Source organism: Mobula hypostoma, chromosome 5, assembly GCF_963921235.1.
Source record: "Mobula hypostoma chromosome 5, sMobHyp1.1, whole genome shotgun sequence".
NCBI classification, from domain to species: Eukaryota; Metazoa; Chordata; class Chondrichthyes; order Myliobatiformes; family Myliobatidae; genus Mobula; species Mobula hypostoma.
In genome coordinates this window covers 3,138,797-3,282,253 of record NC_086101.1, presented here as the reverse complement: position 1 = coordinate 3,282,253, position 143,457 = coordinate 3,138,797, and the positions used below count along the sequence as shown (strand labels likewise).

The window sequence follows — 143,457 nt, the reverse complement described above, 5'->3', positions numbered from 1 at the left end:
AATGCGGGGAAAATTTACAAGGATGTTGCCGGGTCTAGTGGACCCGAGTTATAAGGAAAGATTCAATAGTTTAGGACTGTACTCTTCAGAATGTAGAAGACTGAGAGGAGATTTGACAGAAGTATACAAAATTACGAGGGGTATAGTTAGGGTGAAGGCAAACAGGCTTTTTCCACTGAGGTTGGGTGAGACTACGGCCAGAGGTCATGGGTAAAGGGTGAAAGGTGAGAAGTTTAAGGGGGACATGAGGGAAACGTCTTCACTCAGAGGGTCATGAGAGTGTGGAGTGAGCTGCCAGACGAGTGGTGCATGAGAATGTTTAAGAGAAGTTTGGATGGGTACATGGTCAGAGGGTTATGGTACCAGTAAATGTCGATGGGAGTAGGCAGTTTAGATGGTTTCAGCCTGGACAATATGGGCCAAAAGGCCTGTTTCTGTGCTGCACCCTTATGACTCTAGTCAGGCTGAACTGCATACAGTCTGATCACCCTCTGTAGGAAGGACCTGGAGGCTTTGGAGAGGGTGCAGGTTTACCAGGATGCCGCCTGGATTAGAGGGCATGTGCTCTAACGAGAGGCTGGACCAACCTGAGATGTTTTCTGTGGAGCGGCAGAGACTGAGGGGAGATCTGAGAGAGGTTTATATGATTGTCAGAGGGACGGATAGAGCAGGCAGACAGTATCCGTTTCCCAGGGTTGAAATGTCTCATACCAGGGGCATGCATTGATGGTGAGAGGGTGTAATTCCAAAGAAGATGCGAGAGGCAAGTTTTATTTTTAGAAACACAGAGCGTGGTGGCTGCTTGGGGTGGTGGTAGGGGCAGAAACGTGTAGGTAGGCACATGGCTGAGAGGAAAATGGAGGGATATGGACATTGTGTCGGCAGAAGAGATTTAACTGGTGTGGCACAAACATTGATTTAAGGCTGAGCAGAGGCCGACCGTCATGTTGGGCAGTTAGGGCTGCCCATGTTGTCTGCCATTCAGTGAGAAGTCCCGGGGCTCGGGAGTGGTGGGTGGGTAAGCTGGATCCAGGGCTGGGAAGATTGAGTCCATGGCTCACCTTCTCTGTGACGAGGATCTCTCCCGCTTTCCCCTCCTTTCGCTGCTCGGTGACCTGGCTCGGGATTCCTGGCTTGTGTTGGGGCTGAATTAACTTCTGCAGCAAGAGATGGGAGGGGAGGGGAGAATAAGACAGGATTAGAAACAGGGCAACGCTGGGCTGCTCCAAAGCAGCTCCCCCCCCCCACCAAATACCCCACTCCTCACAGGGTGTAGGGGGCACAGAGACATGGAGAGTGTGGGGACCAGAGGGGGGCATTACAGAGACAGAGAGGGGTACAGAGTTGGGGGGGGTCACAGAGACAGAAAGGGGTGCAGAGTTGAGGGGTCACTGAGACAGAGGGGTAAGGAGTTTGGAAGGGATCACAGAGGCGGGGAGGGGTGCGGAGACAGGAAGGCGTTACAGAGTCAGAGGTACGATGGGTTGTGGAGGCCAGAGGCGGTCACAGGGACGAGGAAGGGTGCAGAAGCCAGAGGACAATACAGAAACGGCAGAGTGTGGGGTCATGGAGATGGGGAGGGGACATAGAGACAGGGAAGTGTGTGGAGGCCGGGAGGAGGGGGGGGAGTCACAGAGATGGGGAGGGCTGTGGAGGCTGGGGGGGGTCACAGAGATGGGGAGGGGTGGGGCGGCTGGGGGGGTCACAGAGATGGGGAGGGGTGTGCAGGCTGGGGGGGTCACAGACAGGGAGGGGTGGGGTGGCTGGGGGGGTCACAGAGATGGGAAGGGGTGTGCAGGCTGGGGGGTCACAGACAGGGAGGGGTGCGGAGGCTGGGGGGTCACAGAGATGGGCTGGGGTGCGGAGGGTGGGGGGTTCACAGAGACAGGGAGGGGTGTGGAGGCTGGGGGGGTCACAGAGATGGGAAGGGGTGTGGAGGCTGGGGGGTCACAGACAGGGAGGGGTGCGGAGGCTGGGGGGGTCACAGAGATGGGGTGGGGTGCGGAGGGTGGGGGGTTCACAGAGACAGGGAGGGGTGTGGAGGCTGGGGGGTTCACAGAGACAGGGAGGGGTGTGGAGGCTGGGGGGGGTCACAGAGACGGGGAGGGGTGTGGAGGCTGGGGGGGGTCACAGAGACGGGGAGGGGTGTGGAGGCTGGGGGGCATTAGAGACAGGGAGGGATGTAGGTCCAGGGGGCTTTCCAGAGATGGGGAGGGCTGTGGGGGCTGAGGGGATCACAGAGATGGGGACGAGTGTAGAGTCTTCAGGAGGGGGGGGTCACAGAGATGGTGTGGGGTGTAGGGAAGTTGGGGTTCACAGACACAGGGAGAGTTTTTGGGTCTAACTGGAGTGACCATTGGAAACCGAACAGCTACTCCTCCGCCCTCACCTTCCCAGCCCCTGCTCCCCATTTAACCCATCCCTCCCTACCCGCTGCCCCACTTCTCAACCTCTGCCTCTCCAAGATCAGTTTGATCCATTACCTCGAGGTTGAATGGCCGGTACTCGTCCCACACATCCAGCTCACTCTCTTCATCTCCTGTGTAGCTGAGCCTTTGCCTCGGGGTGTCCAAACCACTCGCCGTCCGCCCGGCGCCACCCCTGACTAGGACTGGGATCCTGCTGTGCAGCGGGGCCCGGACAGGCCGGTAGGTGGCGCCCTCCAGCTGCCGGGCCAGGTCAGCCAGAGTCTGCTCAGGGCTGGGCCCGGCCCAGTCCTCAGACCAGGCCCCACCGTTGCTGCCCACGTCCGAGTCGGAACCGGAGCCCCAGGCCGAGCAGCTGGCTGCTCCCAGCGAGGAGGTGGACAGGGAGCGGGCCACTGGCAGTGGGCGGCTGAGCCAGGGGGAGCCCGCACGGCTGACTGGGGAGAGGTCGACACCCGCCAGCTCGCCGATGGACTTGCTGCGGGGAAAGTTGCCGGTGGCCAGGGCGCGGGCCAGCCGGCGCGGGACCGGGCACACGGCGTCGTACTCGTAATCGGATACGCGGAAGGCGCTGCACCCGAGGCAGCGGCGGTCCGGGCAGGAGCAGTGGCCCGGTTCGGCTTCACTGCCCTCCGCCCAGCACTCGTACCCGGCCAGGCTCATGTCGTCCTGCAACAACGACGCGTAGTCCCGCTCAGCCAGCTCCCGGTCTCCCGAATCGCCGGCCGGGCCCGCGCGCGGGGACCGGCCGTGCAGGCGGCGCAGGAGCCCGGCCAGGCGCCCCCTCTCGGTCAGCAGCCGGCGCACCCTCTCCACGGAGAGCGCCTGCACGCGGGCGATGACGCCGTCGAAGCGGTGTAGCCTCTCCAGCACCGCAGCGCACTTGCCGCACAGGAACTCGCTCTCGCCGTCTCCGCGGCAGAGCCGGCGGCCCAGCACGTGGGACAGCACCACCCGTAGGTCCACCGGGGCCCGGGCGCTGAAGATCCATCGCCTCTGGTTGCCCTTCAGCTCGGCGCCGCAAATGCGGCAGATGTCGTTCATCGCTCAGCGGCCCCTCACCTGCGAGAAGGGGTGTGGAGAGAGGCGTTAACATCTGAGCCAAGGTACCCCGCAGGCAGCAGGCGGAACAACGGTGCAACGTGTAGAGTTACTGTGTTAGAACATTACAGCATGGTACAGGCCCTTCAGCCCACAATGTTCTGCTGACCCTTTAACCTACTCAAAGATCGACGTAACCCTTCCCTCCCTGTGGTTAGGCTGGGTTACCGGGTCTGCACAGATCAGGGGGCCAGAAGGCCCTGTTCTGTGATGTATCTTGAAATAAAATTCAAAAATTTAAAATAATCTATTTTAAGATCAATATAAACAAGGAAACAAAAAGTTTGTTCAGATACATAAAGAGCGAAAGAAAGGTGAGAATGGATATTAGATCCCTGGAAACGATGCTGGAGAGGTAGTAATGGGGAGGAGGTGGGTAAGGAGATGGTGGTGGAATTAATTAAGTATTTTCCATCGGTCTTCACTGTGGAAGACACTAGTAGGATCTTGGATAGTGTTGGGGGAAGAAATGAGGACAGTTGCAACTAGAAATTACGGAGGCATTAGTAATGATCTTTCAAGAATCTCTAGATTCTGCCATGGTTCTGGAGGATTGGAAAATTGCAAATGTCGCCCCACTCTTCAAAAAGGGAGAGAGGCAGAAGAAAGGAAACTATAGGCCATTTATTCCAACCTCAGTGGCTGGGAAGATGTTGGAGTCTATTATTAAGGGTGAGATTTTGGGGTACATGGAGGTACATGATAAAACTGGTTTGCTCAAGGTCATGGTTTGCTCAAAGGAAAATCTTGCCTGACAAATATGTTGGAATTCTTTGAAGAAGTAACAATCAGAATAGATGAAGGATAGTCAGTTGATGTTATGTATTGGGTTGTCAGAAGGCCTTTGACAAGATGCTACCCACGAGGCTGCTTAGCAAGATAAGAGCCCATGGTACTACAGGAAAGATATCATGCATAGAGCACTGGCTGATTGGCAGGAGGCAAAGAGGCAAAAGGACCCTTTTCTGATTGGCTGCCAGTGACTAGTGGTGTTCCGCAGGGGTCTGCGTGGGGACCACTTCTTCTTGCGTTGTTTGTCAATAATCTGGCTCTTTGGCCAAGTATGCGGACGATAGGAAGAATGGTGGAGGGACAGGTAGTGTTGAGGAAGCAGGGAGGCTGCAGAGGAGGACTGAGACAGATGAGGAGAATGTGCAAAGAAGTGGCAAATGGAACAGCATCAGGAAGTGTATGGTCATGTGCTTCGATAGAAGGAATAAAATGGGGAGAAAATTCAAAACTCCGAGGTGCAAAGAGACTTGAGAGTCCTCGTGCAGGACTTGGGAGTGCCCTGAAGATTAATTTGCAGTTTGAGTTGGCGGTGAGGAAGGCGAATATAATGTTTAATATTAATTTTGAGAGGACTGGAATATGAAAACAAGCATGCAATGGTGAGCCTTTCTGAGGTATTGGTGAGGCTTCCCTCCCTTGGAGTATTGTGAGCAGTGCTGGACCCCTCATCTAGAAAATAATGTGCTGACATTTGTTCCTCCGGTTTAAGATGGTGCTGGTGAACTTCTGCGATTTCTGCTGGTGTCTAACGAAACAAAGGAAACAACTTTGCTCATCTCACTTTTTCTGCCAAACAATAAGCGCAAGTAAAGTCTGTAACTTTCCTTTGGACTTGAAGGCAATCCGATGTGGTAGAGCTGAGGCGAGTCGAGGAGGGCCTGAGGCTCCATTGATTTTGGTGCCGAGCCAAATTGGAAAGGTCGGGTACAGGCTGAACCAGGGCGGAGAGGTCCAGGCACCTGAGCAGGTCGGGCCGACTGAACCTGAAGTTCGGATGGTGATTTAAGTGCTGGGCTGAATGGAGGAGGTGGAGTCCTGGCCCCAGAGCACTTAGAGGCAATTGAACCCAGTGTTTGCATGCCTATTCAGGCGGTGAGCAGATTTAAAAGGTCAGGGTGCCTGGGCCTGAGGCGAGGGATGGGCTGATCCAGCTCAATGCTCCACAACACTTACTCAGCTGAGCGCTGAACTATGCTAAACCACGGTGCTCTAACTTCAGTTCAGGATGCTGTTTGATTGTGGTTAGTGTTTGCATGATTTGGCTTTCTTCTCTCTGCACATTGGGTGTTCGATAGTCTTTTTTTAATGGGTTCTTTGGGGTTTCTTTGTTTAGCAGCTGCCCGTAAGGAGAGGAATCTCATTATTGTATACGTACTTTGATAATAAATGTACTTTGAACTAAGAATGGAGAAGATTGAGGTGGTTTGATTGAGGTTTTTACAAAATTATGAGGGGTATAGGTGGGGTAAATGCCACTATTCCACTGAGGTTGGGTGAGACTACAAGTAGAGGTCATGGGTCAGGGGTTAAAGGTGAAAAGTTTAAGGCTTAAGGTACTTAAGGTTTAAGTATGAGGCTAAAGAGTTTCACTCAGAGGGAAGAAGAAGCTGCTGACACAAGTGGTGGATGCTATTTTGATTTCACGTTTAAGGGACGTTTCGACAGGGACATGGATGAGGTTTGGAGGGCACCAGTCCTGGAGCAGGGATGGTCGGCAAAGCACTGAGGCTGGATGAGAATAGAACCAGGGGTCATAGGTTGAGGGCAAAAGGAGAAATATTTCAGGGGAACTTCCTCATTCGCAGAGCAGCACGAGTGTGGAATGAGTTGCCAGTGCAAGTGCTGGATGTGGCTTTGATTTCAATATTTAGGAGTCGCTCGGATAGGTGTATGGGTAGGCGGGGTATAGGGGGCTTTGGTCTGGGTGCAGATCAATGGGAATAACAGTTTGCCAGGGACTAGACGGGGCAAACGGGCTGTTTCTGTGCTCTATGACTCTATTGGGTTTACACTTTGTAGTCTGCTCGTGCTGCCCCTACTCTGTAAGTTTGTTCTGCGTTCTGTTACTGCTTTTCTTTTGTGCAACCTCAATGTATTATTGTAATTAATTGAATTTCAGTGTACACCCCTCTGCACCTCTGATGTTTGAACCTTCTCCCCATTTAGATAATAGTCCACACTATTCTTCCTTTTACCAAAATGCATTATCATACATTCCCCAACACTATATTCCATCTGCCACTTTTTTGTCCATTCTTCCAAACTTGTCCTGCTGCAATTGTATTGCTTTCTCTGCACTACATACCCCTCCACCTATCTTCGTATCATCTGCAGACTTTGCCACAAAGCCATCAATTCCATTATTGAAATCAGTGACAAACAATGTGAAAAGTAGTTGTCCCAATATTGGACCCTGGGGAACACCACTAGTCACCAGAAGCCAACCAGAAAAGGCCTCTTTTATTCCTATTTGCTGCCTCCTGCCTGTCAGCCATTCCACTATCCATGCCAGCATCTTTCCTGTAACTCCATGGGATTTTATCTTGTTACACAGCCTCATGTGTGGCACCATATCAAATGCCTTCTGAAAATCTAAGTAAATGACATCCACTGCCTCTCCTTTGTCCACCCTGCTTGTTACTTCCTCGAAGAACTCTAACTCTGATTTGTCAGGCAAGATTTCCCTTGACAGACACCATGCTGACTTTGAGTTATTTTATCATTAGTCTCCAAGTACTCCAAAACCTCATCTTTAATAATGGAGTCCAACACTTTCCCAACCACTGAGGCTAGGCCAACTGGCCTTTCACTTCCTCTCTTGTGCCTTCCTTCTTAAAGGGTTTGCAATTTTTTGCAATTTGCAATTTTTCCACTCCACTGGGACCATGCCAGAATCAAGTGATTCTTGAAAGATCATGACCAATTATTTCTTCAGCAACCTCTCTCAGGACTCTGGGATGTAGTCCATCTGGTCCAGGTGACCTAAGACCTTTGAGTTTGCCTAGCACTCTTTCCTTTGTAATAGCAATGGCACTCACTCCTGCTCCCTGACACTCACAGACTTCTGGCACACTGCTGGTGTCTTCCACAGTGAGGACTGATACAAAGTACCCATTAAGTTCATCTGCCATTTCTTTGTCCCCCATTACTACCTCACCAGCATCATGTTCCAGTGGTCCAATTCTCAGCTCCCTTTTACACATTATATTACTGAAAACACTTAGTATCCTGCTGTACATTACTGGCTAGTTTGCTCTCGGATTACATCTTTTCCCTTCTTCGAGCCTTTTTAGTTGCCTTTTGCTGGATTTTAAAAGCTACTGACTCATCCAAATTCCCGCTTACTTTTGAAACCTTATATGCCTTTTCCTTTGACTTTTATGCAGTCCTGAACTTTCCTTGTCAGCCACGATTGTCTACCCCTGCCATTTGAAGACAACTTCTTCTGTGGGACATATCTTTCCTGCACCTTGTAAACTATTCCCAGAAATTTCAGCCATCTCGGTTTTGCTGTCATCCCCACTAGTATCCTCCTCCAATCCACCTGGGCAAACTCCTCTCTCATGTCTCTGTAAGTCCCTTTATTCCATTGCGATACTGATACATCTGACGTGTGCTTCTCCCTCTCAAATTGCAGTACAAATTCAATCATATTATGATCACTACCTAAGGTTCCTTTACAGTCAGCTCCCTAATAAGATCTGGGTTATTACACAACACCCAGTCTAAAACGGCCTTTCCCCGAGTAGGCTCAAGCACAAGCTGCTCTGAAAAGCCATCGTAGGCATTCAACAAATCCCCTCTCTTGTGATCCGATGCCAGCCTGATTTTCCCAATCCTCTTGCATATTGAAGTCCTCCATTACAATTGTGTCATTACCCTTATTACACGCCTTTTCCAGCTCCCTTTGCAAACTCAACCCCACACCTTGGCTATTATTTGGAGGCCTACATATGATTGCCATAATAATTTAATTCTAACCCTTGCAGTTTCTAACTCCACCCCACAAAGAATCAACATCTGACCATATGTCACCTCTTTCTAAAGATGTAATTCCTTCCTTTACCAGCAGAGCCACACTCCCGCCTACACCTTCCTGCCTGTCCTTTCAATACAAAGTATACCCTTTGATGTTAAACTCCCAATTATTATCCATGGATAAAGGGAGGATAAGAAGCTGGGCCTATTGTCCTTGGGGTAGGGGGAGGGTGGGTGTCTGGGTCTATTGGCCCTGGGGTAGGGGGGAGGATGAGAGTCTGGGTCTATTGTCCCTGGGTAGGGGAGGGTGAGAGTCTGGGCCTATTGCCCCCGGGGTAGGGGAGGGTGAGAGTCTGGGTCTATTCTCCCCAGGGTAGGGGGAGGATGAGAGTCTGGGTCTATTGTCCCTGGGGTAGGGGGGAGGATGAGAGTCTGGGTCTATTGTCCCTGGGGTAGGGGAGGGTGAGAGTCTGGGCCTATTGCCCCCGGGGTAGGGGAGGGTGAGAGTCTGGGTCTATTCTCCCCGGGGTAGGGGAGTATCATTGAGGTATATAAATTTGTGAGGTAGATGGGCTGACTGAAGGAAACTTTTGTCCTGTATCAAAGGAAAATATAAACTAGAGGACATTCGACTGGCCCTCCATTAGTTAGATCTGACCATCCTCACTGTCTACGTGAAACACAAACCAGGGCAGTATGATATGGAGAGCAGGCTGCTCCCCCCTCCACACAGCAGATAAATCCAGAGGAACATCAGTGACCAATACTGTCCAGCTCCAGCAGAATCTCAGGAGTTGCCAGTCAGCATTGAACTCAACGCAGGACCGCCTTCGGGACTCCAGTTCAGGATTGTTCCTCAAGGCTTACTCCCAAAGCCTTCCCTGGGAGTGGGCATGGCCGCAAGGCAGCGGAGGCTTGAGATCAGAGTTTCCCTTCTCCTAGATTAGCTGCCTACCACGCCTGCCTGAAGTGACTGGTTTGAAGATGCCAGAAACCTACCTTTGCCCGTTCCGTCAGTAAAAATTATTCCACTTGGCTTGGTAGCTGAACCAAACATGAAGATCAGGAGCTAGACTTGGTCGCCAGAGGCTATTTGAGAGAGACAGACCTTTGGGAGCATTTAATAGGTAGTGGGAGCCCACCCCCACTCTGCGGCTATGGCAGTGTTAAGGAACCAAGGGTTTGGAGGAAAAGAAAAAGTGTCAGAGAGGATCTGAGGGGCACCTTCTTCACCCAGAGAGTGGGGAGGTGGAGACTGTCAGCATCCGGGGTAGAAAAGTCAAAGAGGGCATGCAACGAAACCCAATTTCCTTCGGGATCAATAAAGTATTATCTATCTATCTATCACTTTACGTGGGAGTGGGGGTCTTCTCTGTGATTCCATCGAGACTGACGCATTATCCCTCTCAATCCCATTCTCTTGCCTTCTCTCCGTAACCTTTGACAGCCTGAATAACTAAGGACCTGTCAACTTCTACTCTAAGCAATCCCAACGACTTGGCCTCCACAGACTTCCGTGGCAATGAACTCCACAATATCCAATGTTGTGGAGAGATGTGGAGTGGAAATTGAAACAAAATCATTCTACATTGGGACAGTTCAGATTATAATTTTGATAGTATTAAAGTTGACACAACTCTCTAATTGACCTGACTGGGCAGGCAGAAGAGATTAGCTTCAGTCTGGCATCATGTTCAGCACAGTCATTGTGGGCCAAAGGGCCTTTTCCGATACTAGAACAGCACAGGCCACTCAACCCATGAGTTTGTGCTGTTCCTGATTTACACTGAATGGCCTCCTCTCTATCCCTTCATACGTGTCCGTCTAAATGCTTCTCAGCTCCACCAAACTGACTGCTTCCACCACTACCCTGGTAACCCAATCCAGGCACCCACTGTACCACTCTGCAGAAAAAAAAAACTTCCCTCTAACTTTAAAAACATGGCCTCTGGTGTCTGACGTTCCCACCCTGGAGAAAATATTCTGACTGTCTAACCTAGCGATGCCTCTCATTGTTTAAAAAATATATAAACTGTGCACACAAAATGCCGGCAGAACTCAGCGGGTCAGGCAGCATCTACGAAAATGAGTAAACAGCCAACGTTTTGGGCCGAGACCCTTCATCAGGACTGGAAAGGAAGTGGGGAAGATGCCAGTATAAGAAAACTGGGGGAGGGGAAAGAGGACAAGTTAGAAGGTGATAGAACAGGTGATTCTAGTGGAGGGTAGCCTGCAACCTGATGGCATGAACATTGATTTTTCCCAACGCCCGTTATTTACCCCCTCTCCCTTTCCTCGCCTTCAATTCCCCAGTCTGGCCTCGTACCTCTTCTCCTTACCTGCCTATCACTTCTCCCCGATGCCCTATCTCCTTACCTTTCACCCAGCTGTCTACGTGATAAACAAACCAGGGCAGTCTGATATGGAGAGCAAGCCCACGCCCATGTAGCTGAATCCCCCTCCAGACGGCTGATAAATCCTCAGAGACCAATACTGTTCAGCACAGGAGTTGCCAGTCAGCATTGAAATCAAGACTCAATCACCTAGGCTATGTGCATGAGGGCATTTCAGTTACTGTGCGGCCGTACACACACACACACACACACACACAACTTGGAGGGAACAGTGTCAGGCAGCATCTATGCGGAGGATAGACAGTTGACATTCCGGATTGAGAACCTTTATTGGGACCGTAAAGGGGAAAAAGCAAGAAAAAGAAAGTGAGCAGAGGGTAAGGAGGACAAGGTCGAAGGTGAGAGGTGAAGACGGGTGGCTGGGGGAGGGAGACAGCTGGGAGGTGATTGGTGGAAAAGGCAAAGGTCTGGACAAGAAGCAACCTGGTAGGAGAAAAAGACGGAGAGGAGAGTGGACGATGGGGGAAGGGAGGGAGAGGAGAGTGGACGATGGGGGAAAGGGAAGGAGAGGAGAGTGGACCATGGGGGAAGGGGAAGGAGAGGAGAGTGGACGATGGGAGAAAGGGAAGGAGAGGAGAGTGGACCATGGGAGAAGGGGAAGGAGAGGAGAGTGGACGATGGGAGAAGGGGAAGGAGAGGAGAGTGGACGATGGGAGAAGGGGAAGGAGAGGAGAGTGGACGATGGGAGAAGGGGAAGGAGAGGAGAGTGGACGATGGGGGAAAGGGAAGGAGAGGAGAGTGGACGATGGGAGAAAGGGACGGAGAGGAGATTGGACGATGGGGGAAGGGGAAGGAGAGGAGAGTGGACGATGGGAGAAAGGGAAGGAGAGGAGAGTGGACGATGGGAGAAGGGGAAGGAGAGGAGAGTGGACGATGGGAGAAGGGGAAGGAGAGGAGAGTGGACGATGGGAGAAGGGGAAGGAGAGGAGAGTGGACGATGGGAGAAGGGGAAGGAGAGGAGAGTGGACGATGGGAGAAAGGGACGGAGAGGAGAGTGGACGATGGGGGAAGGGGAAGGAGAGGAGAGTGGACGATGGGAGAAAGGGAAGGAGAGGAGAGTGGACGATGGGAGAAGGGGAAGGAGAGGAGAGTGGACGATGGGAGAAAGGGAAGGAGAGGAGAGTGGACGATGGGAGAAAGGGAAGGAGAGGAGAGTGGACGATGGGAGAAAGGGAAGGAGAGGAGAGTGGACGATGGGAGAAAGGGAAGGAGAGGAGAGTGGACGATGGGAGAAAGGGACGGAGAGGAGAGTGGACGATGGGAGAAAGGGAAGGAGAGGAGAGTGGACGATGGGAGAAGGGGAAGGAGAGGAGAGTGGACCATGGGAGAAGGGGAAGGAGAGGAGAGTGGACGATGGGAGAAAGGGAAGGAGAGGAGAGTGGATGATGGGAGAAAGGGAAGGAGAGGAGAGTGGACGATGGGAGAAGGGGAAGGAGAGGAGAGTGGACGATGGGAGAAGGGGAAGGAGAGGAGAGTGGACGATGGGGGAAAGGGAAGGAGAGGAGAGTGGACGATGGGAGAAAGGGACGGAGAGGAGATTGGACGATGGGGGAAGGGGAAGGAGAGGAGAGTGGACGATGGGAGAAAGGGAAGGAGAGGAGAGTGGACGATGGGAGAAGGGGAAGGAGAGGAGAGTGGACGATGGGAGAAGGGGAAGGAGAGGAGAGTGGACGATGGGAGAAGGGGAAGGAGAGGAGAGTGGACGATGGGAGAAGGGGAAGGAGAGGAGAGTGGACGATGGGAGAAAGGGACGGAGAGGAGAGTGGACGATGGGGGAAGGGGAAGGAGAGGAGAGTGGACGATGGGAGAAAGGGAAGGAGAGGAGAGTGGACGATGGGAGAAGGGGAAGGAGAGGAGAGTGGACGATGGGAGAAAGGGAAGGAGAGGAGAGTGGACGATGGGAGAAAGGGAAGGAAAGGAGAGTGGACGATGGGAGAAAGGGAAGGAGAGGAGAGTGGACGATGGGAGAAAGGGAAGGAGAGGAGAGTGGACGATGGGAGAAAGGGACGGAGAGGAGAGTGGACGATGGGAGAAAGGGAAGGAGAGGAGAGTGGACGATGGGAGAAGGGGAAGGAGAGGAGAGTGGACAATGGGAGAAGGGGAAGGAGAGGAGAGTGGACGATGGGAGAAAGGGAAGGAGAGGAGAGTGGATGATGGGAGAAAGGGAAGGAGAGGAGAGTGGACGATGGGAGAAGGGGAAGGAGAGGAGAGTGGACCATGGGAGAAGGGGAAGGAGAGGAGAGTGGACCATGGGAGAAGGGGAAGGAGAGGAGAGTGGACCATGGGAGAAGGGGAAGGAGAGGAGAGTGGACGATGGGAGAAAGGGAAGGAGAGGAGAGTGGACGATGGGAGAAGGGGAAGGAGAGGAGAGTGGACGATGGGAGAAAGGGAAGGAGAGGAGAGTGGACGATGGGAGAAGGGGAAGGAGAGGAGAGTGGACCATGGGAGAAGGGGAAGGAGAGGAGAGTGGACCATGGGAGAAGGGGAAGGAGAGGAGAGTGGACCATGGGAGAAGGGGAAGGAGAGGAGAGTGGACCATGGGAGAAGGGGAAGGAGAGGAGAGTGGACGATGGGAGAAAGGGAAGGAGAGGAGAGTGGACGATGGGAGAAAGGGAAGGAGAGGAGAGTGGACGATGGGAGAAAGGGAAGGAGAGGAGAGTGGACGATGGGAGAAGGGGAAGGAGAGGAGAGTGGACAATGGGAGAAGGGGAAGGAGAGGAGAGTGGACGATGGGAGAAAGGGAAGGAGAGGAGAGTGGACGATGGGAGAAGGGGAAGGAGAGGAGAGTGGACAATGGGAGAAGGGGAAGGAGAGGAGAGTGGACGATGGGAGAAAGGGAAGGAGAGGAGAGTGGACGATGGGAGAAGGGGAAGGAGAGGAGAGTGGACGATGGGAGAAAGGGAAGGAGAGGAGAGTGGACGATGGGAGAAGGGGAAGGAGAGGAGAGTGGACCATGGGAGAAGGGGAAGGAGAGGAGAGTGGACCATGGGAGAAGGGGAAGGAGAGGAGAGTGGACCATGGGAGAAGGGGAAGGAGAGGAGAGTGGACGATGGGAGAAAGGGAAGGAGAGGAGAGTGGACGATGGGAGAAAGGGAAGGAGAGGAGAGTGGACGATGGGAGAAGGGGAAGGAGAGGATAGTGGACGATGGGAGAAGGGGAAGGAGAGGAGAGTGGACGATGGGAGAAAGGGAAGGAGAGGAGAGTGGACGATGGGAGAAAGGGAAGGAGAGGAGAGTGGACGATGGGAGAAGGGGAAGGAGAGGAGAGTGGACAATGGGAGAAGGGGAAGGAGAGGAGAGTGGACGATGGGAGAAAGGGAAGGAGAGGAGAGTGGATGATGGGAGAAAGGGAAGGAGAGGAGAGTGGACGATGGGAGAAGGGGAAGGAGAGGAGAGTGGACCATGGGAGAAGGGGAAGGAGAGGAGAGTGGACCATGGGAGAAGGGGAAGGAGAGGAGAGTGGACCATGGGAGAAGGGGAAGGAGAGGAGAGTGGATGGGAGAAAGGGAAGGAGAGGAGAGTGGACGATGGGAGAAGGGGAAGGAGAGGAGAGTGGACGATGGGAGAAAGGGAAGGAGAGGAGAGTGGACGATGGGAGAAGGGGAAGGAGAGGAGAGTGGACGATGGGAGAAGGGGAAGGAGAGGAGAGTGGACCATGGGAGAAGGGGAAGGAGAGGAGAGTGGACCATGGGAGAAGGGGAAGGAGAGGAGAGTGGACGATGGGAGAAAGGGACGGAGAGGAGAGTGGACGATGGGGGAAGGGGAAGGAGAGGAGAGTGGACGATGGGAGAAAGGGAAGGAGAGGAGAGTGGACGATGGGAGAAGGGGAAGGAGAGGAGAGTGGACGATGGGAGAAAGGGAAGGAGAGGAGAGTGGACGATGGGAGAAAGGGAAGGAGAGGAGAGTGGACGATGGGAGAAAGGGAAGGAGAGGAGAGTGGACGATGGGAGAAAGGGAAGGAGAGGAGAGTGGACGATGGGAGAAAGGGAAGGAGAGGAGAGTGGACGATGGGAGAAAGGGACGGAGAGGAGAGTGGACGATGGGAGAAAGGGAAGGAGAGGAGAGTGGACGATGGGAGAAGGGGAAGGAGAGGAGAGTGGACAATGGGAGAAGGGGAAGGAGAGGAGAGTGGACGATGGGAGAAAGGGAAGGAGAGGAGAGTGGATGATGGGAGAAAGGGAAGGAGAGGAGAGTGGACGATGGGAGAAGGGGAAGGAGAGGAGAGTGGACCATGGGAGAAGGGGAAGGAGAGGAGAGTGGACCATGGGAGAAGGGGAAGGAGAGGAGAGTGGACCATGGGAGAAGGGGAAGGAGAGGAGAGTGGACGATGGGAGAAAGGGAAGGAGAGGAGAGTGGACGATGGGAGAAGGGGAAGGAGAGGAGAGTGGACGATGGGAGAAAGGGAAGGAGAGGAGAGTGGACGATGGGAGAAGGGGAAGGAGAGGAGAGTGGACCATGGGAGAAGGGGAAGGAGAGGAGAGTGGACCATGGGAGAAGGGGAAGGAGAGGAGAGTGGACCATGGGAGAAGGGGAAGGAGAGGAGAGTGGACCATGGGAGAAGGGGAAGGAGAGGAGAGTGGACGATGGGAGAAAGGGAAGGAGAGGAGAGTGGACGATGGGAGAAAGGGAAGGAGAGGAGAGTGGACGATGGGAGAAAGGGAAGGAGAGGAGAGTGGACGATGGGAGAAGGGGAAGGAGAGGAGAGTGGACAATGGGAGAAGGGGAAGGAGAGGAGAGTGGACGATGGGAGAAAGGGAAGGAGAGGAGAGTGGACGATGGGAGAAGGGGAAGGAGAGGAGAGTGGACAATGGGAGAAGGGGAAGGAGAGGAGAGTGGACGATGGGAGAAAGGGAAGGAGAGGAGAGTGGACGATGGGAGAAGGGGAAGGAGAGGAGAGTGGACGATGGGAGAAAGGGAAGGAGAGGAGAGTGGACGATGGGAGAAGGGGAAGGAGAGGAGAGTGGACCATGGGAGAAGGGGAAGGAGAGGAGAGTGGACCATGGGAGAAGGGGAAGGAGAGGAGAGTGGACCATGGGAGAAGGGGAAGGAGAGGAGAGTGGACGATGGGAGAAAGGGAAGGAGAGGAGAGTGGACGATGGGAGAAAGGGAAGGAGAGGAGAGTGGACGATGGGAGAAGGGGAAGGAGAGGATAGTGGACGATGGGAGAAGGGGAAGGAGAGGAGAGTGGACGATGGGAGAAAGGGAAGGAGAGGAGAGTGGACGATGGGAGAAAGGGAAGGAGAGGAGAGTGGACGATGGGAGAAGGGGAAGGAGAGGAGAGTGGACAATGGGAGAAGGGGAAGGAGAGGAGAGTGGACGATGGGAGAAAGGGAAGGAGAGGAGAGTGGATGATGGGAGAAAGGGAAGGAGAGGAGAGTGGACGATGGGAGAAGGGGAAGGAGAGGAGAGTGGACCATGGGAGAAGGGGAAGGAGAGGAGAGTGGACCATGGGAGAAGGGGAAGGAGAGGAGAGTGGACCATGGGAGAAGGGGAAGGAGAGGAGAGTGGATGGGAGAAAGGGAAGGAGAGGAGAGTGGACGATGGGAGAAGGGGAAGGAGAGGAGAGTGGACGATGGGAGAAAGGGAAGGAGAGGAGAGTGGACGATGGGAGAAGGGGAAGGAGAGGAGAGTGGACCATGGGAGAAGGGGAAGGAGAGGAGAGTGGACCATGGGAGAAGGGGAAGGAGAGGAGAGTGGACCATGGGAGAAGGGGAAGGAGAGGAGAGTGGACCATGGGAGAAGGGGAAGGAGAGGAGAGTGGACGATGGGAGAAAGGGAAGGAGAGGAGAGTGGACGATGGGAGAAAGGGAAGGAGAGGAGAGTGGACGATGGGAGAAAGGGAAGGAGAGGAGAGTGGACGATGGGAGAAGGGGAAGGAGAGGAGAGTGGACAATGGGAGAAGGGGAAGGAGAGGAGAGTGGACGATGGGAGAAAGGGAAGGAGAGGAGAGTGGACGATGGGAGAAGGGGAAGGAGAGGAGAGTGGACAATGGGAGAAGGGGAAGGAGAGGAGAGTGGACGATGGGAGAAAGGGAAGGAGAGGAGAGTGGACGATGGGAGAAGGGGAAGGAGAGGAGAGTGGACGATGGGAGAAAGGGAAGGAGAGGAGAGTGGACGATGGGAGAAGGGGAAGGAGAGGAGAGTGGACCATGGGAGAAGGGGAAGGAGAGGAGAGTGGACCATGGGAGAAGGGGAAGGAGAGGAGAGTGGACGATGGGAGAAAGGGAAGGAGAGGAGAGTGGACGATGGGAGAAAGGGAAGGAGAGGAGAGTGGACGATGGGAGAAGGGGAAGGAGAGGAGAGTGGACAATGGGAGAAGGGGAAGGAGAGGAGAGTGGACGATGGGAGAAAGGGAAGGAGAGGAGAGTGGATGATGGGAGAAAGGGAAGGAGAGGAGAGTGGACGATGGGAGAAGGGGAAGGAGAGGAGAGTGGACCATGGGAGAAGGGGAAGGAGAGGAGAGTGGACCATGGGAGAAGGGGAAGGAGAGGAGAGTGGACCATGGGAGAAGGGGAAGGAGAGGAGAGTGGATGGGAGAAAGGGAAGGAGAGGAGAGTGGACGATGGGAGAAGGGGAAGGAGAGGAGAGTGGACGATGGGAGAAAGGGAAGGAGAGGAGAGTGGACGATGGGAGAAGGGGAAGGAGAGGAGAGTGGACGATGGGAGAAGGGGAAGGAGAGGAGAGTGGACCATGGGAGAAGGGGAAGGAGAGGAGAGTGGACCATGGGAGAAGGGGAAGGAGAGGAGAGTGGACGATGGGAGAAAGGGACGGAGAGGAGAGTGGACGATGGGGGAAGGGGAAGGAGAGGAGAGTGGACGATGGGAGAAAGGGAAGGAGAGGAGAGTGGACGATGGGAGAAGGGGAAGGAGAGGAGAGTGGACGATGGGAGAAAGGGAAGGAGAGGAGAGTGGACGATGGGAGAAAGGGAAGGAGAGGAGAGTGGACGATGGGAGAAAGGGAAGGAGAGGAGAGTGGACGATGGGAGAAAGGGAAGGAGAGGAGAGTGGACGATGGGAGAAAGGGAAGGAGAGGAGAGTGGACGATGGGAGAAAGGGACGGAGAGGAGAGTGGACGATGGGAGAAAGGGAAGGAGAGGAGAGTGGACGATGGGAGAAGGGGAAGGAGAGGAGAGTGGACAATGGGAGAAGGGGAAGGAGAGGAGAGTGGACGATGGGAGAAAGGGAAGGAGAGGAGAGTGGATGATGGGAGAAAGGGAAGGAGAGGAGAGTGGACGATGGGAGAAGGGGAAGGAGAGGAGAGTGGACCATGGGAGAAGGGGAAGGAGAGGAGAGTGGACCATGGGAGAAGGGGAAGGAGAGGAGAGTGGACCATGGGAGAAGGGGAAGGAGAGGAGAGTGGACGATGGGAGAAAGGGAAGGAGAGGAGAGTGGACGATGGGAGAAGGGGAAGGAGAGGAGAGTGGACGATGGGAGAAAGGGAAGGAGAGGAGAGTGGACGATGGGAGAAGGGGAAGGAGAGGAGAGTGGACCATGGGAGAAGGGGAAGGAGAGGAGAGTGGACCATGGGAGAAGGGGAAGGAGAGGAGAGTGGACCATGGGAGAAGGGGAAGGAGAGGAGAGTGGACCATGGGAGAAGGGGAAGGAGAGGAGAGTGGACGATGGGAGAAAGGGAAGGAGAGGAGAGTGGACGATGGGAGAAAGGGAAGGAGAGGAGAGTGGACGATGGGAGAAAGGGAAGGAGAGGAGAGTGGACGATGGGAGAAGGGGAAGGAGAGGAGAGTGGACAATGGGAGAAGGGGAAGGAGAGGAGAGTGGACGATGGGAGAAAGGGAAGGAGAGGAGAGTGGACGATGGGAGAAGGGGAAGGAGAGGAGAGTGGACAATGGGAGAAGGGGAAGGAGAGGAGAGTGGACGATGGGAGAAAGGGAAGGAGAGGAGAGTGGACGATGGGAGAAGGGGAAGGAGAGGAGAGTGGACGATGGGAGAAAGGGAAGGAGAGGAGAGTGGACGATGGGAGAAGGGGAAGGAGAGGAGAGTGGACCATGGGAGAAGGGGAAGGAGAGGAGAGTGGACCATGGGAGAAGGGGAAGGAGAGGAGAGTGGACCATGGGAGAAGGGGAAGGAGAGGAGAGTGGACGATGGGAGAAAGGGAAGGAGAGGAGAGTGGACGATGGGAGAAAGGGAAGGAGAGGAGAGTGGACGATGGGAGAAGGGGAAGGAGAGGATAGTGGACGATGGGAGAAGGGGAAGGAGAGGAGAGTGGACGATGGGAGAAAGGGAAGGAGAGGAGAGTGGACGATGGGAGAAAGGGAAGGAGAGGAGAGTGGACGATGGGAGAAGGGGAAGGAGAGGAGAGTGGACAATGGGAGAAGGGGAAGGAGAGGAGAGTGGACGATGGGAGAAAGGGAAGGAGAGGAGAGTGGATGATGGGAGAAAGGGAAGGAGAGGAGAGTGGACGATGGGAGAAGGGGAAGGAGAGGAGAGTGGACCATGGGAGAAGGGGAAGGAGAGGAGAGTGGACCATGGGAGAAGGGGAAGGAGAGGAGAGTGGACCATGGGAGAAGGGGAAGGAGAGGAGAGTGGATGGGAGAAAGGGAAGGAGAGGAGAGTGGACGATGGGAGAAGGGGAAGGAGAGGAGAGTGGACGATGGGAGAAAGGGAAGGAGAGGAGAGTGGACGATGGGAGAAGGGGAAGGAGAGGAGAGTGGACCATGGGAGAAGGGGAAGGAGAGGAGAGTGGACCATGGGAGAAGGGGAAGGAGAGGAGAGTGGACCATGGGAGAAGGGGAAGGAGAGGAGAGTGGACCATGGGAGAAGGGGAAGGAGAGGAGAGTGGACGATGGGAGAAAGGGAAGGAGAGGAGAGTGGACGATGGGAGAAAGGGAAGGAGAGGAGAGTGGACGATGGGAGAAAGGGAAGGAGAGGAGAGTGGACGATGGGAGAAGGGGAAGGAGAGGAGAGTGGACAATGGGAGAAGGGGAAGGAGAGGAGAGTGGACGATGGGAGAAAGGGAAGGAGAGGAGAGTGGACGATGGGAGAAGGGGAAGGAGAGGAGAGTGGACAATGGGAGAAGGGGAAGGAGAGGAGAGTGGACGATGGGAGAAAGGGAAGGAGAGGAGAGTGGACGATGGGAGAAGGGGAAGGAGAGGAGAGTGGACGATGGGAGAAAGGGAAGGAGAGGAGAGTGGACGATGGGAGAAGGGGAAGGAGAGGAGAGTGGACCATGGGAGAAGGGGAAGGAGAGGAGAGTGGACCATGGGAGAAGGGGAAGGAGAGGAGAGTGGACCATGGGAGAAGGGGAAGGAGAGGAGAGTGGACGATGGGAGAAAGGGAAGGAGAGGAGAGTGGACGATGGGAGAAAGGGAAGGAGAGGAGAGTGGACGATGGGAGAAGGGGAAGGAGAGGATAGTGGACGATGGGAGAAGGGGAAGGAGAGGAGAGTGGACGATGGGAGAAAGGGAAGGAGAGGAGAGTGGACCATGGGAGAAGGGGAAGGAGAGGAGAGTGGACCATGGGAGAAGGGGAAGGAGAGGAGAGTGGACGATGGGAGAAAGGGAAGGAGAGGAGAGTGGACGATGGGGGAAGGGGAAGGAGAGGAGAGTGGACGATGGGAGAAAGGGAAGGAGAGGAGAGTGGACGATGGGAGAAAGGGAAGGAGAGGAGAGTGGACGATGGGAGAAGGGGAAGGAGAGGAGAGTGGACGATGGGAGAAAGGGAAGGAGAAGAGAGTGGACGATGGGAGAAAGGGAAGGAGAGGAGAGTGGAAGATGGGAGAAAGGGAAGGAGAGGAGAGTGGACGATGGGAGAAGGGGAAGGAGAGGAGAGTGGACGATGGGAGAAAGGGAAGGAGAGGAGAGTGGACGATGGGAGAAAGGGAAGGAGAGGAGAGTGGACGATGGGAGAAAGGGAAGGAGAGGAGAGTGGACGATGGGGGAAGGGGAAGGAGAGGAGAGTGGACGATGGGGGAAGGGGAAGGAGAGGAGATTGGACGATGGGAGAAAGGGAAGGAGAGTTGAGTGGACGATGGGAGAAAGGGACGGAGAGGAGAGTGGACGATGGGGGAAAGGGAAGGAGAGGAGAGTGGATGATGGGAGAATGGGAAGGAGGAAGGACACTGGGGGAGATGGTAGAAAGGTGAGGAGAAGGGAAGAGGCCAGAGGGGAAATGAAGAACAGGAAAGTGGGAGGAGGAAAAATTACTGGAAGTCGGAGAAATCAATGTTCATGCCATCAGGTTGGAGGAAACCCAGACAGATTTCCAGCAGCTGCAAAATCTCTTGTGTTTGGTGGTTGGTGCGTGGAACGCACTGCCTGAGTCAGTGGTGGAGGCAGATACACTAGTGAAGTTTAAGAGACTACTAGACAGGTATATGGAGGAATCTAAGGTGGGGGCTTATATGGGAGGCAGGGTTTGAGGGTCGTCACAACATTGTGGGCTGAAGGGCCTGTACTGTGCTGTACTGTTCTATGTTCTATGTTTATAAACTGTGTTGTACTGGAAAGTATTCCTGAGAAAGTGCAGCAAGGTGACTAACAGAATTTTAGAGGTGTCTGGCCAGCAGTTGGGATCACCCAGATATGGTGGGCAACCATCGTGCAGGCAGATGGGAATAATACGGTGATAGCATGGACGAGTTGGGCCGAATTGCCTGTTACTCTGATTAAAATCCAGTTGGGATAAATTCCAGCTGTCAGACACGTTGCCAGTCTGTTCAAACCACCTCATTCCCTCCGTGACCTCACTGGCTGTGAGACGGAGGGGTGGCGGCAGGTGAGCTCCGCACTACCGGGGCGCAGTGACTTCGAGTTCCGGGGCCCGGAGAACTCGCGGAAAGTATCCTCGCACCGGGGATATGCCCCGATTCGTCACCTAAACGCTCGGGAAGGGGGTTGCGGAAGCGGCGCCGCTGCCGGATTCACCCGCCCGTCATCCCCACGGTGGCGGTGGACGGGCGCCGGTCCGAGACCGTCCGCAGCTGCCGGGTCCAGTGAACCCGGTACCCAACACCAGGCGACCGGCCACTGCCCGGCAATCCCGCGGTCAGGAATCATTGCACCTACCCTCCCGTCCCCGGTCACCGAGTTTCCGCACTCTCACCTGAGCAGGTGATCTACCGTTGGCGGGCGGCCGAATCGGCCCGGGCGTGTGGTGTCGTCGGCGGGAGGAACTGATGTGGGATCCCTGTCCCTCCCTCGGCAGCCAGGTGCACCCTACACTGTTCAAACATCGACTGGGGTGGAGGGCGAGTACGAACCCGTGACTAATAGCTGTGGAGCGGCGGAGGCGGAGCGCACACCTGCACATCACATGCCAGGGCCGCGCTTCCTCGCCACCCCTCCCCCAGCCGCGGGCAGGGCGCTCCCTCTGCACCCCTCCTCCGGCCGCTGGGTGTCCCAGCCCCCCCGGCGGTGGATCGTCTTAACAAAGCGATCCCTCCTGTCGGTGGGCGATGGCGGAGTAGATCTGGAGGAGAGGCAAGGGGGAAGCGGGGCGATTCTTTACCATTCAAGAAACGGAATTTTAAAACTGCCACGCGGATTTTTTTTGAGTCGGCGTGTAAAACAAGCCAAAGAAAGGAAACCGGCCCTTCGGCCCAGCTACTCCATGCTCTGCTAATTCCCTTTGCCGGCATTTGGCCCGTATGGTATACAGAATAGTACAGCACAGTACAGGCCCTTCGGCTCACAATGTTGTGCCGACCCTCAAACCCTGCCTCCCATATAAGCCCCCACCTTAAATTCCTCCATATACCTGTCTAGTAGTCTCTTAAACTTCACTAGTGTATCTGCCTCCACCACTGACTCAGGCAGTGCATTCCACGCACCAACCAGTCTCTGAGTAAAAAACCTTCCTCTAATATCCCCCTTGAACTTCCCACCCCTTATCTTAAAGCCATGTCCTCTTGTATTGAGCAGTGGTGCCCTAGGGAAGAGGCGCTGGCTATCCACTCTATCTATTCCTCTTATTATCTTGTACACCTCTATCATGTCTCCTCTCACCCTCCTCCTCTCCAAAGAGTAAAGCCCTAGCACCCTTAATCTCTGATCATATATTCAGAGAGGTGCGGGAAGAGAGCCAATCACATCATGAAGGATCTCACCCCGATATCAAGACAACACACACACACACACACACAATGCTGGGGGAACTCAGCAGGCCAGGCAGCATCTATGGGGAAAAAAAGTAGAAAATTAGAGTCAATGCTTCGGGCCGAGACCCTTCATCGAGACCCTAACTTTACGTATGGAACACTTTTCATACAGATGACGCATTTCAAAATGCTTTACGATCGGATAAAAACACAAGTGTGAAAATAAAATGATAATTAAAAGCAAGGTAAATAAGTAGGTTTTGAGCTGGTGTCTGAAAGTGTCAGCTGATTCTGCATTACTTATAGTTTTAGTTACTAAATTCCACGGTTTAGGAGCGTACTTCAGAAAAGCGGACCTGCCAATTATCTTTTGAGGAAAGTTGTTTTAATTTAAGAGAGCAGCGAAAGAAGATCTCTAAAAAAAAATTAAAATCTCTGTATTTATTCCAAATTGCTCTCTCCCCCCTCCCGTTTATCTGGAACACTGCAGACGCCATTGACCACCGAACAGGGTTTGACTCCTTCGAACGGCGTACAAAGCATTTTGGAGGGGGAGGGAGAGCCGGCAGGTGTCTTGGTACAGATTGGTATTGGTACCAACGACACAGGGAGGAAAAACAAAGAGGTCCTGAAGAGAGAATTTAGAGAGCGAGGTAGAAAGCTGAGAAGCAGGACTTCGCAGGTAGTAATTCCTGGGTTGCTGCCTGTGCCACGTACCAGTGAGGGCAGAAACAGGATGATTTGGCAGATAACTGCGTGGCTGAGAAGCTGGCGCAGGGGGCAGGGCTTCAGGTTCTTGGATCATTGGGATCTCTTCTGGGGAAATATGACCTGTTCAGAAGTGACGGGTTGCACCTGAACCCGAGGGGGACCAATATTCCCCCGGGCAGGTTTGTTAGAGCTGTTGAGGAGGGTTTAAATTAATTTGGCCGGGGGCTGGGAACTAGAATAAAGGGACTCAGAATGGGACACATGATAAAAATAGTGAAGATAGCGTGCAGTCTAACTGTCAGGAAGGGCAGGTGGGTGATAGGACAAAATTGCACCCAACAGGGCGAGTATCAGTGCATTAGGGATGCAGAATCAAAAAGGGTAGCAAATACAGTACTGAGAGTGTGATATCTCACTGCACGGAGGGTAAGAAATAAAGTGGATGATCTTGTTGCACTGTTACAGATTGTCAGGTATGATGTTGTGGCCATCACTGAATCGTGGCTGAAGGATGGTTGTAGTTGGGAGCTGAATGTCCAAGGTTACTAGGAAAGCAGGCAAAGGGGGTGATTTGGCTTTACTGGTAAAGAATGGCATTAAATCAGTAGAAAGCAACACTCACAACACGCTGGAGGAACTCAGCAGGTCAGGCAGCATCCGTGGAAATGATCGATCGACGTTTCGGGTCCTGACGAAGGGTTCCAGCCCGAAACGTCGACTGATCTTTTCCACAGATGCTGCCTGACCTGCTGAGTTCCTCCAGCGTGTTGTGAGTGTTGCTTTGACCCCAGCATCTGCAGATTATTTTGTGTTTACAAATCAGTAGAAAGATGTGACATAGGATCAGAAGATGTAGGTTGTTAAGAAACTGCAAGAGTAAAAGGACCTTGATGGCAGTTATATACCGGCCTCCCGACGGTAGCTGGGATGTGAAACACAGATTACAACATGAAATGAAAAAGGCAAGTCAAAAGGGCAATGTTATGATAGTCATGGGAGATTTCAACATGCAGGTCGATTGGGAGAAGCAGGTTGGAAATGGATCGCAAGTGAGTGAGTTTGTTGAATGCCTGTGGGTTGGCTTTTTAGAGCAGTTTGTCATTGAGCCTGTTAGGGGATCAGCTGTACTGGATTGGGTGTTATGTAATGAACCGGAGGCGATAGGGAATTTAAGGTAAAGGAACCCCAAGGACTGAGTGATCACAATATGATTCAGTTCTGCTTGAAATTTGATTGAGAGAAAGTAAAATCTGACGTTGCAGTATTTCAATGGAGTAAGGGAAATTACAGTGGTATGAGAGAGGAGTTTGTCAAAGTGAATTGGAAGGAGATGCTGGCAGGGATAACAGCAGACAAGCAATGGCTTGAGTTTCTGGGAAAAATGAGGAAGGTGCAGGATAGATGTATTCCAAAGATAAAGAAATACTCAAATGGCAAAATAGTACAACCATGGCCAACAAGAAAAGCCAAAGTTAATGTAAAAGCAAAAGAGTGGGCATACAACAAAGCAAAAATTAGTGGGAAGATAGAGGATTGGGAAGCTTTTTTAAAAAACCTACAGAGAGGAACTAAAATAATCATTAAGAGGCAAAAGTTGAAATTTGAAAGCAAGCTAGCAAACAATATCAAAAGCTTTCTCAAGTGAAAAAGAGAGATGAGGGTATATTAGAACCACTAGAAAATGAGACTGGAGAAATAATAACGGGGGACAAGGAGATGGCAGATGAAGTAAGTGAGTATTTTGCATCAGTCTTCACTGTGGAAGACACTAACAGTGTACCAGATGTTGAAGGGTGTGAGGGATGTGAAGTGGGTGCAGTTACTATGACAAGGGCGTAGGTGCTCAAAAAGATGAGTGTATGCAACTCACCTGGTCCAGATGAACTGCACTCTAGGGTTCTGGAAGAGGTAGTGGTGAAGATTGTGGAGGAATTGGTAATGATCTTTCAAATATCATTGGACTCGGGCATGGTACCAGAGGGCAGGAAAATTGCAAATAGCACTTCACTCTTTAAGAAAGGAGGAAGGCAGCAGAAAGGAAATTATAGACCAGTTAGCCTGACCTCAGTGGTTGGGAAGATGTTGGGGTCAATTGTTAAGGATGAAGTTATAGAGTACTTGATGATACAGGACAGTATCAGACAAAGTCAGCATGGTTTCCTTAAGGGAAAATCTTGGCTGAAGAACTGGTTGGAATTCCTTGAAGAGATTACACATAGGATAAAGGGGTTGCAGTGGATGTTGTATACTTGGACTATCAGAAGACCTTTGGCAAGGTGTCACACATTGAGACTGCTTACCAAGTTAAGAGCCCATGGCATTACAGGAAAGTTACTGGCTGATTGGTAGGAGGCAGTGAGTGAGAATAAAAGGATCCTTTTCTGGTTGGCTGCCAGTGACTAGTGGTGTTCCACAGGAGTCAGTGTTGGGTTCACTTCTTTTTATGCTGTATATCAATGATTTAGATGATGAAATTGATGGCTTTGTTGCCCAGTTTGCAGATGATACAAAGGTTGGTGGAGGGACAGGTAGTGATGAGGAATCAGGTAGGAAGAAGAAGGATTTAGACAGATTAGGAGGATAGGTAAGAAAGTGGCAAATGAAATACTATGTTGGGAAATGCATGGTCATGCACTTTGGTGGTAGAAATAAATGTGCAGACTATTTTCCAAATGGGGAGAAAATCTGGGATGCAGAGAGACTTGGGAGTCCTTGTGCAGAACACCCTGAAGGTTAACTTGCAGGTAGAGTCGATGGTGAGGAAGGCAAATGCCATGTTAGCATTCATTTCAAGAGGTCTAGAATACAAGAGCAGAGATGTGATGCTGAGGCTTTAGAAGGCACTGGTGAGACCTCACCTTGAGTATTGTGAACAGTTATGGGCCCCTCATCTTAGAAAAGATGTGCTGGCATTGGAGAGGGTCCAGAGGAGGATCACAAGGATGATTCCAGGAATGAAAGGGTTATCATATGAGGAACATTTGATGGCTCTGGTTCTGTACTCACTGAAATTTAGTAGAATGAGGGGTGATCTCATTGAATTGTCATGGTTTGGAGGCTTGTGTGCTTCAGGGAATCTGAATTTGCAAGTAATGAAATTAGATCAGGGTGAAGTTGTGGTCTGCAGACAATAGGCAGGGAGCTGGGGGGAGATATCAGCCACAGGCACACCTGAATGTTCATAAGCACAAGAGGTTCTGCAGATGTTGGAAATCTTGAGTAACATGTACAAAATTCTGGAGGAACTCAGCAGGTCAGCCAACATCTATGGAGGAGAATAAACAGTCTATGTTTCCCTGCTTAGATGCCCCCTAACTTGCTAAATCTTTTTTTAATGATGCGCTTAACTTTCAGGCCGAGACCCTTCATCAGGACTGGAAAGGAATGGGGCAGAAGCCAGAAAGAGAAGTTGGGGGGGGGGGGAGAGAGAAGTACAAGCTGACAGGTGATATGTGAGGGGGAAAGTGGGGGGGGTGAATTAAGAAGCTGGGAGGGGGTAAGTGGAAGAGGTAACCAGCTGGAGAAGGAAGGAAGGAATCTGACAGGAGAGGAGAGTGAACCATGTGAGAAAGGGAAGGAGGAGGGGACCAGAGGGAGGTGATGGTCAGGTGGGGAGAAGGGGTGAGAGGGTAACCAGAATGGGGAATGGAAGAGAGAAACAGGGAGTGAAAAGAAAACACCTCTCAAGGTGTAGGTAAGACTATACAATCAGCTAACTAGACTTGGAAAGAGTCACAACAGACAGCTGGAAACCACCTTGAAATCAACTCAACACTTTAGTAAGCTTGTAGTTAATTCAGCCCAATTAACTGTCCATGTATCACTATTACAGTATAGAATAAGGGTTCAACTCGTTGTCTGTAATCCATCCTGTCATTCTACCTATCTGTCCAAGCGCGGTACTGAATTCTAAGTGTTGCATCTGAATTTTGTTTATTCAGGCAGATGGAGTTTGGCTGTTCCCGCCCAATGATCGTCACCAAGCGAGGAATAATAACAGAGCCGGCTCTGATCACACAAAGTTCCGAGTTACAACGGCGATATTATCCTGGGCGATAACTTCGTTTGTGGACACTGCCACACGAGGGCGCTCCTGCACTAAAATCCAAACGCTCTCAAACGTAAATACAGGACTGTCCACTCTCCTGCCCTCTGCACGTTTAGGTAATTGACTTTTCTTTGCAGTCTCCTGCTTCAGATCCCATTCGGTACAGTAAAGTGACGGTGTGGCTCTCATAATGATTTTGTGTATTTAGCGACTACATTGCGAAGAGTTTCAGGGGGGCGTACAGCGGTGAGATGGACCAGCTGGTTGAGTGGTGTGGCAACAACAACCTCGCACGCGATGTCAGTAAAGACCAAGGGGCGGATTGTGGATTTCAGGAAGAGGAAAATCGAGGGAACACACACCAGTCCTCATTGAGGGGGTCAGAGTGAGCAGTTTTAGGTTCCTGTGGCGTCTCTAAAGATCCATTGTGGGCCCAACCTACAAAGAAGGCACAACAAGCAACTATAGTCCAGTGGTACACCTTCAAAATCCCCTACCTCAAAAAGGCAGCACCTGGCACCCAGGGCATGCTCTTGCCTCACTACCATCCAGGAGGAGGTACAGGAGCCTGAAGACACACACTCAATGTTCCAGTAGCAGCTTCTTCCCCTCCACCGTCAGATCTCTGAACGGACAATGAGCCCATGAACACTACCTCACTATTTAATTTATCTTTATAACATTTAATACTGCATAATTTTTAATTTTTAACATGTACAAAATTAAATTTGTATATATTTCTTACTGTAATTTATAGATTATTTAAATTGGTGCCATAAAATGACGTTTCACATGAGAAGCCATCTAATTCATGTTGTTTCAATGGGGTATTTTGTCACTATGTAGTGATGTGTATTTTGGTGATAAAATTGACTTGCTTATAAAAACTGAACCAGTTAAAACAGAGTACATTATAAAACAGGGGTCCCCACCTTTTCTGCACCTCGGACCGGTTTAATATTGACAATATTCTCTGACCGGAGGGGGGGAGTGTTAATCATGACCAGAATATAGGTGATAAGTCAACTGTAAGTCACTTATAAGTGGCTAATACACTCAATTTCATTTATAAAAGGGTTTATTCTCACAAACGTCATATAAGCACACAGTGCACATTTTCCTCACGTGAGTATAGTGATAAATTATTTATATAAAGTCAATAACATCATAACATTTTAAGTCACATTTGGCTATTAAACAGTGCATATTTTCCTCATATGAACATATAAAATCATTAGAATGCACCAATATCGGTGAATCAGTGGGAGCCCTGGGCTTGTTTCTCTGCAACAAGATGGTCCCATCGAGGAGTGGCAGGAGACAGCAATACTCGAAGGGGGTTCCTTATGGAATGACTTCATGTGCATTCAAGTTCCAACAATGGGCCAGACAGGGATGAGGAAAGGTGCAGCTGACTCATAACGTTTCCTCGCACATGCTTTGTGGCCTGGTATCGCAAATATAAAAAATGTACAAATGGTTTCAGTTTGTTGTACATCCCCTGACGAGCTGCCAGGAGGGCACGGGTCAGCAGGCCAACTTCCTAGAAAACATGCAATGAGACTGGCTGAGAATCTGCCAGTGCAAGTGGGGCCGGAGGTCGGAGACGGTCCGTGCCAGGGGCCGGGGGCCGGGGGCGGCCCGCGCTGGGGCTGGAGGAGCAGGTCTTGTTTTGTTCCTTGTTCTGCTGTTTTGTCGTCCTCTGTGTTGTTGTGCGAAGCATCGTGGTCCTGTGGTGTTGGCGCTGAAATGCGTGGCAACGTTTGCGGGCCGTCTCCGGCACAGCCTATGGTTGTGCCGGTTGTTAACACAAAAGGTGCATTTCCATAAAACCAGGAGATACAGGAGCAGAGTTCGGCCACTCGGCCCATCGAGACTGGACTGCTCCACCATTTCATCCCTCTTAACCCCACAACCTTTCAACCCAACCCAACCCTCCAAACTCAGCTTTAAGTGCACCCAGCCGTCTGTGGCGATGAATTCCACACATTCCCCACCGTCTGGATTGAGAAATCCCTCCTCGCTCTAAACAGATGTCCCCCGATTCTGATGCTGTGCCGTCTGGTCCCAGACTCCCTCACAGGAAGAAACATCCATTTCATATCCACTCGTACAAATTCAACGTCCATTTGATAAGCAAATGAAGTTGATCTGACCTGAGATGGGGGGGCTGGTGGTAAAGAGAAACCTGGATTGCAGACAGACACCCTTCAGAGGCAATTGTGGACATCAAACCTCATTAGGCATTCTGGCATAATTACTAACCAGAAAGCTATTTACATTCAAGAAAAGGCCAGTCAGCCCATCAAATGCTTTCAGCACCGCTGGCTACTTCTCCTAAACAGCACAGGGTTAAACCCGCCTAAAACAAGGGCAGGGGTGGTGAACAATTCACAACAGGCGGTCACCCCTGTCACACTGAAACATCCCCTCACCCCAGACACACAGGAGTCCCCTCAGGTCCCAGTTATCCACAGAGAAACAAAAAGCCTCCCGGATTATCCATGGGGTCGGGAGAACTCATTCCTCCAATTGGACAGGGGTGATTCGCAATGGCTCCGGGCATCTCCAGGGGCAGAAGAAGGGGTAGATGGGTTCGACAAACGTGGCGGCGAAGGAGTGTAGCTTCTGTTTCCGGACAGCGTCGTGGAAGGAGACGATACCCTCGTCGTAGTTCAGGAAGATGCCGATGATGGCGACCTTGTCCTCCAGGTTCAAGTCTTTGTTTTCCAAGCCCTTCACTTCATACCTGTCCCAGCAATGGCTGATGCACCAGTAGCCTTCCTCCGGGCGCAGGGTGACCCTGCCCTTGCGATCTACCGAGTTCCTGGCCACCCCCAGGTCCCAGTTGGGGCACTCGACCACCGACACCTCCCAGTAGTGTTTACCCGCCTCGAAGGCCTGCGTGCCCAGCAGGAATGGGTACCGATCGAACCTCCTGTCATTCTCAGTGACATTGCGCCAGCCGCCCGCGTCTCGGACAGCTGTCCCATCCTCAAACACCTCCAGGTTTCCATTGGCAGTCTCGGGGTCCAGGCGGACTGTGACTGTAAGTGGAGAGCTGTCAGAGTGGGTGGCAGGAATCTGGGGCCTCTCACATCCTCCTCCCACCTTAAGCACATGCCCTCTTGTGTCAGACATTACTACCCCAGGAAAAAGAATACCGTCTGTGCTTCTCATAATCTAATTAACCTCAATCAGATCTCCCCTCAGCATCCGCCACTCCGGTGAAAATAGCCCACGAGCCTATCGTGACAGCACATGCTCTCTAAACCAGGCAGCATCCTGGTGAATCTCTTTCGCACCCACTGCAAAACCTCAACATTCTTCCTATAATAAAGCAACCAAAACTGTGTGCAACACTCCAGATGTGGCCAAAGCTGGGGCTTTCTTGTGTTTTTTTTTGCAATTTAAGCTTCTTTTACACTTGCTCACATTTGAAAAATTGCCTGTCAGTGTGTAAACTTTCTGTCACAGGGCATACTGGAGTTTGTACAATCACCTGTCAGTCAGTACGCTTTCAGTCACAGGGTAAACTTGAGTTTGCACAATTGCCTGTCTGTCTGTAAACTTTCTGTCATGGTGTATACTCGTGTTTGTACAACGCCTATCAGACTGTAAACATTGTCACAGTTCATACTGGTGTTTGTATAATTGTCTGTAAACAAGCCTTAGGTCATGCAGAATACGTGTCTTTACAATCGCCTGTCTGGTTGTACAGGAGTGTACATTTTTGTACAATCACTTGTCAGTTTGTAAACTTTGTCACATGGACTACTGCTGTGTGTACAATTGCATGTCAGTCTGTAAACTTCTAGTTACACGCTATCCTTGTGTTTGTACAATCACATAAGTCTATAAGCTTTCAGTCATGGAATATGCTTGTGTTTGTATAATTGCCCGTCAGTCTGTAAACTTTCTGTAACGGGGTATACTCGTGTTTGTACAATCGTCTGTCAGTGTGTAAGTGTTCTGTAACGGGGTATACTTGTGCTTGTATCATACTGTAGCCAAGAAGGCTCAGCAACATTTCAGCTTCACATGACTAGAGGACGTAGGAGCAGGAACAGGATATTTGGCGCATCGAGTTTTGCTCTCCCATTCCATCAAGGCTGATTTACCATTCCTCCCAAACCCATTCTCTTGCCTTCTCCCCACAACCGTTCATGTCCTTACTAATCAGCTACCTATCAACCTCTGCTCTAAGTACACCCAGTGACTTGGTTTCCACAAATTCTCCTCATCTGGCTAAAGGAATTTCTCTTCACCCTAGTTCTAAATGTATGTCCCTCTGTTATGAGGTTGTGCACCCTGGTCCAAGACTCAACTACCATGGGAAATATCCTCACCACATCTACTCTATCTAGGCCTTCGATACCCGCCCCCCCCCCAATTCTTCTAAACTAGAGCGAGTACAGGATCAGAGCCATCAAACGCCCCTGATCCATTAACCCTTTCATTCCAAGGATTATTCCCATGCAGCTCCTCCGGTCGCTCTCCGATGTCAGCACATCCTTTCCCCGATCAGGGGCCCATATCTGCTCACCATACTCTAAGTGTGACGTGAAAAATGCCTTGTAAAGGCTCAGCATTGTATCCTTGCTTTTATATCCTGGTCCTCCCAAATGAATGCTAACATTCCATGCGTGTTCCTCACCACAGACTCAAACTGCAAATTAACCCTTCGGAAATCCTGCACAAGGACTCCCAGCTCCCTTTTGCCTGTTTTTTCTACCTTCTCTCCATTTAGGAAATAGTCAACACTTTCATTTCTTCCACCAAAGTGTATGACCACACATTTCCCAACACTGCATTCCACCTACCATTTCTTTGCCCATTCTCCTAACCTAATTCCTTCTGTAGCCTCTCTACTTCCTCAAAACTACCTGCCCCTCCACCCATCTTCAGATCATCTGCAAAGCCATCAACCCCACCATCCAAATCATTGCCATGCAACGTCAAAAGAATCCATCCCAACACAGATCCCTGTGGAACACCACTAATCACCGGCAGCCAGTCAGAAAAAGCTCCCGTTATTCCCACTCTTTGCCTCCTGCTAATCAGCCACCGCTTTATCCGTGCTACAATCTCTCCTGTAATACCACGGGCTCTGATCTTGTTCAGAAGACCCAGGTGCAGCAGAACCCTGACTCACTTTCCTAAAACCCAGATTCACTTAATGGGAATCACTTTGGATGTTAGTGAGAAACAAGGTTTAATTACCACAAATCCCAACCCCCACCCCCCCCCAAACTCTCCCAGTGAAACATTAGCGCCTAATCCCACCCCTCCCAGCGGGAAGTTAGATCCTGACCATCGCTTCTGAACGGCGGCTCTCCCAACCTCGAGAACGACAGCTTCATCAGAAGGGACGTCACGTTCCCGATATGTATCCACCCCCCCACCCGAGACGCCAGACTAGGATCTGCTCTCCCGATTGATGCCTCGCTCCAAGTCACTCCCCACCACTCAGAATCACCCCCCCATCCCCCAAATTAACTGCATTCTACACCGTTCCTGGGAATCTCCACTGTCACACAATCCCCCCATCCTGCTTTTCGCCAATGATGCCTTCCCCCACTGCCTTGCCTTAAAGAGAGCTTCTCACCCTTGGGTTTCCACAGCACGTCACCCCTCCCACCTCCCTCTCCCTGCTTATCGTGCTTCAGTTCCTGTGGGGGGGGGTTATCAGGCCCTTCAATTGACCACCCCACCCCCACAACACACCCCGACAGCACCAGGCCTACCTGCACATCGCAACATCTTTTCCCACTCTGGAAGAGACGGTGGGGGTGGGGGATAGAGGAGAGAGAGGGAAAAAACAATATTAATGTCAACAGAATACAGAACAGCCACTCGGCCCATCCAGTTCTGCTGGACCCCCAGTCAGTTCCAAAGACGTACAGGTTATGGTAGTAAATGAGGGCAGGCAATGGTGATGTGGCAACACTTACCCAGCACAGTCCTTTATTTAAGGTCACATGACATAGCAGCAGATTTGGCCAACTGGCCCATCGAGGCTGACTTATCCCTCTCAAACGCGTTCTCCTCCCTTCTTCCTCTAATCTTTGACGCCCTAAGTACCTACCAATATCCACTTTAAATATACTCAATGACGTGGCCTCAATTATATTAATAGATGAAAGATATTTATTTAGAGATACAGCACAGCAACAGAGCAGACGGCCCAATAAGCCCACACTGTCCAATCACACCCAGTGAACAATTCACCATGGTAACGGGTCTGGCCCAATGAGACCACACTGCCCAATTACACCCAGTGAACAACTCACCATGGTAACGGGTCCGCACTGCCCAATTACACCCAGTGAACAACTCACCATGGTAACGGGCCCACACTGCCCAATTACACCCAGTGAACAACTCACCATGGTAACGGGTCCGCACTGCCCAATTACACCCAGTGAACAACTCACCATGGTAACGGGTCCGCACTGCCCAATTACACCCAGTGAACAATTCACCATGGTAACAGGTCTGGCCCAATGAGACCACACTGCCCAATTACACCCAGTGAACAACTCACCATGGTAACGGGCCCACACTGCCCAATTACACCCAGTGAACAATTCACCATGGTAACGGGTCTGGCCCAATGAGACCACACTGCCCAATTACACCCAGGGAACAACTCACCATGGTAACGGGCCCACACTGCCCAATTACACCCAGTGAACAATTCACCATGGTAACGGGTCCGCACTGCCCAATTACACCCAGTGAACAATTCACCATGGTAACGGGCCCACACTGCCCAATTACACCCAGTGAACAATTCACCATGGTAACGGGTCCGCACTGCCCAATTACACCCAGTGAACAACTCACCATGGTAACGGGTCCGCACTGCCCAATTACACCCAGTGAACAATTCACCTACCAACCGGTACGACTTTGGACCGTGGGAGGAAACCAAAGTGGTCACGAGAATGCCGAGAGCGGTACAAATTGGACCTGGGTCGCTGGTACAACTTGGACCCTGTTGATCATCTTCATAAAACGATGCATTTCACTGTGTCTTGAAGTACGAAGGACAAATATATCTAATCTTTCAATCTTTGGCGTTGTTGATCAATTTTAATTCTAGTTTCCGGTATTTGCAGCCCCATCCCACTCCCTGCTGGTTTCGACAACCGCAACCCTATTGGGCAGGGCCTACCCACAGCAGATACTGGGACCAGGCGTCTCAAAGGCCGAGTGGAGTGAAGAATGAACCAAAGACCTCCACAAGGCAGTGCTGGTGGTCTTACAAGCACATTTACAGTGGAGAAAGAGCAACACAGACGAAATGCTGGAGCAACTCAGCAGGTCAGGCAGCAACCACGGAGAGGAATACACCGTCGATGTTTCGGGTCAAGACCTTTCATCAGGACTGCACAGAAAGGGGGCAAAAGCCAGGATAAGGTGGCAGGGGAAGAGGAGGAGGACGACGAGCCGGCAGGAGATAGGTGAGGCCAGGTGAGGTGGAAGGTGGGTGGGGGAGGGGAGAGGATGAAGTAAGAATTTGGGAGGTGATAGGTGGAAGAGGTGAAGGGTGACAGGTGGAAGGAGGAACCTGACAAAAGAGAGTGGACGATGGGAGAAAGGGAAGGAGGAGGGGAACCAGAGGGAGGGTTGGGCTGGTGAGAAGAGAAGGGGGCAAGAGGGAAGTCAAAATGGGGAATCGAAAAAGAGAGAAAGAAAGAAGGGGAGAAATAACTGGAAGTTTGGAATAAGGTTGGTAGCATACAGAATAAGGTGGACGAACTCAAGACACAATTAGAGATTGGTCGGTGTGACATTGTGAGCATCACTGAGCTGTGGCTGAAAGGACACAGTTGGGGTTTAACATCGAAGGATTTACTTTATATCGACAGGGTAGGCAGGAAGGCGTAGGTGGCGGTGTGGCTCTGTCGGCAAGAGGAAATAACATCATTAGAAAGAGGTGACAGAGGGTCAGAGAATGTCGAATCTCTGTGGGTGGAGTGAAGAAATTGCAAGGGTAAAAAAGAAACCATTATGGGTGTCATATATAGACCACCAAATAGAAGCTAAGAATTGGGGTTGAGTTTGCAAAGGGAGCTGGAAAAGGCATGTGGTAAGGGTAATGTCACAGTTGTAATGGGGGACTTCAACATGCAAGAGGATTGGGAAAATCAAGCTGATGTCGGATCGCGAGGGGGGGGAGTTTGTTGAATGGCTAGTGGATGGCTTTTTAGAGCAGCTTGTGCTTGAGCCTACGAGGGGAAAGACTCTCCTACACTGGGTGTTCTGTAACAACCCAGATCTAATTAGGGAGCTCAATGTAAAGGAACCCTTAGGAGGTAGTGATCATGATATGATTGAATTGATGTGGCAATTTGAGAGGGAGAAGCATAACTCACATATATCAATATCACAATGGAATAAAGGGAATTCCAGAGGCACGAGAGAGGAGCTTGCCCAGGTGGATTGGAGGAGGATACTGGCAGGGATAATGGCAGAGCAGAGATGGCTGAAGTTTCTGGGAATAGTTCACAAGGCGCAGGATGGTTATAACCCACAGAAGAAGTTGTTCTCAAATGGCAGAGGTAAGCAACCATGGCTGACAAGGGAAGTTAAGGACTGTATAAAAGCCAAGGAAAGGGCATACAAGGTAGTAGAAATGAATGGGAAGTTGGATGATTGGGAAGTTTTTAAAATCCAACAAAAGGCAACTAAAAAAGCTATAATGAGGGAAAAGATGTAATATGAGGGCAGACTAGCCAGTAATATAAAGCAGGATGCTGAAAGTTTTTCAGTTATATGAAGAGTAAAAGGGAGGTGAGAGTTGATATTGGACCACTGGAAAATGATGCTGGTGAGGTAGTTATGGGCGACAAAGAAATGGCAGATGAACTTAGTGAGTATTTTGCATCTGTCTTCACTGTGGAAGACACTAGCAGTGTGACAGAGATCAGTGAGTGTCAGGAAGCAGGAGTGAGTGTCATTGCCATTACAAAAGAAAATGTGCCAGGCAAACTGAAATGTCTGAAGTTGGATAAGTCACCTGGACCAGATGGACTACATCCCAGACTGAGAGAGGTTGCTGAAGAGATAACGGATGAACTGGTCATGATCTTTCAAGAATCATTTGATTCTAGTACGGTCCCAGAGGACTGGAAGATTGCAAATGTCACTCAACTCTTTAAGGAGGAAGGAAGACAAAAGAAAGAAAATTATAGGCCAGTTAGTCTTACCTCAGTGGTCGGGAAAGTGTTGGAGTCTATTATTAAGACATGATACAAAGAGGGGTAGGTAGTGCTGAGAAGGTAATGCAATTTCAGAAGGACAGACAAATTGGAAGAATGGGCAAAAAAGTGGCAGATGGAATATAGTGTTGGGAAATGTATGATAATGCATTTTGGTTAAAGGAACAATAATGTGGACTATTATCGAAGTGGGGAGACGGTTCAAACATCAGAGGTGCAGAGGGACTTGGGAGTCCTTGTGCAAGACTCCCAGAGGGTTAATTCACAGGTTGAGTCTGTGGTTAAGACGGCAAATGCATTGTTGGCATTAATTTCAAGAGGAATAAAATATAAAAGCAAGGAGATTAAGCTGAGGCTTTATATGACACTAGTCAGGTTACACTTGGTGTATTGTCAACAGTTTTGGGCCCCTTATCTCAGAATAGGTGTGTTGTCATTGGAGAGAGGCCAGAGGAGGTTCACAAGGACGATTCCAGGAATAAGGGGAGGAGCATTTGGCAGCCTTGGGCCTGTACTCACTGGAATTCAGAAGCATGCGTGGAGATCTCATTGAAAGCAACTGAACGTTGAAAGGACTAGATAGGGTGGATGTGGAGAGGATGTCTCCTCTGGTGGGGGTATCCGAAACCAGAGAGCACAGCCTCAAACTTCAGAGGTGACCTTTTAGAACAGAGCTAAGGAGTAATGTTTTTAGCCAAAGAGTGGTGAATCTATGGCATGCTCTACCAGACTGTGTGGAGGCCAAGTCTGTGGGTATATTTAACGTGAAAGTCGATAGATTCCTGATTGGCCGGGGCATCAAGGGATGCGGTGAGGGGGCAGGTGTGTGAGGTTGAATGGGATCCAGGATCAGCCATGATGAAATGAGGGAGCATACTCGATGGGCTGAATGGCCTGATTCTGCTCCTATGCCTTAAGGAAGTTACAGAAATCAATGTTCACGCTGTCAGGTTGGAGGCTACTGAGACAGAATATGCTCCTCGACTTGAGAGAGAAAAAAAATCCCTGCAAACAGACAAAAACTTGCAGATGGAACTTAAATGCAGACAAGTGTGAGGTGTTGCACTTTGCGAGGATCAAGCAGGACAGGACTTGCGTGGTGAGTGGCAGGGCCGCAGAACAGACACTCAGACCATCATTCCACGAAAGTGGTCCTTAAGAAGATAACCTTTATAAACAAGCACACAGGTCAAGCGGACGGACAGAAACTTTTCCCCAGGGCAGAAGTGGGCAATACAGCGGGGCATGATTTTCAAGTGAAAGTATAAAGGGGACCTCTGGGACATTTAAGAGACTTAGAAAGGCACGTGGATGAGAGAGAAATGGAGGGCTATGTGGGAGGGAAGGGTTAGATTGTCTTGGACTAGGTTAGAGTTGAGCTAGGCACAACATTCTGGGCCGAAGGGCCTGTGCCGTTCTATGGTTTCCAAAAGCAGCTTACCTATGGTGTGGAGGAGCGCATCGTACTCTGAAAGAGAAGGAGAGATCGTGATATTGCATTAGAGTCTGATCGGTGTTCCTCTGCCAGTGTTGACTATGAACTCACTTCAGGTAATCTCCCAGCCACCGTGCCACCACCCCCCGTCCCCTTGCCCCACCACACACGCTCCCTCAACCTCATCGCATACTGCTGTCTCAGTAGGCCACACTACTCCCCCTGTAGCGGGGTACACACCACCGCCAAATACACAAAGGTTTGGGGCCAGGGTGACTCGTACCTGATTTTGCAACCAGCTTTTGTTTTTCTGAAAGAAGAAAGGACACACAGCATATTAAACTCCACATCAAAAATACAGGAGACTCGGCAGATGCTGGAAATCTGGACAAAACGCTGGAGGAACTCAGCAGGTCAGGCAGCGTCCATGGAGAGGATATGCCACCTAACTTGCCAAGTTCTTCCGAGAGGGTCTGCCTCTGCATCTCGGGGTCTGTGTGTGTGATTAAAACCCAAAACCAAGTTTCTGCTCCCATGGCCATTACAGACCACCCCCCCCCACCCTCCTGCAAGATTCTCAGGGAATTCTAACCCGAACCTTGTCCCAGTACCAACACCTATCACCCCCCCAAGGTTGGACGGGCTGGTGAGCATGCTTCTCTCCGGGTGTGGGGTGCCATCTCTATTATGTTGTATCACTGCCACCGGAGAACAGGATGAGTGGGCCATTCGGCCCCTTGAACCTGTCCTAGCATTCAACACCGTCACGGCTGCCCTTTTCCCACTGAGGGTGGGTGAGACTGGAACTAGAGGTCATGGGTTAAGGGTGAAAGGTGAAAAGTTCAAAGGGAAGATGAGGGTGAACAGCTTCAGTCAGAGGGTGGTGAGATTGTGAAGCCAGCTGCCAGCACCAGGGTTGGACACAGGTTAGAGTTAGACCATACGACCATATGATACAGGGGCAGAATTAGGCCATTGGCCTATCAGGTCTGCTTCACCGTTTCATCATGGCTGATCCATTCCCTCTGCCTTCTCCCCATATCCCTTCATGCCCTGACTAACCAAGAATCTATCAACCTCTGCCCCAAATATACCAGTGACTTGACCTCCACAGCCACCTGGGGCAACCAATCCCACAGATTCACCATTCTCAGGCTCAAGAAATTCCTACTCAGCTTTGTTCTAATTGGACGTCCCTCTATTCTGAGGCTGTGCCCTCTGGTCCTGGACTCCCCCCCCCACTACAGGAAACATCCTCTCCACAGCCACTCTATTGAAGCTTTTCAACATTGGACAGGTTTCTTCTGAATTCAGGCCCAGAGCCATCAATTAGTGCTCATATGGTAACCCTGAATCATTCTCGTGAACTTCCCCTGAACCCTCTCCAATGTCAGCACATCCTTCCTTAGATAAGGAGCCCATAACTGCTCAAAATACTCCAAATGGGGCCTTATCAGTGACTTATAAAAGCCTCAACATTAAACCGTTTCACCACCTGAGAGTAATTGGGATAGGTACATGGACATAAAGGGTATGAGGGCTAGGGGCCAGGTGCATGTTGACGGGACTATGCAGAGTAATATTCTGTCACTGATTTGACGGACTGCAGGGTCTGTTACTGAGATGCAGTTTTCTATCATTCCATCCCATCCTGCGCTGGTCCCACCCCGATCCTGCAAACGTTCAAGAAGGCAATTGGAAGATTGGCTTTAATTGGAAGAGGGACTGAATTTAAGAGCAGGGAGGTTATGCTGCAGTTGGACAGGGCAGTGGTCAGGCCACAGCCGGAGTACTGCGGGTAGTTAACTGGACAGGGCAGTGGTCAGGCCACAGCCGGAGTACTGCGGGTAGTTAACTGGACAGGGATGTAGTGACTTTGGAGAGGAGCTTCACAAGGACGATTCCGTGAATAGAAGCGTTAGTGCCTGAGAAGTGTTGGATAGCTCTGTGCCTGTACTCACCAGAGTTTACAAGAATGGCGGGGTGGGGGTGGGGGGACCTCACTGAAACCTGCTGAGTGTTGAAAGGCCTGGATAGAGTGGATGTGGAGAAGCTGTTTTCCATAGTGGGGGGGGGGGTCCAAGACCAGAGGGCACAGTCCGTTTAGCTCAGAGATGAGGAGGAATTCCTTTGTCCAGCGGGTGGAGAATCTGTGGAATTCATTGCCACAGACGGCTGTAGAGGCCAAGTCGTTGAATGCATTTAATGCCAAGGTTGATAGGTTCTTGATCAGACAGGGCACCAAAGGTTACAGGGAGAAGGCAGAGAATGGGTGGAGAGGGATAGTAAATCAGCTATGCCGGAATGGCAGAGCAGACGTGATAAGCTGTGTCTTACGAGGGGTTTAGCCTATGAGGAGAGACTGAATTCACCAGAATTCAGAAGAATGAGAGGGGACCTTATAGAAACATAACATTATGAAAGAGGCAGGACAGTTGCTTCAGCTGGTAAGTGAGACTTGAACCAGGGAACACATCCTAAAGATCCTCTGTGTGCATCCTGAACAGAGTTTCATGCAACGTAGGACGCAGATGCCCTCCCTGGGGTAGCTGTCGTTGACTCTCCCTCAGACTTCGCCGGCTGTGCTCGGAGCCGTTGTGAAACGACAGCCCAGCGGCTTGAGCAGAGAGCATCCAGCCCAGCCCTCCCTTCCTGTCCTCTCCCCACCCCCTGCACTGCCGTCGCCGGGTCTGTCCCAGGACCGCCACTCACCCATCTGTTCCAGCAAGTTGTTCTTCTCTGAAAGAGACAGAGACACCAATTATTCACGGAGCGGAGCGGCACATGGCTGCCCGCGCAGGAACAGGCCCCAGGGTTCACCGTGCCTTCTCTGAGTTCAGCGCTAACGTCCAGTGGTCGTCCCTCCCAGCACGCGGACGACCGCGCAGGAACAGGCCCCAGGGTTCACCGTGCCTTCTCTGAGTTCAGCGCTAACGTCCAGTGGTCGTCCCTCCCAGCACGCGGCCGACCGCGCAGGAACAGGCCCCAGGGTTCACCGTGCCTTCTCTGAGTTCAGCGCTAATGTCCAGTGGTCGTCCCTCCCAGCACGCGGACGACCGCGCAGGAACAGGCCCCAGGGTTCACCGTGCCTTCTCTGAGTTCAGCGCTAACGTCCAGTGGTCGTCCCTCCCAGCACGCGGCCGACCACGCAGGAACAGGCCCCAGGGTTCACCGTGCCTTCTCTGAGTTCAGCGCTAACGTCCAGTGGTCGTCCCTCCCAGCACGCGGACGACCACGCTCTGGCACTTGCACGTTCCCATGACCCGTGCACTTCACGAACGATTCCCTTACACCACCAGCTCCAGCAAACCGTGCGGATCCCCTCACGATCCTGGCTGACCTTAAACCTGTCCCTGACATCGAACGCAGACCAGTACAGGAACAGGAAGATCACCCACAATGTTGTAGTCAACCAATTAAATTAAAGGGCCAACTAAACTAATCCCTTCCACCTACACGGTGTCTACATAGAACTACAGAACGCTACAGCACAGAAAACAGGCCATTCGGCCCTTCTAGTCTGTGCCGAAACATTATTCCGCTAGTCCCATTGACCTGCATCCAGTCCATAACCCTCCAGACCTCTCCCATCCATGTACCTATCCCTCCATTTTCAGACAGTCATGTGCCTATCTAAACGTCTCTTACAAGTCTCTAATGTATCTGCATCTCACCACCACAGACAGCGCATTCCAGGCACCCTCCACTCTCTGTGCAAGAAAAAGAGCACTTGCTCCTGATATCTCCTTTGAAATTCCCCCTCTCAGCTTCACTACATGGCCTCTGGTGTTAGACATTTCACCCCTGGGAGAAAGATACTCTCCGTGCCTCTCATAATCTTGTAAACCTCTGTCAGATCTCCCTCTGACGCTCCAGAGAAAACGAGCCAAGTGTGTCCAGCCTCTAGCAATCGCACATGCCCTCTAATCCAGACAGCACCCCGGTGAACTTCCTCTGCACTCGCTCCAAAGCCTCAATATCCCAGAACTGTGTGCAATACTCCAGACGTCGCCCAACTAGAGCTTTATAAAGCTGCAACATGACGTGACGATTTAAACTCAACGCCTCGACTAACAAGCACAAGCATGCCCCACGTCTTCCTAACCACCACCTTCAGGAAGATATGAAGCGCGCAGAAAGTGGTAACCAGTGCCAACACTCCAACACACTTACCCTGCTGCACTCCAATCTTTTCTTGTTCTACACAGGGGAGAAAAGAGAGAGAAGATAAATTACCGTACACCAGGACTCGCTGGTCAGTGGGTTAACTATCTATCATTCACCAGGACTCGCTGATCAGTAGATTAACTGACAAACACCTATATCTTAGATTGGCTGTTGTGTAATTATCCAGATTACGTTGACAACGGAAGTTAAGGACCACATAAAAGCCAAGGAAAGGGCACATAAGGCAGCAAAATTGAGTGGGAAGTTGGATGACTGAAAAGATTTTAATATCCAACAAGAGGCAACAAAAGAAGCTACAATAAAAGAAAAGATGTAATCTGAGGACTAGCCAATAACATAAAGCAGGGTACCAGAAGTTTTTTAGTTATATAAAGGGAGTTGATATTCGACCACTGGAAAGTGATGCTGGTGAGGTAGTAATGGGGGACAACAGAATGGCAGATGAACTTAATGGGTACTTTGCATCTGTCTTCACGGTGGAACACACTAGCATTCTGCCATCGCTATTATAAAGGAGAAGGAGTTAGGCCAACTGAAAGGTCTCAAGGTGGGTAAGTCATCTGGACCAGATGAACTACATCCCACAGTCCTGAGGGAAGCTCCTGAAGAGACAGCAGATGAATTGGCCATGACCTTTCAAGAATCACTTGATCCTGGCATGGTTCCAGAGGACCGGAAAATTGCAAATGTCACTCCGCTCTTCAAGAAGGGAGGAAGGCAAAAGAAAAGGAACTATAGGCCAGTAAGCCTAACCTCAGTGGTTGGGAAAGTGTTGGAGTCTATTATTAAGGATGAGGTTTCGGGGTACTTGCATCGAACTCCCCATGCAGAACCTCTTCACTCGTCCTACCTGGGTCACTGGAATCTACATGGACCACAACCTCTGGCAGTTCACCCTCGCACTTCTGAATGCCGACGACTAGTTCTGAGGTGTCCCGGACCCTGGCACCTGGGACAATAGAAAATGGACAACAGGTGCAGGAGTAGGCCATTCGGCCCTTCGAGCCAGCACCGCCATTCACTGTGATCATGGCTGATCATCCACAATCAGTATCCAGTTCCTGCCTTATCCCCATAACCTTTGATTCCACTATCTTTAAGAGCTTTATCCATCTCTTTCTTGAAAGCATCCAGAGACTTGGCCTCCACAGCCTTCTGGGGCAGAGCATTCCATATATCCACCACTCTCTGGGTGAAAAAGTTTTTCCTCAGCTCCATTCTAAATGGCCTACCCCTTATTCTTAAACTGTGGCCTCTGGTTCTGGACTCACCCATCAGCGGGAACATGCTTCCTGCCTCCAGCGTGTCCAATCCCTTAATAATCTTATATGTTTCAATAAGATCCCCTCTCAGTCTTCTAAATTCCAGAGTATACAAGCCCATACTATCCAGGAATCTCGTTTCCAGAGAACCTCCCGTCCATTCCCTGAAATAACAAATCCCCTATCACCGAAGCATACCTCTTCTTCCCTCTTCCTGACTGAGTCACAGAGGCAGAGACCCGACCACTTTCCCCTCCTATGTCAACCCCTTTCCCCAAATAGTATCCAAAGTGACAGACCTGTTGTGAGGGGGATGGCCACAGGGGGTACTCTGCACTGGCTCCTTAACCCCTTTCCCCTTCCTGTCACCCAGTCTCCTCGGATGTAACTACCCCTCTATATGTTCTCTCTATTACCCCTTCAGCCTCCCAAAGGACCTGGAGTTCATCCAGTTCCAGCTCCAACTCCTTAACGCAGTTTGTTGGAAGCTGCAGCTGGATGCACTTCTCGCAGTTGGAGTCATCAGGGACACTGAAGGTCTCTCTGCCTTCCCACATCCAGGAAGAGCAGCATTCCACTGTCCTGTCTGGCATCTTTACCCAGCAGATCAGATATAAAGAGAAGCCTTAAAATCAACACTCTGACTATCCACTCAGATGACGATGGCCACTCTGCTAGCCCCTGCCTTCCTTTAGTTTGCTCTTACTAATCAATCCCAAATGTCGATTTGTCACTGGTCAGAGCTCTGTGATGCTGCTACGACCCGCTCCCGCCTTTTATCCACGGGCAGTGGACCTTGATTGAAGTCCCCTCCTCTTCAATGTTCCCATGTCTGCCTTGGTCACTGGTCAAAGCTCTATGATGTTGCTGCGATTCACTCACGCCTTTCATCCTCAGGCAGTGGACCCGATTGAAGACCGCTCCTCTCCAAACTTCCAATGTCCAGGTTGGCCACTGGTCAGAGACTTAAAGCTTTTGCTGTCACAACTTGAACCAGATATTTCAGCTCTTGCTAAAAACCATCAAGCTCAAGGATCACATTGACATCGAAGCTGCCGTACAGAGCACAGGTACCGTGTAAGTTAGGTTTACAGACAAATAAAAATTAAAGCAGACTCATTTTTCTCATGTTGGCGTATGGTAGACATGCCTTTACACTATGGGGGCGCCGGAAAGCATACTGTGCCCCAAGGGGAGCATTGGTGATTATGAAGGTGCTTTAAAAGAGCTGAAAAAGATTGTGAAACACTGGTCTGTGGTCCTCTGGATAGGAAGGTGCATCACGTGACCCAGAGGGCTCTGGGCCGTGGGCGAGACATTGCAGAACAGAAAAGCCCCACTGGTTTGCCATTACTTACCGAGCTTATTCTGCAGATCTGTGTACTCTGGAAGGGAGAGACAGAAAACATACAAGGTTTATATCACCCACTCCAGCTGCTAACATCTTCCACCAGCAACCGCCAGCGCAAAGCCGCCAAAGTTTTCCAAAGATTCAGAACACCCGCGTTTCAGGGGAAATGGCGTCAGAGCATGTTGAAATGTCAGGTCCCAACGTCTGGGTGATGATTCATGCAGCAGGCCGAATTGAGGTAGCGGGTCCGGGCCCTGGAACCTATCAGGGTGGTTGAACCCGATTTAGGCGTCAGGCCAAGTTGAAACGGTCAGGGTGTTGGGGCCCGAGGCTAGGATCAGGCCAGTTCAGCTCTGCACTCAACTATGTGTCTCGATCTCTCTTTGGGGGGTTCAGTTCTGAACACGATTTGCATGGTTATTGTTCACATGATTGTTTCTTATCCTCTCCGCACACTGGGTGTTCAACAGTCTTTTTTTTAATGTTTTGTTTTGGGTTTCTATGTTTCGTGGCTGTCTGTTAGGAGACGAAGTTGTGTAATGTACACATACTTTGACAGTAAATGTACTATGAACTTTAATAGAAAAGGGTGTAGCTCGAGTATGAAGTGAAGCACTTTGGACAGTTAAACCTGAAGGCAAAGAACAGATTTAACGGCAGGGTTCTTGGCAGTATGGGGGACAGACTGATTGCCCCGAGATCCTTCAAAGTTGCCGTGCAAGTTGACAGAAGGTGTACAGTGGGCTGGCCTTCACTGGTCAGAGGACTGAGTTCGAGGGCTGTGAGGTAGTTACAGCTCTGTGCAACCCTGCTTAGACCAGACGGAGTGCCCTGCTCAGTGCCAGGCGCCTCATTCTGGGAAGGGAGCGGAAGCTTTGGAAAGGGTGCCGAGGAGATTTCCCAGGATGCCGGCTGGATTAGAGAGCATGTCTTACGAGGGTAGGCTGAGTCAGCTCAGGGCTTTTCTCTCTGGAGCGAAGGAGGATGAGAGGTGATTTGATAAGAGGTGTGCCAGATGATGAGGCCTCGGTAATGTGGACAGCCAGGGATGTTTTCTCCAACGTGACAGTGGCCAACATGAGAGGGTGGACGTCAGAAGGTTTTCTGTCCTTCCCCCACAGAGAGTGATGAGTGTGTGGAACACCCTGCTGAGGGGGGGGGGGTGGGAGAGACAGGAACATTACTGAGGGGGGGGGTAGGAGAGACAGGAACATTACTGAGGGGGTGGAGACAGGAACATTACTGAGGGGGGCGGTAGGAGAGACAGGAACATTACTGAGGGGGAGTGGGAGAGACAGGAACATTACTGGGGGGGAGTGGGAGAGACAGGAACATTACTGAGGGGGTGGAGACAGGAACATTACTGAGGGGGAGTGGGAGAGACAGGAACATTACTGAGGGGGTGGAGACAGGAACATTACTGAGGGGGGCGGTAGGAGAGACAGGAACATTACTGAGGGGGAGTGGGAGAGACAGGAACATTACTGGGGGGGAGTGGGAGAGACAGGAACATTACTGAGGGGGTGGAGGCAGGAACATTACTGAGGGGGAGTGGGAGAGACAGGAACATTACTGAGGGGGTGGAGACAGGAACATTACTGTGGGGGAGTGGGAGAGACAGGAACATTACTGAGGGGGTGGAGACAGGAACATTACTGGGGGGGTAGGAGAAACAGGAACATTACTGAGGGGGTGGAGACAGGAACATTCCTGGGGGGGTGGGAGAGACAGGAACATTACTGAGGGGGGGTAGGAGAGACAGGAACATTACTGAGGGGGTGGAGACAGGAACATTACTGAGGGGGGCGGTAGGAGAGACAGGAACATTACTGAGGGGGAGTGGGAGAGACAGGAACATTACTGAGGGGGTGGAGACAGGAACATTACTGAGGGGGAGTGGGAGAGACAGGAACATTACTGAGGGGGTGGAGACAGGAACATTACTGGGGGGGGTAGGAGAGACAGGAACATTACTGAGGGGGTGGAGACAGGAACATTACTGGGGGGGTGGGAGAGACAGGAACATTACTGAGGGGGTGGAGACAGGAACATTACTGAGGGGGAGTGGGAGAGACAGGAGCATTATTGGGGGGGTGGGAGAGACAGGAACATTACTGAGGGGGGCTGGGAGAGACAGAAACATTACTGGGGGGGTGGGAGAGACAGGAACATTACTGAGGGGGGGTGGGAGAGACAGGAACATTACTGGGGGGGTGGGAGAGACAGGAACATTACTGAGGGGGTGGAGACAGGAACATTACTGAGGGGGAGTGGGAGAGACAGGAACATTACTGGGGGGGTGGGAGAGACAGGAACATTACTGAGGGGGTGGAGACAGGAACATTACTGAGGGGGAGTGGGAGAGACAGGAACATTACTGAGGGGGTGGAGACAGGAACATTACTGGGGGGGTAGGAGAGACAGGAACATTACTGAGGGGGTGGAGACAGGAACATTACTGGGGGGGGTAGGAGAGACAGGAACATTACTGAGGGGGGGTGGGAGAGACAGGAACATTACTGAGGGGGGGTAGGAGAGACAGGAACATTACTGAGGGGGTGGAGACAGGAACATTACTGAGGGGGGAGTGGGAGAGACGGGAACATTACTGAGGGGGTGGAGACAGGAACATTACTGAGGGGGGGAAGGAGAGACAGGAACATTACTGAGGGGGTGGAGACAGGAACATTACTGAGGGGGGAGTGGGAGAGACAGGAACATTACTGAGGGGGGGTGGGAGAGAGAAACATTACTGAGGGGGTGGAGACAGGAACATTACTGAGGGGGGGTGGGAGAGACAGAAACATTACTGAGGGGGTGGAGACAGGAACATTACTGAGGGGGGGGAGAGACAGAAACATTACTGAGGGGGTGGAGACAGGAACATTACTGAGGGGGAGTGGGAGAGACAGGAACATTACTGAGGGGGTGGAGACAGGAACATTACTGAGGGGGGGTGGTAGAGACAGGAACATTACTGAGGGGGTGGAGACAGGAACATTACTGGGGGGGTAGGAGAGAGGAACATTACTGAGGGGGTGGAGACAGGAACATTACTGAGGGGGGGTGGGAGAGACAGAAACATTACTGAGGGGGTGGAGACAGGAACATTACTGAGGGGGGGTAGGAGAGACAGGAACATTACTGAGGGGGGGTGGGAGAGACAGAAACATTACTGAGGGGGTGGAGACAGGAACATTACTGAGGGGGGGTAGGAGAGACAGGAACATTACTGAGGGGGGGTGGGAGAGAGGAACATTACTGAGGGGGTGGAGACAGGAACATTACTGAGGGGGGGGTGGGAGAGACAGGAACATTACTGAGGGGGTGGAGACAGGAACATTACTGAGGGGGGGTGGTAGAGACAGGAACATTACTGAGGGGGGGTGGGAGAGACAGGAACATTACTGAGGGGGTGGAGACAGGAACATTACTGAGGGGGGGGTGGTAGAGACAGGAACATTACTGAGGGGGTGGAGACAGGAACATTACTGGGGGGGTGGGAGAGACAGGAACATTACTGAGGGGGTGGAGACAGGAACATTACTGGGGGGTGGTGGGAGAGACAGGAACATTACTCAGGGGGTGGAGACAGGAACATTACTGAGGGGGGAGTGGGAGAGACAGGAACATTACTGAGGGGGTGGAGACAGGAACATTACTGGGGGGGTGGGAGAGACAGAAACATTACTGGGGGGGTAGGAGAGACAGGAACATTACTGGGGGCGTGGAGACAGGAACATTACTGGGGGGGTAGGAGAGACAGGAACATTACTGGGGGGGTAGGAGAGACAGGAACATTACTGGGGGGGTGGAGACAGGAATATTACTGAGGGGGGGTGGGAGAGACAGGAACATTACTGAGGGGGTGGAGACAGGAACATTACTGGGGGGTGGTGGGAGAGACAGGAACATTACTGAGGGGGTGGAGACAGGAACATTACTGAGGGGGGAGTGGGAGAGACAGGAACATTACTGACGGGGTGGAGACAGGAACATTACTGAGGGGGGAGTGGGAGAGACAGGAACATTACTGAGGGGGTGGAGACAGGAACATTATTGGGGGGGTAGGAGAGACAGGAGCATTATTGGGGGGGTGGGAGAGACAGGAACATTACTGAGGGGGGCTGGGAGAGACAGAAACATTACTGAGGGGGTGGAGACAGGAACATTACTGAGGGGGTGGAGACAGGAACATTACTGAGGGGGTGGAGACAGGAACATTACTGAGGGGGGAGTGGGAGAGACAGGAACATTACTGAGGGGGTGCTAGAGGCAGGAACATCACTGAGATTTAGGGACGGAAGGACAACGGAGGACTACGTGGAAGGAAAGAGTTAGATTGATCTTGGAGTAGTTGAAAAGGTCAGCACAATATTGTGGGCCGAAGGGCCTGTACTGTTCAATGTTTAACAAAAACTCCTGTTTGACATCACACTCACGAACATTTACTGTGACTTACCTTCGTAAGTGGGCCGCAACCACAATTCTGGAAGAGAGGGAGGTACATTCCTGGTTAGTCATAACTCACTTCGATCCCACTCCACCTGCTGCCCCTTCGCAAACAACTGTTCCCGAGCCCTGAGCAGATTTAGCTCGGATGTAAGCTGCCCACCAGGTGATGAGCCATTCGGGAACATCCACAGTGTGTCCAGGCAGAACCACCGGCTGACCAAAGCTCCTATCACACTGACACTCCGATCATCGAGTGTTGCTTCTCCCCTACTTACAATAAGACAGACTCCCACTTTGAGCACAGCTCTGCTCACCTACTGCCAGGTGCTCAGGAAAAATGTATATACATGTCACTGGGATTTGAGGACCGGAGTTATAGGGAAGGGTTGAATAGGTTAGGAGTTTATCGCTTGGAGCAGAGGAGAATCGGGGGAGATTCGACAGAGGTATACAAAATTCTGAGCGGTATAGTTAGTAAATGCAAGCAGGCTTTTTCCACTGAGGTTGGGTGAGACGAGAACCAGAAAGTCATGGGTTAAGGGTGAAAGGTGAGATGTTTAAGGGAACCTGAGGGGGATCTTCTTCACTGAGAGGGTGGGTCGATTACAACACTTAAGAGAAGTTTGGATGGGCAGACGGACAGGAGGGCTGTGGTCCAGGTTGGCAAGGACGAGATGGGCGAAAGGCCCTCGTGCCGTCGTGTTCTATGACTCTGCCAAGCTTTGGGATGACGCAGAATACGGAAGTGTCGTCCATGGTGGAAAAGGTCATCGTAGGTCAGAGGGCAGATCGTGATCAGTTAGGGAAGTGGGCCGGGAAGTTTCAAACGTTTCATTAGAGGTGGTGCATTTTGAAAAGTGCAACAGTACACGGACAGACTATGGATGATCGGATACACGGGAACAGAGGGAACTCGGAATACCAGTGCAGTACACACTATGGTACACTGATCCTCGTTATTCAGGACTTTGAGTACAGGACCCACCAACTGGTGCTGGAAATCCAAAGCCCCAGTGAAGGATCTCGGCCCGAAACATGGACTGTTTACTTTTTTCTATAGATGTTGCCTGGCCCGTGTGTTACTTTGCGTGCAGGAGTTGTGATATTGTGTTTCGGACCTTGGCAAGACCACACTCCAAGCACTACGCTGAGTTTGGTTACGTGAATGATGTGGAAAAACTGCGAAGAGCGCAGGAAAGATTTACGTGGATGTTGCCAGGAGTCGGGGGTCTGAAATACAGTGGGAGATCATCTCCCTATGTTCTTCACACTGTATAGAACAGCTCTTTATTCCTTGCAATGCAGAAAAGTGACAGGCTCCCCAGGGTAGGGGAGTTCAAAGCAGGTTTCATAGGCTTAGGGTGAGAAGGGCAAGATTCAGAAGGGACTAGAGGAGTAACATTTTCTTCAGATGCATCAGCAAGGGAGATGAGGCTGAGTACAGGGCTACGGTAGGAAACTTAGTCACATGGTGTGAGCAGAATTATCTGCCGCTTAATGTGAAAAAGACTAAGGAGCTGGTGGTAGACCTGAGGAGAGCTAAGGTACCGGTGACCCCTGTTTCCATTCAGGGGGTCAGTGTGGACATGGTGGAGGATTACAAATACCTAGGGATATGAATTGACAATAAACTGGACTGGTCTAAGAACACTGAGGCTGTCTACAAGAAGGGTCAGAGCCGTCTCTATTTCCTGAGGAGACTGAGGTCCTTTAACATCTGCTGGACGATGCTGAGGATGTTCTACGAGTCTGTGGTGGCCAGTGCTATCATGTTTGCTGTTGTGTGCTGGGGCAGCAGGCTGAGGGTAGCAGACACCAACAGAATCAACAAACTCATTCGTAAGGTCAGTGATGTTGTGGGGATGGAACTGGACTCTCTGACGGTGGTGTCTGAAAAGAGGATGCTGTCCAAGTTGCATGCCATCTTGGACAATGTCTCCCATCCACTACATAATGTACTGGGTGGGCACAGGAGTACATTCAGCCAGAGACTCATTCCACCGAGATGCAGCACAGAGTGTCATCGGAAGTCATTCCTGCCTGTGGCCATCAAACTTTACAACTCCTCCCTTGGAGGGTCAGACACCCTGAGCCAATAGGCTGGTCCTGGACTTATTTCATAATTTACATATTACTATTTAACTATTTATGGTTCTATTAATATTTATTATTTATGGTGCAACTGTACCGAAAACCAATATCCCCCGGGATCAGTAAAGTATGACTATGACCGGAAGATGCTGAGATGGTCAGGGCTGTGGAACGAGCTGCCAGAGGAAGTGGCTGAGGTAGGTACACGGAGGGATACGAGCCCAACGCAGGAAACTGGGGCAGCTGGGTGGGCGCCATAGTTTGCATGGACCGGAGAGAGGCCGAATGTCCTGTAATCAGGACCGAGTGCTTTCCCCGCACATATAACGAATAAACTCATCTCGGGCTTCCAGCCAGGTAAAGGAATGGATTATGAACAATGTTTCGACAACAAACTCTGCCATCTTCATCAGGGATGATGCCTGGGCAAGTCCCGTCTGCTGGCGTTTATACCCCTGTATTCTGTCCCTCCTGATTGGTTCATCCTCATCCAATCAGGATTCGGCTCTCCCAACTTGTTTCAATCAAATTCCAGTTCTTTCTTACAGCGAGACTCCGATCGCCTGCCGTCTACAGGATTTCCCGTGGATGCAGAGCAGTGCTCCGGCCAGGCAGGATGCCTGCGTCAAGGAGCACATGAACCAGAGAAATTGGTGGGAGCAGAACATTGCATTCGCAATGGCCACAGGATTGACTACAGTGACACAAAGCTACTGTGCCATGCCAGTGGCTTTTGGGACGGCCTGGTGAAGGAGGCCATTGAAATGATCCATACTTGTACCTGACTGGAAGCCCGAGGGACTTCAGTCAGCCTGCGACCGTGGCATTTTTCACCATGACTCTGAAGGTCCAGAAGGAAATGTGGCCCACCCCGGCCAGAGAGAGAGAACTGGAAAACTAACTCTGAAATTTTAGAGGGACGGGAGCCAAAGACATCTTGCCTAGATGAGCTTGGTCAGCACGGATGAGTCGGGCCGAAAGGCCTGTGGTATGTGGTGAGCTTCCCTACAGACACACACCTTTCATCTTCTGGTCTCGCTGACGTTTTCTCCTCCAGAAGACGAAAAATACACCAACAACAGCCAAGAGGAGGAAGAGGGTGAACAGGAAACCCCCCAGCCAGCCCGAGGTCCTGGGGAAGAAGGCATCTGCAGGGAAGAGAGCAGAGGAGAGGGCAGTTAGTGATGCACCGACAACCCTGTCCCACCACGACCCACTGAACCCTCCTGCCTCACTGGTTACCACAGAGAAAGGAAAGGTGGGAGAACGTCTGAGAGAGGAGGTGGGGGTAGAGTTACTGGAACAGTTCCAGGGGATGGGGGTGGGGATTGGGGAATGTCAGGAGAACATCAGATGGGGCTGTGACATCAGGATGTAGATACGTTTTTTTTTAATATATAGTTGAACAATCCTGTGTTTTATGCCTATCATATACAGTGGCATGCAAAAGTTTGGGCACCCCCGGTCAGGATTTCTGTTACTGTGAATAGCTAAGCGAGTAAAAGATGAACTGATTTCCAAAAGGCATAAAGTTAAAGATGACACATTTCTTTCATATTTTAAGCAAGAAAACTTCTTTATTTCCATCTTTAACAGTTTCAAAATAACGAAAAAGGAAAAACGGCCCGAAGCAAACATTTGGGCACCCTGCATGGTCAGTATTTAGTAACACCCACTTTGGCAAGTATCACAGCTTTTAGTAGCCAGCTAAGAGTCTTTCAATTCTTGTTTGGGGGATTTTCGCCCATTCTTCCTTGCAAAAGGCTTCTAGTTCTGTGAGATTCTTGGGCCGTCTTGCATGCACTGCTCTTTTGAGGTCCATCCACAGATTCTCGATGATGTTTAGGTCGGGGGACTGTGAGGACCATGGCAAAACCTTCAGCTTGCACCTCTTGAGGTAGTCCATTGTGGATTTTGAGTTGTGCTTAGGCTTATTATCCTGTTGTAGAAGCCATCCTCTTTTCATCTTCGGTATTTTTACAGACGGTGTGATGTTTGCTTCCAGAACTTGCTGGTATTTAATTGAATTCATTCTCCAAAAAGTTCTATTTTAACTTCATCAGTCCACAGGACTTGTTTCCAAAATGCATCAGGCTTATTTAGATGTTCCTTTGAACCTTTTGAATAGAACTTTTTGGCCACAATGAGCAAAGGTATGTTTGGAGAAAAAAGGGTGCAGAACTTCATGAAAAGAACACCTCTCCAACTGTTAAGCAAGGGGGTGGATCGATCGTGCTTTGGGCTTGTGTTGTAGCCAGTGGCATGGGGAACATTTACTGGCCGAGGGAAGAATGAATTCTATTAAATACCGGAAAATTCTGGAAGCAAACATCACACCATCTGTAAAAAAGCCGAAGATGAAAAGAGGATGGCTTCTACAACAGGATAATGAACCTAAACACACCTCAAAATCCACAATGGACTACCTCAAAAGGCACAGGCCATGGCCCTCACAGTCCCCCGATCTAAACATCATGGAGAATCTGTGGATAGACCTCAAAAGAGCAGTGCGTGCATGACAGCCCAAGAACCTCACAGAACTAGAAGCCTTTTGCACGGAAGAATGGGCGAAAATCCCCCAAACAAGAAAAGAAAGACTCTTAGCTGGCTACAAAAAGCGCTTACAAGCTGTGATACTTATCAAAGGGGGTGTTACTAAGTACTGCCATGCAGGGTGCCCAAACTTCTGCTTCTGGCCCTTTTCCTTTTTTGTTATTTTGAAACTGTGAAAAACAGAAATAAAGAAGTTTTCTTGCCTAAAGAAATGTGTCATCTTTAACTTTATGCCTTTTGGAAATCAGTTCATCTTTTACTCGCTTAGCTATTCACAGTAACAAAAATTCTGACCGGGGGTGCCCAAACTTTTGCATACCACTGTATATGTATACATTTTATATTTTAATAACTTATGCATTATATATTATATAAACTTACACATTAAAATTTGTACATATTTTAAACCTTAATAATAATATAACTTTTAGCATTTTAAATCACTTAGAAACGTAATACTTTATAAGTAAATACACATGCAATTGCCCGATGAGTTTTTGTCGTATCGCTAATGCTGTATTTTTCTACAGGTTTTCTCAACCTGAACCTGATGACTGCATCAGTGATAAATAACCAAGCCTAAGGCCACCGGAGATGTGGAGTCGGGACTGAACCAAATCAGGACCTTCTGGTGGGAATTTGGATCGCCGCAGGGTGAGGGAATAATGCTCAGAGCTGAGGGAGGCCAGCCTGGCACTGAGGTTTCTCCACTCAGACTAGCACAGACATGATGGGCCGAACAGCCTCATCCTGTGCTGACATGGTTCCATGAACCCGGTCTAGTGACTTGGGGCATGGAGAGAGGAGAGGATCGGGTGGGAGAGAGGCAAAACTGAGCCCAGCTCCTCTTTCAGATTAAACCAGAGGAACTCAGGCCTGATTACTTCAAACCTCCCCCTTAAACAAAGCTCACATTCAATGTTGTAACTCCCAGGGTTGGACTCCCGTCAAAGGGTCCAGTCGCAGGAGTACATCAGCCAGGAGCTACAGAGGAGATTCCACACTGTGATAAAATTCCAAATAACAGATCATCCTGGCAACAACAGTAGGCAAAGGTAGACAATTTCTCGATCAGTAAGGGACTCAAAGGTTACAGTGAGGAAACAGGAGAATGGGATTGTGATGGAAAATAGAGCTGGAGATTAGGGGTAGTGAGCTGTGGGCACGTTACATTGGCACTGGAAGCGTTACAACACTTGCAGGCTGCCCCCAGCACACCCTTGGATTGTGTTGATTATTAATGCCAACAGTGCATTTCCATAAGACCATAAGACACAGGAGCATAATTAGGCCATCTGGCTCATCGAGTCTGCTCCACCATTCAATCATGGCTGATCCTTTTTTCCTATCCCCTCCTCAATCCCAGTTCCCAGCCTTCTCCCCGTAACCTTTGATGCCATGTTCAATCAAGAACCTATCAATCTCTGCCTTAAATACGTCTAACAACCTGGCCTCCACAGCTGCCTGTGGCAAGAAATTCCACAAATTCACCACCCTTTGGCTAAAGAAATTTCTCCGCATCTCTGTTTTGAAAGAGCACCCCTCTACCCTGAGGTTGTGCCCTCTTGTCCTAGACTCTCCCACCATGGGAAACATCCTATTCACATCTGTTCTGTCTGGACCTTTCAACATTCAAAAGGTTTCAATGAGATCCCCCTCATCCTTCTGAATTCCAGCAACTACAGACCCAGAACCATCAAATGTTCCTCGTATGATAATCCTTTCATTCCTGGAATCATCCTTGTGAACCTCCTCGAAACCCTCTCCAATGTCAGCACATCTTTTCTAAGATGAGAGGCCCATAACTGTTCACAACACTCAAGGTGAGGCCTCACCAGTGCCTTATAAAGCCTCAGCATCACATCCCTGCCCTTGTATTCTAGACATCTTGAAATGAATGCTGACATTGTATTTTCCTTCCTCACCACCGAGTCAACCTGCAAGTTAACCTTCAGGGTGTTCTGCAGAAAACGGGAGGCCAAGTCCCTCTGCATCGCAGATTCCTGGATTTTCTCCCTGTTTAAAAAATAGTCCACACATTTATTTCTACTACCAAAGTGCATGACCATGGATTTTCCAACATCGTATTTCATTTGCACTTCTTGCCCATTCTCCTAATCTTTCTAAGTCTTCCTGCATCCTACCTGTTTCCTCAACACTACCTGTCCCTGCACCAATCTTTGTATCATCTGCAAACTTGGCAACAAAGCCATCTAATCCATCATCGAAATCATTTATATACAGCATAAAAAGAAGTGGTCCCAACACTGACCCCTGCAGAACACCACTAGTCACTGGCAACCAACCAGAAAAGTATCCTTTTATTCCCACTCGCTGCCTCCTACCAATCAGTCAATGCTCTAACCATGTTAAAAATTTTCCTGTAATACTATGGGTTCTTCACTTGGTAAACAGCCTCATGTGTGGCACCTTGTCAAAGGCCTTCTGAAAGTCCAAATATACAACATCCACTACATCCCCTTTATCTATCCGACTTGTAATCTCCTCAAAGAATTTCAACAGGTTCATCAGCAGGATCTTCCCTTAAGAAAACCATGCTGACTTTGTACTATCTTGTCCTGTGTCTCCAAGTAGTCCATCACCTCGTCGTTAACAACTGACTCTGACATCTTCCCAATCACTGAGGTCAGGCTAACTGGTCTACAATTCTTTTCTGTTGCCTTCCTCCTTTCTTAAAGAGTGGAGTAACATTTGCAACCTTCCAGTCATCTGGCATCATGCCAGAGTCCATTGATTTTTGAAAAATCATTTCTAATGCTGCCAGAATCTATAATACAGCCTCCTTCAGAACCCTAGGGTGCATTCATCTGGTCCGGGTGACTTATGAACCTTTAGGTCTTTCAGCTTTTTGAGCACCTTCTCTCTTGTAATAGTAACTGTACCCACTTCTCTTCCTTCACACACTACATCAGGCATACTGCTCGTGTCTTCCACTATGAAGACTGATGCAAAATACTCACTTAGTTTATCTGCCACCTCCTTGTCCCCCGTTATTATTTCTCTGGCCTCATTTTCTAGCTGTCCTATATCCGCTCTCATTTCTCTTTTATTTTTAACATACTCGAAAAAACTTTTACTGTCCACTTTGATATTATTTGCTGGCTTGCTTTCATATTTCATCTTTTCCCTTCTAATGATTCTTTTAGTTGTTCTGTGTAGGTTTTTAAAAAACTTCCCAATCCTCTATTTTCCCACTAATTTTTGCTTTGTTGTATGCCCTTTCTTTGCTTTTACAATAGCATAGCCATGGTTTGAGTATTTTACCATTTGAGCATTTCTTCATTTTTGGCATACACATATCCTGCACCTTCCTCATTTTTCCCTGGATCACTGGTTCCTAAGGGTTCTTAACCATAAAACACTACAGCACAGAAAACAGGCCATTTGGTCCTTCTGCTCTGAACTGAAACCTTATTCTGCTAGTCCCATTGACTTGCACCCAGTCCATAACCCTCCAGACCTCTCCCATGTACCTATCCAATTTATTCTTAAAACTTAAGAATGAGCCCACATTTACCACGTCAGATGGCAGCTCGTTCCACACTCCCACCACTCTCTGAGTGAAGAAGTTCCCCCTAAACCTTTCCCCTTTCACCCTAAAGCCATGTCCTCTCGTATTTATCTCTCCTAATCTAAATGGAAAGAGCCTATTCACATTTACTCTGTCTATACCCCTCATAATTTTGTAAACCTCTCTCAAATCTCCCCTCATTCTTCTACGCTCCAAGGAATAAAGTACCAACCCGTTCAATCTTTCCCTGTAACTCAAATGTTTACCTTAAGGTAATCTTCACCTTAAGATCCCCAATCACCTCTGATCCTAACATCCAATCCAGTACAGCTGATCCCCTAGTTGGCTCAACGACAAACTATTCTGAAAAGCTATCTTTAGAGATAACTTTTGAGATCCATTACCAACCTGATTTTCCCAATGGCCCTATATGTTAAAATCTCCCATGACTACCACAACATTGCCCTTTTGACTCACCTTTTCTATATCCTGTTCCAATCTGTGGTCCACCTCCCAGTCACTGTTGGGAGGCCTGTATGTAACTGCCATCAGCGTCCTTTTACCCTTGCAGTTTCTTAACTCAACCCACGAGGATTCAACATCTTCCATTCCTGTGTCACATCTTTCTACTGATTTGATGCCATTCTTTACCAGTAGAGCCACACCACCCCCTCTGTCTACCTTCCTGTCACTCCGATATAATGTGTAACCTTGGACATTTAGCTCCCAATTACAATCATTATTCAGTGATGGCCACAATATCATACCTGGCAATCTGTAATAGTGCAACAAGATCATCCACCTTATATCTTAGAAACATAGAAAACCTACAGCACAATACAGGCCCTTCAGCCCACAATGTTGTGCCGAACATGTCCCTACCTTAGAAATTACTAGGCTTACCCATAGCCATCTATTTTTCTAAGCTCTGTGCACCTATTCAAAAGTCTCTTAAAAGACCCTATCGTATCCACCTCCACCACCGTTGCCGGCAGCCCATTCCACGCACTCACCACCCTCTGCATAAAAAAACTTACCCCTGACATCTCCTCTGTACCTACTCCCAAGCACCTTAAACCTGTGCCCTCTTGTGGCAACCATTTCAGCCCTGGGAAAAGGCCTCTGACTATCCACACGATCAATACCTCTCATCATCTTGTACACCTCTATCAGGTCACCTCTCATCCTCCGTCGCTCCAAGGAGAAAAGGCCGAGTTCACTCAACCTGTTTTCATAAGGCATGCTCCCCAATCCAGGCAACATCCTTGTAAATCTCCTCTTCACTTTTTCTATGGTTTCCACATCTTTCCTGTAGTGAGGTGACCAGAACTGAGCACAGTACTCCAAGTGGGGTCTGACCAGGGTCCTATATAGCTGAAACATTACCTCTTGGCTCCCAAATTCAATTCCACGATTGATGAAGGCCAATACACCGTATGCCTTCTTAACCACAGATTCAACCTGTGCAGCTGCTTTGAGTCTCCTATGGACTCGGACCCCAAGGTCCCTCTGATCCTCCACACTGCTAAGAGTCTTACCATTAATACTATATTCTGCCATCATATTTGACCTACCAAAATGAACCACCTCACACTTACCTGGGTTGAACTCCATCTGCCACTTCTCAGCCCAGTTTTGCATCCTATCAATGTCCTGCTGTAACCTCTGACAGCCCTCCACACTATCCACAACACCTCCAACCTTTGTGTCATCAGCAAACTTACTAACACATCCCTCCACTTTCTCATCCAGGTCATTTATAAAAGTCACAAAGAACAGGGGTCCCAGAACAGATCCCTGAGGCACACCACTGGTCACCGACCTCCATGCAGAATATGACCCGTCTACAACCACTCTTTGCCTTCTGTGAGCAAGCCAGTTCTGGATCCACAAAGCAATGTCCCCTTGGATCCCATGCCTCCTTACTTTCTTAATAAGCCTTGCATGGGGTACCTTATCAAATGCCTTGCTAAAATCCATATACACTACATCTACTGCTCTACCTTCATCAATGTGTTTAGTCACATCCTCAAAAAATTAAATCAGGCTCGTAAGGCACGACCTGACTTTGACAGAGCCATGCTGACTATTCCTATCATATTATACCTCTCCAAATATTCATAAATCCTGCCTCTCAGGATCTTCTCCATCAACTTACCAACCACTGAAGTAAGACTCACTGGTCTATAATTTCCTGGGCTATCTCTAATCTCTTTCTTGAATAAGGGAACAATATCCACAACCCTCCAATCCTCTGAAACCTCTCCCGTCCCCATTGATGATGCAAAGATCATCGGCAGAGGCTCAGCAATATCCTCCCTCACCTCCCACAGTAGCCTGGGGTACATCTCATCCAGTCCCAGCGATTTATCCAACTTGATGCTTTCCAAAAGCTCCAGCACATCCTCTTTCTTAATTTTCCTCAAGGTTTTCAGTCCGCTGCAAGTCATCACTACAATCGCCAAGATCCTTTTCCATACTGAATACTGAAGTAAAGTATTCATTAAGTATCTCTGCTATTTCCTCCAGTTCCATACACACTTTCCCACTGTCACACTTGATAGGTCCTATTCTTTCACATCATATCCTCTTGCTCTACACATACTTGTAGAATGCCTTGGGGTTTTCCTTAATCCTACCTGCCAAGGCCTTCTCATGGCCCCTTCTGGCTCTCCCAATTTCCTTAAGCTCCTTCCTGTTAGCTTTCTGAACGTTTCGTAAGCTCTTCTATTCTTCTTGACCAGATTTGCTACAACCTTTGTACACCACAGTTCCTGTACCCTACCATCCTTTCCCTGTCTCATTGGAACATACCTATGCAGAACTCCACACAAATATCCCCTGAACATTTGCCACATTTCTTCCGTACATTTCCCTGAGAACATCTGTTCCCAATTTAAGCTTCCAAGTTCCTGCCTGATAGCCTCATAATTCCCCTTAGTCCAATTAAATGCTTTCCTAACTTGTCTGTTCCTATCTCTCTCCAATGCTATTGTAAAGGAGGTAGAATTGTGATCACTATCTCCAAAATGCTCTCCCACTGAGAGATCTGACACCTGACCAGGTTCATTTCCCAATACCAAATCAAGTACAGTGTCTCCTCTTGTAGGCGTATCTATAAAATTGTGTCAAGAAAGCTTCCTGAACACACCTAACAAACTCCACCCCATCTAAACCCCTCACCCTAGGGAGATGAAAATTGATATTTGGGAAATTAAAATCTCCCACCACGACAACCCTGTTATTATTACACCTTTCCAGGATCCGTTTCCCTATCTGCTCCTCGATATCCCTTTTACTATTGGGCGGTCTATAAAAAACACCCAGTAAAGTTATTGACCCCTTCCTGTTCCTAACCTCCACCCACAGAGACTCCGTAGACAATCCCTCCACGTCGTCCACCTTTTCTGTAGCCGTGACACTTCTTATACCCCAGACATTGAGATACAACATCTTGAGCACCGTATCTGCTGTCCTTTCTGATTCTGCATCCCAAATGTTTTGATACTCACCCTGTTGCCTGCGACTATGTCCCATCACCCACCTGCCTGCCCTTGCTGACAACCTGACTGCATGCTATCTTTACTTTTTTTACCATCCGTGCTACCCTGAGTCTCTTCACTCCGGTCCCCACCCCCGAGAAGCTTTTCCTTTCTCAGCCACGCAATTATCTGCCCAATCATCCTGTTTCTACCCTCACTGGCATGTGGCACAGGCAGCAACCCAGAAATTACTTCTGGGGGTGGCGGGGGGTCCTGCTTCCCAGCTTTCTACCTAGCTCACTAAAATCTCTTTACAGGATCCCATTGCTTTTCCTTCCTATGTCATTGGTACCAATATGTACCAAGACATCTGGCTGGTCTCCCTCCCTCTCCAAAATGTTGACACGGTCTGAGATTTCCCTGCCCCTGGCACTTGGGATACAACAGACCATCCAGGCGTCCCGCTGTCATCCACAGTATCTCCTGTCTGTTCCCCTCACTATTGAGTCCCATATTTCGACGTACCTATGATAAATGAAGATAATCCCTAATCTAATCCCTTGAAGATCCCCTCTCATTCTTCTAAGCAGGAGGAACTGGAGTCCTCGCTCCCACACCACCAGGTTCAGGAACAGTATTACCCTACAACCATCCGATTCTGAAGCAGCGTGGACAACTCCACTCTCCACAACTCTGATCTGCTTCTACAACTGCAAACTCCTGTCGAAGGGCCTCGGCCCAAAACAGCGACTGTACTCTTCTCCATGGATGCTGCCTGGCCTGCTGAGTTCCTGTGTGTGTGGTACTCACTTTCAGGAACTATTTTCCACTCAAGTTCACAATATCATTTTTTCTACTTGCAAAATTTGTCTTTTTTAATTGTTTTTCAGTTTATCAGAAATTCTATTGCATTTCTTTATATTTCTCGTAAATGCCATCAAGTAAACGGATCTCAAGGTAGCATATGGTAACATACATGCACTCTGATTATAAATTCATTTTACAAATTTGAATTTCAGCAAGTATAGTCCCAGTCAACTCAGTCCCTCCTCAAAGGCTAACCCCCTCGACCAAGTGAACCTCCTCTGCACCACCTTCAAAGCCCGTATCACTCCCCTCCAGATGTGTAACCCCAAATGTAAAATTGACCGGAGCTGAGCTCGTGGTGAACGTGCCTGATATCTTCAGCTGTCCCTGATACTCCCGGCCCAGGGGTTGGTTTTGGATGACACAGGAGTAGTCAGTAGAGGCGCCGTGACTCACAGCGATGACACTGTCCACCGTCAGCAGCCCAGCCTCGTCCGGTTTTGCCGACTCCCGGTGTGCAGTGACGAGCTGGCCCGCGGCGTCCCGCCACAACACTTGCGGCCGCGGGAACCACTTCTCCGAGACGCAGCCCAGCAGGACTTTGCTGCCCTCGTAGCCCACCATCTTCATCGTGGGCGGGTCTCCCATACCTAGAGGGTGCAGGGGTGTCAGTGGGCAATAGTGCCAGTTTGGTTTAAACAGGAGCTCACAAAGGAGAATATCCATGTTGCCCCCTGTACTCCCCCTGACCCACCATAATGACCTCTCTCACCCCCAACATCTCCCTCAGTACATCCGTCTGTCAGCCACCAGCCCCACCGTTCCACAGCACGCTGTCCCACCCACTCCCGTCCTCCTCTGCACTCGCTCGTCATTTCCAAGCATCCCACCCTCCCTCAACTCCACTCCCCTCCCCTTATGACACCCTCCCTCCCAACTCCCATCATCCCAACCTCCCTCAACTCCACTCCCCTCTCCTTATCTCGCCCTCCCTCCCAACTCCCATCATCCCAACCTCCCTCAGCTCCACTCCCCTCCCCTTATCTCGCCCTCCCTCCCAACTCCCATCCCCTCATCCCAACCTCCCTCAACTCCACTCCCCTCCCCTTATCTCGCCCTCCCTCCCACTCCCATCATCCCAACCTCCCTCAACTCCACTCCTCTCTCCTTATCTCACCCTCCCTCCCAACTCCCATCATCCCAACCTCCCTCAGCTCCATTCCCCTTATCCCACCCTCCCTTCCCCTATCCTGCCCTCTCCCCTCCCCACATCCCGTCCTCCTTCCCCCTCCCTCCCAACTCCCATCTGCTCATCCCACCCACCCTCCACTCCACTGCCTTCTCCTTATGTCGCCCTCCCTCCCAACTCCCATCCCCTCATCCCAACCTCCCTCAACTCCACTCCCCTCCCCTTATCTCGCCCTCCCTCCCACTCCCATCCCCTCTTCCCACCCACCCTCTCCACTCCCCTCCCCTTATCTCGACCCAACTCCCCTCATCCCAACCTCCCTCAACTCCACTCCCCTCCCCTATCTCGCCCTCCCTCCCAATTCCCATCCCCTCATCCCACCCACCCTCTCCACTCCACTCCCCTCCCCTTATGTCGCCCCCCCCAACATCCCAATCTCCCTCAGCTCCACTCCCCTCCCCTTATCCCACCCTCCCTTCCCCTATCCTGCCCGCTCCCCTCCCCACATCCCGTCCTCCTTCCCCCTCCCTCCATCCTGCCCTCCCTCCCAACTCCCATCCACTTATTCCGCCCTACCTCAACTCTGCTCCCCTCCCCTCAACCTGCCCTCCCTCTCCCACTCCCCCTCTCCAAATCCCTCCCCTTATCATGCCCTCCCTTTCCCCTCCCTGAATCCTTCCCTCTCCTCTCCCAGTATCCCGCCTCTCCTAGTATCCCACCCCTCCCAGTATCACACCCTCTCCTCTCCCAGTATCCCACTCCTCCCAGTATCACACCCTCTCTTCTCCCAGTATCCCACCCTCTCCTCCCGCAGTATCCCACCCCTCCCAGTATCCCACCCTCTCCTCCCGCAGTACCCCACCCTCTCCTCTCCCAGTATCCCACCCCTCCCAGTATCACACCCTCTCCTCTCCCAGTATCCCACCCTCTCCTCCCACAGTATCCCACCCTCTCTTCTCCCAGTATCCCGCCCCCCCCCAGTATCCTACCATCCCTCTACCCCCTCAAACCCTCCTCTTCACCTCTCACCTTTCTCAGTTCTTCTATGTTCCTCCTGTCCACTCTGAAGCCACTCCACCCAGGTCCTCTGCAATTGCTCACCCCCCCGCACCCCCCAGCTAACCTCCCGCTGCCTGCACTGCCCTGCGGCCGTTGGGACAAAGTACACCCTCTCGGTCCTCTGCAAACCCGCGCCCTCCGATCATCCCCACAGCCCATTTCCTGCTGTCCAGCGACACCTCACTCACTGGCAACTTGCAGCTGCAGAGAGCCCTCCTGGTCCTCAGCCTTGGAGACTACGAAGCACTTGTAGTGTCCCGTGTCGCCCACCGTCACCTTCTTCAGCAGCAGGGAGACATTCCCCTGGGGAAAGGCATCCTTGAACAGCTCTGTCCTCCCGGAGTACTGTGCCATCTGGATATCAGGAACGTCCTGCCCCTTCCGGTACAGGTGCACCACCTGGGACCAGTCCGTCCGAAACCAGCGCACCTCCATCTCCTCGAGGACCTCGGCCGGAATCAGCTGGCAAAGCAGCACGGCGTCCTGGCCCACCTCGACCACGATAGGCGCGCTCGGCGTGATCACGATAAACTCCCCTGGGGACGTGCAGGTAAAACGCAGTCAGAGTGTGGGCAGTAAACCTCCCGCACGCTTTACAGAAACAGAATTATCGTCACTGACTTAAACTGCATGTAATTTATTGTACAGTATTCTGGTAGCAGAGACGTTAAATTAACTAATGCAACACACACAAAATGCTGGTGAACGCAGCAGGCCAGGCAGCATCTATAGGAAGAGGTACAGTCGACGTTTCGGGCCGAGACCCTTCGTCAGGACTAATTCTTTCAGTTGGCCTGGCCTGCTGCGTTCACCAGCATTTTGTGCCTGCTGCTTGCCTGACTAACCTACTGCAATTCTTTGAGGAAATTACAAGCAGGGTAGACGAAGGAGATGCAGTAGGTGTAGTGTACTTGGATTTTCAGAAGGCCTTTGACAAGGTGCTGTACATGAGGCTGCTTAGCAAGATAAGATCCCATGGAATTACAGGGAAGTTACTAGCCTGGGTGGAGCATTGGCTGGTCGGCAGAAAACAGAGAGTGGGAATAAAGGGAACCTTTTCTGGCTGGCGGCTGGTTACCAGTGGAGTTCCACAGGGGATGGTGTTGGGACCGCTGCTTTTTATGATGTGTATCAATGATTTGGACTATGGGATTAATAGACTTGTGGCTAAATTTGCTGATGATATAGAGTTAAGTGGAGGAGCTAGTAGTGTTGAGGAAACAGAGAGCCAGCAGAGAGACTTAGACAGTTTAGGGGAATGGGCAGAGAAGTGGCAAATGAAATACAATGTTGGAAAGTGTATGGTCGTGCACTTTGGTGGAAGAAATAAATGGGCAGACTATTATTTCGATGGAGGGAGAATTCAAAATGCAGAGATGCAAAGGGACTTGGGAGTCCTTGTACAGGATACCCTGAAGGTTAACCTCCAGGTTGAGTCGCTGGTGAAGAAGGCAAATGCAATGTTGGCATTCATTTCTAGAGGTACAGAATATAAGAGCAGGGATGTGATGTTGAGGCTCTATAAGGCACTCGTAAGACCACACTTGGAGTATTGTGTGTGGTTTTGGGCTCCTTATTTTAGAAAGCATATACTGACATTGGAGAGGGTTCAGAGAATATTCACGAGAATGATTCCAGGAATGAAAGGGATGAGGAACGCCTGGCAGTTGTTGGGCTGTATTCCCTGGAGTTCAGGAGAATGGGGGGGGGGGGGGATCTCATAGAAACATTCCAAATGTTAAAAGGCCTCAACAGATTAGATATGGCAAAGTTATTTCCCATGGTAAGGGAGTCTAGGACAAGAAGCAATGACTTCAGGATTGAAGGACATCCAACTTAGAACAGAGGTGTGGGGAAATTACTTTAGTCAGAGGATGGTAAATCTGTGGAATTTGTTGCCACCAGTGGCTGTGGAGGCCAAGTCATTGGGTGCATTTAAGGCAGAGATAGATAGGTTCTTGACTAGCCAGGGCATCCAAGGGTATGGAGAGAAGGCAGGGGATGGGGATGACTGGAAGAATTGGATCAGCCCATGATTGAATAGCGGAGCAGACTCGATGGGCTGAATGGGCTACTTCTGCTCCTATATCTTATGGTATGGAATTTCCGGCATCTGCAGATTTCCTCATGCAATCGGTGCTGCCTTCTCGTGTTTGGCTGGTGGAAGACAACCTACATCGTGTTTGCGGATCGACAGCATCAAGCTGCAGGGCATGACGTTCAGGGACTTGGGCTAGATTGTATTTCTGCGAAACTGCATGTTCACTGCTGTCTCATACGTGATGAATGTACCTTGTGCTGTGTCTGACTGTTGGGTCTGTGGTTTCAGCCTTGACCCCAAGAGGAAAACTGTTTCGTTCGGCTGTGTTCAATAACAATTAAACTTGAAAAAGGAAATATCCGATAGACGTAGGCACACGGGCCTCTTACCCTGCTACATTTCTCAATAATTATTACAATATTAATCATAACATTTAAAAACTATTAAGCCACTTATCATCCGTCTGTAAGAATGGATGTCCTGCCGTTGCAGAGTGTCCAGAGGGGGTTCATGAAAATTATCACAGGAATGGAAGGGTTAACAACCAAGTTTGTCTCTGGGCTTGTACGTGTTGGAGTTAAGAACAAGAAGAGGGGATCTCATTCAAACCTATCAAATATTGGAAGGCCGAGATACATAGAATAGTACAGCATAGTACAGGCCCTTCAGTTGTGCCGACCCTCAAACCCTGCCTCCCATATACCCCCCCCACCTTAAATTCCTCCATATACCTGTCTAGCAGTCTCTTAAACTTCACTAGTGTATCTGCCTCCACCACTGACTCAGGCAGTGCATTCCACACACGAACCACTCTCTGAGTAAAAAAACCTTCCTCTAATATCCCCCTTGAACTTCCCACCCCTTACCTTAAAGCCATGTCCTCTTGTATTGAGCAGTGGTGCCCTGGGGAAGAGGCGCTGGCTATCCACTCTATCTATTCCTCTTATTATCTTGTACACCTCTATCATGTCTCCTCTCATCCTCCTTCTCTCCAAAGAGTAAAGCCCCATGTCCCTTAATCTCTGATCATAATGCATACTTTCTAAACCAGGCACCATCCTGGTAAATCTCCTCTGTACCATTTCCAATGCTTCCACATCCTTCCTATAGTGAGGTGACCAGAACTGGACACAGTACTCCAAGTGTGGCCTAACCAGAGTTTTATAGAGCTGCATCATTACATAGCGATTCTTAAACTCTATTCCTCAACTTATGAAAGCTAACACCCCATAAGCTTTCTTAACTACCCTATCTACCTGTGAGGCAACTTTCAGGGATCTGTGGACATGTATCCCCAGATCCCTCTGCTCCTCCGCACTACCAAGTATCCTGCCATTTACTTTGTACTCTGCCTTGGAGTTTGTCCTTCCAAAGTGTACCACCTCACACTTCTCCGGGTTGAACTCCATCTGCCACTTCTCAGCCCACTTCTGCATCCTATCAATGTCTCTCTGCAATCTTTGACAGTCCTCTACACTATCTACAACACCACCAACCTTTGTGTCGTCTGCAAACTTGCCAACCCATCCTTCTAGCCCACATCCAGGTAGTTAATAAAAATCAAGAAAAGTAGAGGTCCCAGAACCGATCCTTGTGGGACACCACTAGTCACAATCCTCCAATCTGAATGTACTCCCTCCACCACCACCCTCTGCTTTCTGCAGGCAAGCCAATTCTGAATCCACCTGGCCAAACTTCCCTGGATCCCATGCCCTCTGACTTTCTGAATAAGCCTACCATGTGGAACTTTGTCAAATGCCTTACTAAAATCCATATAGATCACATCCACTGCACTACCCTCATCTATATGCCTGGTCACCTCCTCAAAGAACTCTATCAGGCTTGTTAGACATGATCTGCCCTTCACAAAGCCGGGCTGACTGTCCCTGATCAGACCATGATTCTCTAAATGCCCATAGATCCTGTCTCTAAGAATCTTTACCGACAGCTTTCCCACCACTGACGTAAGGCTCACTGGTCTATAATTACCCGGACTATCCCTACTACCTTTTTTGAACAAGGGGACAACATTCTCCTCCCTCCAATCCTCCGGTACCATTCCCGTGGACGACGAGGACATAAAGATCCTAGCCAGAGGCTCAGCAATCTCTTCCCTCGCCTCATGGAGCACCCTGGGGAATATTTCGTCAGGCCCCGGGAACTTATCCGTCCTAATGTATTTTAACAACTCCAACACTTCCTCTGCCTTAATATCAGCATGCTCCAGAACATCAACCTCACTCATATTGTCCTCACCATCATCAAGTTCCCTCTCATGGTGAATACCGAAGAAAAGTATTCATTGAGGACCTCGCTCACTTCCACAGCCTCCAGGCACATCTTCCCACCTTTATCTCTAATCGGTCCTACCTTCACTCCTGTCACCCTTTTGTTCTTCACATAATTGAAGAATGCCTTGGGGTTTTCCTTTACCCTACTCGCCAAGGCCTTCTCATGCCCCCTTCTTGCTCTTCTCAGCCCCTTCTTAAGCTCCTTTCTTGCTTCCCTATATTCCTCAATAGACCCATCTGATCCTTGCTTCCTAAACCTCATGTATGCTGCTTTCTTCCACCTGACTAGATTTTCCACCTCACTTGTCACCCATGGTTCCTTCACCCTACCATTCTTTATCTTCCTCACTGGGACAAATTTATCCCCAACATCCTGCAAGAGATCCCTAAACATCGACCACATGTTCATAGTACATTTCCCTGCAAAAACATCATCCCAATTCACACCCGCAAGTTCTAGCCTTATAGCCTCATAATTTGCCCTTCCCCAATTAAAAATTTTCCTGTCCTCTTTGATTCTATTCTTTTCCATGATAATGCTAAAGGCCAGGGAGCGGTGGTCACTGTCCCCCAGATGCTCACCCACAGAGAGATCTGTGACCTGACCCGGTTCATTACCTAGTACTAGATCTAATATGGCGTTCTCCCAGTGGGCCTGTCCACATACTGTGACAGGAATCCATCCTGGACACACTTAACAAACTCTGCCCCGTCTAAACCCTTGGAACTAATCAGGAGCCAATCAATATTAGGGAAGTTAAAGTCACCCATGATAACAACCCTGTTATTTTTGCACCTTTCCAAAATCTGCCTCCCAATCTGCTCCTCTGTATCTCTGCTGCTACCAGGGGGCCTATAGAATACCCCCAATAGAGTAACTGCTCCCTTCCTGTTCCTGTACAGTGGATGTGGAGAGAGGGGGAGTTGAGGACCAGAGAGCACAACTCAGAATAGAAGGACACCACTTTAGAACAGAAATGAGGAGCAATTTCTTCAGCCAGAGGCTGGCGTATCTGTGGAATTTATTTCCCTGGACAGCTGTGAAGGCCGAGTCACTGGGTATATTTAAAGCGGAGGTTGATAGGTTCTTGATTAATCGGGGTTCAAAGGTTACGGGGAGAAGGCAGGAGAATGGCGTTGAGAGGATGAATAAATCAGCCAGCGGGCTAGAGGATCATCACGGTTTCTCTTCCACCCTTCAGACACATTTACCAGCAGCGCTGCAGCCACAAGGGCCCTGAGCATTGTCAATGATCCCTCCCACCAGTCAACAATCTCTTTGACCCCTCACCGTCAGGCAGGAGGAAACCGGAGCATTAGGCTGGCAAACAGCTTCTTGCCCCAGGCTGTGAGACCACGGAACTCCCTGCCAATGCCCAGGTCTCATCAGGTATGAAATGCCCGCAGCGTTACACCGTTTACTTTTCATCTTGCATCGGGAATCCCCTGCGATATTTCTTCATTGAACAGGGGTAATATTAATTTATGTGTTATGTATGTGAGTTGTGTGTACTGTATTGTGTACCTTGGTCCGGAGGGACATTGTTTCATTTGGCCGTATACGTGTGTACAGTTGTATGCGAGTTGTGTGTACTGTATTGTGTACCCTGGTCCGGAGGAACATTATCTCGTTTGGCTGTATACGTGTGTACAGTTGTGAGTTGTGTGTACTGGATTGTGTACCTTGGTCCGGAGGGACATTGTTTCATTTGGCCGTATACGTGTGTACGGTCGTATGTGAGTTGTGTGTACTGTATTGTGCACCCTGGTCCGGAGGAACATTGTTTCGTTTGGCTGTATACATGTATCTTGTTACGGTTGTATGACAATAAGCTAAACTTGAACATGAATGGTGGAGTTGACTTGATGGACTGAATAGTCTTATTCTGCTCCAACATCTTGTGATCTGATTGTGACGCTGCTCACCTCGATCACTGATTTCCAAAACCCACCCGTCTCCGCCAACGCTGGGAGAGTCATCGCCCAATGTTTAGTAAGTGTAAACCACCTCAGCCAAGGCTGCAGGGTCCACACTGTCCATCCAGGACATCCCAATTGGAAGCAAGTTGTCCCGAGGAGTTGGGGCGGGGGTAACCCAGGAACACAGCACTGTCTTACCAAGAGATGTAGTGACCAGCAGGAAGAGAATCGCTGGAAGATATTGCCACTTCATCGCCAAACGACTAAACCCTGTCCTCGAGAATCCCACAGCAACGTTCATGGGAACCTGAAATAACATTCCACCCATGGTCAGACAGAAGTCCAGAGCACCATCCAAATTGAGAGCATTGTCCCATCCTTCTACAGAGGGGAAGGTGGCAGATCCCACCCCCAAACAGCCGCCCAGTAGATAGATATTCATAGTGCTGAGAGTGGATTTAATCCGCATTAAGGATTTGGAACTGGAACTGGATAAAATCCAGATCATTCGGGAGGCTGAGGGGTAACAGACAGGATATATAGAGAGATAGTTACACCCAAAGTATTAAATATACTAAATTTTTAATATTTACTATCGATTTCTACTCCAGGGAGCACGAAGAGCAGAATCAAATATCTCTGTGATGATTGTACGCTCTAGTATCAATTGTTTGGTGACAATAAAGTATAAAGGTGCAGGACACTGGGTGACAGTCAGGACGGGGAACAGGGTTAAACGGCCAGTGTAGAGTATCTCTGTGGTCATCCCCCTCAACAACAGGCATATCACTTTGGATACTGCTGGGGGAGGAGAGAATGACCGAGCAGAGGGGGGAATGACCGAGCAGACGGAAGTCACAGCAGTCAGGTCTCTGGCACTGAGTGGCTCTGCCAACCAGAAGAAAATGGGGAGAGAGGAGACGAATTGTGGTGATCGGGGATTCGTTTGTTAGGGGAACAGAACGGTGGCTCTGTGGATGAGAACAAGATTACAGATGGTATGTTGCTTCCCAGCTGCCACAGTTCAGGACTTCTCAGATCGAGTCCTCAGCATTCTTAAGTGGGAGGGTGAGCAACCAGAGGTCGTGATCCACATAGGTACCAATGACACAGGTCGGAAGAGTGACAAGGTTCTGCAAACAGCGTTCAGGGAGTTAAAGGACGGGACCTCCAGGGCGGTGATTTCAGGATCGCTACATGCTAGTGAGGCCAAAAATAGGAAGGTTATACAGTTTAATACGTGGCTAAGGAACTGGTGTAAGATGGAGGGCATAAGATATTTTTGATCATTGGGTTCTCTTCCAGGGAATGTTGGGACCCGTACAGAAGAGACGATTTACAGCTGAACTGGAAGTGGACTAATATTCCAGCAGGACGGTTTGCTAGTGCTGTACTTGGGGGGGGGTGAGGGGGGTAACTAGATTTGTAGCAGGATGGGAACCAGAGTACCAGAACAGATAGTTGAGAGGTTGTGAAGGCAGATGTTAGTACAACATCAGACAAAGCCAGGAATCAAAAGTTTGACAATGATTTGACTAATGTCCTGAGATGAATATATTTCAATTCAAGAAGTATCACACGTTCTTAATTTTGTCTAAAGGAACATTCGACTCCAGTAACATACCATAAATATTAGATATTGAACCATTATAAAAATGTGTCAAATTTAAAATTACATCTAGTAAGTTCTTATCTGAGCTTATAGGAAATAAGCATAATTGAGATCTTAGAAAGTCTCTAATTTGTAGATATCTAAAAAAGTGAATTTTGGGTAGGCTATATTCAGCTGACAATTATTCAAATGGAAAAAAGATTTCCTCCAACAAACAGATCCCAAAAACATTTAATGTTTTTAACCTGTCCCATTCTTTAAAATCTAAATCAGTCGTGGAGGGTTTTTAAAAAATTAGACTGAATGGGACTAGAAAAGGAAAATCTCAATAAACCAAAATGTTTTCTAAATTGTATCCAGATCCTCAGAGTATGTTTAACTATTAAATTATCAGTTAGTTTACTTACAAATAAAGGAAGTGAGGATCCAAGAAGAGAAATAATAGAAAATTAATTAACAGAATTAGCTTTATTAACATAGAAAATAGGTGCAGGAGTGGGCCATTCGGCCCTTCGAGCCTGCACCACCATTCAGTATGATCATGGCTGATCATCCAACTCAGAACCCTGTACCTGCCTTCTCTCCGTACCCCCTGATCCCTTTAGCCACAAGGGCCATATCTAACTCCCTCTTAAATATAGCCAATGAACTGGCCTCAACTGTTTCCTGTGGCAGAGAATTCCACAGATTCACCACTCTCTGTGTGAAGAAGTTTCTCCTCATCTCGGTCCTAAAAGGCTTCCCCTTTATCCTCAAACTGTGACCCCTTGTTCTGGACTTCCCCAACATCGGGAACAATCTTCCTGCATCTAGCCTGTCCAATCCCTTTAGGATTTTATATGTTTCAATAAGATCCCCCCTCCATCTTCTAAGTTCCAATGAGTATAAGCCTAGCCGATCCAGTCTTTCATCATATGAAAGTCCTGCCATCCCAGGAATCAATCTGGTGAACCTTCTTTGTACTCCCTCTATAGCAAGAATGTCTTTCCTCAGATTAGGGGACCAAAACTGCACACAATACTCCAGGTGTGATCTCACCAAGGCCTTGTACAACTGCAGTAGTACCTCCCTGCTCCTGTACTCGAATCCTCTCGCTATAAATGCCAGCATACCATTCACCTTTTTCACCGCCTGCTGTACCTGCATGCCCACTTTCAATGACTGGTGTATAATGACACCCAGGTCTCGTTGCACCTCCCCTTTTCCTAATCGGCCACCATTCAGATAATAATCTGTTTTCCTGTTTTTACCACCAAAGTGGATAACCTTACACTAATCCACATTAAATTGCATCTGCCATGAATTTGCCCACTCACCTAACCTATCCAAGTCACCCTGCATCCTCTTGGCATCCTCCTCACAGCTAACACTGCCGCCCAGCTTCGTGTCATCCGCAAACTTGGAGATGCTGCATTTAATTCCCTCATCCAAATCATTAATATATATTGTAAACAACTGGGGTCCCAGCACTGAGCCTTGCGGTACCCCACTAGTCACTGCCTGCCATTCTGAAAGGGTCCCGTTTATTCCCACTCTTTGCTTCCTGTCTGCTAACCAATTCTCTATCCACATCAATACCTTACCCCCATACCGTGTGCTTTACGTTTGCACACTAATCTCCTGTGTGGGACCTTGTCAAAAGCCCTTTGAAAATCCAAATATACCACATCCACTGGTTCTCCCCTATCCACTCTACTAGTTACATCCTCAAAAAATTCTATGAGATTCGTCAGACATGATTTTCCTTTCACAAATCCATGCTGACTTTCTCCAATGATTTCACCAAATGTGCTGTTATCACATCTTTGATAACTGATTGACTGACTTAACAGAAAGGCAGATGAGCGCAGGGCATGGATCAACAGCTGGGATTACATGTCACAGCCATTTGTGAGACTGTGTTGGAGGAGGGACAGGACTGACAGCTCACTATACTGAGGTTCCCTTGTTTCTCATGCTGCCGAGCAGCAGGGATTAAAAGAGGAAGGGTGACGTTACTAGACAGTGAAAATATCACAGCAGTGCTCATTCTGGACGACTGGAGAACTCGTCTAGTGAGCCGTGGAACTGAGGAATAAGAAAGGTATGACCATGTTAATGGGGCCATATTACAGACCACCCAGCAGTCCGAGGGATTTAATTTGCTCACAGATCACAGACTGTTGCAAGAAGCATAAGGTTGTGATAGTACACGATTTTAACTTTCCACATATTGTCTGAGGGACTCCCATACTGTAAAAAGACTAGACGGGATAAAGTTTGTCAAATGCGATCAGGGGAGTTTCCTTAATCAGTACACAGAAGTCCCAACGAGGGAGGGTGTGATATTAGGGAAGGAGACAGGCAGGTGACAGAAGCTTGTGTTGGGAACACTTTGGTACCTGGCGTTAGACAATCGATGGAAGGAGTGTGTAGAAAGGAGTGTGTAAAAAGGTGTTACCCTTCAATCAGGACCACAATTCAGATTTAAAAGGTCCTCTTGACTCGGGCAGCGACGAGTCCACGAGAGAGACTGATTAGAAAGGGCAATAAAACATGCAAATGCACGCTGAGCGGCACACAGTGCTGGTTTTAGAGTAGATTTGGTTCATCGACCTTAGGCGAGGCAACATATCGTACGTTTCCCTCTTTCTGTTGTTATTTGTCCATCCCTGGTCTGTTAGGGCACAGGGAGACTGGCTCCAGGGGCCATGTTTTGTACTGTGTGGGGGAGGTGGGAAGTCTGGGAGATCTCCACTGTCATGGGTAAACACATCTGCACCAGGGGCGCCAAGAGGCAGCTCCCATAGGGGAGAATGAGGAGGTGACGGGAGCTACAGGCAGCCAGTCACCCCCAGATTGCAGGAGCCAGTGCAGAGTACGCCTGTGGCCGCTCCCCTCAATAATACGTACAGTACACTGCTTTAGACAACACTGAGGGAGCCGACCGAGCGAGGGGAGCCACAGGGAGTCCCTGGCGCTCAGAAGGGCGGAGAGGTGAAGAGGCCCTGCTGTGTTGTTTGGAGACCGCATAGTCAGAGGAGCAGGGCCATTGATTACTTACACTCGCCGTATTCACCTAACGAAGGGTCTCGGCCCGAAACGTCGACTGCACCTCTTCCTAGAGATGCTGCCTGGCCTGCTGCGATCACCAGCAACTTTTGGCTGTGTTGCTTGTACAAAGTAACAAAATGGTGCCGGGTGGGTGGGAAGTAAACTCCGAATGCGGATCCCGGAAGAACTGACATTCCGGGCAGGCATGGACCCATGACACTTCCAGCCACCTCTCCCCACCCACCCCGGGACATTGACCCACACTCCGGCGGGGAGACGGGTCGCTAGCCCCAGGGGGCGTCCGGACTAGCCCCCGGCCGCGCTCCTTCCGCGGCCGACCTGCGTTTCCCAAACCCCGCTGAAACGTTTCCCAGCCGACCCCCGAAGGTTCGGAACACTTACTCCAGATGGTAAAGGGTCGGCACCAGCCACTGCCCCCACCCACGGCTCCGGGAGAGCGTCGGGGCGTCTACCCCTTGATACTTTCACTTTGGAAACCGCGAACTAGCACGACGGTGCGGCCGAACCCTCTCTGTCACTCACGCCCCACGTCACAGCACCAAACCCTGCCCCTCGCAAAGTTCAACTTCTCCCTTCAAGTTTCAAAGTTCAGGGTCTCCCTTTTGTCCTCGATGTCACTGGCGTTTCGGGTGAAAATAAAGCTCCCTCCCTCCATCTCTGGCGATGTTCAGGGCTTCCTTCATCGTGTCAGTAATTTCCTCTCGGTTTTCACGACTACCAGTCATGTGATACCCTGGTGGCGCTCAGGGAGGGGGGGGGAGGAGGAGGAGGAAAAGAGAGAGAGAGAGATCTTCACTCCAGTTTCTGTAAGTGTTGTTTCACCAGTCAGGGTTGTTACCCATGAACTGAACTCCTGAAACTGGATAACCGGTAATCTGTCCTCTACCCTTGGCGTGGGCGACAGGCACGCAAGCCTCCGAACCACGACAAGGAACAGGAGTGTCTCTGCGTAAAGTGAATGAGAAAGTCCAGGCGGTGCTGGGTTGATGGGCGGAGGTTGCTCAGCCCTACCGCTTGAGCAAAGCAATCGTCCTTGAGTCTGTGAAGTCATCCGGCAGTCAGGGAAATCAGTGGCACTGTGTCCAGCCTCTCATCAGAACTCAACCCCTCTTGTCCAGGCAACATCTTTGGATTAATTCACGTTTGACCTGCTGTGGGGTAAACAGCCTGAGAGAGATGGTCACAGACGGAGGAACTAAACAGTTACAGGGACATAAGCAAATAGCCCATCTGCCCACCATGGTATCAGAACAAGTCGCTGACTCCTCGCAGGAGAGGATCTAGCACAGGGAGAAGTTGTTTAAAAGTGACAGGATGTCCATTTCACAGAGCCGAGTTTCACATTCCGTCCTGAGCAGGGGGGCTATATGAGTGTGGAGGCCAATTCATTTAATATATTTAAAGTGAAAATTGATAAGTTCAGCAATAAGTTAAACCCTCCCTTCCTTCCTTCCTTCTTTTATTGAAATTCTGTCCACTGCACTGCCTTCATCACTGGACAATACTGAATTCGCCCCTTTCTGAGAAACCTGCCAGCCACCTTCCTCCACACAGCTCCCCTCATTCAATACCATCTCCCGTTCGCTACTTTTGTCTTCGTTACGACCTGACATCTCCACCCAACAAGCCTTGACTAAATCCCTCAATCATTTCCCGCCCTGCTCAGACCTCACACATACCTCGAATTCAATAACCCGTCAGCAGGCGACATCTAAACCTGTTTGGGGACAGACACGGGGCTGTAAACGGGGGGGGGGGGTTATGTTTTGGACAGACGAGTTTGAATAATCCTGTGTTCAGAATTGATATGCATGAAACAGGCATTCGTCGGGATATTTTAACCAGACTATGGATTGATACAGGACAGTGGGATTAGTGTGGGACTGACACAGGGCTGTGGGGAGAGAGCGGAACAGTGAGATTAGTGTGGGCCTGATACAGGGCTGTGGGGAGAGTGGGACAGTGAGATTAGTGTGGGCCTGATACAGGGCTGTGGGGAGAGTGGGACAGTGGGATTAGTGTGGGACTGACACAGGGCTGTGGGGAGAGTGGGACAGTGAGATTAGTGTGGGCCTGATACAGGGCTGTGGGGAGAGTGGGACAGTGGGATTAGTGTGGGACTGACACAGGGCTGTGGGGAGAGTGGGACAGTGGGATTAGTGTGGGCCTGATACAGGGCTGTGGGGAGAGTGGGACAGTGAGATTAGTGTGGGCCTGATACAGGGCTGTGGGGAGAGTGGGACAGTGGGATTAGTGTGGGACTGACACAGGGCTGTGGGGAGAGAGCGGAACAGTGAGATTAGTGTGGGCCTGATACAGGGCTGTGGGGAGAGTGGGACAGTGGGATTAGTGTGGGGACTGACACAGGGCTGTGGGGAGAGAGCGGAACAGTGAGATTAGTGTGGGCCTGATACAGGGCTGTGGGGAGAGTGGGACAGTGAGATTAGTGTGGGCCTGATACAGGGCTGTGGGGAGAGTGGGACAGTGGGATTAGTGTGGGACTGACACAGGGCTGTGGGGAGAGAGCGGAACAGTGAGATTAGTGTGGGCCTGATACAGGGCTGTGGGGAGAGTGGGACAGTGGGATTAGTGTGGGGACTGACACAGGGCTGCGGGGAGAGAGTGGGACAGTGAGATTAGTGTGGGCCTGATACAGGGCTGTGGGGAGAGAGTGGGATTAGTGTAGGGACTGATATAGGGCTGTGGGGAGATTGGGACAGTGGGATTAGTGTGGGCCTGATACAGGACTGTGGGAAGAGAGTAGGACAATGGGATTAGTGTGGGGACTGTTACAGGGCTGTGGGGAGAGTGGGACAGTGAGATTAGTGTGGGCCTGATACAGGGCTGTGGGGAGAGTGGGACAGTGGGATTAGAGTGGGGACTGACACAGGGCTGCGGGGAGAGAGTGGGACAGTGAGATTAGTGTGGGCCTGATACAGGGCTGTGGGGAGAGAGTGGGATTAGTGTAGGGACTGATATAGGGCTGTGGGGAGATTGGGACAGTGGGATTAGTGTGGGCCTGATACAGGACTGTGGGAAGAGAGTAGGACAATGGGATTAGTGTGGGGACTGTTACAGGGCTGTGGGGAGAGTGGGACAGTGGGATTAGTGTGGGCCTGATACAGGACTGTGGGGAGAGGGTGGGACAGTGGGATTAGTGTGGGGACTGACCCTGGACTGTGGGGAGAGAGTGGGACAGTGGGATTAGTGTGGGGACTGACACAGGGCTGTGGGGAGAGAGTGGAACAGTGGGGTTAGTGTGGGGACTGACACAGGGCTGTGGGGAGAGTGGGACAGTGGGATTAGGGTGGGGACTGACACAGGGCTGTGGGGAGAGAGTGGGACAGTGGGATTAGTGTGGGGACTGACACAGGGCTGTGGGGAGAGTGGGACAGTGGGATTAGTGTGGGACTGACACAGGGCTGTGAGGGGACAGTGGGATTAGTGTGAGGATTGACACAGGGCTGTGGGGAGATTGGGACAGTGGGATTTGTGTGAACCTGATACAGGGCTGTGGGGAGAGAGTGGGACAGTGGGATTAGTGTGGGGACTGACACAGGGCTGTGGGGAGAGAGTGGGACAGTGGGATTAGTGTGGGCCTGATACAGGGCTGTGGGGAGATTGGGACAGTGGGATTTGTGTGAACCTGATACAGGGCTGTGGGGAGAGAGTGGGACAGTGGGATTAGTGTGGGGACTGACACAGGGCTGTGGGGAGAGTGGGACAGTGGGATTAGTGTGGGGACTGACACAGGACTGTGGGGAGAGTGGGACAGTGGGATTTGTGTGAACCTGACACAGGGCTGTGGGGAGAGAGTGGGACAGTGGGATTAGTGTGGGGACTGACACAGGGCTGTGGGGAGAGTGGGACAGTGGGATTAGTGTGGGGACTGACACAGGACTGTGGGGAGAGTGGGACAGTGGGATTTGTGTGAACCTGACACAGGGCTGTGGGGAGAGAGTGGGACAGTGGGATTAGTGTGGGGACTGACACAGGGCTGTGGGGAGAGTGGGACAGTGGGATTTGTGTGAACCTGACACAGGGCTGTGGGGAGAGTGGGACAGTGGGATTAGTGTGGGGACTGACACAGGGCTGTGGGGAGATTGGGACAGTGGGATTTGTGTGAACCTGACACAGGGCTGTGGGGAGAGGGTGGGACAGTGGGATTAGTGTGGGGACTGACACAGGGCTGTGGGGAGAGAGTGGGACAGTGGGATTAGTGTGGGGACTGACACAGGGCTGTGGGGAGAGAGTGGGACAGTGGGATTAGTGTGGGGACTGACACAGGGCTGTGGGGAGAGTGGGACAGTGGGATTAGTGTGGGGACTGACACAGGGCTGTGGGGAGAGGGTGGGACAGTGGGATTAGTGTGGGGACTGACACAGGGCTGTGGGGAGAGTGGGACAGTGGGATTAGTGTGGGGACTGACACAGGGCTGTGGGGAGAGGGTGGGACAGTGGGATTTGTGTGAACCTGACACAGGGCTGTGGAGAGAGTGGGACAGTGGGATTAGTGTGGGGACTGACACAGGGCTGTGGGGAGAGTGGGACAGTGGGATTTGTGTGAACCTGACACAGGGCTGTGGGGAGAGAGTGGGACAGTGGGATTAGTTTGGGGTTTGGTACAGGGCTGTGGGGAGAGAGTGGGACAGTGGGATTAGTGTGGGGACTGACACAGGGCTGTGGGGAGAGAGTGGGACAGTGGGATTTGTGTGAACCTGACACAGGGCTGTGGGGAGAGTGGGACAGTGGGATTTGTGTGGGGACTGACACAGGACTGTGGGGAGAGTGGGACAGTGGGATTTGTGTGAACCTGACACAGGGCTGTGGGGAGAGGGTGGGACAGTGGGATTTGTGTGAACCTGACACAGGGCTGTGGAGAGAGTGGGACAGTGGGATTAGTGTGGGGACTGACACAGGGCTGTGGGGAGAGTGGGACAGTGGGATTTGTGTGAACCTGACACAGGGCTGTGGGGAGAGAGTGGGACAGTGGGATTAGTTTGGGGTTTGGTACAGGGCTGTGGGGAGAGAGTGGGACAGTGGGATTAGTGTGGGGACTGACACAGGGCTGTGGGGAGAGGGTGGGACAGTGGGATTTGTGTGAACCTGACACAGGGCTGTGGAGAGAGTGGGACAGTGGGATTAGTGTGGGGACTGACACAGGGCTGTGGGGAGAGAGTGGGACAGTGGGATTAGTTTGGGGTTTGGTACAGGGCTGTGGGGAGAGTGGGACAGTGGGATTAGTGTGGGGACTGACACAGGGCTGTGGGGAGAGGGTGGGACAGTGGGATTTGTGTGAACCTGACACAGGGCTGTGGGGAGAGTGGGACAGTGGGATTAGTGTGGGGACTGACACAGGGCTGTGGGGAGATTGGGACAGTGGGATTTGTGTGAACCTGACACAGGGCTGTGGGGAGAGGGTGGGACAGTGGGATTAGTGTGGGGACTGACACAGGGCTGTGGGGAGAGAGTGGGACAGTGGGATTAGTGTGGGGACTGACACAGGGCTGTGGGGAGAGAGTGGGACAGTGGGATTAGTGTGGGGACTGACACAGGGCTGTGGGGAGAGTGGGACAGTGGGATTAGTGTGGGGACTGACACAGGGCTGTGGGGAGAGGGTGGGACAGTGGGATTAGTGTGGGGACTGACACAGGGCTGTGGGGAGAGTGGGACAGTGGGATTAGTGTGGGGACTGACACAGGGCTGTGGGGAGAGGGTGGGACAGTGGGATTTGTGTGAACCTGACACAGGGCTGTGGAGAGAGTGGGACAGTGGGATTAGTGTGGGACTGACACAGGGCTGTGGGGAGAGGGTGGGACAGTGGGATTTGTGTGAACCTGACACAGGACTGTGGAGAGAGTGGGACAGTGGGATTAGTGTGGGGACTGACACAGGACTGTGGGGAGAGTGGGACAGTGGGATTTGTGTGGGGACTGACACAGGACTGTGGGGAGAGTGGGACAGTGGGATTTGTGTGAACCTGACACAGGGCTGTGGAGAGAGTGGGACAGTGGGATTAGTGTGGGGACTGACACAGGGCTGTGGAGAGAGTGGGACAGTGGGATTAGTGTGGGGACTGACACAGGGCTGTGGGGAGAGTGGGACAGTGGGATTTGTGTGAACCTGACACAGGACTGTGGAGAGAGTGGGACAGTGGGATTAGTGTGGGGACTGACACAGGACTGTGGGGAGAGTGGGACAGTGGGATTTGTGTGGGGACTGACACAGGACTGTGGGGAGAGTGGGACAGTGGGATTTGTGTGAACCTGACACAGGGCTGTGGAGAGAGTGGGACAGTGGGATTAGTGTGGGGACTGACACAGGGCTGTGGGGAGAGAGTGGGACAGTGGGATTAGTTTGGGGTTTGGTACAGGGCTGTGGGGAGAGAGTGGAACAGTGGGGTTAGTGTGGGGACTGACACAGGACTGTGGGGAGAGTGGGACAGTGGGATTTGTGTGGGGACTGACACAGGACTGTGGGGAGAGTGGGACAGTGGGATTTGTGTGAACCTGACACAGGGCTGTGGAGAGAGTGGGACAGTGGGATTAGTGTGGGGACTGACACAGGGCTGTGGAGAGAGTGGGACAGTGGGATTAGTGTGGGGACTGACACAGGGCTGTGGAGAGAGTGGGACAGTGGGATTTGTGTGAACCTGACACAGGACTGTGGGGAGAGTGGGACAGTGGGATTAGTGTGGGGACTGACACAGGGCTGTGGGGAGAGGGTGGGACAGTGGGATTAGTGTGGGGACTGACACAGGACTGTGGGGAGAGTGGGACAGTGGGATTTGTGTGAACCTGACACAGGACTGTGGGGAGAGTGGGACAGTGGGATTAGTGTGGGGACTGACACAGGACTGTGGGGAGAGTGGGACAGTGGGATTAGTTTGGGGTTTGGTACAGGGCTGTGGGGAGAGAGTGGAACAGTGGGGTTAGTGTGGGGACTGACACAGGACTGTGGGGAGAGTGGGACAGTGGGATTTGTGTGGGGACTGACACAGGACTGTGGGGAGAGTGGGACAGTGGGATTTGTGTGAACCTGACACAGGGCTGTGGAGAGAGTGGGACAGTGGGATTAGTGTGGGGACTGACACAGGGCTGTGGAGAGAGTGGGACAGTGGGATTAGTGTGGGGACTGACACAGGACTGTGGGGAGAGTGGGACAGTGGGATTTGTGTGAACCTGACACAGGACTGTGGGGAGAGTGGGACAGTGGGATTAGTGTGGGGACTGACACAGGACTGTGGGGAGAGTGGGACAGTGGGATTAGTGTGGGGACTGACACAGGGCTGTGGGGAGAGAGTGGGACAGTGGGATTAGTGTGGGCCTGATACAGGGCTGTGGGGAGATTGGGACAGTGGGATTTGTGTGAACCTGATACAGGGCTGTGGGGAGAGAGTGGGACAGTGGGATTAGTGTGGGGACTGACACAGGGCTGTGGGGAGAGAGTGGGACAGTGGGATTAGTGTGGGGACTGACACAGGGCTGTGGGGAGAGGGTGGGACAGTGGGATTTGTGTGAACCTGACACAGGGCTGTGGGGAGAGAGTGGGACAGTGGGATTTGTGTGGGGACTGACACAGGACTGTGGGGAGAGTGGGACAGTGGGATTTGTGTGAACCTGACACAGGGCTGTGGAGAGAGTGGGACAGTGGGATTAGTGTGGGGACTGACACAGGGCTGTGGGGAGAGTGGGACAGTGGGATTAGTGTGGGGACTGACACAGGGCTGTGGAGAGAGTGGGACAGTGGGATTTGTGTGAACCTGACACAGGACTGTGGGGAGAGTGGGACAGTGGGATTAGTGTGGGGACTGACACAGGGCTGTGGGGAGAGGGTGGGACAGTGGGATTAGTGTGGGGACTGACACAGGACTGTGGGGAGAGTGGGACAGTGGGATTTGTGTGAACCTGACACAGGGCTGTGGGGAGAGAGTGGGACAGTGGGATTAGTGTGGGGACTGACACAGGACTGTGGGGAGAGGGTGGGACAGTGGGATTAGTGTGGGGACTGACACAGGACTGTGGAGAGAGTGGGACAGTGGGATTAGTGTGGGGACTGACACAGGACTGTGGGGAGAGTGGGACAGTGGGATTAGTGTGGGGACTGACACAGGACTGTGGGGAGAGTGGGACAGTGGGATTTGTGTGAACCTGACACAGGACTGTGGGGAGAGTGGGACAGTGGGATTAGTGTGGGGACTGACACAGGACTGTGGGGAGAGTGGGACAGTGGGATTAGTGTGGGGACTGACACAGGACTGTGGGGAGAGTGGGACAGTGGGATTTGTGTGAACCTGACACAGGACTGTGGGGAGAGTGGGACAGTGGGATTAGTGTGGGGACTGACACAGGGCTGTGGGGAGAGTGGGACAGTGGGATTAGTGTGGGGACTGACACAGGGCTGTGGGGAGAGTGGGACAGTGGGATTAGTGTGGGGACTGACACAGGACTGTGGGGAGAGAGTGGGACAGTGGGATTAGTGTGGGGACTGACACAGGACTGTGGGGAGAGGGTGGGACAGTGGGATTAGTGTGGGGACTGACACAGGGCTGTGGGGAGAGTGGGACAGTGGGATTAGTGTGGGGACTGACACAGGACTGTGGGGAGAGTGGGACAGTGGGATTAGTGTGGGGACTGACACAGGGCTGTGGGGAGAGTGGGACAGTGGGATTTGTGTGAACCTGACACAGGACTGTGGGGAGAGTGGGACAGTGGGATTAGTGTGGGGACTGACACAGGACTGTGGGGAGAGTGGGACAGTGGGATTAGTGTGGGGACTGACACAGGGCTGTGGGGAGAGAGTGGGACAGTGGGATTAGTGTGGGGACTGACACAGGGCTGTGGGGAGAGTGGGACAGTGGGATTAGTGTGGGGACTGACACAGGGCTGTGGGGAGAGTGGGACAGTGGGATTAGTGTGGGGACTGACACAGGGCTGTGGGGAGAGAGTGGGACAGTGGGATTAGTTTGGGGTTTGGTACAGGGCTGTGGGGAGAGAGTGGGACAGTGGGATTAGTGTGGGGACTGACACAGGACTGTGGGGAGAGTGGGACAGTGGGATTTGTGTGGGGACTGACACAGGACTGTGGGGAGAGTGGGACAGTGGGATTAGTGTGAACCTGACACAGGACTGTGGGGAGAGTGGGACAGTGGGATTAGTGTGGGGACTGACACAGGGCTGTGGGGAGAGTGGGACAGTGGGATTTGTGTGAACCTGACACAGGGCTGTGGAGAGAGTGGGACAGTGGGATTAGTGTGGGGACTGACACAGGGCTGTGGGGAGAGAGTGGGACAGTGGGATTAGTTTGGGGTTTGGTACAGGGCTGTGGGTGTGTGGGACAGTGGGGTTAGTGTGGGGACTGACACAGGGCTGTGGGGAGAGTGGGACAGTGGGATTTGTGTGAACCTGACACAGGGCTGTGGAGAGAGTGGGACAGTGGGATTAGTGTGGGGACTGACACAGGGCTGTGGGGAGAGTGGGACAGTGGGATTAGTGTGGGGACTGACACAGGACTGTGGGGAGAGTGGGACAGTGGGATTAGTGTGGGGACTGACACAGGGCTGTGGGGAGAGAGTGGGACAGTGGGATTAGTGTGGGGACTGACACAGGGCTGTGGGGAGAGGGTGGGACAGTGGGATTAGTGTGGGGACTGACACAGGACTGTGGGGAGAGTGGGACAGTGGGATTTGTGTGAACCTGACACAGGACTGTGGGGAGAGTGGGACAGTGGGATTAGTGTGGGGACTGACACAGGGCTGTGGGGAGAGTGGGACAGTGGGATTTGTGTGAACCTGACACAGGACTGTGGGGAGAGTGGGACAGTGGGATTAGTGTGGGGACTGACACAGGGCTGTGGGGAGAGAGTGGGACAGTGGGATTAGTTTGGGGTTTGGTACAGGGCTGTGGGGAGAGAGTGGGACAGTGGGATTAGTGTGGGGACTGACACAGGACTGTGGGGAGAGTGGGACAGTGGGATTTGTGTGGGGACTGACACAGGACTGTGGGGAGAGTGGGACAGTGGGATTTGTGTGAACCTGACACAGGACTGTGGGGAGAGTGGGACAGTGGGATTAGTGTGGGGACTGACACAGGGCTGTGGGGAGAGAGTGGGACAGTGGGATTAGTTTGGGGTTTGGTACAGGGCTGTGGGGAGAGAGTGGGACAGTGGGATTAGTGTGGGGACTGACACAGGACTGTGGGGAGAGTGGGACAGTGGGATTTGTGTGGGGACTGACACAGGGCTGTGGGGAGAGAGTGGGACAGTGGGATTAGTGTGGGGACTGACACAGGACTGTGGGGAGAGTGGGACAGTGGGATTTGTGTGGGGACTGACACAGGACTGTGGGGAGAGTGGGACAGTGGGATTAGTGTGGGGACTGACACAGGACTGTGGGGAGAGTGGGACAGTGGGATTAGTGTGGGGACTGACACAGGACTGTGGGGAGAGTGGGACAGTGGGATTTGTGTGAACCTGACACAGGGCTGTGGGGAGAGTGGGACAGTGGGATTAGTGTGGGGACTGACACAGGGCTGTGGGGAGAGGGTGGGACAGTGGGATTTGTGTGGGGACTGACACAGGACTGTGGGGAGAGTGGGACAGTGGGATTAGTGTGGGGACTGACACAGGACTGTGGGGAGAGTGGGACAGTGGGATTAGTGTGGGGACTGACACAGGACTGTGGGGAGAGTGGGACAGTGGGATTAGTGTGGGGACTGACACAGGACTGTGGGGAGAGTGGGACAGTGGGATTTGTGTGAACCTGACACAGGGCTGTGGGGAGAGTGGGACAGTGGGATTAGTGTGGGGACTGACACAGGGCTGTGGGGAGAGTGGGACAGTGGGATTAGTGTGGGGACTGACACAGGGCTGTGGGGAGAGTGGGACAGTGGGATTTGTGTGGGGACTGACACAGGACTGTGGGGAGAGGGTGGGACAGTGGGATTTGTGTGAACCTGACACAGGGCTGTGGAGAGAGTGGGACAGTGGGATTAGTGTGGGGACTGACACAGGGCTGTGGGGAGAGAGTGGGACAGTGGGATTAGTTTGGGGTTTGGTACAGGGCTGTGGGGAGAGAGTGGGACAGTGGGATTAGTTTGGGGTCTGACACAGGGCTGTGGGGAGAGTGGGACAGTGGGATTAGTGTGAACCTGATACAGGGCTGTGGGGAGAGAGTGGGACAGTGGGATTAGTGTGGGGACTGACACAGGCTGTGGGGACACACAGGACTGTGGGGAGAGTGGGACAGTGGGATTAGTGTGGGGACTGACACAGGACTGTGGGGAGAGTGGGACAGTGGGATTAGTGTGGGGACTGACACAGGACTGTGGGGAGAGTGGGACAGTGGGATTTGTGTGAACCTGACACAGGGCTGTGGGGAGAGTGGGACAGTGGGATTAGTGTGGGGACTGACACAGGGCTGTGGGGAGAGGGTGGGACAGTGGGATTTGTGTGGGGACTGACACAGGACTGTGGGGAGAGTGGGACAGTGGGATTAGTGTGGGGACTGACACAGGACTGTGGGGAGAGTGGGACAGTGGGATTAGTGTGGGGACTGACACAGGACTGTGGGGAGAGTGGGACAGTGGGATTAGTGTGGGGACTGACACAGGACTGTGGGGAGAGTGGGACAGTGGGATTTGTGTGAACCTGACACAGGGCTGTGGGGAGAGTGGGACAGTGGGATTAGTGTGGGGACTGACACAGGGCTGTGGGGAGAGTGGGACAGTGGGATTAGTGTGGGGACTGACACAGGGCTGTGGGGAGAGTGGGACAGTGGGATTTGTGTGGGGACTGACACAGGACTGTGGGGAGAGGGTGGGACAGTGGGATTTGTGTGAACCTGACACAGGGCTGTGGAGAGAGTGGGACAGTGGGATTAGTGTGGGGACTGACACAGGGCTGTGGGGAGAGAGTGGGACAGTGGGATTAGTTTGGGGTTTGGTACAGGGCTGTGGGGAGAGAGTGGGACAGTGGGATTAGTTTGGGGTCTGACACAGGGCTGTGGGGAGAGTGGGACAGTGGGATTAGTGTGAACCTGATACAGGGCTGTGGGGAGAGAGTGGGACAGTGGGATTAGTGTGGGGACTGACACAGGGCTGTGGGGAGAGAGTGGGACAGTGGGATTAGTGTGGGGTCTGACACAGGGCTGTGGGGAGAGAGTGGGACAGTGGGATTAGTGTGGGGTCTGACACAGGGCTGTGGGGAGAGAGTGGGACAGTGGGATTAGTGTGGGGTCTGACACAGGGCTGTGGGGAGAGGGTGGGACAGTGGGATTTGTGTGAACCTGACACAGGGCTGTGGAGAGAGTGGGACAGTGGGATTAGTGTGGGGACTGACACAGGGCTGTGGGGAGAGAGTGGGACAGTGGGATTAGTTTGGGGTTTGGTACAGGGCTGTGGGTGTGTGGGAGTTAGAGGGGGAGATCTGATGAATGTTTATCAAATTTTGTGAGGTATTTCTTGGGAAGGGATGTCAGATTTCAGAGGATGTGCATTTAAGGTGAGAGGGGGATACTATATCTTTAAGGAGGCAATGTCCCCTCTAAGGTGCGTGTAAACAAAGGAATTTAAACTGAACGCTGAAGATTGTCACCCTCTACCTCGATGCCATGTTAGGTATATTTCACGATCGTACACAATCACATTTCCTTTTCCGGATTCTGATGCGGACGGTGTTGACAACATGGAGTTCACGATGATTTGTCTGCAGATTTAGGACTGGCTTTTTGCACTGTTTTTATCGAATAAATTATTCAGCGCGCACATGTTGTTGTCACTGGGCAAAAAATTGCAGAGCACAAGATTTCTTCGCACACTGGTAGAGGGGAAGTTGGTGGGAGGTCAGTTTTTACACAGAACAGGGTGTGTTCCTGGACTACCCCACCAGGAATGGTGGTGTTTAATTGGGTTTTTATACAGACATGTGTCTATACAAAGAATGAAGGGAAATGGTTTTCGTACAGGTTGGAGGGATTAGGTTAACACGCAGGAACACCGGACAGCAGACGCTTGAATCTGAAGTGGGGTTTCAGGACAGAGATGATGGGCTGGGGAGAGCCTGTCCCGTGCTCCACTGGTCCATGTTTTGTATTCCCAGCCATGGCATCCACACGACACTTGGACTCAATAAGACAGGCACAATCTCCCAGTGGACAACCATTTCAGTTTGACTTCCCATCCCCATCCATGGGCTTGTCTACTGCCACGATGAGGCCAATCTCAGGCTGGGGGAGCAACGCCTCACATTCTGTCTGGGTAGCCTCCGAATGACAGCATGAACATTGATTTTCCTTCGGGTAATTTCTTTCTCCTATTTTTTCACTCTTGCCTTTTCCAGCTATCACCTTTCTTGAATAAGGAAACAACATCTACAACCCTCCAATCCTCCGGAACCTCTCCTGTCCCCATTGATGATGCAAAGATCATCGCCAGAGGCTCAGCAATCTCCTCCCTCGCCTCCCACAGTAGCCTGGGGTACATCTCATCCGGTCCCGGTGACTTATCCAACTTGATGCTTTCCGAAAGCTCCAGCACATCCTCTTTCTTAATTTCTACATGCTCAAGCTTTTCAGGCCTCTGTAAGTCATCCCTAAAATCGCCAAGATCCTTTTCCATAGTGAATACTGAAGTGAAGTATTCATTAAGTACCTCTGCTATTTCCTCCGGTTCCATACACACTTTTCCACTGTCACACTTGATTGGTCCTATTCTCTCACATCTTATCCTCTTGCTCTTCACATACTTGTAGAATGCCTTGGGGTTTTCCTTAATCCTGTCTGCCAAGGCCTTCTCATGGCCCCTTCTGGCTCTCCTAATTTCCTTCTTAAGCTCCTTCCTGCTAGCCTTATAATCTTTTAGATCTTTATACTTTATACTTTATTGTCCCCGAACAATTGATACTAGAACGTACAATCATCATAGCGATATTTGATTCTGTGCTTCCTGCTCCCTGGAGTACAAATCGATAGTAAATATTAAAAATTTAAATTATAAATCATAAATAGAAAAGGGAAAGTAAGGTAGTGCAAAAAAACTGAGAGGCAGGTCCGGATAATTAGAGGGTATGGCCCAGATCCGGGTCAGGATCCGTTCAGCAGTCTTATCACCGTTGGAAGGAAGCTGTTCCCAAATCTGGCCGTACGAGTCTTCAAGCTCCTGAACCTTCTCCCGGAGGGAAGAGGGATGAAAAGTGTGTTGGCTGGGTGGGTCGTGTCCTTGATTATCCTGGCAGCACTGCTCCGACAGCGTGCGGTGTAAAGTGAGTCCAAGGACGGAAGATTGGTTTGTGTGATGTGCTGGGCTGTGTTCACGATCTTCTGTAGCTTCTTCCGGTCTTGGACAGGACAACTTCCATACCAGGTTGTGGTGCACCCTAGGAGAATGCTTTCTACGGTGCATCTATAAAAATTAGTGACGGTTTTAGGGGACAGGCCAAATTTCTTTAGTTTTCTCAGGAAGTAAAGGCGCTGGTGGGCCTTCTTGGCAGTGGACTCTGCTTGGTTGGACCAAGTCAGTTCATTTGTGATATTGACCCCGAGGAACTTAAAGCTTTTGACCTGTTCCACTTGCACACCACCAATGTAAATGGGGTCGTGCGGTCCGCTACTCCTTCTGAAGTCAACAACCAATTCCTTCGTCTTGCTGATGTTGAGGGATAGGTTATTGTCTTCGCACCATGCCACCAGGTTCTTAATTTCCTCTCTGTACTCAAACTCATCATTACCCAAGATACGGCCTACAATTCTGGTGTCATTTTCGTATGAATTCTCTGGCTTCTTCCATCGAGCCAATGTCTAATCCAATTTACCACCTCTCCATGTATACCTAGCGACTGAATTTTCTTAACTAACCTCCCATGCGGGACCTTGTCAAAGGCCTTACTGAAGTCCATGTAGACAATATCCACCGCCTTCCCTTCATCCACTTTCCTGGTAACCTCCTCGAAAAACTCCAATAAACCTTTGTCAAAAGCCATGCTGACTATTCCTAATCATATTATACCTCTCCAAATGTTCATAAATCCTGCCTCTCAGGATCTTCTCCATCAACTTACCTTGTGGCCATCTGGGAGGCTGGGAGTCTCCAGGACCTCCCACATCTGACACCGAGCACAGAAAACCAGTCCCACACACATACCTTCTGTCTGTGTTCTACACAGATAACCTACCTGGCCTCGACTCTTTATCGCTGAAGCCCTGTTGAGCCAAAGCCTTCCTACTCTGTCTCCCTTTACTCTGGCGTTCACATCTACTGTGATGAAGAACTTTGAGAGTTTGGTCATGGCCAGAATCAAGCTGCCTGAGCAAGGACTGGGACCCGCTGCAATTTGCCGATTACCACAAGAGGTCCACAGTGGATCTTCACTCAGCCTTAGATCAGCTGGACAATGGCAATACCTATGTCAGACTGCTGTTTATTGATTACAGCTCAGTGTTCAACACAGTCATAACCTCAGTTCTAATCAACAAGCTCCAAAACCTGTACCTCCTTCTGCAATAGGATCCTTGGTCTCCTCACTAGGAGACCCCATTCAGTGCTGATCAGAAATAACATTGCATCTCATTGACAAGCAACACTACTACACCTTAGGGCTGTGTGCTTAGCCCACTGCTCTACTCTCTCTACACCCACGACTCTGTGGCTAAGCACAGCTCAAATGCCATCTATAAATTTACAGATGACACAAATATTATTGGGAGAATTTCAGATGGTGACAAGGAGGTGTACAGAAGCAAGACAGATCAGCTGGTTGGATAGTATTCCAAGAGCAATCTTGCACTCAACGTCAGGAAGACCAAGGAATTGATTGTGGATTTCAAGAAGGCAAATTGAGGGAACACGCACCAGTTCTCATCGAGAGATCAGAAGTGGAAAGGGGGAAAGGAAGTAGCCCAAGAAATAGTGGATGCATTAGTGATAATTTTTCAAAACTCGTTAGATTCTGGACTAGTTCCTGAGGATTGGAGGGTGGCTAATGTAACCCCACTTTTTAAAAAAGGAGGGAGAGAGAAACCGGGGAATTATAGACCGGTTAGCCTAACGTCGGTGGTGGGGAAACTGCTGGAGTCAGTTATCAAGGATGTGATAACAGCACATTTGGAAAGCGGTGAAATGATCGGACAAAGTCAGCATGGATTTGTGAAAGGAAAATCATGTCTGACGAATCTCATAGAATTTTTTGAGGATGTAACTAGTAGAGTGGATAGGGGAGAACCAGTGGATGTGGTATATTTGGATTTTCAAAAGGCTTTTGACAAGGTCCCACACAGGAGATTAGTGTGCAAACTTAAAGCACACGGTATTAGGGGTAAGGTATTGATGTGGATAGAGAATTGGTTAGCAGACAGGAAGCAAAGAGTGGGAATAAACGGGACCTTTTCAGAATGGCAGGCGGTGACTAGTGGGGTACCGCAAGGCTCAGTGCTGGGACCCCAGTTGTTTACAATATATATTAATGACTTGGATGAGGGAATTAAATGCAGCATCTCCAAGTTTGCGGATGACACGAAGCTGGGTGGCAGTGTTAGCTGTGAGGAGGATGCTAAGAGGATGCAGGGTGACTTGGATAGGTTGGGTGAGTGGGCAAACTCATGGCAGATGCAATTTAATGTGGATAAGTGTGAGGTTATCCACTTTGGTGGCAAAAATAGGAAAACAGATTATTATCTGAATGGTGGCCGATTAGGAAAAGGGGAGGTGCAACGAGACCTGGGTGTCATTATACACCAGTCATTGAAAGTGGGCATGCAGGTACAGCAGGCAGTGAAAAAGGTGAATGGTATGCTGGCATTTATAGCGAGAGCATTCGAGTACAGGAGCAGGGAGGTACTACTGCAGTTGTACAAGGCCTTGGTGAGACCACACCTGGAGTATTGTGTGCAGTTTTGGTCCCCTAATCTGAGGAAAGACATCCTTGCCATAGAGGGAGTACAAAGAAGGTTCACCAGATTGATTCCTGGGATGGCAGGACTTTCGTATGAAGAAAGACTGGATGAACTGGGCTTGTACTCGTTGGAATTTAGAAGATTGAGGGGGGATCTGATTGAAACGTATAAGATCCTAAAGGGATTGGACAGGCTAGATGCAGGAAGATTGTTCCCGATGTTGGGGAAGTCCAGAACAAGGGGTCACAGTTTGAGGATAAAGGGGAAGCCTTTTAGGACCGAGATGAGGAGAAACTTCTTCACACAGAGAGTGGTGAATCTGTGGAATTCTCTGCCACAGGAAACAGTTGAGGCCAGTTCATTGGCTATATTTAAGAGGGAGTTAGATATGGCCCTTGTGGCTACGTGGGTCAGGGGGTGTGGAGGGAAGGCTGGGGTGGGGTTCTAAGTTGGATGATCAGCCATGATCATAATAAATGGCGGTGCAGGCTCGAAGGGCCGAATGGCCTACTCCTGCACCTATTTTCTATGTTTCTATGTTTCAACTTCCTGGGTGTCAACATCTCCGAGGAACTATCCTGGGCCCAACACATTGATGCATTTACAAAAAAGGCACAGCAGTGGGTATATTTCATTAGGAATTTGAGATTTGAGGAGACATTTTAATGAGGTGCATGACTGTCTGGCATGGAGCATGGAGGGACCACTGGACAAATTTGGAAAAAGTAGCAGAAAGTTGCAAACTCAGCCAGCTCCATCATGGGGACTGGCCTCACCGGCATCGAAGGCATCTTCAAGAGATGCCTCAGAAAGCAGCATCCATTATTAAGGGGCCGCAATACCCCGGACACGCTCTCTCCTCATTGCTACCATAGAGGAGTCTGAAGACACACACTCAATGATTCAGGAACAGCTTCTTCTCCTCTGCCATCAGATTTCTGAATTAACATTGAACCCATAAACACTACCCCACTATTTTTGCTCTCTCTTTGCAATTGGGCCATTGGTTAATCAGGACAGCCTGATTTGGAGTAACTCTTAAAGAACAAAAACAAATCGAGAAAATAGCTTCCTTTATTTGGGATACTTTGCCACTTAACTAGGGCAGGAGACCTGCAGAACAAGTTCTAAAAAGAGCATAAGATGCATGCACTTGTGTGGCCATTAGTCACTACACCGTGCTTAGAGCAAAGTTTTTAAACAACGTCAGTTGTGCGTTTGTGATCAAAAAGCAGAGATTTTTCACTGAGAGTCGATGAGAAATAAGCAGCAAGACAATTTAGAACCATTTTGTTCACTGTGGTTTCAAGCATTCAGGCTTGGAGATGCCAGAAATGGTTGGGAGTGAAAATGAAACCACTTCAGCTAATTTGGCCAAAATGTACCGGTCCCGATATGAACTATAAATTACAGGTATTTACTTATTGTCATTTATGGTTTATTTTACTACATTTTGCAATGTACCACTGCCACAAAGCATCAAATTTCACAATGTACATCAGTGATATTAAACCTGGTTCTGGTTCTGATCCAGAGTCAGAGTTCGTTGCTCTGTATTTCCAGTGTCTGCACAATCTCCCGTGTTTATGATACACCAACAAATTCCAAGTCCAGACAGGCGTGGAGGTAGAGCATTTTATTCCGTAACAATTTAGAAAACTATGCTTAGTGCACCGTACAGTAAATTATATACATCTTGCAAACAGTCCGCGCTTACCGCAATGACAGGTAACACATACACCATGAAACACACACGTTTACTAACAGTCTGCAGTTAACATGGTTCTTGGCCGAATCCGTAAAAACACACACATTTATTAACAGTCCGCAGTTAACAGGGGCCTTAGCCGAATCCATGAAGACACGCATTATAAAACAGAATAAGGTCCTCTCTCTTCCTCCTGTACATGCCATGCAGTCCGGGGGTGACCTGGAACAGACAACTCCTGTTACTGGACACCAACAGAGGACAGGGAATGCGGTGAAAGACTACAGTGAGTGAAAGAGGCAGGGAACGGATAACCGCGGCAAAGCTACAAAGCAAGTGACTTCAGTCAGCACCCTCATTCCGTCTGCCAGTACAGGCGTGATTTCCTGACGGCCCGCCATTTCAATTGGACTTCCCATTCGGACCATGTCTATCCACGGCCTCCTCTACTGCCACAACGAGGCCACACCTCGTATTGTGTCTGGGCAGCCTCCAACCTAATGGCATAAACATGGATTTCTCAAACTTCTGGTGATTTATCCTCATCAATCTCTTTCTCCATTCCTCATTCTGACTCCCCCCTTGCCTATCGGGTGTCCCTCTGGGTGAGATGGGGGGGGTGGTGGGCAAAGTATTGGGGCCACCCCTGGTGGGGTCTGGTCTGGAGCAGAGACCACCCTCATGGCCTCGACACCCACATTTTCAGATCGTTTGCTGAGTCTGTGCTAGGATGCTGGCTGTTTACACAGCCAATCCAGTCCTCCTCCAGGGTTTTAATCTAATGCTCCCCATTTAGGAGGCTTAGGGGAATGAGAGATGATCAGGTGAACACACTCAATCTTTTCCCAAGGATTGGGGAGTCAAGAACCAGAGGGCACAGGTTTAAGCTGAAAGGGGAGAGATTTAATAGTAATCTGAGGGGCTCGTGGAGGTGTTTGAGCTAAGTACATTAATAACATTTAAAATACAATGAGACAGGTCCCTACCGAATATTGAAAGGCCCAGTTAGATTGGACATGGAGGAGATGTTTCCAATCGTGGGGGGAGTGTAGGACCAGAGGACATGGCCTCAGCTTTGAGAGATGTCCATTTAGGACAGAGATGAGGAGAATTTTTCTTTTTAGCCAGAAGGTGGCGAACCTGTTGAATTCATTGCCACAGACAACTGTGGAGGCCAAGTCACTTGGGTTCATTTGCAGCGGAGGTTGACAGTCAGGGCATCCAGGGTTACAGGGAGAAGGCATAGGAATGGGGCTGAGAGAGGGAATACAAGTCGGCCATGATGGAATGGTGCAGCAAACCCAATGGGCAGAATGTCTTATGGTATGTGGACGTACCTCCCTTCCCCCAACGATCACACTCAACACCTCATCCCCAACAGACCAAAACCTGGTCCTTCCCAACCAGGAATATGTAGTGAGTTACTGGGCAGAGAGACTTTCACATACTGCCCTTCCTCTGAGGGCAGCTCCTCACTCCCCCCATTGAACCAAGTGTGGGGTCAAGCCCTGACTGGGGGAATATCTCTCAGCAACTATATCCACGCCTGTGCCTCCTTGGCCTCTGATAAGTTCAACTACCGACTGGACTGGGCTCTGCCGGGGCCAGGGGTAAGGTACATCTACGGGAGGTGATGCCAATGGTAGGCTACAGCTGATGGGCTGATTTACTGATGATCAATTGTTGGGCAGAGGTGATAGGCCAGTTTTGAGGTTGGCCAATGGTAGGATGGAGCTGATAGGCTGATTTATTGATGGCCAGTTGTAGGGCAGAACCGATAGGCTGCCTAAAACATAGAACATAGAATAGTACAGCACAGTACAGGCCCTTCGGCCCACAATGTTGTGCCGACCCTTAAACCCTGGCTCCCATATAACCCCGCACCTTAAATTCCTCCATATACATAAACAAGGAAGACTACAATGGGATGGGGGAAGAGTTGGTTAGGGTAAACTGGGAACACAGGCTATATGGTGGGACGGTTGAGGAACAGTGGAAGACTTTCAAAGAGATTTTTCATGGTGCTTAGCAAAAGTATATCCCAGTTAAAAGCAAGGACAGTAAGGGTGGGGAGAGCCAGTCATGGATAATGAAGGAAATAAAAGGAGGTATCAAACTAAAAGCTCGTGCATACAAAGTCGCCAAGAGTAGTGGGAAACTGGAAGATTGGGGAAACTAAAAAGTACCAAAGAACCAATAGGAAAGGGAAGACAGATTATGAAAATAAACTAACACAAAACATAAAAATGAACAGTGAAAGCTTTTATAATTATATAAAGCAGAAAAGGGTAGCCAAAGTAGGCCCCTTGGAGGACGAGAAGGGGGAGTTGATATTGGGTAATGAGGAAATGGCCGAGGCTTTGAATGACTATTTTGTGTCAGTCTTCACAGTGGAGGGCACATCTAACATGCCGAAGGGAGATAATATGGATGCGATGAGGACCTCGATACAATAGCTGTCACTAAAGAGGTAGAGCTGAGCAAACTTGTGGGCCTAAAGATAGATAAGTCTTTTAGTTCTGATGGATTGCATCCCAGGGTACTGAAAGAAATGGCAGAGGTTAGGCTGAGGCTTTGGTGATAATTCTCTGGACTCTGGGCAGGTCCCGGCAGACTGGAAGATGGTGAACGTGACGCCACTTTTCAGAAAAAGGATGTAGGCAAAAGGCAGGTAATGTAGGCCAGTTAGTTTAACATCTGTAGTTGGGAAAATGCTTGAACCTATCATTAAATATGAAATAGCAAGGCATCTGGAAAGAAATAGATCCATCAGGTAGATGTAGCATGGATTCAGCAAAGGCAGGTCCTGATTGACAAACTGGCTGGAATTCTTTGAGGATATAACGAGCGCAATGGATAGAGAGGAACAGATGGACGTTATTTACTTGGATTTCCAGAAGGTGTTCAATAAGATGCCACATAAAAGACTTATCCATAAGATAAGGATGCATAGAGTTCGGGCTGATATCTTAGCATGGATAGAGGATTGGTTAACTAATAGAAAGCAGAGAGTTGGGATACGTGGGTGTTACTCTGGTTGGCAGTCAGTGGTGAGCGGTGTGCTGCAGGGGTCAGTGCTGGGCCTGCAACTGTTCACGATATACATTAACGATCTGGAAGAGGGGACCGAGTGTAGTGTATCTAAGTTTGCTGATGACACTAAATTGAGTGCGAAAGCAAATTTTGCAGAAGATTTAGAGTCTGCAGAGAGATATAGATAGGTTATGTGAGTGGGCAAGGGTCTGGTAGATGCAGTACAACATTGCTAAATGCAAGGTCATCCACTTTGGAAGGAAAAATAAAAGAGCAGATTATTATTTAGACAGTAAAAAATTGCAGGATGCTGCTGTGCAGAGGGACTTGGGAGTGCTCGTGCATGAATCACAAAAGGTTGGTTTGCAGGTGCAGCAGGCTATCAAGAAGGCAAATGGAATGTTGGCCTCATTGATAGAGGGATTGAATTTAAGAGCAGGGAGGTCATGCTGCAACTGTACAGGGTACTGGTGAGGCCGCATCTGGAGTACTGTGTGCAGTTCTGGTCTCCTTACTTGAGGAAGGATATACTGGCTTTGGGGGCAGTGCAGAGGAGGTTCACCAGGTTGATTCCAGAGATGAAGGGGTTAGACTGTGAGGAGAGATTGAGTTGCCTGGATTGTACTCATGGGAATTCAGAAGGAGGAGAGGAGATCTATTAGAAACATATAAAATTATGAAAGGGATAGATAAGATAGAGGCTGGAAAATTGTTTCCACTGGTGGGTAAGACATAGAAGACCAGGACTAGGAGACACAAAATACTCTGCAGATGCTGGGGTCAAAGCAACACTCACAACACGCTGGAGGAACTCAGCAGGTCGGGCAGCATCCATGGTTTCCAGGTTGCTAGGACTAGGAGACATAGCCTCAAGATTCAGGGGAGTAAATTTAGGACAGAGATGAGGAGGAACTGCTTTTCCCAGAGAGTGGTGAATCTGTGGAATTCTCTGCCCAACAAAGCAGTGGAGGCTATCTCAGTAAATATATTTAAGACAAGGTTGGATGGATTTTTGCATAGTAGGGGTATTAAGGGTTATGGGGAAAAGGCAGGTAGGTGGAGATGAGTCCATGGTCAGATCAGCCACGATCTTATTGAACAGTGGAGCAGGCTCGATGGGCCAGATGGCTCATCCCGCTCCTATTTCTTATGCTCTTATGGTCTTATTGGTGGGGAAAGGTAGGGCAGAGCTGATCAGCTGGTGCACTGATGGCCAATAGTAGGATGGAGCTGATAGGATGGTTTACTGCGGACAGTCTCTACAGGAACCGGGAGGTTCCCATCTCACCCCCACCCCCAATACACACCCATCTGTACGTACCCCCGGCCTCAGCAGAACTTCACAGGTTACTGACTCTTCTCCTGGAAAGAGATGAACAGCATGTAAACAGATTCAAACTCACAAATACAAACTTCCTCCCTCCCCGAGAAAACCCTACCCTCCCTGCAAACCCCTTTCCCTCATTTGAGGTGGTCAGCGTAGGACCGGTCATCATAGGAGTGGTCTGCGTCAGAGTGGTAAGGCTTTGGCTCACGGGCTTTAGCTCAACAGGTGGAAGTGCGGCAAGTAGATAATTCTATTTATTTCTTTTTCTTATCTAACACTTGAGAGAATAGGGGGTATGTCTACAGGGCCAGAGCTCTGTTCTGGGTGTCAGGTGTGGGATTTCCAGGAGATTAACAGCCTCCCTGATGGTCTCATCCACACCAGGTACATCGAGGTGCAGCTCCTTAGAGACCGTGTGAGGGAACTGGAGCTGCAGCTCGATGGCCTTTGGCTTGTTAGGGAAAGTGAAGCGGTGATAGTCAGGAGCTATAGGGAAGTAGTCACCCCAAGGCTACAGGAGACAGATAAATGGGTGACTGTCAGGAGAGGGAAGGGAGAACATCAGACAGTGGAAAGCACCCCTGTGGCCATCCCCCCCAACAATAAGTACTTCATTTTGAGTATTGTTTGGGGGATGACCTACCTGGGGAAGCAACAGCAGCTGTGCCTCTGGCACTGAGTCTGGCCCTGTGGCTCAGAAGGGTAGGGAACTGAAGAGAATGCCAGAAGTAATAGGGGACTCTATAGTCAGGGGGACAGATGGGCATTTCTGTGGGCACGAGAAAGAAACATGGTTGGTAGTTTGCTTCCCAGCTGCCAGGGACTGCGATGTTTCTGAAGACGTCCACAATATTCTGGAAAGGGAGGGTTAGCAGCCAGAAGCTGTGGTACATGTTGGTACCAACAACACAAGTAGAAAATGGGAGGAGGTCCTGAATACAGAATACAGGGAGTTAGGAAGGGTAGTTGAAAAGCAGAACCTCAAGGGTGGTAATCTCAGGATTGCTGCCTGTGCCACACGACAGTGAGGATAGGAATAGAATAAGGTGGCAGATAAATACAGTATGTGGCTGAGGAATTGGAGCAGGGGGCAGGAATTCAAATTTCTGGATCATTCTGGGGCAGGTGGGACCTGTACAAAAGGGAGAGGTTGCACATGAATCCGAGGGGCACCAATATTCTTGCAGGCAGATTTACTAGAGCTGTTGGGAGTGGTTTAAACTAATACAGCAGGGGGACAGGAACCAGGATGATAGAGCTGAGGATGAGCCAACAGGTTTACAAGCAGATGATGGGTGTAACATGAATGTAAGGAAGGACAAGCCATTGACTGGGTATGAATGCAGAAAGAGCAAAGAGTTAAATTGTACCACAGAGGTAAAATTCAGAAGGGCACAGAATGCAGGACTGAAGATGTTGTATTTAAATATGTGTAGCATTTGGAATAAGGTGGACGAACTCGTGGTGCAATTAGAGATGGGTCGGTATGACGTTCTGAGCATCACTGATTCGTGGCTGAAAGAAGGCCATAGCTGGGAGTTTAATATCAAAGGATTTACCTTGTATCGAAAGGACAGGCAGGGAGGCAGAGGTGGTGGTGTGGAATTACATATTTAGAAAGAGGTGACATAGGATCAGAGAATATTGAATCTTTGTGGGTAGACTTAAGAAATTGCAAGGGTAAAAAAACCATTAAGGGAATCATAACATAGTCATAGTCATAATCAGACTTTATTGATCCCGGGGGAAATTAGTTGACATAACATATTGGTCCTCATAACATATGGGGAGTGTTTGGCAGCTTTGGGCTTGTACTCACTGGAACTTAAAAGAATGTGTGGGGATCTCATTGAAACCTACCGAATGTTGAAAGGACGAGATAGGGTGGATGTGGAGAGGATGTTTCCCCTGGTGGGGGTATCCAGAACTAGAGGGCACAGCCTCAACATTGAGGGGCGACCCTTTAAAATAGAGGTTAGGAGGAATTTTTTAGCCAGAGAGTGGAGAATCTGTGGAAAGCTCTGTCACACGCTGTGGAGGACATGGCTGTGGGTAAATTTAAAGTGAAATTTGATAGTGCCCTGATTGGTCAGGGCACCAAGGGTTACGGTGAATGTGGTTGTGTGGGATCCGGGATCAGTGAGCAGACTCGATGGGCTGAATGGCCTAATTCTGCTCCTACGTCTTACTGTCTACAACATCGCTGGGTCTAAACGCTGGAACTGCTTCCCCACCTCCTCCAGCAGAGACCGCAGAGGTTGAAGGGGCACTGCCCCTCCTCCGCATGAACCGCAGTCCTCAGATGCCGATAGGTACGGACAGTAAACGGCCGGATTACTTTATACAGGGAGGGGGGCATCTCTCACGATCTATCCTGGGCTAAGCATATTGACGCAACACACAGATTCATGACAGCTGCTTTTCTTCACCGGTGCTTGAGGAGACTTGGTTTGTCACCAGAGACACTGTAAACCATCACACCTTCTGCTCACATCAGGAAGGGGATCCCAGAGACGGGACGGGGGGTCGTGAGAATCACAGAGACGGGGAGGGGTGTGGGGACTGGGGGCTGGTGAGAATCGCAGAGACGGGGATGGGGTGTGGGGACTGGGGGCTGGTGAGAATCGCAGAGACGGGGATGGGGTGTGGGGACTGGGGGCTGGTGAGAATCGCAGAGACGAGGATGGGGTGTGGGGACTGGGGGCTGGTGAGAATCGCAGAGACGGGGATGGGGTGTGGGGACTGGGGGCTGGTGAGAATCGCAGAGACGGGGATGGGGTGTGGGGACTGGGGGCTGGTGAGAATCGCAGAGACGGGGATGGGGTGTGGGGACTGGGGGCTGGTGAGAATCGCAGAGACGAGGATGGGGTGTGGGGACTGGGGGCTGGTGAGAATCGCAGAGATGGGGAGGGGTGTGGGGACTGGGGGCTGGTGAGAATCGCAGAGACGGGGATGGGGTGTGGGGACTGGGGGCTGGTGAGAATCACAGAGACGGGGAGGGGTGTGGGGACTGGGGGCTGGTGAGAATCACAGAGACGGGGAGGGCTGTGGGGACTGGGGGCTGGTGAGAATCGCAGAGACGGGGATGGGGTGTGGGGACTGGGGGCTGGTGAGAATCACAGAGACGGGGAAGGGTGTGGGGACTGGGGACTGGTGAGAATCGCGGAGACGGGGAGGGGTGTGGGGACTGGGGACTGGGGACTGGTGAGAATCGCGGAGACGGGGAGGGGTGTGGGGACTGGGGACTGGGGACTGGTGAGAATCACAGAGACGGGGAGGGGTGTGGGGACTGGGGACTGGTGAGAATCACAGAGACAGGGAGGGGTGTGGGGACTGGGGGCTGGTGAGAATCGCGGAGACGGGGAGGGGTGTGGGGACTGGGGGCTGGTGAGAATCACAGAGACGGGGAGGGGTGTGGGGACTGGGGACTGGTGAGAATCACAGAGACGGGGAGGGGTTTGTTGCAGAGATGCTCATTCGTACAGATGTACCGTGGAGAGCATTCTGACTGGTTGTATCTCCGTCTGATGTGAAGGTGTCACTGCACACGAGTTACGAACTCAGCCAGTTCCAAGAAGGACACGAGCCTCCCCACCCAGCACCGAGGACACCTTCAAAAGGTGATGCCAAAAACAAACGGCAGCACCCATCACCCAGGACAAGCCCACTTTTCATTCCTACCATCGAGGAGATGATGTAGAGGCTGAAGACACACACTCAATGCTTCTGGAACCCCTCTGCCATCAGATCTCTCAGTGGACAACGAACCCATGAACACTTCCTCACTATTCCTTTCTGCTCCCATTTGCACTACTTATTTAATTTGATTTTTTACATACATGTATAAACATATTCACGAGATTTGCCAGTGATATGAAATCTGATTCTGAAGTTACCTTTTCTCCATCTTCAGTGCCAACGCTGAGCGCAGAGCCTGCGGGACGGACAAGACACAGCTGATTATCCTGACCCCACACATCTCCCTGCAGTGATCCCGGGCATCGGCACTGTCAACCATCACACCAACTACTCACGTCAGGAAGGGGGTCACAGAGACAGGGAGGGTTGTGGGGGCCGGAGTTGGGGGTGCCACAGAGACAGGGAGGGGTGTGGGGGCCAGAGTTGGGGGGGGTCACAGAGACAGGGAGGGGTGTGGGGGCCGGAGTTGGGGGTGTCACAGAGACAGGGAGGGGTGTGGAGGCCGGAGTTGGGGGGGGTCACAGAGACAGGGAGGGGTGTGGGGGCCGGAGTTGAGTGGGGGGTCACAGAGACAGGGAGGGATGTGGGGGCCGGAGTTGGGGGTGTCACAGAGATAGGGAGGGGTGTGGGGGCTGGAGTTGGGGGGGTCACAGAGACAGGGAGGGGTGTGAGGGCCGGTGTTGGGGGGGGTCACAGAGATAGGGAGGGGTGTGGGGGCCAGCGTTGAGTGGGGGGTGACAGAGACAGGGAGGGGTGTGGGGGCCAGAGTTGGGGGGGGGTCACAGAGACAGGGAGGGGTGTGGGGGCCGGAGTTGGGGGGGGTCACAGAGACAGGGAGGGGTGTGGGGGCCGGACTTGGGGGGTCACAGAGACAGAGAGAGGTGTGGGGGCCGGAGTTGGGGGGTGTCACGGAGACAGGGAGGGGTGTGGGAGCCAGAGTTGGAGGGGTCACAGATACAGGGAGGGTTGTGAGGGCCAGAGTTGGGAGGGGGTCACAGAGACAGGGAGGGTTGTGGGGGCCGGAGTTGGGGGTGTCACAGAGACAGGGAGAGGTGTGGGGGCCGGAGTTGGGGGGATCACAGAGACAGGGAGGGGAGTGGGGGCCGGAGTTGGTAGGGTGGGTCACAGAGACAGGGAGGGTTGTGGGGGCCAGAGTTGGGGGGGGTGTCACAGAGACAGAGAGGGGTGTCGGGGCTGGAGTTGGGGGGGGTCACAGAGACAGGGAGGGGTGTGAGGGCCAGTGTTGGGGGAGTCACAGAGACAGGGAGGGGTGTGGGGGCTGGAGTTGGGGGGGGTCACAGAGACAGGGAGGGTTGTGGGGGCCGGAGTTGGGGGGGTGTCACAGAGACAGAGAGGGGTGTCGGGGCTGGAGTTGGGGGGGGGGTCACAGAGACAGGGAGGGGTGAAGAGGCCAGAGAGAGTCACAGAGATGGGGAGGGGTGGGGGTTTTACAGAGACGGGGAGTGGTCTGGAGGCTGGAGGGTGTCACAGAGACGAGCAGGGGTTTCGGGGCCAAAAGAACACAGGCCGGACTGTCTGTACAGGGACCAGCTCCTGCTCTCCCCGTCCCCCTCCTGTCAGATCCATCCCCAGCCCAGCCGATGGTCGCCACAGCCCAGCAGCGGGTGCTCACCTTGTGGGAACACACGGCAGTACAGCAGTTTTAGAGCTCCGTACAGGACAAAGGCACAGATCAGCATCCCCACCGCCTCCTCCACTGAGGGTCCCGACGCTCCTGTGGACACATTAGGAAGATTGAGACAACTCACCCACCCCTCATCGGCACAGACAGCAGCTGGGCTGCACCGGATGAACGTGTTCCCGTCGGACCAGGAAACAGGGCTGGGAACGCAGGATCATCTCTCTACCCATAGGGTCTTGAGGGAGAGCTGCGGGACGGGTGGCGGTACAGGAGGGACGCTGGAGGGGCGGGTGGGGCACGGGAGACACTGCAGAGAGACAGAGCTTGAGAAGAGACAGGGGGAATGCCGGGAAGTGTATGGCCAGGCACTCTGGTAGAAGGAATAAAAGGACAGACTATTTTCTAAACGGCGAGGCAAAGGGACTTGGGAGCCCTCGTGCAGGATCCCCTGAACATTAACTTGCAGGCTGAGTCAGTGGTGAGGAAGGCAAATGCAATGTTATTATTCATTTTGGGAGGGCTAGAATAGCAAGGTTGTAATGCTGAGGCTTTATAAAGCACTGGCAAAGCCTCACAGAGCGTTGTGAGCAGTTCTGGGCCCCTTATCTTAAAAAAAAGGATGAGCTAAACTTTGGATTAGGTTTTTTTTGCCTCCAGGATAAACACGAAGGAGGCCTGAAACCTTCTCTGGTGTTTAAATGGCATTATGTTATTGCATTTAAGAAAGTAACCATCCTATTCATGCATCTGAGTTGAGCTTTTGTACGTTGCTTGTACTGGCTGATACTAGATTTTGTTTATTGTTTATTTATTTTATTTGTTTTATAGCATTGAGTACGAGAGTTGCAAACTCATTTTCGCTGTATTGGTGCACGACAATTTGTACCATGCAGTGACAATGAACATATTTCATTCTATTATGAATTTCACAAATTTAAAATTAATGGAAAAGACAAGCCTCAATGCGTTTAATGTTGTGGAAGGGCCGCTATGAAAGGCGGCCCACGCAGCGGGAGGGACACCGAGGCTGGGGAAGGGGGCTTCTGCTCTGAGAGAGGAACAGTGGTTGAGGGGAGGCGGGGGAAGGCAGGGAGGAGAGGGTGCCACGCTGTGGGAGGGGGCTCGGCAGTGGGAGGAGGGAGCATGCTGTGGTCTTCACCTGCCACCTTCAGCGTCAGGCTCTTCCTGAGCCCACCCTTCACGGAGACGTGCTGCACGTGGCAGGTGTAGACGCTGCCGTGATCGGCGGCGGCGGGGCGGACCGAGATGACGCTGGTCACGTTGAAGGTGCCATCGCTGTTCTTGTCGTGTCCGTTCAGCCAGCTGTTGGGCAGCTCCTCCGCGCTGCTGTTCCCGGGGGCCCTGCGGGTCCAGGTCATGCTGACGTCCAGCGGGTAGTAGCCCAGCGCCTCGCACAGGATGTCCTGTGGCTGGTCCGGATACAGGTACAGTGGGTCCGGTCTCAGCACCAGTGTCGGTGGCTCTGCATGGACACGCAGGGGCAGTGAGACAAGGAAAAACGTGGAACAGGACAGAAATAGCCTCTTACGCCCACCTACTCTGAGCCAAACTGCTCCTCTGTGTGTTCTCCCATCATCCTGTACTGGGACCACAGCCCTCCATACCTCTCCCATCCAGGTACCTTTCCAAACTTCTCTTAAATGATTAAATCAAACCTACATCCACTTCCGCTAGCAGCTGGTTCCACAATCTCACCAACCTGTAGGCGAAGAACCTCCCCCTGGCGTTCTCCTTAAATATTTCACCTTTCGCCCTTAACCCATGACTTCTAGTCATAGTCTCACCCAACCTCAGTAGGAAAAGCCTGCTTGCGTTTACCCTATCCATACCCCTCATAATTTTGTATACCTCCATTAAATCTCCCTTCAATCTCCATGTTCTAAAGTCCGACCCTGTTCAACCTTTCCCTATAACAAAGGTCATCCAGACCCGGCAACATCTTGTAATTTTTTTCTGTGCTCTTTCACTCTTATTTACATCTTTCCTGCAGGTGTAACCAAACCTGCACACAATACTCCAAATTAGGCCTCACCAACATCTTATACAACTTCAACATAACGTCCTAACTCCTGTACTCAGTACTTTGATTTATGAAAGCCATCATGTCAAAAGCTTTCTTTACGACCCTATCTAACTTGTGACACTACTTTCAGTGAATTATGGATTTGTGTTCCCATATCCTTTTGATCTACCGCTCACTCTGTAAGACTTACCTTGGTAAAGTGCAACACCTCGCACTTTTCTACATTCAATTCCATCTGCCATTTTTCAACCCAGTTTTCCATTTGGTCCAGATCCTGCTGCAAACTCTTATAGTCTTCCCCACTGTCCACTACGCCCCCAATCTTGGTGTCATCCACAAATTTGCTGATCTAGTTTACCACATTATCATCCAGATTATTGAAATAGATGACAAACAACAACAGACCCAGCATCAATCCTGATGGAACATCGCTAGTCACAGGACCCCCCCCCCCCACCCTCAGAGAGGCAACCATCTATAACTACTCTTGCTTCTCCCATAAAGCAAATGTCTAATCCAATTTACTACCTCACCTCCTCGACCAACATCCCAAGTGGGACCTTGTCAAAGGCTTTGCTAAGGTCTGTGTAGCCAACAGCCACTGCCCTACCTTCATCAACTTTCCAGTTAACTTCCTCGAAAAACTCTAAGATAGGTTAGACACGACTCACCAAGCACAAAGCCACGTTGACTATCTCTAATCAGTCCCCGTCTATCCAAATAATTACACATCCGGTTCTTTAGAACTCACTCCAATATCTTTCTTAAGCAGTGGAACAATATTAGCGACCCCCCAATCCTCCGGCACCTCTCCTGTAGCTCAGGATATTCTAAACAGCTGCTGTGGCCCATTGCAATCTTGGCAGTTGCCTCCCACAGGGTCTGAGGGAACACCTTGTTAGGCCCTGGGCATTTATCCACCCTAATTTGCCTCAAGACAGCAAACATCTCCTCTTCCGTAATCTATACAGGGTCCATGAACTCGATGCTGCTTTGCCTCACCCCTCCCCATCTCTGTGACTCTCTCTGGCCCCTTCACCCCTCCCTGTCTCTGTGACTCCCCACCCCCAACTCTGGCCCCCACACCCCTCCCTGAGTCTGTAACATTCCACCCCCCCCCCAAAACTAGTCTGCAGTCTCTATAAATTTGTTCCTCTAAGTCCCACTACTGGGTGGCCTACAATGCAATTCCATTAATGCGGTCAAACCATTCTTATTCCTCAGTTCCACCCATAATGACCAACCAGACAAGCTCTCCTGTCTGTCCTGACTGAACATTGCCATTCAGGTCTAAGACAGCGGAACGATGGAATAGCCTAACACCATCTAACGATGGAATAGCCTATCACCATTGCACTCACAGGGGTATGGGACGATGACAGAGGGGCGAGGACGGTGACTAACGGGCTGAAGGGTGGACGTACCTAAGATGTGGAGGCTGACGGATTGCTGGGCCTGCAGGTTGGGGGCATACACGGTGCAGATGTACGTGCCATCCTGCTGTAGGCTCACGTTGCGCAAGACCAGTGACGCGTTCCCACGGCTGTGGAGAAGATCGAGCAGAAGTTCCGCACCCTCCTGCGCTACGTGTACCCGGTCCTGCAGCCCGTTGTAGGCGTAAACCACGTGCCCGGAGCCCTCGAACTGGTAGCGCCACTCCACCGCGAATCCCATCGACCGGTCCAGGGTGAAGCCGCAGTCCAGCAGTACATCTTGACCCAGCCTGGCGCTGGCCTGGGGCTCCCGGCTGAAGACATTCAGCACGACTGCAGGAGACAGAGAGGAGGGAGTCACTATCGTCAAGGGGAGCCTGGAGATGAGCAGATGCCCAACCGTGGTAGAGACATTACACCCTCCCTCGACATCTCCCTCAGATATAAGGGCAGAGAGGTCCTTCTGCAGCTGTACAGGGCCCTGGTGAGACCACACCTGGAGTACTGTGTGCAGTTTTGGTCTCCAAATTTGAGGAAGGACATTCTTGCTATTGAGGTTGTGCAGCACAGGTTCACAAGGTTAATTCCCGGGATGGCGGGACTGTCATATGTTGAAAGATTGGAGCGACTGGGCTTGTATACTTTGCAATTTAGAAGGCTGAGAGGGGATCTTACTGAAACATATAAGATTATTAAGGGATTGCACACGCTGCAGGCAGGAAGCATGTTCTCGCTGATGGGTGAGTCCAGAACCAGAGGCCACAGTTTAAGAATAAGGGGTAGGCCATTTAGAATGGAATTGAGGGAAAACTTTTTCCACCCAGAGAGTGGTGGATATATGGAATGCTCTGCCCCAGAAGGCTGTGCAGGCCAAGTCTCTGGATGCTTTCAAGAAAGAGATGGATAGAGCTCTTAAAGGTTATGGGGAGAAGGCAGGAACTGGATACTGATAGTGGATGATCAGCCATGATCACAGTGAATGCCGGTGCTGGCTTGAAGGGCTGAATGGCCTACTCCTGCACCTGTTGTCTATCTCACACCCCTCCCTCTGTGCAGCACTCCCTCTGTACCACCCCTCCCACGGCGCGACTCTCCCTCAGTCCTGCCCCTCCCACAGCGCAACTCTCCCTCAGTCCTGCCCCTCCCACAGCGCGACTCTCCCTCAGTCCTGCCCCTCCCACAGCGCGACTCTCCCTTTGTACCACCCCTCCCACAGCGCGACTCTCCCTCAGTCCTGCCCCTCCCACAGCGCGACTCTCCCTCTGTACCACCCCTCCCACAGCGCGACTCTCCCTCAGTCCTGCCCCTCCCACAGCGCGACTCTCCTTCTGTACCACCCCTCCCGCAGCGCGACTCTCCCTCAGTCCTGCCCCTCCCGCAGCGCGACTCTCCCTCAGTCCTGCCCCTCCCACAGCGCGACTCTCCTTCTGTACCACCCCTCCCGCAGCGCGACTCTCCCTCAGTCCTGCCCCTCCCGCAGCGCGACTCTCCCTCAGTCCTGCCCCTCCCACAGCACGACTCTCCCTCTGTACCACCCCTCCCACAGCGCGACTCTCCCTCAGTCCTGCCCCTCCCACAGCGCGACTCTCCCTCAGTCCTGCCCCTCCTGCAGCGCGACTCTCCCTCAGTCCTGCCCCTCCCGCAGCGTGACTCTCCCTCTGTACCACCCCTCCCACAGCACGACTCTCCCTCAGTCCTGCCCCTCCCACAGCGCGACTCTCCCTCAGTCCTGCCCCTCCTGCAGCGCGACTCTCCCTCAGTCCTGCCCCTCCCGCAGCGTGACTCTCCCTCTGTACCACCCCTCCCACAGCACGACTCTCCCTCTGTACCACCCCTCCCACAGCGCGACTCTCCCTCAGTCCTGCCCCTCCCGCAGCGCGACTCTCCCTCAGTCCTGCCCCTCCTGCGGCGCGACTCTCCCTCAGTCCTGCCCCTCCCGCGGCGCGACTCTCCCTCTGTACCACCCCTCCCGCAGCGCGACTCTCCCTCTGTACCACCCCTCCCACAGCGCGACTCTCCCTCAGTCCTGCCCCTCCCGCAGCGCGACTCTCCCTCTGTACCACCCCTCCCGCAGCGCGACTCTCCCTCTGTACCACCCCTCCCACAGCAGGACAAGCCAGCACTGCCAACTGCGCTCCCCAGCAGGAATAAGCGGGTGTACCTGAGGTCTGCACAGGTGTGGGGTCCTGTTCTCCGCCGGGGTCCGACACCACGCGGTGGAGGCTGCTTACGCTGAAGGAGCGGTCGCGGGTGTGCAGGTGGGTGCTGAGCCAGCGACCTGACTGGTAAGCCGGGGTCCGTTCGTCTTCCGACAGGGGCGTGGCCCAGGCCAGGACTGATTCCTGGGGCAGGTACTTGTTAATCTCACAGCCGTGCTTCTCCCTCACGTCCGGGGGCCGGTGAAACCCCGGGTGTCCGGTAACCTGAGAGTGATCTGTTCCGGAGATGAGGGTGGGGAAGATTAGAGAATAATTCTGCTCATGCTGGGAATTCAGAGTAACACTCGCAAAGCACTGGAAGAACTCAGCAAGTCAGGCAGTGTCCAAGGCGAGGAATAAACAGTGGATATTTCAGATTGAGACAGCCCAAAATGACAAGACATTAAAGATGATCATTCCGTTTGTTCAGGGTGCACAGCGGAGACCATCCTAACTTCCATCACTGTTTGGTACAGAAACTGCACTGCGGCGGAGAGGAAGGATCTAAAACGGCCGCCAAACCTGCTCAACTCATCAGCACATCAGCCTATCTGCCATCAAGGACATACTGCATCTCCAGAAAGGTTCAGGAATAGGGCCAGTAGCATCATGAAGGATCCTACCCACCCTGCTCATGGACTCTTTGTCCCACTCCCATCAGGGAGGAGGCTACATAGCATCCACACCATATTTGTACTCATTGGTACCCCCGTGATCACCCCTTTACATGCACCGCCATTTCCCCTCTCCCCCTCCCCCACTCTCCTCCACCCTCCCCTCCTCCCCCTCTCCGCCCCCTCCCCCTCTCCCTTCTCCTTCCCTCCACTCTCCCTTCTCCTCCCCTTCCCTCTCCTCCCCTCCTCCCCCTCTCCGCCCCCCTCCCCCTCTCCCTTCTCCTCCCCTCCACTCTCCCTTCTCCTCCCCTTCCCTCTCCTCCCCTCCTCCCCCTCTCCGCCCCCCTCCCCCTCTCCCTTCTCCTTCCCTCCACTCTCCCTTCTCCTCCCCTCCACTCTCCCTTCTCCTCCCCTTCCCTCTCCTCCCCTCTCCCTCTCCCCCCCTCCCCCTCTCCCTTCTCCTTCCCTCCACTCTCCCTTCTCCTCCCCTTCCCTCTCCTCCCCCCTCCCTCTCCCCTCCCCCCTCCCTCTCCCCTCCTCCCCCCCCTCCCCCCCTCCACCAGACACAAAAACAGTTACTTTCCCCAAGCAGTTATGCTGATCAACACCTCCACCCACTAATACACCTCTGCACAAACCCCACCCATCATTTCCTGTCAGAGCTACCCTCTGTTCAGACACCCCTGTCCCTAGCATCACTTTATGGACATACAATCAATGTATATAAGATATCTTATTTATATTTGTTGTTTTTTTAAAAATTGTGCTTTGTGCTGCATCAATCCAGAGTAACAATTATTTCATTCTCCTTTTCACTTGTGTGCTGGAGGTTACATTAAACAATCTTTAACTTAATCTTAAATGCATCGTTGGGTTCAACAACATAATGCATTGTTGAACACATCTCCCTGCGTTCCAGGACTGGCAAAATACCAGGTGTGCCATAATCCTAGAGTAATCTACTCGGGCAGGGGGCGGGGGGGGGGCGGTGGGAGGCGGCAGGTGATTAAACAGTAGAGATTAACTCATTGTAATTAGCAATTTTCTCTCCATATCACGAGTTTACAGAGTTTAAAATTAAAGCCTCGCCACCTTATCAGATCCTTGGTGTCAAAGTGTCTGAGGATCTACCCTGGGCCCAATGTAGTGATGCAGTTTCAAAAATGGCACAAAAGCATTTAATTTCATTAGAAGTTTGAGGGGACTTGGTGCGTCACCAAAGACTCTCACAAATATCTACGGTTGTATGACGGAGAGCATTCCGACTGGTTGCATCACCCTCTGGTGTGGACACAGGGTTGGAAAGAGCTGTAGGAAGTTGTAAACTCCATCATGGGGACTAGTCAACGACATCTTCAAAAGTGATGCCTCAGAAAGGCGGCATCTACCAGTGAGGACCCCCATCACCCAGGACATGCCATCTTCTCACTGCGACTGAGGTACAGGAGCCTGAAGACACACACTCAATGTTTCAGGAACAGCTTCTTCCCCTCCACCCTCAGATTCCTGAATGGGCAATGAGCCCGTGACCTCCCTGGGCTCTCTTCTTGCACCACTTACTTAAAATAACTATTTGGGAGCTGTGTACATACATCTATCGATGCTTCTGGACACATCTTCAGTGATGTTCCCAGAATCATCGGGTGTTTCGGGTCTTTCAACATCATACAGCCTCCTCCAGGTGACCCAGCCGGGGCTGATCAGACTATTTGGGAAAACTATTTGGGAAAAATCGCTTATTTGGGAAAAGTCTTAAAGAACAAAAACAAATCAAGAAGATAGCTAGGATTCCTTTTGTTTATTTGGGACTGTTGGCCAGAAGAAAGGACAGGGGAAGCAGACAAGCCAGTTGTCTTTGATCCCCCCTCCCCGCCCCATTTTGTGGCCGGTGAACTGAGTCTTGCTCTGGGGACAATCTAATCAGAGTACTTGAATGTGGACACAAGGAACTTCAGGTAACGACGTGCTAAATCTGAGACCATTCCCAGATGAGTAGCTAGTTATTATGTAAAATACCAGACCTACCAAAGAAGCAATCTGTAATCTCGCTGGACTCTATTTGAGTTGCCTAGATTAACTGTTTTTCCACTAGTCAGAGTTGAAAGACTCAAGTACACCAAGCTTGGGAGGTGATGAGGGGCAGAGCCATGAAACAATGTTGGCTGTAGCCCTGGACAAGAACCAGTCAGAAGGTGACCCCGGTAGGTCAGGTGACCTTGAGCTGAAGAGATGGAGATCGAATGGTTCAATTGATGAGGAATGGTATAGGATTCAGGAGCTCCAAATACGCTCCAGCAACCAGAGACCAACCATTGCGAATAAGGAAGACCCCTAGACACGTGGAGATTGGGACCGCGAGAAATGCCTGACCAGCATAAACTCCTTTTCCGGGTGATACCTTTTCTCTTCATTGACTGTTCATGGAGGGTCAGGGATTCTAGATGGGTGCAGACAGGTAGTTAGTTTGTGAACCCACGTGCTTCTTAGTTGAGACAATAAATTACAATCAAATTCAAGTGCCTCACTGATCATTATTACAAGGGGTGATTCTTGTGACAGAATTGGCGTCCCCGTTGTGGGCTCAAGGATAAATCTCTTTGTTCAGCGGGAGACTCGAGTCGGACCACGTGGGTGAGGGACAGAGATCTGGGGCTGGGTAGTTAGCAGTTACTGAACCAGGATGAAGAATTCAGGAAATTCTGCAAGTCCACAGGACTTGGGTTGTTTTGATTGGAGGGGATACCTCCGGAAATACATGTTGGGGAAATGGCCACGATACGAGGAGTTTGTCGGGCACCCTGGCTGTGAAGGGAAATCTGCTGGTGACGCTCTGTGGAGAATCGCCCAAGGGAAGCTATTGATCAGGAAGTTTAAACAATTACTAAAACCAGCAGCAGTTGGCTGTTTAATTGAGGATTTGATAGAATTACGACAAAATGCTAAAGCAGAACCACACCGATTAGAATCGGAGAATGAATGTCGGCATAAAGCAGAAGCTGGGCGAGATAGGTTACAACAGTGACACAGTGAGAGTGACATAGTTAATTCAGAAACAAAGGTTCTGAACTTAAAGAGGGGTAACTTTGAAGGTATGAGACGTGAATTAGCTAAGATAGACTGGCAAATGACACTTCAAGGATTGACGGTGGATATGCAATGGCAAGCATTTAAAGGTTGCATGGATGAACTACAACAATTGTTCATCCCAGTTTGGCAAAAGAATAAATCAAGGAAGGTAGTGCACCCGTGGCTGACAAGAGAAATTAGGGATAGTATCAATTCCAAAGAAGTAGCATACAAATTAGCCAGAGAAAGTGGCTCACCTGAGGACTGGGAGAAATTCAGAGTTCAGCAGAGGAGGACAAAGGGCTTAATTAGGAAGGGGAAAAAAGATTATGAGAGAAAACTGGCAGAGAACATAAAAACGGACTGTAAAAGCTTTTATAGATATGTAAAAAGGAAAAGACTGATAAAGACAAATGTAGGTCCCCTTCAAACAGAAACAGGTGAATTGATTATGGGGAGCAAGGACATGGCAGACCAATTGAATAATTACTTTGGTTCTGTCTTCACTAAGGAGGACATAAATAATCTTCCAGAAATAGTAAGGGACAGAGGGTCCAGTGAGATGGAGGAACTGAGCGAAATACATGTTAGTAGGGAAGTGGTGTTAGGTAAATTGAAGGGATTGAAGGCAGATAAATCCCCAGGGCCAGATGGTCTGCATCCCAGAGTGCTTAAGGAAGTAGCCCAAGAAATAGTGGATGCATTAGTGATAATTTTTCAAAACTCGTTAGATTCTGGACTAGTTCCTGAGGATTGGAGGGTGGCTAATGTAACCCCACTTTTTAAAAAAGGAGGGAGAGAGAAACCGGGGAATTATAGGCCGGTTAGCCTAACGTCGGTGGTGGGGAAACTGCTGGAGTCAGTTATCAAGGATGTGATAACAGCACATTTGGAAAGCGGTGAAATGATCGGACAAAGTCAGCATGGATTTGTGAAAGGAAAATCATGTCTGACGAATCTCATAGAATTTTTTGAGGATGTAACTAGTAGAGTGGATAGGGGAGAACCAGTGGATGTGGTATATTTGGATTTTCAAAAGGCTTTTGACAAGGTCCCACACAGGAGATTAGTGTGCAAACTTAAAGCACACAGTATTGGGGGTAAGGTATTGGTGTGGGTGGAGAATTGGTTAGCAGACAGGAAGCAAAGAGTGGGAATAAACGGGACCTTTTCAGAATGGCAGGCAGTGACTAGTGGGGTACCGCAAGGCTCAGTGCTGGGACCCCAGTTGTTTACAATATATATTAATGACTTGGATGAGGGAATTAAATGCAGCATCTCCAAGTTTGCGGATGACACGAAGCTGGGTGGCAGAGTTAGCAGTGAGGAGGATGCTAAGAGGATGCAGGGTGACTTGGATAGGTTGGGTGAGTGGGCAAACTCATGGCAGATGCAATTTAATGTGGATAAATGTGAAGTTATCCACTTTGGTGGCAAAAATAGGAAAACAGATTATTATCTGAATGGTGGCCGATTAGGAAAAGGGGAGGTGCAACGAGACCTGGGTGTCATTATACACCAGTCATTGAAAGTGGGCATGCAGGTTACAGCAGGCAGTGAAAAAGGCGAATGGTATGCTGGCATTTATAGCGAGAGGATTCGAGTACAGGAGCAGGGAGGTACTACTGCAGTTGTACAAGGCCTTGGTGAGACCACACCTGGAGTATTGTGTGCAGTTTTGGTCCCCTAATCTGAGGAAAGACATCTTTGCCATAGAGGGAGTACAAAGAAGGTTCACCAGATTGATTCCTGGGATGGCAGGTCTTTCATATGAAGAAAGACTGGATGAACTGGGCTTGTACTCGTTGGAATTTAGAAGATTGAGGGGGGATCTGATTGAAACGTATAAGATCCTAAAGGGATTGGACAGGCTAGATGCGGGAAGATTGTTCCCGATGTTGGGGAAGTCCAGAACGAGGGGTCACAGTTTGAGGATAGAGGGGAAGCCTTTTAGGACCGAGATTAGGAAAAACTTCTTCACACAGAGAGTGGTGAATCTGTGGAATTCTCTGCCACAGCAAACTGTTGAGGCCAGTTCATTGGCTATATTTAAGAGGGAGATAGATATGGCCCTTGTGGCTACAGGGGTCAGGGGGTATGGAGGGAAGGCTGGGGCTGGGTTCTGAGTTGGATGATCAGCCATGATCATAATAAATGGCGGTGCAGGCTCGAAGGGCCGAATGGCCTACTCCTGCACCTATTTTCTATGTTTCTATGTTTCTAACAGGAAATTGTAGAACTTCAGCGGAAATCTGAAGCCCAGCGAGAGAGGTCAGAAGGACACAAAGGGCTCCAAAAGAAGGCAGAAACGTTTAGAGAAAGTGTTACTGATTCACAGAATCAGAGAAGTACGGTCTTGGTGCATGTCAACAAGTTTCAGCTGACGTGGGAGAAATTACACACTTCAAAGAAAAAAGCCGATTAGAGGAAGCAGTTGAATTAGCGAAGGGTGAAGAAAACAGTGCGGTGATCTAATGACGGCTATGAATGCGATTAAGAAATCAGCACAGGAAAGGACGAGTAACACTGGAGATCATGCAAAGTGCTTAAAGCAGATTAAAAAGCTGCAGGACCAACCTGCGACACAACGAGGAATAATATGTGCTTTTGGATCTGAAAGAGGGGAGGAAGGTGAATATGGAGATATTCATTGGAGTAATTTAGCAGATGAAACTACTAGATACGATTACAATACTTACGAAGCACCATTTCCCGAGGAACTCCCACCGTCACCCTACCAACAGGGGCCAGTGCTACCGTCTGCACGATTGGCACCCCGAGTTACTATCAGGGAGCGGGGGAGCCGGGGGAGCAGATCAAAATCAGAATATAGCACACACCACGCTGTTCGTGGTACAGCAACTTAGAGATACTGCTATAGATATCGGGACATGTGTGCTCGGAGACAATCCTCGAGAGCTTTCCCGAGCAACTAATCACCAGGGGATAATACACGGCTGAGACAACACTGAGGAAAGGAAACTGATTATAATGTGTTTACACCCAAATATACACTCAGCTTTGCCAGATAAACAACGTGAGGAACTGGAAAACGCAACAATGACCGTATGGGAGTTAACAGAGGGGACTCGGGGGACGTGCTAGCCAAATGTCACCATCCTGTTTATGGACTGCGTTCCAAGGGGTTTATAGGACAGCATTAGAGTGGGACCATTTAGGACCAGAGTCATCAAATAGATGGTTGAGGACACCGGTGTCTCACTGTACCGATGAATCTAAAAAGGCACTGGAAATGTTTGATCCTTCTGAACCCACACATACTGAGGCATGGGTACAGAGGAAAATGTGTAGAGCGTGGGAGAAGGAGATACAAAGACCATCTAAACTCTCTGATGGGAAGGTGACGCCTATTAAAACCTGCCTGGAGAAATGAGGGTAGGGAACCACCCCTGAGGACCTCCCTGCCTCTATCAAGGGGCAAGGAATGGCAGAGGAAATGGAGCAGGGCCGGGAACAGGGAGAACCGAAGGTGGAGTAATTAAATGCTATAACTATGGTCAAGAGGGGCACATCAACAGAGAATGTCCAACCCTGAGACGAGAAAGAGCAGAGCAATGCGGTTTGCCCTTGGAGGGGCCGGAAAGACTGGGCCCACAAAATAAAATGGTGGAGACACCACCATCCAGGGGACTGTACCCTGAGCTTCAATGATGGTGTCAGGGCTCACCAACATGGGTGTGTGACACAAGGTGCGATGAAACCGGAAACCTCTAGTGAGTGATAGGGTCAGAGGCTGCCCTATTACCTTTTTATGGGACACTGCAAGATCCCAAACCACCATCAACACCACTAATATAAATAGTATAAATTGGGAGATACAAGGTAAAATTATCCCAACTGGGGCATGTGAGTGTGACATTGGAAGTTAGAGTAGGAGACATTAGATTAGATTAGCATTGAAACATAGTGTTGGTGGAATTACGCAGGGAGCAGGAACATATACTGGGGAGTGATTACACGGTCAAAGTGGGGCTTTGTTTTGACCCAGTTAATTGTATGATCTGGCAGATGCCAACCTGCATGAACAACAGACACCACACGCCGATCCCGGCAGGAGAATATCGGGATAGAATATGCACAGTGGGTGAGATGAGCAATGATCAGAAGGTGCAGCAAATTATGGCACAGAACTCAGGGACATTTGCAAGGCACAAGCACGACTGCGGTACAAAGGTACTGTTCCTGTGCAATAAAATTCTAGAGGTGACATTATTCAGTATCCCGGAGGGGATAATCAGAAGTCAGTCTGTCGTCCAATTCTTGAACAGCCTTCGGATAATGATTGACATGGTAAGATTACAGTTCTGTGGGATCACACACATGTGAATATTGAGCGAGGCTGTGATCTACATAAGAGGTATATCAACTGGGGTGGGTCACCCCAAACGTTTCTTGAGGGTTGTTTTCGTCACCAGTGAAGGTCAGAACAGGAAGATGGGGCAGATGAATGAGTGGCTGAGGCGATGGTGCAGGGGGCAGGGTTTCAAGTTCTTGAATGATTGGAACCTTTTCTGGGTAAGGGGTGACCTGTACTAGTGGGACGAGTTGCAACTGAACTGGAGGGGAACCAATGCCCTGAGAGGGAGCTTAGCTCATGCTGTAGGGGAAGGTTTAAACTGGATATGCAGGGGGATGGGAACTGAAGTGAGAGGCAGAGAATGGGGTGGTTTGCATACAAGTAGAGACAGCTTTTAGGGAGTTTGTGAGGAAGGATAGGCAGATGACAGAGCAAAGAAACACTCTGGCTGATGGATTGAGATGTGTCTATTTTAATGCAAGGAGTGTCATAAGCAAAGCGAATGAACTTAGAGCGTGCATCGATACGTGGAACTATGATGTTGTGGCCGTTACAGAGACTTGGATGTCTCGGACAGGAATGGCTGCTGTGTGTGCCGGGCTTTAGATGCTTCATAACAAACAGGGAAGGAGACAAAAGAGATGGGGGAATGGCACGGCTGATCAGAGATAGTATCACGGCTGCGGAAAAGGAGGAAGTCATGCAGGGATTGTCTACTGAGTTATTGTGAGTGGAAGTCAGAAACAGGAAGGGGGCAAAAACTCTACTAGGTGTTTTTGTACACCCCCCCAATAGTAGCAGAGACATCGAGGGGCAGATCGGGAGGCAGATTCTGGAACGGTGTAAGAATAATAGGGTTGTTGTGATGGGTGTTTTTAACTTTCCCAATATTGACTGGCATCTCCTTAGAGCAAGGGGTTTAGATGGGGTGGAGTTTTCTAGGTGTGTTCAGGAAGGTTTCTGATGCAATATGTAGATAAGCCAACTAGAGGAGAGGCTGGGCTTGGTCTGGTATTGGGAAATGAACCTGGTCAGGTGTCAGATCTCTCGGTGGGAGATACACCATCTCCTTCACCATAGCTCTGGAGAGGAAAAGGAGCAGACAACTGGGGAAAACATTTAATTGGGGTAGGGGGAAGTATGATGCTATTAGGCAGGAACTTGGGAGCAGATGTTCTCAGGGAAATGCACGGCAGCAACATGGCAAATGTTCAGGGAACATTTACATGGAGTTCTGAATCAGAATCAGGTTTATTATCACCGGCATGTGATGTGAAATTTGTTAACTTAGCAGCAGCAGTTCAGTGCAATGCATAATCTAGCAGAGAGAGAGAGAAAAAATAATAAATAAGACATAATAAATAAACAAGTAATCAATTACGTATATTGAATAGATTATTTAAAAATGTGCAAAAACAGAACTACTGTATATTAAAAAAAGTGAGGTACTGTAGTGTCCAAAACTTCACAGTCCATTTAGGAATGGGATGGCACTGGGGAAGAAGCTGTTCCTGAATCACTGAGTGTGTGCCTTCAGGCTTCTGTATCTCCTCCCTGATGGTAACAGTGAGAAAAGGGCTTGTCCTGGGTGCTGGAGGTCCTTAATAATGGACGCATAGGTATATTTCATTGGGGCAGGGAAAGGATGGTAGAGTTAAAGAACCATGGTGTACGAAGGATGTAGAAAATCTAGTTAAGAAGAAAAGCTTATGAAAGGTTCAAGAAACTAGATACTGTTAGAGCTCTAGAAAATTACAGATGTGCCAGGAAGAAGCTGAAGAATGGAATTAGGAGAGCCAGCACTGAAGAATGGAATCAGGAGAGCCAGCAGGGCCACGAGAAGGCCTTGGTGGACAGGATTAAGGAAAACCCCAAGGCATTCTACAAGTATGTGAAGAGCAAGAGGATGAGCCATGTGAGAATAGAACCAGTCAGAAGTGGGAGTGGAAACGTGTGTATGGAACCGGAGGAGGTAGCGGAGATACTTAACGAACACTTTGCTTCAGTATTCAGCAGTGAAAAGGACCTTGGCAATTGTGGGGATGACTTACAGCAGATAGAAACACTTGAGCATATAGACATTAAGAAAGAGGATGTGCTGGAGCTTTTGGAAGGAATTTAAAGTTAGATAAGTCATCAGGACTGAACAAGATATACCCCAGGTTACTGTAGGAAGTGAGGGTGGAGTATGCTGAGCCTCTGGCGATGATCTTTGCATTATCAATAGGGTCGGGAGAAGTACCAGAGGATTGGAAGGTTGAAAATATTGTTCACTTGTTCAAGAAAGGGAGTAGAGATAACCCAGGAAATTATAGACCAGTGAGTCTTACTTCAGTGGTGGGCACTGAAGTTGTCGGAGAAGGTCCTGAGAGGCAGGATTTATGAGCATTTGGAGAAAAAGGCTTATTCAGAAAGTAATGAGGCATGAGACCTTGCTTTATGGATCCAGAACTGGCTTGCCCACAGAAGGCAAAGAGTGGTTGTAGACGGTTCATATTCTGCATGGAGGCCGGTGACCAGTGGTGTGCCTCAGGGATCTGTTCTGGGACCCCTACTCTTCGTGATTTTTATAAATGACCTGGATGAGGAAGTGGAGGGATGGGTTAGTAAATTTACTGAAGACACAAAAGTTGGGGGTGTTGTGGATAGTGTGGAGGGCTGTCAGAAGTTACAGCGGGACATCAATAGGATGCAAAACTGGGCTGAGAAGTGGCAGATGGAGTTCAACCCAGATAAGTGTGAAGTGGTTCATTTTTGTAAGGTCCAATTTGAAGACAGAATATAATATAAATGGTAAGACCCTTGGCAGTGTGGAGGATCAGCGAGATCTTGAGATCCATATCCATAGAACGCTCAAAGCTGCTATGCAGGTTGACAGTGTTGTTAAGAAGGCATACGGTGTGTTGGCATTCATCAACCATGTGACTGAGTTCAAGAGCCGTGAGGTAATGTTAAAGATATATTGGTGAGACCTCATTTGGAGTACTGTGTTCATTTCTGGTCACCACATTACAGGAAGGATGTGGAAACCATAGAAAGAGTGCAGAGGAGATTTACAAGGATGTTGCCTGGATTGGGGAGCGTGCCTTATGAGAATAGGTTGAGTGAACTTGGCCTTTTCTCCTTGGAGTGACAGAGGATGAGAGGTGACCTGATAGAGGTGTATAAGATGATGAGAGCCATTGATCATGTGGATAGTCAGAGGCTTTTTCCCAGGGCTGAAATGGCTAACACAAGGGGGCATAGTTTTAAGATGCTTGGAAATAGATACCGAGGGGATGTTAGGGGTAAGTTTTTCACACAGAGAGTGGTGAGTGTGTGGAATATTCTGCCGGCACCAATGGTGGAAGCGGATACGATAGGGTCTTTTAAGAGACTCTTAGATAGGTACATGGAGTTTAGAAAAATAGAGGGCTATGTGCTGGGGAAATTCCAGGCAGTTTCTAGAGTAGGTTATAAGTCAGCACAACATTGTGGGCCGAAGGGCCTGTAATGTGCTGTAGATTTCTATGCTTCATTATGAACTGCCCATGGGAATGTAGCACACAGGGAGAGTAGAATAGGGAAGACACTAAAGGAACGGAGAAGTGTTTTTGTCAGAGGCCAGGCCCTCTTCAGGTTCACAAAGCTTTTAGAAAAATCACTACTCCACACCCACAAGTGACGGAATCTACCCCACAGCCTGAAAGTAGTGAGACCCAGCGTAATACAAATGGGGTAGGATTAGTGTTAGGAGATACAGGGGGAGCTTGTCACTTTCATACAAGGGAACCAGCATGTTGAGGTAATCTTTAATCTAACTGAAATAATGGTGCCTGAATGGTGCTCACCTACGATAAAACCATTATGTACTCACCTTCTTGGGAGACAACTAAGCAGGAGTGAGTTTAAACCAGTCAAAAATAGAAGGAAAAGAGGACTATTGGAATGAGTGGGAGCAGGTTATGCATCAGGGCTGGCAATGGTCAACACAATAGATATAGCAGAATTAGAAACCCAGATACAGATCCTCCAGAAAATAAGGGATATTACTAGAGAAAATTACCAAGATCAGGCACAAACTAATCAGATTGGTCGAGATGAATCCCAGGTAACTCTGGACTGCAGTTAAATTTCTGAAGCCCCTTCATTTACAACACACCTGATTATTGACCACATAGACCTCATGTCTAAGGAAATGCATAAAACTGAAATCCGTGCTACATATGCTAGTTGCTGCTTACCATGATTCGCACTAATTTATTGCAACATAGAAACATAGAAACATAGAAAATAGGTGCAGGAGTAGGCCATTCGGCCCTTCGAGCCTGCACCGCCATTTATTATGATCATGGCTGATCATCCAACTCAGAACCCAGCCTTCCCTCCATACCCCCTGACCCCTGTAGCCACAAGGGCCATATCTAACTTCCTTTTAAACATAGCTAATGAACTGGCCTCAACAGTTTGCTGTGGCAGAGAATTCCACAGATTCACCACTCTCTGTGTGAAGAAGTTTTTCCTAACCTCGGTCCTAAAAGGCTTCCCCTCTATCCTCAAACTGTGACCCCTCGTTCTAGACCTCCCCAACATCGGGAACAATCTTCCTGCATCTAGCCTGTCCAATCCCTTTAGGATCTTATACGTTTCAATCAGATCCCCCCTCAATCTTCTAAATTCCAACGAGTACAAGCCCAGTTCATCCAGTCTTTCTTCATATGAAAGACCTGCCATCCCAGGAATCAATCTGGTGAACCTTCTTTGTACTCCCTCTATGGCAAAGATGTCTTTCCTCAGATTAGGGGACCAAAACTGCACACAATACTCCAGGTGTGGTCTCACCAAGGCCTTGTACAACTGCAGTAGTACCTCCCTGCTCCTGTACTCGAATCCTCTCGCTATAAATGCCAGCATACCGTTCGCCTTTTTCACCGCCTGCTGTACCTGCATGCCCACTTTCAATGACTGGTGTATAATGACACCCAGGTCTCGTTGCACCTCCCCTTTTCCTAATCGGCCACCATTCAGATAATAATCTGTTTTCCTATTTTTGCCACCAAAGTGGATAACTTCACATTTATCCACATTAAATTGCATCTGCCATGAGTTTGCCCACTCACCCAACCTATCCAAGTCACCCTGCATCCTCTTAGCATCCTCCTCACTGCTAACACTGCCACCCAGCTTCGTGTCATCCGCAAACTTGGAGATGCTGCATTTAATTCCCTCATCCAAGTCATTAATATATATTGTAAACAACTGGGGTCCCAGCACTGAGCCTTGCGGTACCCCACTAGTCACCGCCTGCCATTCTGAAAAGGTCCCGTTTATTCCCACTCTTTGCTTCCTGTCTGCTAACCAATTCTCCACCCACACCAATACCTTACCCCCAATACCGTGTGCTTTAAGTTTGCACACTAATCTCCTATGTGGGACCTTGTCAAAAGCCTTTTGAAAATCCAAATATACCACATCCACTGGTTCTCCCCTATCCACTCTACTAGTTACATCCTCAAAAAATTCTATGAGATTCGTCAGACATGATTTTCCTTTCACAAATCCATGCTGACTCAAATTGGGTCTCAGATGAGCATCTAAAAGACTGAGTTGGGGAAAGGGTGCCATTGTGTCATATTAGAAGCCTTACAATAACCAACAGAGTACTGGGTACCTGTGATGATGGTAAAGGAAGCTTCTACGTCTGAGCGGTATTCCACATTCCCCGACATGGAAATAATTCAACCTACTCTTTGAACAGGGTTCACAATGTTGGTAAACATCATGAGAATACATGGATACCCGCCAACACAAGCTATTGTTATGAATGGTACTGGGAAAGGAATAGATTTATCAAAGGGACGACCACTGGTCTTGTCCAGAAGAAATAACAAAGCAGAAACTTGCAAAGTGTGGTTTCAGTACTTATGAAAATTATTCATTGTCAATGTTTCCCGTGAATAATCAGTCTTTCTACAATATGCATTGTTGGGACAGACATATTATATAACAGCAGCAGCCATGGGTTATACCAAGGGATGGGGACAATGCCCTTTGGAAAGTCACAATGTCACCATAGGGAATGTGACTTTAGATCTGGCCATTGGATTACGAACTTCATCTCGGCCAGCAGGAGACACAGCAACGAAGGAGACCAACCATCGCAGATAAGGAGGACCCCATGGACATGTGGAGATCAGGACCACGAGGCCAGCATCGGCTCCTTTCCTGGGCAGTACCTTTTCTCTTCATTGACTGTTCATGGAGGGCCAGGGGTTCGAACAGGTAGTTAGTTCTTGCTTTTTAGTTGAGATGATAAAAGCTACTTGAGGGTAAATACAGATTCTCTGTGCCTCACTGATCATTATTACAAGGGGTGATTCTTGGAGTGTGGCCAAGTGGTTACGGTGTTGGTCTAGTGATCTGAAGGTTGCTAGTTCGAGCCCCAGCTGAGGCAGCGTGTTGTGTCCTTGAGCAAGGCACTTAATCACACATTGCTCTGCGACAACACCGGTGCCAAGCTGTATCGGCCCTAGTGCCCTTCCCTTGGACAACATCGGTGGCATGGAGAGGGGAGACATGCAGCATGGGAAACGGCCGGTCTTCTATACAACCTTGCTCAGGCCTGTGCCCTGGAAACCTTCCAAGGCGCAAATTCGTGGTCTCACGACACTAACGGATGCCTATTCTTGTAACAGGACACTATGCTACTTAATTGGGGCAGGAGACTGTTACCAAACAAGTTCTGGCTGAATGGACAGTGAACCCGTGAACACCATCTCAGTAATTTTGCTTCCTTTTTGCACTTTGTGTTTGTGCGTTTCTCACACCTGACTGCTGCCACAAAACACTAAATTTCACCACGTATGTAGAACATTAAACCCGATTCCGGATGAGGAAGTACAATGGCAATTTGTAAACCTGTAACCCATGGGGAGAGGCCGCTCGGCCGGTCCGCACCCTGTCCCATTCAGTAGCGTCAACCCAGCTCTCAACACCCCGGAGTTTGTGGGATCTTACCGAACACCTCGAGGAACATGCCTGGCTTCAGGTCAGGGGGCACGGCCACGCCCGAGGGCTGCTCATTCTCCATCTTACGGCCGGACACCCTCCGCAGCAGCAACACAGCGTCGGTCTGGTCAACGGAGCCCGGGAAGCTCCCCTTGCCACGCGCCTCCTCTACAAACATGCAGTCTACCAGCGTGTCACCATCCAGCACGGAACCATGGCTCAGAACTGGGTGGAGAAAGAACCTGGGTTAAAGCAGGCAGAGCCCAGGGGACACCAACCGGACTCAGGAGATACTGGTCAACATCAGCCTCCTCATAGAGTCAGAGAGCACGTCAGCACAGGGTCAGGGCATTCGGCCTGATAAAGTCTAAGGGAATGGGGGAACTCTCAGATTCCTGTAAACAATGGGTTAAGTACCGACTATGTCTGTGTATTTTGTGGGTGACTGCAGTGTGTTTGAATAATGTCTCACAGCTGCTTTCTTTTTCAGCAAGATAAGGGTTGAAGTTCACCCAGATCCACATAGATGTCTCTGAGCTTTTCGCACCTTTTGGTTTTGACAAAAGGCAGTACCTGATGGAAATTAGACAGGACATCCCTTTCTTAATTAAAGCACAAATTTGATGTATGTTCTTATCTTTGTTATTAAGTTGAGGCTCCAACAAACCAGGCAGGGCATTCCTTTCTTTAACTAAGGTGGCTGGAGGTCTATCAAACTGATTTTTCTTTTGTATCGGTGGCCTTATAACTTCTAACAATTCTGACATCAGGCAGTGAACTTGTTGAACTGCCAGAGAGATGAGAACGGTTCTGTCTCTGATGTCAGGACCAAGTTAACTCGCCGGCTGAGCTCAAAGAAACAAACAGGTAAAACCTACGCTCTGTCCGCCAGAGAAAGCAGGATCTCCCAGTGGCCACACATTTTAATTCCACATCCCATTCCCATTCTGACATGTCTATCCACGGCCTCCTCTACTGTAAAGATGAAGACACACTCAGGTTGGAGGAACAACACCTTATATTCTGTCTGGGTAGCCTCCAACCTGATGGCATGAACATTGACTTCTCTAACTTCTGTTAATGTCCCACCTCCCCCTCGTACCCCATCTGTTACTTATTTATTTATTTATCTTTCGCTCCTTTTTCTCCCTCTGTCCCTCTGACTATACCCCTTGCCCATCCTCTGGGCTCCCCCCGCCTTTCTCCCTGGGCCTCCCATCCCGTGATCCTCTCATATCCCTTTTGCCTATCACCTGTCCAGCTCTTGGCTCCATCCCTCCCCCTCCTGTCTTCTCCTATCATTTTAAATCTCCCCCTCCCACTTCCACTTTCAAATCTCTTACTAACTCTTCCTTCAGTTAGTCCTGACGAAGGGTCTCGCCCTGAAACATCGACTAGAGATGCTGCCTGGCCTGCTGCGTTCACCAGCAATTTTTATGTGTGTTGTTTGAAAAGATAAGTAGCAATCTTTTTGTGCTGTCGTTATTTGATCCAGCAAATTTACGTTTACAGGCCCACAGTATTGTATCAAGCCAATTACATATTTGTAATCAAATGCCCAATTGAACTGACCCTTCCTGTCTACACAACGTCCGTATCCCTCTGTTTCCTGCACATTCATGAGCCTGAGAGCCTCATAAACACTTCCATCACATCTCCACCTTTGGCTGCACAATCCGGGCACTTCCCATTCTCTCTGTAAAAAAAAAATGCCCTTTCTGATCCCTTTAAATTTCCTCTCTCTAACCTTTCGGGTGTTGGGGTGGAGGTACATCTCTACTAAAGGAGGTGTAAGGCACTCGTTCCCTCTGCCAGCCCGCGGGACACTTTACTATATAGTCCATTTTAAATGACTTTGCCTCCACAGTGTCTGTGACAATGAATTCCACAGACTCACCACCCTCTGGCTAGAGAAATTCCTCCTTGTCTCTGTTCAAAATGGATGTCCCTCTACCACCACCCTGACACCGCAAAGGCCCCACCCTCAACCTTGTCTTAAGGTTGTAACTCTGTTGGGGTGTTGCTCTTTCCGAGCATTTCTGTTCTCGTTAAAATGACTATGTCCCTGTTCACTAGCGCTCAAACTGAGGTAATCACAAAACAATATATCTCTGAAAACACCAAGGCGTTGCTCACGCAGGCCTTTTCTCCCCACCCCTGCCTTCTCGCCGGCCTCTGTCAATGACCTTGCAGACCAGCTCAAGTCTAAGATTACAGATGTCAGTGATGCAATCGGCCGCAAAAAAAGTAAAAAGTAGTTTCTGGGAGGCAAAAAGCACCACGGAGAAACACAGCGCTGGTTAAACTCCAAAGAGCTGAACACCAGCATTGGAAAATAAAACCCCAGCTCCATTGCAATATTTATAAAGAAATGTTCTGCATCTATGAAGCTGGGACATGCAAGGCAGTCCTTCTCCTCTGGTATTATAAACACAAACAGCTACAATGCCTGTGCCTGATTTGAGAGGCTCACACATCCTCCTGTATCAGCAGCACCTGAACTCCTATCCACAAAGTCCCTGCGTTCTACTTTACCAACAAAATTCAGAAGATCAGATATGTTGTCGGTGTCTCTGCCTCAGGTCAGAGATCAATGTCACCCTTTCACTCACTTAGCACTAGTTTAGTTAAGATGACACAATTCAAAGCTACAGACCACAGAGGAAATTGTGCTGCACCTGAAATCCTCCTTCTGTCCCCTTTTACCTACAGCCTTTTTAATTGCAAAGTGCCAGACATTCTGCAGATAGTCAATACTTCTATCAGGCTGCTTCCCCAAAGCCCTGAAAACTGCGGTCATTGAACCTCTTTTCCAAAAGAACAACCTAGCTGCCCCAGTTATTGATAACTACAGGCCTAAATCAAACTTACCATGATTAAGTCAAATCATTGAAAAGGGTGCTTATCAGCAACTTAACAGCTTTCTGGCACTCAGCATCTGTATGGATGTTTTCCAGTCTGGATTTCGACAACGTTATAGTGAGAGCCAAAGGCCTTAAGTCTCAGCGAGGTCTAGAAAATCTCATCCATGCATTTATTTTTAGCATGCTTGACAGTAATGGCCTCTGTAAAAAAATCCCTCAGACAGCTGTAGCTCATTCAGAACGCGGCTGCTGGAGTCCGCACTGTTTAGAACACATCACTCCAGTTCTCAGATCCCTACACTGGCTTCCTGTCCTTCAGAGGAGGGAATTTAAAATACTGTACTACTAACAAGAGAAAATCTGCAGATGCTGGAAATCCAAGTAAAACACACAAAATGCTGGAGGAACTCAGCAGGCCAGGCAGCATCTATTGGGGGGGGGGGGGGTTAATACAGGCCAAAACCCTGAGTCCTGCTTAGGGGGTTTGGCCTGAAACATCGACTGAACTTAAAGCTCTTTTTAATCGAAGCTTAAAACTTTTCTTTTCGCTGCAGCTTTTAATTAGAACCTGCACTGAAACTTTTATTTATCATAGCTATTGTTGTGTGATTTTATTCCCTTTTATATTGTCTGAAATTTGATATTTGATTTTATTTTTTTCTATGTAAATCAACTACCTTGTGATTGAAAAGGGTTATATAAATAAACTTGCCTTGCCTTTATTCTGAGGCTGTGCCCTCTGGTCCTAGACCCCCCCATTACAGGAAACATCCTCTCCACATCCACTCTATCTAGGGCTATCAATATTCAATCGCTTTCAAAGAGATCCCACCACACTCCCTATTCTCCCTCCCCCAATTCTTCTAAACTCCAGTGAGTACAGGCCCAAAGCCATCAATCGTTCCTCATAAACTAATCCTTTTATTCCCGGAATCATTCTTGTCAACCTCCTCTGGACCGTCTCCCCGGCCGGCACATCCTTTCTCAGATATGGGGCCTAAAATTGCTCACGGTACTCCAAGCGTACAAAAACGCTCAACATCACACTCTTGCTTTCAGCTTCTAGCGGGAAGGTGAAAAGGGTAAGAGGTTGAAGAAGAAGGAATTTGATGGGAGTGGAGAGTGGGCCTTGGGAGAAAGAGGAGGAGGGGAGGGTGAGGACAGAGCGAGGAACCGGAATGTGGAATGGAAAAACAGGGAAAGGTGGGTTGTGGGATGGGTTGAGCAGAAATAACTAAGGTAAAGAAATCGATGTTCATGTCATCAGGTTGGAAGCTACCCAGACAGAGTATGAGGTGTTGCTCCTCCAACCCGAGTTTGGCCTCATCTCACACCCAGGGGAGGGGTCCGGGGGGGGGCGTGTCGGTACTTCACAGGGGGTCGGGGAGGGCGGGGCAAGTCGGTATTTCACAGGGAGTCAGAGGGGGTGTCGGTGTTTCACAGGGGGTCCAGGAGGTCGGTATTTCACAGGGGGTCGGGGAGGGCGGGGCAAGTCGGTATTTCACAGGGGGGCCGGGGGCCGAGTCGGTGTTTCGCGGAGGGGGGGTCGGTATTTCACAGGGGGTCGGTGTTTCGCGGGGGGTGGGGGGGGGTCGGTGTTTCACAGGGGGTCCGGGAGGTCGGTATTTTACAGGGGGTCCCCAGATTCTATCCCCCACCAGCGCACACTGAGGATAATTCACAGCGGGCGATTACCCTCCCCATCGACCCCGCTCGTCCCCGGGATGTGCGGGAACCCGCAGACTCGCAGGGCAGAACGTGCACATCCGCGCAGACAGCGTCGAAGGTCGGGAACGAACCCGGAACTCCGGATCTCTGACCGACAGGGAGAGGTCGAGCTGGCCCGGAGTGAGCGCCGGGAGGGAGAGACGGAGGCCAGCAGAGAACGGTGGGCCGAATGGTGCTTCCGAGTGGGTAGGATTTTCCTCCGGTCCTCCACCTCCCCTCCGGGACTCGGCCGGAGCGCGGCGGGGATGGGGGCTTTACCTGGTGGGTAGCAAGTGCCGAGAAAGACGGCGACCCCGAACAGCGCACCGGCTGCATCCATTGCGGGTGGCGGCGACTCGGCGGCGGCAGCGGCTGCGCCTTTACTTCTCTCACGGTTTCACTTTCTCTTCCCGGAATAGCGGCGGGGGGAGGGTGTGGAGGTGAGGAGGGAAGGGAGGCGGGGTTGAGGGCGAATTCGCTGGGACTCTCCGCTCAAAAATACCCCGGAGCGGTACTAAACACGAAAGACGTCCCCTCTCCCCGTCTCCGTGACTCCTCCGGCTCCTTAAAACTTCCTGATCTCTTTCACCTGTCCCGAACCCCTACACCCCTCTCTCCCCATGATTCCCCCGGCCCCTAAAATCTTCCTTATGTCATTGACTCGTCCCGACCCCTACACCCCTCTCTCCCCGTCTCAGTTATTCCCCCGGTCCCCAGAAACTTCCCGATCTCTTTGACCCGTCCCGTCCCCTACCCCCCTCTCTCCCCGTGATTCCCCGGCCCCTAAAATCTTCCTTCTGTCATTGACTCGTCCCGACCCCTACCTCCCCCCCTCTCTCCCCGTGATTCCCGCGGCCCCCTAAAACTTCCTGATCTCTTTGACCGACACCCTCCCAGTTTCTGTGACCGGCGGTTCAACAACTTCTTCCCCTTTGTTATCAGGTTCCTGAACAGACTGCATCGGTCTTGGTTCCACCTCCCCCATCCACCGCCACACGAGTGTCGTTATCTTTGATGTGCTCTTTATGTTACGTTTACGTTAATGTGCTATGCTGCTGGGAAAAGATAATGCTCATGACATTAGTACCGCGGAATGGCCGATCAAAATAAACTTGAACTCTAGCTCGAATACTGGTCCTCCCACCAACATCTCCCCCTGGCGGTCAGCGCGAAGTGAGCATCCTGAACCAGCTTCCAAAGGTGAGGGAGCACCCGCGATTCCAGACAAAACGCTGGAGGACCTCAGCAGGTCAGGCAGCATCTAGGGAAGGGAATAAACCGTCTGTGTTTCTGGTCTCGAAGGGAGAAGAGGCCAGAATGAGATTGGCGCTGGAGGAGGAGTAGTACAAGCTGGCAACTGGTAGGTTAGGCCGGGTGACGGGGGGGAGAGGGCGATGCAGTCGGAAGCTGTAACGAGAAGGATGAAAAAGGACTGAGGAAGAAGGAATCTGAGAGCAGATTTGACGATGGGAGAAAGGGCACCAGAGGGGGGTGATGGGCCGGTGAGGAGAAGAGAAGGGGTAAGACGGGTACCAGAACCGGGGAATAGAAAAAGAGAAACAACAGGAATTCTGCAGATGCTGGAAATTCAAGCAACACACATCAAAGTTGCTGGTGAACGCAGCAGGCCAGGCAGCATCTCTAGGAAGAGGTTCCTAACTGAAGGAAGAGTGAGTAAGGGATTTACTCACTCTTCCTTCAGTTAGTCCTGACGAAGGGTCTCGGCCTGAAACATCGACTGCACCTCTTCCTAGAGATGCTGCCTGGCCTGCTGCGTTCACCAGCAACTTTTATGTGTGTTGTTGGGAAACTGAATGATAGGTTGAGTTTGGGACAGTAGGTATACGAACAGAGACAGTGTATCGAGAGGCCGTCAGGAAGGACAGGCAGATGACAGGGAACATTTCAGCCAATAGGATGAGCTGCAGTGTAACGGGGATAAAAATGAAAAAGGTGGCAAACACAGGACTGAATGCGGACAGTCTACGGAATAGGGTCGGTGATCTTGTAGCGCAGTTAGAAATCGGAAGGTATGACATTGTAGGCATCATTGAGTCGGGCTGAGAGATAACTTAATTGGGAGCTTAACATCTAAGGACACACCTTGTATTAAAAGGACAGGCAGGTAGGTAGAGGGGTGGGGACACTCCGTTGGTTAAAGGAAATGAAATCAAATCCTTAGAAAGGGGTGACATAGGATTGGACAAGGTAGAATCAATGTGGGTAGAGTTAAGGAACTGCAAGGGTAAAAAGACCCTGACAGAAGTTATACACAGACCTCTGAACAGTAGCCAGGATGTGGGCTCAAATTCAAATGGGAAATAGAAAATGCATGTCAAAAGGGCAATCTTACGATAGTCATGGGGGATTTCAATATGCAGGTAGATTGGGGAAATCAGGTTGGTGTTTATCATGGACTTTAGTAAGGCCTTTGACAAGGTCCCACATGGGAGGTTAGTTCAGAAGGTTCAGACACTAGGTATCCATGGAGAGGTTATAAACTGGATTCGAAACTGGCTGTGTGGGAGAAGACAGAGAGTGGTAGTGGATGATTGCTTCTCAGACTGGAGGCCTGTGACTAGTGGTGTGCCTCCGGGATCTGTGCTGGGACCATTGTTGTTTGTTGTCTATATCAATGATCAAGATGATAATGTGGTAAATTGGATCAGACAAGTGTGAAGATACTAAGATTGGAGGTGTTGTAGACAGCGAGGAAGGCTTTCAAAGCTTGCAGAGGGATCGGGACCAACTGAAAAAATGGGCCAGAAAATGGCAGATGGAATTTAATGCAGACAAGTGTGAAGTGTTGTATTTTGGAAGAACAAATCAAGGAAGGACATACACAGTAAATGGCAGGGCACTGAGGAGTGCGGAGGAACAAAGGGATCTGGGAGTTCAGATACATAATTCCCTGAAAGTGGCATCCTGGCACTTTCAAAGTATTGAGTATAGAAGTTGGGATGTTATGGTAAGATTGTATAAGACATTGGTGAGGCCAAATTTGGAGTATTGTGTGCAGTTCTGGTCACCTAACTATAGGAAGGATATCAGCAAGATTGAAAGAGTGCAGAGAAGATTTACTAGGATGTTGCCAGATCTTCAAGAGTTGAGTTACAGGGAAAGATTGAACAGGTTAGGACTTTATTCCTTGGATTGTAGAAGAATAAGGGGAGATTTGATAGAAGTTTACAAAATAATGAGGAGTACAGACAGAGTAAATGCGAGTAGGCTCTTCCCACTTAGATGAGGAGAGATAAATACGAGAGGACATGGCTTTAGGGTGAAAGGGGAAAGATTGAGGGGGAACTTCTTCACTCAGAAAGTGGTGGGAGTGTGGAACAAGCTGCCATCTGACCTGGTAAATGTGGGCTCATCCTTAAGTTTTAAGAATAAATTCAATAGATACATGGATGGGAGAGGTCTGGAGGGTTATGGACTGGCTGCATGTCAATGGGACTAGCGAAATAAAGTTTTGGCACAGACTAGAAGGGCCAAATGGCCTGTTTTCTGTGCTGTAGTGTCCTGTGGTTCTAACCCCAGAGAGAGAAAATTTGTAGAATGCCTACAAGATGGCTTTTTAGAGCAGCTTGTAGTTGATCAGTTGATTGGATGTTGTGTGATGAACTGGATTTAATTAGGGAGCTTAGGGTAGTGATCATAATATGATAGAATTCACCCTGCAGTTTAAGAAGGAGAAGCTAAAGTCAGATGTATCAGTATTACAGTGAAGGGGATGAGAGAGGAGCTGGCAAAGGTTGATTGGAAGGGGGCACTCGAAGGGATGGTGGCAGAGCAGTAACGGGTGGAGTTTCAGGCGGCAATTTGGAAGCTGCAGGATAGAAACATCCCAAAGAGGAAGTGGTATTCTCGAGGCAGGATGATGTATTTGTAGCTGACAAAGGACGTCAAAGCCAACATCAGAGCAAAAGAGAGGGCATAGAAAAGAACAACAATTAGTAGGAATTCCAAGAATTGGGAAGCTTTTAATAACAGAAGAAAACTAAAAAACTGTTTGTTGAAATTGTACAAGGCATTGGTGAGGCCAAATTTGGAGTATTGTGTACAGATCTGGTCACTGAGTTATAGGAAAGATGTCAACAAAATAGAGTACAGAGAAGATTTACTAGAATGTTACCTGAGTTTCATCACCTAAGTTACAGAGAAAGGTTGAACAAGTTGGGTCTTTATTCTTTGGAACATAGAAGGTTGAGGGAGAACTTGATAGTCATAGTCATAGTCATACTTTATTGATCCCGGGGGAAATTGGTTTTCATTACAGTAGCACCATAAATAATAAATAGTAATAGAACCATAAATAATTAAATAGTAATATGTAAATTATGCCAGTAAATTATGAAATAAATCCAGGACCAGCCTATCGGCTCAGGGTGTCTGACTCTCCAAGGGAGGAGTTGTAAAGTTTGATGGCCACAGGCAGGAATGACTTCCTATGACGCTCTGTGTTGCATCTCGGTGTAATGAGTCTCTGGCTGAATGTACTCCTGTGCCCAACCAGTACATTATGTAGTGGATGGGAGACATTGTCCAAGATGGCATGCAACTTGGACAGCATCCTCTTTTCAGACACCACCGTGAGAGAGTCCAGTTCCATCCCCACAACATCACTGGCCTTACAAATGAGTTTGTTGATCCTGTTGGTGTCTGCTACCCTCAGCCTGCTGCCCCAGCACACAACAGCAAACATGATGGCAGTGGCCACCATAGACTCGTAGAACATCCTCAGCATCGTCCGGCAGATGTTAAAGGACCTCAATCTCCTCAGGAAATAGAGACGGCTCTGACCCTTCTTGTAGACAGCCTCAGTGTTCTTTGACCAGTCCAGTTTATTGTCAATTTGTATCCCCAGGTATTTGTAATCCTCCACCATGTCCACACTGACCCCCTGGATGGAAACAGGGGTCACCAGTACCTTAGCTCTCCTCAGGTCTACCACCAGCTCCTTAGTCTTTTTCACATTAAGCTGCAGATAATAGAGGTACTTAAAATTGAGAGGGATAGATAGAGTTGACATGCATAGGCTTTTTCCATTGAGAGTGGGGGAGATTCAAACAAGAGGACATGAGTTGAGAGTTAAAGGACAAAAGTTTAGGGGTAACATGGGGGGGAACTTCTTTACTCAGAGAGTGGTAGCTGTGTGGAACGAGCTTCCAGCAGAAGTGGTTGAGGCAGGTTCAATATTGTCATTTAAACTTAGATTGGATAGCTATATGGACAGGAAAGGAATGGAGGATTATGGGCTGAGTGTAGGTTGGTGGGACTAGGTGAGAGTAAGAGTTCGGCACGGACTAGAAGGGCCGAGATGGCCTGTTTCCGTACTGTAATTGTTATATGGTTATATTAGGAGGAAAAGATTAAATATGAAGGCGAGCTAGCAAATAATGTCAAAGAGGAACAAAAAGATTTTTTTGAGATAAATAAAGAGTAAAACAGAGATGAAAGTAGATATAGGGCTGCTGGAACAGGACACTGGGGAGATAGTAATGGGCAACCAGGAAATGGCAGATGAACTGAATAAGTATTTTGCATCAGTCTTCACTGTGGAAGACACTAGCAGTATTCTGGAAGTTGGGAGATTATCAGACAGCAGAAGTGAATTAAGAATCATTACGTTCTGAAGGACTGTAAAATTGCAAATATCACTCCACTCTTCCAGAAGGAGGAAGAAAAAAGGAATTTATAGGTCAGTTAGCCCGACCTCTGTGGTTGAGAACATGTTGGAATTGATTAAGGATGAGGTTTTGGAGTATTTGAAGGCACATGGTAAAATAGGCATGGTTTCTTCAAGAGAAAATCTTGCCTGGCAAATCTGTTGGAATTCCATGAGAAAATGGCAAGCACGAAAGACAAAAGAGAGTCAGTAGATATTGTGTACTTGGATTTTCAGAAGGCCTTTGACAAGGTGCTGCCCATGAGGATGCTTAGCAAGATAAAAGTCCATTGTATTACAGGAAAGATATGAGCACGGATAGAGCATTGGCTGACTGGCAGGAGGCAAACAGTGGGAATAATTGGAGATTTTTTGGTTGCCAGTGACTAAGAGCAAGGATAAAATGCTGAGGCCTTATAAGACACTGTTGAGGCCTCACTCGGAGTATTACTGCCCCATATCTAAGAAAGGATGTGCTGACATTGGAGAGGGTTCACAGGATGTTCACAAAAATTGGGTTAATTAGGAAAGGGAGAAAAGATTGAGAGAAAGCTGGCAGGGAACATAAAAACTGACTGTAAAAGCTTTTATAGATATGTAAAAAGAAAAAGATTGGTTAAGACAAATGTAGGTCTCTTACAGTCAGAAACAGGTGAATTGATTATGGGGAACAAGGACATGGCAGACCAATTGAATAACCACTTTGGTTCTGTCTACTAAGGAGGACATAAATAATCTTCCGGAAATAGTAGGGGACAGAGGGTCCAATGAGATGGAGGAACTGAGGGAAATACATGTTAGTAGGGAAGTGGTGTTAGGTAAATTGAAGGGATTAAAAACAGATAAATCCCCAGGGCCAATGGTCTGCATCCCAGAGTGCTTAAGGAAGTAGCCCAAGAAATAGTGGAAGCATTAGTGATAATTTTCCAAAACTCTTTGGATTCTGGACTAGTTCCTGAGGATTGGAAGGTGGCTAATGTAACCCCGCTTTTTAAAAAAGGAGGCAGAGAGAAACCGGGGAATTATAGACCGGTTAGCCTAACATCGGTGGTGGGGAAAATGCTAGAGTCAGTTATCAAAGATGTGATAACAGCACATTTGGAAAGCAGTGAAATCATCGGACAAAGTCAGCATGGATTTGTGAAAGGAAAATCATGTCTAATGAATCTCATAGAATTTTTTGAGGATGTAACTAGTAGAGTGGATAGGGGAGAACCAGTGGATGTGGTATATTTGGATTTTCAAAAGGCTTTTGACAAGGTCCCACACAGGAGATTAGTGTGCAAACTTAAAGCACACGGTATTGGGGGTAAGCTATTGATGTGGATAGAGAATTGGTTGGCAGACAGGAAGCAAAGAGTGGGAATAAGCGGGACCTTTTCAGAATGGCAGGCAGTGACTAGTGGGTACCACAAGGCTCAGTGCTGGGACCCCAGTTGTTTACAATATATATTAATGACTTGGATGAGGGAATTAAATGCAGCATCTCCAAGTTTGCGAATGACACGAAGCTGGGCGGCAGTGTTAGCTGTGAGGAGGATGCTAAGAGGATGCAGGGTGACTTGGATAGGTTAAGTGAGTGGGCAAATTCATGGCAGATGCAATTTAATGTGGATAAATGTGAAGTTATCCACTTTGGTGGCAAAAACAGGAAAACAGATTATTATCTGAATGGTGGCTGATTAGGAAAAGGGGAGGTACAACGAGACCTGGGTGTCATTATACACCAGTCATTGAAAGTGGGCATGCAGGTACAGCAGGCGGTGAAAAAGGCGAATGGTATGCTGGCATTTATAGCGAGAGGATTCGAGTACAGGAGCAGGGAGGTACTACTGCAGTTGTACAAGGCCTTGTGAGACCACACCTGGAGTATTGTGTGCAGTTTTGGTCCCCTAATCTGAGGAAAGACATTATTACCATAGAGAGAGTACAAAGAAGGTTCACCAGATTGATTCCTGGGATGGCAGGACTTTCATATGATGAAATACTGGATCGACTAGGGTTATACTCTGGAATTTAGAAGATTGACGGGGGATCTTATTGAAACATATAAAATTCTAAAGGGATTGGACAGGCTAGATGCAGGAAGATTTTTCCCGATGTTGGAGAAGTCCAGAACGAGGGGTCACAGTTTGAGGATAAAGGGGAAGCCTTTTAGGACCGAGATGAGGAAAAACTTCTTCACACAGAGAGTGGTGAATCTGTGGAATTCTTTGCCACAGGTAACAGTTGAGGCCAGTTCATTGGCTATATTTAAGAGGGAGTTAGATATCGCCCTTGTGGCTAAAGGGATCAGGGGGTATGGAGGGAGGGCTGGTACAGGGTTCTGAGTTGGATGATCAGCCTTGATCATAATGGCGGTGCAGGCTCGAAGGGCCGAATGGCCTACTTCTGCACTTACTTTCCATGTTTCTATGTTTCTAAAATGATTCCAGGAATGAAAGGCTTCTGAGGACCATTTGATGGCTCTGGTCCTGTACTCACTGGAATTCAGAAGAATGAGGGGCAGGGGGCTTCATTGAAACTTATCGAATGTTGAAAGTGGATGTGAAGAGGATGTTTCCTATGGTCAGGGAGTTTAGGACCAGCATCAGAGTAGAGGGACTTCCATTTCGAACAGGGATGAGGAGGAATTTCCTTGGCCAGCGGGTGGTGCATTACCACAGGCAGCTGTGGTGCCAATTCATTGAGTATATTTAAAGCAGAGGTTGATAGATTCTTGAGAAGTCAGGGTGTGAAGGGGTCTGGGGAGAAGGCTGTTGATGTCGAGAGGGAAATGGAACGGCCAAGATCAAATTGCAGAGCAGACTCGGTCGGCCGTCTGGCCCAATCCGGCTCCTCGGTCTGCGAGCCCTGCCTGCCGCTGTGGGCAGAGCAAAGGTGCTCGGTGAGGATTGATCTCACAGCCAGTACAACTTCGAGGGCTGAAGGGCCAGTTCTGTGCGGTGTTATTCTGTGTTCGAAGAGACTTGCAGACGCTGGAGATCTTGAGCAACATGCAAAGTGCAGGTCAGGTCGGGCAGCGTCTTTGGAGGGGAAAAAACAGTCAACCTCTTGGACCGAGGTAATCATCTGACAGAGAATTAAAGCCTTCCAACTTCCTGAGCTGACCTCGACCCCCACCCCCATCTGGAACTTGGGCTGGGCAGAATCTGGCTGCTCTGCAGCCTGGTGTGGAAACAGCAGTGCCTGGGGATGGAAACTACTGAATGTGGTGGAGACAACCCATGTGGAGTCACAGGTAAGGCCCCTCACCATTAAGCACAACTACGAGAAAGCAGCCTCCATCACCAAAGACCCCTGCAATCGAGGTCTTGCTCTCTTTTGCCACCCTCATCGGGCAGGAGCCTTGGGTCCCACACCACCAGGTCCATGAACAGTTGTTACCCTACAACCGTGGGGGCCCTACGCTGGTGTGGATAACTTCACTCTCCGTGATAAGGCTTGGCTCCCACACCACCAGGTCCATGAACAGCTATTACCCTACAACCATGGGGCTCTTGAACCAGCACGGATAACTTCACTCACCTTAACACTGAACTGCTTCCACAACCTAGAGACTCACATCACGGACTCCACGACCGTCTCCTCGGGGGTGCTTACTTCTCTTTATCTGCACACTGCATCTTCTTTTGCACATTGTTGTCTTTGCTTATGTATGAGGGTCAGATACCCCGAGCCAATAGGCTGGTCCTGGACTTATTTTCCATCTGGCATAGTTTGCATTTTGTTGTTTGATTGTTTGTGGTTTTTGTATTGCTATATTTATGCCCTATTCTTGGTTGGTGCGGCTGTAACGAAACCCCAATTTCCCTCGGGATCAATAAAGTCTATCTATCTATCTATCTTTATTTGTAAACTGTATTGTAGTTCTTTATTTTCCTGCAAACGTCTGCATGAAAATGAATACCTAGGCAGTACTTGTAACTACCTTGATATCTACTTTGATAATAAATTTGACTTAACGCAAGTTGTCAGTGGGGTGGATTTTTCAGGGGCATAGGCTGTGTCGCTGGACAGAAGACCCAGGATCCCGGCTCATGGGTGGGATCCGAACATTCCAAGCCCAGATTTCCAGAATGAAGAGAGGAAGTAGGCCACTCAGCCCTTCTAACCTGCACCTCTACTCAGTATGATCTACCCCCGGGCCTCCTGTCCTGCCAACTGCTTCTCATCCTCAAATGGATTGTGGACTTAAGAAAGGGTAAGTTGAGGGAAGACACACCAGTCCTCCTGAAGGGGTCAGAAGGGGAAAGGGTGAGCAGTTTCAAGTTTCTGGGTGTCAACATCTCTGAGGAAATATCCTGGGCCCAACATATCGATGTAATTACAGCTAAGGCAAAACAAACAGCAGCTATATATCAATAGGGGTTTAAGGAGATTTGGGACGTCACCAAAGACTCTCGCAAATCTCTACAGATGTACGGTGGAGAGTGTTCTAACAGGTTGTATCACTGTCTGGTGTGGAGGGGCCACTGCACTGGATCAGAAACTGCTGCAGAAAGTTGTAAACTCAGCCAGTTTCACCATGGGCACAGCCTCCCCAGCATCGAGGGCACCTTCAAAAGGCCATGCATCAAAAAGGTGGCAATCAGTATTAAGGACCCCCATCACCCAGGACATGCCCTCTTCTCACTGCTACTATCAGGGTGGAGGTACAGGAGCCTGAAGACACACGGTCAAATGATCCAGGAACAGCTTCTTCCCCTCCGCCAATGGATTTCTGAATGGACAATGAGCCCATGAACACTGCCTCCCTATTTCTGGTTCTCCTCTGTATGTGCCGTTCGGTTTAATTTTAGAGATACCACTTGCAGTAATTTATAGTTTTTATTATGTACTGCTGCTGCAAAGCTACAAATTTCAAGACAAATGCCAGTGATATTCAACCCAATTCTGATTCCTTGATCTTTCCATTAGTTGTCTATCAACCCCACCTCCTTAAATAAATGTGATAATCTGGCTTCCACCACCCTCGGGGGGACAGAGATTAACACCCCCACACCTCCCCTCCCTTCTGTTGTCAGAGGGCCCCCCCATGTCCAAGTCTACTACGCCTGGGACAGGGGGCGGGGGGGGGGAGACACTGGGTGGGTGCAGTGAGAGACGAGGGAGAATGGAGGGGAGATATAGACAGAGGGAGGGAGGAGGGGGTGAATGAAGGGGAGATAGGGACAGAGGGAGGGAGGAGGGGGTGAATGGAGGGGAGAGGGGTGGGGACAGAGGGAGGGAGGAGGGGGTGAATGGAGGGGAGAGGGGTGGGGACAGAGGGAGGGAGGAGGGGATGAATGGAGGGGAGAGGGGTGGGGACGGAGGGAGGAGGGGGTGAATGGAGGTTGGAGGGGAGAGGGGGATGCGGATAGAGAGAGGGAGGAGGGGGTGAATGGAGGGGAGAGGGGTGGGGACAGAAAGGGAGGGGAGGGGGTGAATGGAGGGGAGAGGGAGTGGGGACAGGGAGGGTGAATGAAGGGTGGAGTGGAGAGGGATGGGGACTGAGGGAGGGAGGAGGGGGTGAATGGAGGGGAAAGGGAGAGGGGGTGGGAACAGAGGGAGAGAGGAGGGGGTGAATGGAAGGGAGAGGGGTGGGGACAGGAAGGGAGGGGGGAGAGATTCAAGGAAGAGGGAGGAAGGAGGAGGCGGGAGAGAAAAGAGATGGGGATGGGGGGGAAGGGGAAGCCATCACCTCCCCTGGCCAACCCTCCCGACTGTGCACGCCCGTTCCTGTTCGCAGGTGAGGAACCCGAGAGATTCAGAGCCCTGTCCCGCACCGGGTGGTCAGGGTAGTGGGAACTGTGGATGGGGGGCGGCGGTGATCTCGCTGGTTGGTTCCCTGCCGGCACTCCCGGGTTATGCCCGAATCGGGTCCCCGCGTCTGGCCGCTGTTGTCCGAGAGTCAGGTTCCTGGGTGGGCGTCGGAGGGGGTGGGGGGCAGGCCGAGTCTGATCACGTCACAGCCGCTATGAGGGTCTCCCGGGGCCCGGGTCACAGTGGCCTATTCCCAGGGCCATGTACCACACCTCATTACGTCGTCCAAAGAGGCGGAATGGGCTGCCAAGGGGAGGGGAGAGCAGACGTCAGTGAATGGCAGAGGCGCCCTCCCCTCCAGCTGGGCCGACACAGAGCACCCCCTTTCTGATGAGTGGGCGAGAAGAGGGAGAGGGGAAAGGGTGGGTGAGGGAGAGGGGAAGAATGGGGGGGGGAGAAGGAAATGGAACGTTGGCCTTCATTGCTAGAGGGATTGAATTTAAGAGCAGGGAGGTCATGCTGCAACTATACAGGGTACTGGTGAGGCCACACCTGGAGTACTGTGTGCAGTTCTGGTCTCCATACTTGAGGAAGGATATACTGGCTTTGGAATCAGTGCAGAGGAGGTTCACCAGGTTGATTCCAGGATGAAGGGGTTAACCTATGAGGAGAGATTGAGTCGCCTGGGACTATACTCACTGGAATTCAGAAGAATGAGAGGAGATCTTATAGAAACGTCAAATTATGAATGAGATAGATAAGATAGAGGTTGGAAAATTTTTTCCACTAGTAGGTGAGACTAGAACTAGGGAATGAGGGGACATTGCCTCGAGATTCAGGGAAGAGGATTTAGGACCGAGATGAAGAGGAACTGCTTTTCCCAGAGAGTGGTGAATCTGTGGAATTCTCTGCCCAACAAAGCAGTGGAGGCTACCTCAGTAAATATATTTAAGACAAGGTTGGATAGATTTTTGCATAGTAGGGGTATTAAGGGTTATGGGGAAAAGGCAGGTAGGTGGAGATGAGTCCATGGTCAGATCAGCCATGATCTTATTGAATGGTGGAGCAGGCTCGAAGGGTCAGATGGCCGACTCCTGCTCCTATTTCTCATGTTCTTATGACGAGTTTGAAAGGGAGAGGGGAAGAGTGAAGGAAGGAGAGGAATGGGGAAGTGAGGAAGGTAAGAGTCTGGGAGGGAGAGGTGGAGGAGAAGATGAGGGACAGAGAGGGAGAGATGGGGAAAGGTGGGGAGAGAGGAAAAAATCCCACTGCATCAGCCATTCTCCCTCCATACATCACCTGTACCCCCCTACATCACCCGTACTACCCCACATCCCAGTACCCTCGTTGTCGATCCCCTCTCTCCATACATCACCTGTACCCCTCCCACATCACCTGTACCCTCGTTACCGTTCCCCTCTCTCCATACATCACCTGTACCCCTCCCACATCACCTGTACCCTCGTTACCGTTCCCCTCTCTCCATACATCACCTGTACCTCGTTATTATTCCCCTCTCTCCATACATCACCTGTACCTCGTTATCGTTCCCCTCTCTCCATACATCACCCGTACCTCGTTATCATTCCCCTCTCTCCATACATCACCCGTACCTCGTTACCGTTCCCCTCTGTCCATACATCACCTGTACCTCGTTACCGTTCCCCTCTCTCCATACATCACCTGTACCTCGTTATCGTTCCCCTCTCTCCATACATCACCCGTACCTCGTTACCGTTCCCCTCTCTCCATACATCACCCGTACCCTCGTTACCGTTCCCCTCTCTCCATACATCACCCGTACCCTCGTTACCGTTCCCCTCTCTCCATACATCACCTGTACCCTCGTTACCGTTCCCCTCTGTCCATACATCACCTGTACCTCGTTACCGTTCCCCTCTCTCCATACATCACCCGTACCTCGTTATCATTCCCCTCTCTCCATACATCACCCGTACCTCGTTACCGTTCCCCTCTGTCCATACATCACCTGTACCTCGTTATCGTTCCCCTCTCTCCATACATCACCCGTACCTCGTTACCGTTCCCCTCTCTCCATACATCACCCGTACCTCGTTATCATTCCCCTCTCTCCATACATCATCCGTACCCTCGTTACCGTTCCCCTCTCTCCATACATCACCCGTACCTCGTTACCGTTCCCCTCTCTCCATACATCACCCGTACCTCGTTATCATTCCCCTCTCTCCATACATCACCCGTACCCTCGTTACCGTTCCCCTCTCTCCATACATCACCTGTACCCTCGTTACCGTTCCCCTCTCTCCATACATCACCTGTACCTCGTTACCGTCCCCCTCTCTCCATACATCACCCGTACCCTCGTTACCGTTCCCCTCTCTCCATACATCACCCGTACCCTCGTTACCGTTCCCCTCTCTCCATACATCACCTGTACCTCGTTACTGTCCCCCTCTCTCCATACATCACCCGTACCCTCATTATCGTTCCCCTCCAAACCAACCCCATATTCTTTCTTTACCCCCCCCCACACTTCTCCCAGTAATCATCCTTCATTTACCCCTCTTCCTGCTGGACCTCATTCCCTAACAGCCCCTTCTGCACCCTCTGAAACCCCAGTCCTTCGTGCCAAAACCAGCACAACTCTCCCGTACTCTGCAACCCTCTCATGCCCTTTCCTCGCATCCTTCCTCTCCTGTGTTCAACTTGTACCCTCCTGCACCCTCCCTCTGCATCCCACACTGTACACCACACCCTCCTTTACATACCTCACACCGTGTACCCTCCGTCCCCACTCTTGCAACCAACGTCCCTTCTATTCCCCACCCCTCTGCAACTCCCTCATGCCCCGCTCCTGTAACCCTCCACCTGTCCCCTCCTTCCCCACGTACCTGCTGTACTCAGCCACGTAGAAACGGTCCTGGGCAAAGGCCTCGCCCTGCCTCAGCAGGTCCTCGAACAGCTCCTGGGACGTGTGCTCTACGTTGAACAGGAAGGGACTGGCCAACCGCACGAACATAGTCCGGACCGAGGACTGGGTAAGGTAAACCTGCGGCAGGGGAGAGACCAGCTGGGAGGACCGAACGGTGATAGGAAATGGGGAGTGGCCTCTGTTGAGAGGGCTCTCCTGGTCAGAGGCTAGCACCAACGGGGTGGGCAGGGTTTTTAACGGAGGAGAGCAGAGGTAGGGGTGGCAGATACCCACACTGGGGGCAATTTCCAACAGGGCATTCAAGTAATACCCAGAGTCCTTCAAATGTGTGAGGGGAGGATGTGCAAACTCCACACAGACAGTGAATTTAAGAGTAGAGATTGTTTCATGTTATTTCCAGAACACGGCGTGTAAAGGAGAACAAGAAATTGTTACTCTGGATCTGCTGCAGCACAGAAAAACACAATAAGATAAAGTACACTATCTGAAGAACGCAATAAATATAAATACATAAGATGGCTTATATACATCGATGGAT

The 143,457-nt window shown here is 50.3% G+C and overlaps 4 protein-coding genes across 6 annotated transcripts in view; all 4 read right to left on the bottom strand.

Annotated features, from left to right (window-relative positions):
* Positions 1 to 21,935, bottom strand: part of si:ch73-95l15.5 (uncharacterized) — a 50,632-nt gene extending 28,697 nt beyond the window's left edge. For both annotated transcript variants that reach the window (XM_063047881.1, XM_063047880.1), the window contains exons 1-3: positions 21,767 to 21,935; positions 2,484 to 3,488; positions 1,062 to 1,157 (exon numbers count right to left, since the gene is read on the bottom strand). In XM_063047881.1, coding sequence (XP_062903951.1) covers positions 1,062 to 1,157; positions 2,484 to 3,470 — 1,083 coding nt within the window. In that variant the 5' untranslated portion in view covers positions 3,471 to 3,488; positions 21,767 to 21,935. The remainder of the gene's footprint in view (positions 1 to 1,061; positions 1,158 to 2,483; positions 3,489 to 21,766) is intronic.
* A 6,721-nt stretch (positions 21,936 to 28,656) lies between these two features.
* LOC134346500 (butyrophilin subfamily 1 member A1-like) lies at positions 28,657 to 75,802 on the bottom strand. Of its 2 annotated transcripts, none has more exons than XM_063047882.1 (13): positions 75,453 to 75,802; positions 70,604 to 70,712; positions 64,342 to 64,689; positions 62,274 to 62,555; positions 52,551 to 52,679; positions 49,448 to 49,474; positions 44,993 to 45,019; positions 42,358 to 42,384; positions 40,897 to 40,923; positions 38,468 to 38,494; positions 38,191 to 38,217; positions 33,267 to 33,293; positions 28,657 to 30,566 (listed from the first exon to the last, which is right to left on the bottom strand). In XM_063047882.1, the coding sequence occupies exons 2-13, from the start codon at positions 70,704 to 70,706 to the stop codon at positions 30,040 to 30,042; spliced, it is 1,578 nt and encodes a 525-aa protein (XP_062903952.1). In that variant the 5' UTR covers positions 70,707 to 70,712; positions 75,453 to 75,802; the 3' UTR covers positions 28,657 to 30,039. The 2 variants fall into 2 exon arrangements, with proteins under 2 accessions (XP_062903952.1, XP_062903953.1); XM_063047883.1 differs by lacking the exon at positions 75,453 to 75,802 and adding an exon at positions 75,061 to 75,429.
* Positions 75,803 to 93,550: 17,748 nt separating this feature from the next.
* Positions 93,551 to 129,193, bottom strand: LOC134346496 (tapasin-like). Its single transcript, XM_063047875.1, has 9 exons — positions 128,872 to 129,193; positions 124,031 to 124,246; positions 109,000 to 109,272; positions 106,830 to 107,171; positions 104,521 to 104,844; positions 103,353 to 103,454; positions 101,917 to 101,954; positions 98,015 to 98,055; positions 93,551 to 93,882 (listed from the first exon to the last, which is right to left on the bottom strand). The coding sequence occupies exons 1-8, from the start codon at positions 128,930 to 128,932 to the stop codon at positions 98,041 to 98,043; spliced, it is 1,371 nt and encodes a 456-aa protein (XP_062903945.1). The 5' UTR covers positions 128,933 to 129,193; the 3' UTR covers positions 93,551 to 93,882; positions 98,015 to 98,040.
* Positions 129,194 to 140,217: 11,024 nt separating this feature from the next.
* Positions 140,218 to 143,457, bottom strand: part of LOC134346082 (heme-binding protein 2-like) — a 13,380-nt gene continuing 10,140 nt past the window's right edge. The window contains exons 5-6 of the mRNA XM_063047384.1: positions 142,879 to 143,036; positions 140,218 to 140,308 (exon numbers count right to left, since the gene is read on the bottom strand). Coding sequence (XP_062903454.1) covers positions 140,218 to 140,308; positions 142,879 to 143,036 — 249 coding nt within the window. The remainder of the gene's footprint in view (positions 140,309 to 142,878; positions 143,037 to 143,457) is intronic.

Excerpts from the sequence above, each read along its gene's own strand:
- LOC134346500 (XM_063047882.1), bottom strand. The coding sequence starts at position 70,706 with ATGAACGTTGCTGTGGGATTCTCGAGGACAGGGTTTAGTCGTTTGGCG. Across the intron at positions 52,680-62,273 it reads GGGACAGCTGAAGATATCAG|ATGCCTTCTTCCCCAGGACC; the intron begins GCACGTTCACCA and ends TCTTCCCTGCAG. Across the intron at positions 40,924-42,357 it reads AAAGATTGGAGTGCAGCAGG|AGAAGAACAACTTGCTGGAA; the intron begins GTAAGTGTGTTG and ends TGTCTCTTTCAG.
- LOC134346496 (XM_063047875.1), bottom strand. The coding sequence starts at position 128,932 with ATGGATGCAGCCGGTGCGCTGTTCGGGGTCGCCGTCTTTCTCGGCACT. Across the intron at positions 104,845-106,829 it reads CGTCAGCCTCCACATCTTAG|AGCCACCGACACTGGTGCTG; the intron begins GTACGTCCACCC and ends GTGTCCATGCAG. Across the intron at positions 101,955-103,352 it reads CTGCCGTGTGTTCCCACAAG|GCTCTGCGCTCAGCGTTGGC; the intron begins GTGAGCACCCGC and ends TCCGTCCCGCAG.